Raw genomic sequence first — 144,179 nt, 5'->3', positions numbered from 1 at the left:
ACCTGGTACCGGGGATCAGTCTGTCAGTGATGTTTCATCCTAATGGTTTCTAGGTCAATTTGTCTGATCTGGATTATCTTGGGGATGTCCCTTTGTCCCATTACAATTTTAGCATCCTTCCAATTACCTCTGTAACACAGGATGATCTCAGACTAATAAGGACACTCCAGTCAAGGTTGTGTCCGTAGTTTCCTTCTTCTTTTTTATCTCTCCAAATAAGTTCTCAAATCCATGCACAGTGCATACTCTATGACTGATTATCTGCTAAACTTTTTAATGAACCAGTGGTCAACACCACTATTCTCTTGGATTAAGGAGTACTTACTTACTTACTTACTTACTTGCTTTTACAAACTTTGTGTTTTATAAAATTCTGTATCTCTGAATCTTCATCTAAACTTTGTGTTTTATAAAGTTCTGTATCTCTCAGTCTTCATGCTCAAAGTATCAACACTTGCTGAGTGTCCAATAAATGTACAATGGGGGAAACAACTAATGAACAAAACAAGTAATGTAAGCTAGGCATGTCTATAATCCTATTGATCAGGAGTTTGAAGCAGAAGGATAGTTGCACATTCAAGGCTGGTTTGGGATACATAGTAAAGTCTGGGCCAGCCTGAGCTAAGAATGAGAGCCTACCAAAACAAAACAACTAATCTTCATGTGTAGTTTCATGTGTCTTAAAAAGTACACACATCTATTTTAACTTTTACTATGACATTTGAAATGTTTACTAATTTGCTAAGGAACTGGTTGGTCACTCAAGATAAAATGATAAATTTGTGATAGTTGAGATTTATATTTATTTATTTTGCTTTTTGTTGTTGTTTTTGAGGCAGGGTCTTGTGGGATCCAAGCTAACCTTGAACTCCAATGCCTCCACCTACCAAGTACCAACATATAACTGAGATTAGATGCATATTCCACCATGATCAGCTTGAAATTAAGTTTTGAAAACCTTATCTGTGGCAGGTATTTTTTTAAAAGAAATTTCAAGTCTGTGTTTTAAAATTTTAGGTTCTTTTAGGAACAGAGATTTAGAGCAGCTTTGACCATGGCTAATATGACGTTATGAATCTCCTATTGTCATCACTGTAGACATAAAAGCTCAGGGAATACGACTGTGATGCCTCACAGAACCATGAAGCAATTCATTGGATTTGTCTGTTTGTGTTGAGGGTTGAACCCGAAACTGTGTGTGCTAGGCAAGAGCTCCACTATGGAGCTATGTCCTTGGTCTGTGGAGCATTTCTGTGGAACTGAGTCAAAGTGCTCCTCCACGCCCTCCGTGAGTGCCCCTTGGCCAGCTCACGCTTGTCATTTATTCATGCACAGTCAAACCTGCTTGAATATGTGACACAAAAGTCTGGTCTTCTGGAATTTTAGAGCAGTGTTATTGTATCTGAGGACACTGATGCCCTGTTCCCAACCACCACTCAGCCATAGCCTCACTAACAGAGACTAATTCCATTCAGAGAGATATAAAGCACGTACATAGAAAATTCATGCTTACAGAGATTTTTGCCTTTCCCCATCCCTGGAGAAGTATACTTTTTGTTTATCAATTGTACATTTTTACTAGTGAAAGCATTTCAACTCAAATATCCACAGGGGATGCATATTTACTTATAATTCATATGCATGTATAATCATAATGATTTATCTGTATTTTGATACAATATTTTAAAATAGAGATGTAAAGGGGACATAAACATGAGTAAAAATAGAATTTTCACACCTTTTTCTCCCACCCCAGTGAATTATCTGAGAAATAGCCTAGTGGCTGACAGAATGGACAGCTTGCTTCCAAAAGGCTAGATGGAAGCAAGGTTATCCAATGTCAGGTCACTAAGTGTATGTGGTCCCATATCAACACCTTGGGTCATTCCTTGTGATAAATCTTGTCAAAAGTAAATAGCTTTAGTTTTAAAGATGGTGACAAAACTCTGTGATTGATGATTTAAAAGGCTTTATTTCTGATGGAACCAACTTTTATGATCGTGCTAAACACTATCTTTTTCCCTAACAAAAGGAGACTGCTGATGACACCAAAGTGTGAGGGGCATGGAGTAAAGCTGCAGTGTCTGACTGGAGCATGCCAAGAGCCTGGTAAGGAAGGAGGCGGCATCACACAGTGCCGCCCCACAGACCAGCAGTCACCAGCACAGCCCTTCGCCGCCGCCGGAGTCTAAGACTTGTGATAGTAACAAGTACTGCAGTGGCACTCCGTGTGGTTTTCCACTCTGGCGTTTCCCATCACTGTGGCCTGAAGGGGATAAGGAACAGGTAGGAAGGTAGACAGACAAACTTGTGAAATGTTAAATAAAATAGTAGCCTGCATAATTTAGTGAGTGTCTGGTGCATTTACGTTTTCACTCTCCAGAGATATATTCATTCTAACAGTTCAATTCACATTGCAAAATGAGCTACGCTCTTCTCAACCTGCTTTTATTTAGCTCTGTCCTCTCTCTCTCTCCCCATTTTTAAATGTTTATTTCAGCATTTCTTAGGCAAGCACTCAGTCATTGAACTATATCCTCCACCCCTAAAAAATACCTGATTGTTTGATTCCCTGCCCCAACACGCACATACACATTCCTTATGGGTCAAACCTCAGAGATTCACACATCTCACATATGTCCCCCAGGTTGCTGGGTTTTTGTTTGTTTTGTTTTGTTTTTACTTTTGTTGTTGTTTGGAGACATCATCATATTATGCTAACCTAGAACTCACTGTGAAGACCAAGTGGGCCTTTTCTCTTCTGATATAGATATAGAGATAGAGAGATAGAGATATAGATATATATATAGTGTGTGTATGTGTGTGTGTGCTCATGTGTGTGTGTGTGTGTGTGTGTGTGTGTGTGTGTGTGTGTGTGTTGGGGTGGGGGGTAAGGACAATTTAAAGGAATCTGTTCTCTCCTTCCATCATTTGGGTCCCAGGGAACTGACTCAGATCATTACTCTTGTCGCCAGATGCCTTTCACACTGATCCATCTTACCCGTTCCAGCCAAGTATGCTGAGAATGCATAGGATCTTCTCGGCTCTAGTTCCTGAACGATGAGACTACAGTAATGCACCACTACACCCACATGCTGTGCTTGTTTTCAGAAGATATTAATCACACATGTGTATGGAGTATAGTTTGGTCGTTTGATACATGCACACAAAGTATGATGATCAAATCAGGGTGGTTGTGTTTTCATTCCTCTAACATACTGTATTATTTCTTTGTGCTCTCAACTTTTGAATCCTTCTCTTCTAGTTCTCTACAATCTATATAATAAACTGTGGTGAACTGTCAGCACCTAGCTGTAGTGTAAAACCCTTGCTTTCCTATGTCATGTTTTGCTGTCACTAACCCCTTAGGCACCTCTCACTGGTGTATAAGACTGTGGCAGCTGCTATTCGGTCTGCTTCTGGGTCATCGACACTTTCCATTTAGCTTATTCTTTTAATTAAAGAGGGAAAGTGAGGGTGTGGCCTGTACAAAGGAGCAATAAATACAGGTCACTAGACAACCTGGACATTAAACCCTGTGAGTGCAAACTGCCCCTGGATGGACTGGTAGGAAGCTCTTACCTTAGTAAATGCTTTGGCCACACAGCATGTGGCCTCCGAGGTGATATTCTTTGGAACCAGCATTGTCTTCTTGGACCTTGCTGGAGTGGGGTATGCCCTGGAGAAGCAGCAGCCCATGCACTGGTAGATGGGGGCGCCCAGCTTGGAGAAGTATTTATTTTCCTTTAGTTTACATTCTGGGCAACCTAGCCAGCAAAAGAGGGAAGGAAGAAATTACCAAGAAAGGATTCAAAAGCAAACTAACTCTTTCCTGAGCACAACATGACAAATGCTTTGTTTGCATTGGCAATTAAAAAAGGAAATAAATATTTTTGTCTACATATTAATCTTCACATATAATATCTCTTTATAATTACTACAATACTACAATTACTATAATCCACAGAGAAACCATTTTTTGCATACCCGCATGGGGGTTTGTTATAGCGGTTTCTCATTCTCTAAGCACAGATTATCCCAATGCTAATAGTATGCTTCGGGAGAACACAGAGGCTTGACAGATATAAATGCCACATTCATTTGGAAGGAAAAGTTTTCCGGAGGCAAGTCTGCTATTGTTTATTCCCCACAGAAACTCCAAATGTTGACAGGAAAGAAAATATCAAAATTAAGAAAGCTTGATGAGTTAAGATAGCTTGATAATACAAAAGACATCTGTGCTTGGAATTTGAGATTCAAATATTACCATTTAATAAGAGAAAAGCCATAACAAATAATAGTTCACAATTTCAGAGCTGGTGGGATTATGTCAGGTTCTCTGGGAGATGTGTCCAACAATATAGCAAAACAAATGTAATGCACAAAACTGATTTTTGTTTCCCTCACTTGTTAATGAAAATTCATCTGAAAAAGCAATGTTAAAATTTTCTGAAATCTGGAAGAAATGTGAAAAAAAACTGAGCTGAGTAAGGATGATTTTTCTCCTTGTAAAACTCAGATGTGGAACAATAAAGTATGTGCTTTATTTTGGGAGGCATCTAAGCAGTGGTACCAGGTCCTGTGCTCATTGCATGAGTTGGCTGTTTGAAACCTGGGGCTTATGCAGGGACGCTTGGCTCAGTCTGGGAGGAGGGGACAGGACCTGCCTGGACTGAGTCTACCTGGTTGATCTCAGTCCTCGGGGGAGGCTTTGCCCTGGAGGAGGTGGAAATGGGGGGTGAGCTGGGGGGAAGGGGAGGGGAGCAGGATGGGGGAGAACAAGGGAATCCATGGCTGATATGTAGAACTGAATGGTATTGTAAAATAAAATAAAAGGAAAAAGAAAAAGAAAAAAATGTGCTTCAGATGAACACATTTAGGATGCTATTAAAATGAATATGGAATATAACATTTTCACTGTATGTTTTCTGAACCTAATTTAATTTTGTGTTCACAATCTACAAGTGCCTAGATATGTACCCAGGAGTGGATATTTATCACATGTGAAAGGTGTTAGAAATTAACTAATGATTATTGATGTGCATCTAGAAATACATGTTTTCCTTTTTATTGCAAGCCTGAGTTTGGTCACATACCCTGAATAACAAAGTCTCCATCAGGAAGAGAATGAAGAATATTCAGGAACACGGACAACACTACCAGAATGGCAGCTGCATATTTTCTGTAGTAATCCATCCTTATCCTGCAAACCACACATTAGAAAAGCATAAAAATAATAGCAGTCTAATCTTAGCTTATCAGTCACAACACAAACCCTGTAGTTTTAGTATGATTCCTCTTTTAAATGATGATGCTGGCTTTGGGCATGCTAAGTAACTGCTCTACTACTTAACTACATCCCTAGCACCAACAGCCAGCACGTTTAACATTATTGCTCATAATAGTATGTCTTGCCCCCTCCTGCTTTCAACATATCCTAAAGCCATGTAAATAAAAGCCCCACACTGCTTTAGGAAAGAGGCAGGGCACTGTATCTCCCTATTTCTGACATAAGCAATTAGCACATAACAACTCTCTCTCTTCTTCCCCCTCCCCCCTCCAGCCTCCCCAGTGTAATTAACGGAGTAGTTAGGTGTGATGGATATGCAAATTAAAACAACAATCACCAGAACAGAACAGTTATAATTAAAGAAATGTCAAATGCTGGTCTGAATACATGAAACTGGTTAACAGAGACATCTCCAGTGGGAATGTGAGAGGGTACAGGCACTCTGGTGAAGAGCCTGGTAGCTTTTCTTGTTGTTCAGTTGGGGTTTGGAGGGAGGCTGTTTGCTTGTTTTATTTATTCACTTAAGTAGCTAGGGTTCAGGTAAGCCAGACTGTCCTAAAATTCACTTTATAACTGAGGATGACCTTGAACACCTGATTCTACTGCCTCCTCTTCCTAGCACTAGGATTGCTGGTGTGTGCTAACTCACACAATTTTACAGCTGTTTTTCCTATTTATACATGTATATGTATACATGTATTTAATAAGTTATATATTATTATAAAATAAAACAATTGTGTTTATATAGTAATATATAAAGTAAATATAACATATATAATAAGTACATAATAGAAATACATACTTAGAACAGGTAACCACTGTTCTAAGTCAGTGATTCTTGAAGTGGGAAGAGCATAGGAAGTCTCAGTGTATCTGCGAGGACAAAGCAATTAGTAATAATACTCAAATGGTCTTTTTCCTTATCGACTGATCCATGATGTGGGGGTGAAACAGAGTGAATAAAGGAGCTCGTCAAACCAGCTGGGTCCCACTAGACCAAACATGGAAGAGATTTAAAACACATCAAACAACGCCACTCTTCTCACAGATATTTTCTGCTTAGGAAATTGTCATCTGCTTCCTGGTGGCATGGAACCATAATCCCATGGCTTTGAAAGCTAAGGCCAAGGGAATCATCACATTTCTGTACCAGCCTGTGCTACAGAGCGAGACTCTGTGTCCTCAAAAAGTAAATAAGTAAAGACCAAGAAACCCACCATGTCATCATATGCTAACTTTTTCCCGTTTCAGGTTTTTCATTCGTTTTTACTTGTTTGACACAGGATCTTGCTTTGTGGCCTAGCACTCACTATACAGCCTAAGAGAGTCACAAGCGTTCAACAATCCTCCTGTCTCAGCCTCTCAAGTGATGGGATTACAGGCATGTACCACCATGCCCGGCTTATTGCTGCTTTTTAAATAAATCATTTTGAAACTTAAAAAAAAAGCCAAAACCCCACAGTGGTGGTGCACATGTTTAATCATAGCACTCAGGAGGCAGAGGCAGGAGGATCTCCATGAGGCTCTGTTGACAATACGCAAGCTCCTTCAGAAACTATGAGAGTTCATCCCTAGTGAAGAGGCGTCCATGTCAGACCCAAGCTGACTTCTCCAAATCCATTTCTGAAATGTGTAGTGTCTTCAGCAACAGAGACGTCCCTTCTTTTCGCCTAAGCTCTTTGGAGGTGTCTCTTGGACTCCCCTGACCAACAACTCAAGTGTTCTCATGCTGGAGATTTGGGGTTTTGTTAGTCTGTGTTTTGAGGAAGAGCATTGTCACCCTAAGCGGCACAACATTAAACTAGATAGATGATAGATAGATAGATAGATAGATAGATAGATAGATAGATAGATAGATGATAGATATATACATAGATACATAGATACATAGATAGATACATAAACATATATAGACTATATGCAATTTTAAGTACCCATAAAAAAGTATTCCCTATAGCTTCCCCAAACATCCTTAGTGCTATTTATCCCTCACTCTTCACATGTCCACTGTATTGTCTCCTCCTTCTTCTTCTCCAGGTAAGTCTTCCTCATCCATTTCCCCCATTCCTTTTCCCACTGCTAACCTAACGATGTCCTATGGCTCCCTTCTCTAGTGCCCCTGTTCTCCCCTATGTTCCGCCATGGTCCCTTTTTTCTTTCCTGGTATTGCTGGTACACCAGGCAATATCTAAAGACCCAAAGCTCACATGGACAACTAAGAGAAAATATGTGTCTTTTGTCTTTCTGGGTCTGTGTTGTCTCATTCAACGTAATATTTTCTAGTTCTATTTACCTGAAATTTTCATTATTTCACTTTTCTTTACAAATGAATAGGGTTCCATTGTGTATATGCCTCATGTTTCCATTACCCATTCAACAATTGAAGGGCATTTAGGTTGCTTTGACTTGTTAACTATTTGCATAAAGTAGCAATGAAAATGGCTGAGCAGATCATTTGTGGAGTAGCATGCTGAGTCCTTTGGGCATATACCAAGAAGTAGTATAGCTGGGTCATACGGTAGACTTCTTTTTAATTTTCTAAGAATTCACTGCACTGGTTCCCATGGTGGCTGTGTCAGTTAAAATTCCATCAACAGCGAATGAGCAGGTCCATCTCCCCACATTCATGCCAGCATTTGATGTCAGTTGTTATCTTGATCTCAGCCTTTCTGCCTGGGATAAGACAAAATCTCAAGCCAGGAGGTGATGGTACAATCCCGGCACTTCGGAGGCAGAGGCAGGCAGATCTCTCTGAGTTCAGCACCAGCCTGGGCTACAGAGTGAGTTCCACAACAGCCAGGGCTACACAGAGAAACACTGTCTCGAAAACCAAACAAACATGGACTATGCAGGACACTGGCCGGTCTGGGAGGGGACTGGACCTGCCTGGACTGAGTCTACCAGGTCGATCCGGTCCTCGGGGAGACCTGATCTGGAGGAGGTGGAATGGGGGTGGGCTGGGGAGGGGAGGGGTGAGAGGGGGAGAACAGGGGAATCTGTGGCTATTATGTTGAACTGAATGGTGTTGTAAAATAAAAAAATAAAAAAAAACAAAAACAAACAAACAAACCAAGAAGATAAAATCTCAGGATTGCTTTAACTTGCATTTCCCGAATTGCTAACAATGTTGAGCACTTTTTGAGGTTCCACTCTATTGCCCAGCCTGGTCTGGAACTCACCACATAGTCAGGCTGGACTTGAACTCCTGGAATTCTCCTACCTCCCCTCCTGCTCATTGGGGTGACAGGCACACATCACCGTGCCTGACAGGTCACACTTTTCTGCCCTTCTGCTTGCTGGAATGACCACATATGCCACTGTGACAGGTTACACTTTTCTGCTTTACAACTTGAAAGGAAAACTTAAGAATTCAAGCAGAAAAAAAAAAAACTACATTCACTTGCAATTTATATTACTTTGCAAAACTACATGATCAATCTAAATTCAGGTCTCTTAATCCTAACCTGTTTTGGTACTCTGAAGGAAGACTGCAGAAATCCTAGGCTTATCAAATCCCAGGCTGATCCCCACTTCATCATACTCTCACTTCCTGCCACTTACCACATCAAAACAGTGGGAATCCTGGTGGGGGGGGTGGCACCCACCTTTAATCCCAGCACTCAGCCGGCAAAGGCAGGAGAATCTGAGTATGATTCTCCGGTCTACATATTGAGTTCCAAGCTAACCAAGGATATATAGTAAGACACTGTATAAATTAAATAAATAATAAAAAATGTAAAATAATGTAAATCTAAGAAAATAATTATTGCTTCAACTTGATCTCCAAGACCATTTTTCCTTCTCAGTCCATCCATTTCAGCGTTCTTTAAGGAATAGCCCACTCCATGTGAAGGTTGCCGTCAATGTCAAAGCCATAAGAAACAATTCCTTCCACTATATTCACCTATCTCATAATTCATAAGCGATGTCACAGCCTGACAGCTAACTGGACACACATCATCTTCCTATCCATGTGAAAGCTTTTTTTTTTTAATTGTCTGGTTGGCTTATTTTGTTTTTTGAGACAAGGTATGCTGTGTAACCCTAGCTGGTCTGGTTCTCACCATGTAGCCAAAGCTAGCCTTGAACCTCGAAGCAATCCTCCTAACTCAGTCCCAGTACTGGAATTAAAAGAGTCTGCCACCACACCCAATTTGAAAGTTGCCCACAGAGGACCAGCAAGACAGCTCGGTGGTTAAAGGCACTTGCCACACAAGCCTAATTGCCAGAGTCCACCTAAAGCCAGAAGACAATCAGCTCCACAAGGTTATGCTCCAACCTCCGCATGCATGCCATAGCATGTGCACCCACATACACAATAGCAATAGTAGATATTTTAATAAAATTGTTTTACAAGTTGACAACAGAGTTATCCACAATGTGAAACAAAATAGCCTTTGAGCAACAAAGTAAAATATTTTTGGATAAATTCATTAGAAACTATGTACTCATGCTGGCAAGCCTTTAATCCCAGCACTTGGGAGGCAGAGGCAGGCAGATCTCTGTGAATTCGAGGCCAGCCTGGTCTCCAAAGCCAGTTCCAGGAAAGGTGCAAAGCTACACAGAGAAACCCTGTCTCGAAAAACAAAGCAAAACAAAACAAAAAAGAGAAAAGAAAAGAAAAAAGAAACTATGTATTCTGACTGTATTAGTTTTTCTCACTGCTACAACCAAATCCTTGACAGAAATTAATTTCAGGGTTAGTTTGGTTCCAAGTTCAAAGGAATGCAGTCCACCTTCACAAGGAAGGCAGGGTCGGTCATTGTTTCCCCCTAGAAAGCAGAGGAAGGGAAAGCCAGTATCCACCCAGCTTTGACCATTTCCCTCAGTCTAGAGATGGTAGGGTGACGCATACCTAGAGTGGGCCATTCCTCCTCAGTTAATTCGCTCTCGAAACTCCTGACTCTGCAGTACGATTTTTCCTGAATAGTACATTGATTTGTAGGTGGTATATGTGTCATAGGCAGGAGACGTTTTATTATCCAGATTTTAAATATCGACATTATTAAGAATTATAGTAAGCAACCCCAGCACTCAAGAGGCGGAGGCAGACAGATCTCTAAGTTCCAGGCTAGCCGGAGCTACAATGTGAGACCCTATCTCAAACAAATGAAAATCTTTTAGGAATAAAACTATAGATAATGTCAATTTCTCCCTGAAGACTGAAACATCCAAAGCTTCCGGAAACCAGAGGGCCTAGCCACACAAATATTTAATTCCAGCTCTTCAGGAGGCTGTAGTAGAAGGTTCTGAAGTTCAAGGCTAGCTTAGATAACTTAGTGAAATCCTGTCTCAAAGTGAAAAGCTCAGTGGTGGAGTAACTCCAACAGCAGGCTCTGGCTTCCACGCCACATACAATCACCATTACATTTTTTTTTTAAAGACCAGAAATCTTCTCTAGGAGCAGTATTATAGTAATATAAAAATCTCTCTTATAACACAAAGAAATACATAAACAGTAAAAAATTAAAACACCAAATTTGAAATTGCAATGGAACTCATATAAACCTTTCATAAGTGATGATGACTTTTGATGTTTTAAAAAATAGTGCAAGGGACAGCCAGATGGCTCAGTGAGTAAGGGTACTTGTGGGTAAATCCTGATGTACTGAATCCCATCCCTAAAGCTCACACAGAGGTAGGAGAAAGTTGACCTCACAGAGATGTCCTCTCGCTTCTGCATGTGCACCTTGTCACGCCCAATACACACACACACACACACACACACACACACACACACACACACACACACTCTAATAATAATAATAATAATATTTTTGAATGATCAATATTTTGAATAATTAAATTAGTATTAAATCGAGGAGTTTTGTCATCTGTAATATCAGCACTCAGGAGGCTGAGGTGTGAGTTCAAGGACAGCCTCGGCTATAGAACGAGACCTTAGACAAAAAAATTAAAGAAATTATTTTTAATTTACACTGATTTATTGTGTGGGGTAGGGTGTGATTGTACCACCCAGTGTAAGTTTGGGAATTAGAGGAAAATCTCTGGGAGTCACTTCTCTCCTTGTACCAAGTAGATTCCATGGAGGAAACTCAGGTTGTCAGGCTTGGTGGCAAGCACCCTTACCTGCTGAGCCATCTTCCTGGCCCCAAAGTAATTATCGTTTTGTTTTGTCTTGGTCTTTGTTTTTGAGACAAGGTCTGGATATGTAGCCCGGAACTGGCCCAACCTCAAATATACAGTTACACCAGTGCCCTGGCCGCCAAGTGCTGTTATTATAGGTGTGGTACCACACCCAGCTCTATATCAAGAATTGTCCTTTAAGTATTTTTTATTTTATTTCATGTATATGTGCACCTCCTTGTCTCTATGTGCACCACATATATGCAGGTGCCCTCGAAGTCCAGAAGAAGGTGTCAGATTCCCTGGATAGAGCCACCCAATGTGGGTGCTGGAAACCAAACCTGGATCCTTTGCCAGGGCAGTAAGTGCTCTTAACTGCTGAGCCATCTCTCCAGACTCTCCAGTAATTAGTTAAGAGAAATCTTCAGAAACTTAAAAGATTCCTCTTCTACCTGTAATCCCAGCATGCAGAGGGGTAGAGAAAAGATTTTCAAGAGTTCAAGGTTATCTTTGGCTGTATAGCAAGTTCCAGGCCATATAGTCTGAATTATATTAACTAACCTGTGTCCAAAAAACAAATTCCTCTTTTAATGTAAAATATTTTACTTTTGAATAGCAAACAAACTTATAGTCCTTTGGAAGCAGAAAGACCTATTGAAATGCAGCGGCTGTTTCTCATGCCCAAGGAACTCTCACTGTACATTAGACCTGCCACTCCTCACTGGAGCCCAGATCCTATTTGTCGATACTGAGAAAGAGGAACAAAAGTGTTCTTATTTTCTATTGTTTCCCAGACAATCACTATTTCAACGAGTGCTAACACAGATATACTTCCAATCATTCCCCGGTATGTTATGTAGGGATAGATCTGAGGGCAGCCTCCCAAACCAAATCCTTGGATGCTCAAGCACCTTCTGTCAAATGGCATATTTGCATAGAACCCATACACTTCCTCTGTACTTTAAATTATCTCTAGATTACTGATATTTAAAGTAATACAAGTGGTATGTAGATATCTGTTATATTTTATTGCCCAAGGCATAATTGAATTGATAATTTTTTTTAATTTGAGGTTGGTTGGATCCAAGAATGTGCAGTACTCACGTAATATGCCGATTATAAGGTAGCTGAAAAAAATTTTCAAAAGCTCATTACAACTACCCACTCAGACTTGGAAAGTGATTTATTGTTGCAAGGTCATCAAGAATACCTGGCAAATACTACCAAACGAGGTCATTTCACCAAACAAGCGAGTTGTTTTATTGATAGCCAACTTGAAAATTTAGTTACGAATCATCCAAAACTGATAATAATACCAGCTATTTATAATGTCTACTTGCTCTGTCTGGTCTTTGAGAGACATTCAGATTAATGCCCTTCAAATGGAAAATATTTCAGATTGTGACAGACACTCCAGCATCTCAGCAGGAGACACTTGATTTCTGGCTTCTGCTAGATAACATCTTATTTAGCTTATGATCACATACTACATTTTTACAGTCTTCCTCCTAACTCAGTCATGAGCACTGTAAAGAAAATTAGTAAATGCCTAATTAACGTCTTACCAAGGTTTGTGAGGAAAAGTCCTTCCTGTGGTCTCAAATATTTCACTCCTGAATTAAAATACCCCAAATTAGTTCATCACATTACCTTCCTCTGGACTTTTTGAGGGCTGTGTTCCAGGCAGTTGATTGTAGATCTGAGGAGGGACAGTTCAGTAACTGCAGCTAACAAAGTCTCCCACTGTCTTTTATAGCAGCAGGGTAATACAAATTGCATGTTCCCAACTGCACCTAAGCCCAGGGATCAACGGTAAATTCTACCCAGTGATTGGATGGTACTTGGTATAATTACCATGACATCAATTGGATCTTATCAGGTTGCAATCCTCAGATCATTTTTGTTTTTAGCCATTTTCAGGTAGTGGTGACCTCAAGGACAGCTTATGGAAAAAGAGCATTTGGTCATTTTCTACGTAATTTTATTGAGACTGACACAAAACATCCTGAAAGTTGACACTTTTTAAATAAACAAGTCTCTAAGAGTAGCACTTTTAATTAGCTAAGTACCTGATATTTTCATAAAGCAGGAGGAAAGCATTTCCAGGATTACATTACTCCAACAGGAAATAGAAAAAGAAAACAATTGCTTCCATTTTTCAAATTAACAGGCATCTGGATTTAATAAATATGTATGGCAAAGTATGAGGCCATCCTGAGAAGGACTGACTAGTACTCAGTACTCATGTCAGGGGGAGAGGGGCTCTCTCCAGGCCCTCACAGCAGCCTAAGAATTATTAAAAACGAAACAAAACAAGAAAAGTCTCTTATCAGGGACTGGAGAGATGGCTCAGTAGTTAAGGGCTTGTACTGCTCTTCCAGAGGACCCTGACTTCATGCCAGGTTAAGAGGCTCACATGTAACTCCAGCTCCATGAGTAGCCAAGGCCTATACTTCCACAGGCCCCTGTACTCATCTGTGTCTATCCACAAACATACACATAAATTAAAAATAAATAATAAAAACTTTAAATCTTGGGGAAAAAATAAGTGAAGCCATGATTCTTCTCTCTTTTTAAAAAGTACTTCATTTTACTTTGTTGAATGGAAGCTCTTCAGAATCTTAGAATTTATTTTTTAAATTTATTTTATGTATTAGTGTGTGCCTGGTGTGTGTGTGTGTGTGTGTGTGTGTGTGTGTGTGTGTGTGTGTGTGTCTCACAAGTTCCACTGTGCATGTGCGGAGGTCGGGGAATAAGTGTGAAGCTGGCTTGTTCCTTCCACAGTATGTGGACTCTGAGTTCGGGCATCAAGCTTGGCTTATCAGGATGGTGCAGCATGTACTTTTAAACATGCTGAACCATCTCACTAGCCCAAGGCTGTGGTTCTTGGTGATGTTACAGAAAAGAATTTCAAACAAAGTCAGCAAGAAGCAAAGATAGTTTATTAAGAAAGGATCTCATTTACAGTGAGTGGGTCTTCCCACCTCAATTAATGAAATCAAGGCAATCCCCTAGTGGTATGTCAACAGGCCCATCTCCAGGCAATTCTGGAACCTATCAAGTTGACAACACAGACCATCACAATACCCAGGTGTTACTATAGATTTAAACACAACATCAAGAGAGAGGAAGACAGACACATACAAGGACAGTCATGCATGCCCTAGAATTGCAAGGGCCTCCCAAGGGAAAAACGCTACCCTTTCTGTCATTGTGACTCTTTTGTATTTTGTAGCCAGACTAGCCTCAAGATCCCTGCAACCCTACTGCTGTTTCTGCTCCCGTGTGCTGAGATTGCAGCCCTAAGCCACCAAGCCCAGGCTGAGAGTCACATTTCAGTGTATTAACAAGAGCTGTATAATGATTTTGGTGATTTTTGAAGTTATGTTGTTCAAATGATTTAAAAGATTAAAGTCAACAGTGCTACCCATAATCCACACATTTGGGAGGTAGAGGCTGGAAGAGTAGAGGGTTATCCTTGACTACTTAGTAAGTTTCAGGACAACCTGGATGAATAGCAAGACCTTGACAAAAAAGTCAAACAACTGCAACAGACTTCCTGGTCCCCGGCTCTTAGAGCCTTTCTGTCCTCTCTTCTACAATGTTCCTGAGCCTTCAGTGAAGGAACTGTGTTGCAGGTATATCTGTTGAGGTGGGATACCCCATGGCCATCCACTGGGACCAGCTGTGAGACTGCTGAGAGAAGGAGCAGCAGCTTCTCCCAGGGATGAGCACTTTAATTGATTATCCAAGACAAAGAGGTCAGCCCTGAAATCGCGCGCGAGGCACACAAGGAATCAACAGGTTGTGTTTAGAGATCTATGCATATATATGCAACAATAATCATTTTAAGAGGCCATCAGTTTGAGAAAGAATGAGGGAAGAAACATGGGAGGAATTGGAAAAGAGGACATGGGAGTGGTTGGAGGGAGGAAAGAGAAGAGGGAGTGATGTAAATATATATTAATTAAAATATTTTCAACAAAATCATAGAAGAAAATTTTCCCAGCCTAAAGAAGGAGATGCCTATAAAGGTACAAGAAGCTTACAGAACACCAAATAGACTAGACCAGAAAAGAAAATCCTTACACCACATAATAATCAAAACACTAAACATCCAAACAAAGAAAGAATATTAAAAAATGCAAGGGAAAAAGGCCAAATAACATATAAAGGCAGCCCTATTAGAATTACACCTGGTTTCTCAATGGAGACTCTAAAATCCAGAAGGGCCTGGACAGATGTGCTGCAGACGCTAAGAGACCACAGATGCCAGCCCAGACTACTGTACCCAGCAAAATTTTCAGTCACCATAGATGGACAAAACAAGATGTTCCATGACAAAATAAAATATAAACAGTATCTATCCACAAACCCAGCCCTACAGAGGGTACTAGAGGGAAAACGCTGAACCAAAGAGATTAACTACACCTAAGAAAACACAGGCAATCAATAATCCCACACCAGCAAAACCAAAAGAAGGGACACCCACACACCCACCAACACCCCCCCCCCCCCGACACACACCACCACCACCAACAGCAACAACAAAATAACAGGAATTAACAGTCATTGGTTGCCAGGCAGTGGTGGCACACACCTTTAATCCCAGCACTTGAGAAACAGAGGCAGGCAGATCTCTGAGTTTGATGCCAGGATGGTCTACAGAGCAAGCTCCAGGACAGCCAGGGTTACACAGAGAAACCCTGTCTTGGAAGAAAGCAAACAAAAACAAAACCAAAAAATCCCAACAAACCATTGGTCATTGATATCTCTCAATATCAATGGACTCGATTCCCCCAATGAAAAGAAACAGACTAACTCAATGGATGTGAAAACATGATTCATCCTTCTGATCTATACAAGAAACACATCTCAACATCAAAGACAGACATTACCTCAGAGTAAAGTATTGGAAAAATATTTTTCAAGCAAATGGACTTAAGAAGCAAGCTGGTTGTCGTAGCCTCTTTCTTAATTACATTCTCAAACATACATAGACTTCTCTCAAAACATAACAAATTATAGTCAAAAGAAGAAGCAACTACTATTCAATAACTCAATAATTATCAAAGGAAAAATCCACCAAGATGATGTTTCATTTTTTTTTTAAATTTTTATTCTTTACATGTTATACTCCGACTGCAGTTTCCCCTCCCTCCACTCATCCCAGGCCCACCATCACCTCCCTTCTCCCTCAGGTCTACTCCTCCTCTATTTCTCTTCCAAAAAAAAAAAAAGAGCAGGCCTCCCAGGGACATAAGCCAAACACGGAATAAAAATTACAATAAGACTAGGCACAAACACTCATATCAAGGCTAGACGAGGTAATCCAATAGGAGGATAAGGGTCCTACACACAGGCAAAAGCATCAGAGATAGCCCCTCCCCACTCCTGCTCTTAGGAGTTCCCACAAGAACACCAAGCTATATAACCACAACATACATACAGGCTGTGATTGTCGCTTCAGTCTCTGTGAGCCCCTATGAGCTCTGTTTAGTTGATTCTGTGGACCGTGTTTTCATGGTGTCCTCAACTCCTCTGTCTCCTACAATCCTTCCTCTTCCTCTTCTGTGGGGTTCCGCTGGCTTTGCCTAGTGTTTTGGCTGTGGATCTCTGCATCTACTCCAGTCTTGCTGCTGGGAGCCTTTCCTGGTTATAGAAGATGGCAGGTTCCAACTCTGTATCTCTCCCTCCCATTACTAGGAGACTTTACTTGGGGTCACTCTCCTAGATTCCAAGGTGTTTCCACTGGATGTTTCAGTTCTTAACATCTATTCCCCAAACACAAGAGCACCCACATTTGTAAAGGAAACGTTACTAAAGCTTGAATCACACATGGAACCCCCACAATAATAGTGGGAGACTTCAACACCCCACTCTCATCAATGAACAGGTCATCCAGACAAGGACTAAACAGAGAAACACTGGAGCTAACAGCAGTTATAAAGCAAATGAACCTAACAGTTATCTGTAGAACATCTCATCCAAACACAAAAGAATAAACCTTCTTCTCAGCACCTCACAGAACTTTCTCTGAAATTGATCATATACTGGGTCACAAAGCAAGTCTCAGCAGATATAAGAAGATTAAAATACCCGCTGCATCCTATCAGACCACCACAGATTAAAGCTGGATATCAACAACAACAGAAATACCAGGAAGACTACAAACTCATGTAAACTGAACAACTCACCACTGAATGACTGCTAGGTCAAGGAAGAAATACAGAAAGAAATTAAAGACTTCCTAGGATTCAATGAAAATGAATGCACAACACCCCCAAACTTATGGGACACAATGAAAGTGGTGCTAAGAGGAAAGTTCAGAGCACTAAGTGCCTTCATAAAGAAATTGCAGAGATCTCATACTAGCAACTTAACAGCACACCTAAAATCTCTAGAACAAAAAGAAGCAAGTGTACCCAAGAGGAGCAGATAGCAGTAAATAATCAAACTGAGGGCTGAAATCAATAAAACAGAAACAAAGAGAACACTACAAAGAATCAATGAAACAAAGAGTTGGTTCTTTGAGAAAATCAACAAGATAGACAAACTCTTATCCAAACTAACTAAAAGTTAGAGAGAGAATATCCAACTTAACAAAAATCAGAAATGAAAAGGGGGACATAACAGACACCAAGGAAATCCAAAGAATCATTAGGTCATACTTTAAAAACTAGTACTCCACAAAATTGGAAAAACCTACAAGAAATGGACAATAGTCTCAATAAATGCCACTTAAAAAGTTAAATTAAGATGATATAATATATATAGACCTATAACCCCTAAGAAAATAGAAGCAGTCATTAAAAGTCTCCCCCCTCCAAAAAAAAAAAAGCTCAGAACCAGGTGGGTTTAACACAGAATTCTACCACTCTTGAAGAAGAGCTAACACCAACACTCCTCAAATTATTCCACAAAATAGAAACAAAAGGAACATTGCCAAATACATTTTGTGAGACCACAGTCACTCTGATACCCAAACCACACAAAGATTCAACAAAGAAAGATAATTACAGACCAATTTCCCTTATGAACATGGATGCAAAAAATACTCAGTAAAATACTTGAAAACCAAATCCAAGAACACATCAAAAAGATCATTCACTATGATCAAGTAGGCTTCATGTCAGAGATACAGAGAGGGTTCAACATATGAAAATCAGATGATCATCTCATTAGATGCTGAAAAAAAAAAGTGACAAAATCCAATACTCCTTCATGATAAAAAATCTTGAATTGCCGGGCGGTGGTGGCGCACGCCTTTAATCCCAGCACTCGCGAGGCAGAGCCAGGCGGATCTCTGTGAGTTCGAGGCCAGCCTGGGCTACCAAGTGAGTTCCAGGAAAGGCGCAAAGCTACACAGAGAAACCCTGTCTCGAAAAACCAAAAAAAAAAAAAAAAAAAAAAAAAAAAAAAAAAAATCTTGAATGGACATAACTAAATCCAATAAAGGCAATTTACAGCAATTGAATTACCAACATCAAATGGAGAGAAACAAAAAAAAATTCCACTAAAATCAGGAACAAGACAAGGCTGTCCACCCTCTCCCTGTCTATTTAATATAGCACTTGAAGTTCTAGTTGGAACAATAAGACAACTGAAGGAGATCAAGGGGATACAAATTGGAAGGAAGAAGTCAAAGTACTATTATTTGCAGATGATATGATAGTATACATAAGCACCCCCCAAAATTTCTAGCAGGGAACTCCTATACCTGATAAACACTTTCAGCAAAATACCTGGATTAACTAAAAAAAAAAAAAATCATTAACTCTGCTATATACAAATGAAATCAAGGAAACAATACTCTTCACAATAGCTACAAATAATATAAAATATTTTGGGGTAACTCTAACCAAGCAAGTGAAAGACTTGTATGACAAAAACTTCAAGTATGTGAAGAAATAAACTGAAGAAGGTATCAGAAGATGGAAAGATCTCCCATGCTCACGGATCAGTAGGATTAATACAGTGAAAATGACCATCCTGCCAAAAACAATCTACAGATTCAATGCAATCCCCATCAAAATCCCCAACACAGTTCTTTAAGACCTTGAAAGAACAATACTCAACTTTATATGGACAAAATATCCCAGGATAGCTAAAATAATCCTGAACAATAATAGATGTTCCAGAGGTATCACCTTCCCTGATTTCAAGCTGTACTGAAGAGCTATAATAATAAAAACAGTGATATTGGCATTAAAAACAGACACATTGATCAATGGAATTGAATTGAAGACCCAGACGTAAATCCATACACCTATGGACACCTGATTTTTGATAAAGAAGCCAAAAAAAAAAGGGGGGAAAGAAAGCATCCTCAACATCTAACTGGACATCTATATGTAGAAGAATGCAAATAGATCCATATTTATCACTCTGCACAAAACTCAAGTCTAAGCAGATCAAAGACCTCAACATAAAGCCAGATACATTGGACTTGATAGAAGAGAAAATGGGAAATAGCCTTGAACTCATCGGCACAGGAGAAGGCTTTCTGAACAAAACACCGTTAGCATAGACACTAAGATCAAAAATTGATAAATGGGACTTCATAAAACTGATAAGCTTCTGTAAGGCAAAGGACACCGTCATTTGAACAAAGTGGCAGCCTATAAAATGGGGAAAGATTTTGACCAACTCTACATCCAATAGAAGATTAATATCCAAAATATATGAAGAACTCAAGAAACTAGATAGCAGAAAATCAAATATTCCATTTAAAAATGGGGTACATATCAACAGAGGAATCTCAAATGGCTGAGAAACACTTAAATGTTCAACATCCTTATCCATCAGGGAAATGCATGTTGTATATCTGGTGTGGATGTAGGTTCACAGGGTCCATGGAAGGAAGTACAGAAGAGGATGAATCTAGCTTTTCCCAGCTGCAGTGAGGATTCCTCTCTACCGGCCCTTTTATTGTTATACAATTCACACCCTTAGCAAGTCAATTCCTATACCAAAGCTTCCTATCTAAGCCCCCCAGAGGGATAATGCCAAATGCAAATTCTCAGTAAAGAATACCACAGTGTCCTGGGTTGTTCTTAAACTGTTTGCATAGGCTTTAATCCCTAGAAAAACTCTCAGATAAGACTGCAAACAGAAGACACAGGAGGTAGCAACCACAAAAGGCAGAACAAAGCTAGGTGCTAACACCTCAGAGTCCAACCGATTGTAGCTCTGTGGGAATTCTCCCATCAAATGCAAATCTAAACCACTTTGAGATTTCATCCTCACTCCTGTCTGAATGGCCAAGATCAAAAACACAAGAGACAGCTCATGCTGGAGAGGATGTGGAGCAAAGGGAACACTCCTCCATTGCTGGTGGGAGTGCAAACTTGTATAGTCACTCTGGAAATCAATATGGCTGCTCCTCAGAAAATTGGGAATTGATCTACTTGAAGATTATATATATATAATATATATATATATATTATATATATATATATCTCCAAGAGTTTCTCCATCCTCCTACAAGAGCACTTGCTCATTTATGTTCATAGCAGCTTTATCCATAATAGCCAGAAACTGGAAACAACCTAGATGTCCCTTAACTGAAGAATGGATAAAGAAAATATGGTACATTTACACAATGGAGTATTACTCAGCTGTAAAAAAAAAAAAAATCATAAAATTTGCAGGTAAATGGATGGAATTAGAAAAAAAATCACTCTGAGTGAGGTAACTCTGACCCAGAAAGACAAACATGGTATGCACTCACTTATAAGTGAGTATTAGCTGTTAAGTAAATGATAATCATGCTACAATCCACAGACCCAGTGAAGCTAAGTAACAAGGACAGCTCACAAGGGGATGCATGGATCTCCTGGGAAGGGAACATAGAATAGATTTTTCGTTGGACTAGGGATGGGTGGGGATGGGAACAGGAGGGCTTAGGTGGGGGGGTGGAGGGAGAGAGAACTGCAAGAGACAACTGGAATTGGAGGGGGAGTACTTCAGGGGTGATGTGGAAACCTAGTGCAGTGGAAACTCCCTGGAATCTACAGATGTGACCCTAGTGAAGACTCCTAGTAATGGGGGGGGGGGGAGGATACAGAGCCTGAACCGGCCACCTTCTGTGACCAGGCAAGGCTTCCCACGGTGCAACTGGGACATCCAGCCTGCCACAGAACCTTTAACCTACAATTTGTCCTGCCTGCAAGATGTGCTGGGGCAATGGTGATCAACCGAGCTGTCCAACTTGAGACCCATGCCACGAGAGGGAGCCCACTCCTGACACTGCCTAGATGGCCAGAAACCCGAAGCTGGATAGTTCAGAGAACTAGGCTAGAACCTGACACGACTGGCCAAAAGAAAAAAAAAAAGTCAACGAAATGAATTCTAATGATATCCTTCTGTATCATAGATCAGAGCCTAGTCCCATTATCATCAGAGAGATTTCATCCAGCAACTGACGGGAGCAGATGCAGAGACCTACAGCCAAACATTAGGTGGAGCCAGGGGATCCCTGTAAAAGAGAGAGAGGAAGGATTGCAGGAACCAGAGGGGTCGAGGACACCAGGGGAACATGATCCACAGAATCAATTAAGCAGGGCTCATAGGGACTCACAGAGACTGAAACAGCAATCATGGAGCCTGTATGGGTCTGAGCTAGGTCCTTTACATGTATGTTACGGTTGTGTAGCTTGGTGTTCTTGTGGGACTCCTAACAGTGGGAGTAGGAGTTTCAGACTCTTTTGTCTGCTCTGGGAATCCTTATCCTCTATTAAATTGCCTCATCCATCCTTGAGATGAGTCTACCTTGTGGCCACCAACCAGCTCCCAAATCATGACACAGAGACTTATTAGTTATGAATGCTCAACCTAGCTTAGACTCGTTTCTAGCTAGCTCTTTTAACTTAACCTATTTCTCTTTATCTGCACTTTGCCTCGAGGCTTTTTACCTTTTCTTTCTGTGTATCTTACTTTGCTACTGTCTCTATGTCTCGCTGGTGGCTCTCTGGCTTCTGGTCCTGGGTGTCTCCCTCATTCTCTCCTCTCTTCTTCTTCCTCTCATTCTAGTCTAGCCTAGATTTCTCCTATTTATTCTCTCTGCCTGCCAGCCCCGCCTATCCTTTCTCTGCCTAGCTATTGGCCATTCAGCCTTTTATTACATCAATCAGGTGCCTTAGGCAGGCAAGGTGAAACAGTAATACATCTTTTCATAATTAAACAAATGCAGCAGAAATAAATGTAACACACCTTTACACAGTTAAAATAATAGTCCACAACATAAACAAACACAACGCAGCTTTACATAATTAAATACTCTACAAGATATGAGGGTTTGTGCCTAGTCTTACTGTAACTTGTTATGCTGTGATTGGTTGATATCCCTGGGAGGCTTGCTCCTTTCTGGAGAAAAATGGAGGAGTGAATATTGGGGAGAAGGGAGGTGAGGAAGGGAATTGGGAGGATGGAAGGAGGAGAAACTGCTGTCAGGATGTAATACATGAAAGAAGAATAAATTAACCCCTATCCTAAAAAAAAAAAATAAGTTTGAGGTTGCAAAAAAAGAGACCACTATTCCAACAGAAGTGTCTGGACAAGGCAAACTTCACTCTGGATGAACAAACACACTTTGGCAGGAAGTGCACTTGTTTTTTTATTCTAACTCAGGCACTCGGGTGATGACTGTGCTTTTCTCCATCGGCTGGGGTCTGACCTCACTTTCTTAATTCAATTAGCTAGTCTGAAAAGAATTGGTGCACAGAAAATGAAGAAAGGGGGAAGGGATCACTGCTCTAGGCCATCAAATTCCTGGACTACAGCAGTGGACCTTTGTGTGAGGAAAGCTTTTACAGGGCGTGGGGAGACTGAAATATTTGCATAAAAGTCTTAACAAGGTTGTGGGAGGGGGTGTTAAAAAGATTTGAATTCCTTACCCTATGCACAAGTTTTATAGTATTTGATGGAAAAGACTTGTGTTTGATGTTCCATACACTGATTTCTAGGGTCTGGCTAGCCCTTGCACATGAGCTAATGGCTTTCTCCATTTTCACTTAACCTACTTTGAAGGAGTATGTAAGTAGATTGTATAAGAATCAATTCTAAGACAGAGAAATTAAATAAACAACTATAAGACAAACTAGAAAGTAAAAATCATGTTAGACAAGTGAACCATGTGTAGAACACTCAAGCATATGTAACCGAAAAGAAAGTGTGAGTGTGAGCATGATTCAATGCTAGGTAGGCAGGTTAGAGGTTATCATGGTAAAAGTGACTGCTTTGAGTAACAGTCACCTGATAGTAACTACTGGTATCTATTGAGTACGGAGTACTTTATATACACATTTCAATCTATCCCAACAACTTATGTTGGAAAAAATATCACTACTTGCAATACAAATAAAGAATTAGAAAATGGGACCAAATGGTTTAATCAATCCCCAACACTTAATTAACTCCCTGCCTGAGAGATTCAGCTCTACTTGACTGTAGTGCCTTAAAAAATGAGGTCATGGGCTGGGGAGATGAATCATCAGTTAAGAGTGTTTTCCTGTTCTTGCAGAGGACCTGAGTTCAGTTTCTAATACCCATGTCATGTACCTCACCACTACCACCTGAAACTCCATCTGCAGAGAATCCTGTGACTTTTGGCCTCCTCGGGCAGCACCTATGTACACACACACACACACACACACACACACACACACACACACACACACACACACTAAAATAAAGAATAGGCTACATAGTAAGCTCCAGTCAGCCTGGCCTATGGTGTGAGACTCTGTGTTAGAGATGGCTCAGCAGTCAAGGGCATTTGCTGCCCATGCAGAGGAATGAAGTTCCTGCACCACAAACTGAGCAGCTACCTTGTCTTTTAAAATGCTTCTGTTTATGGCTTTTGTTTGGTTGGTTTTCAGTGACTGGGATCCAGCCTAGGGCTGTGTTCTTAGGCTACAGCCCTAGCACCACATTTTTTAAAAATCATTTTAGATCATTTTATGAATAAAATGTAGTCCCCTGAATATTTTAAAGACATCTGTAGAAAGATCCAGAAGTTTAAAGGGAATGTTCTTTCTACAGAATCTAACTTTTTTATAATTAAGAGGACAAGTATGACAGACTACATCAATACATACCGGATTAAATTTACTTCTGAGAATATAAATTGACTACTAAGTACATTGTCATTGCCAAATGATACAGAAAGCAGACTAGACATAAAACACAGTTTCTACTATTAGAGGGCTTACAGTTTGTGAATGAGGCTCAACTATAGTTGAGTAACTAACTATAAAGGTAACTGATTGGCTCAAGTAAAAGCACAGTTTGTCGTTCATCAAAGCTCCCAGCTTTGCAGAGTTGTTATTCAAAGGAGGAGGAACCTAAGAGGAAGCAGAACAAGTAAGTCAACTTTACTCTGATTGCAGATAACTGAACCCACATTTCCTCCACCACAGCAGCCATGGTTATAACAGGGATCCAATAGGGGGAGAACTGGAGAAGTATGGAAAGTAAGAGGACATTTTGGAAAGATGAGCCACGCTTATGATCCTGACACTCGAGAAGCAGGGTCAGGAGGATCACTGCAAGTTTGAAGGCAGCGTGTTGTACATGGAAAAGTTTCAGGCCAACCAGCACTACACAGTAAGATTCTACTTCAAGAAGCAAAATGAAACAACAAGAAGTATGAGGACTGGAGAGATGGCTCAGCAGCCAAAAGTGTAGGCTGCTTTTCCTGGGTTCAATTCCCAGCACCCACATTGCATTCACAGTTTCTTGTAACTCCAGTTCCAATGGTTCTGATGCCCTCTTCTGGCCACTGTAGGGACACACACACACACACACACACACACACACACACACACACACACACACACGGCACACAGATATTTATGCAGGCAAAAATCCATAATGCAGAATAATAAAAGTAAAACAATAAAAGAAGTATGATAGAGGGTGCTCGTTGGGGATGATCCTTGTTCAATATGCAGTAATGCCCCAAATGTCACCAATTAAAATATTATTGCTACTATATTGAAGAAAGTGTCTATAGATTCATGACAACAAAATTCCATAAATTGATGTTCTAAAATAGGATGAGAGACCTGTGCATTTCTAAGTTTATTTCACCTCAACATTACTATTTTTTTTAAAAAAATCCCAGATGCTGCAACAGTAATACTTTATATTCCTGATGAGGTAAATGATGTACAGTGATTAGAATTTAGAACTGTAAGTCTGCAAGTGTCACTCCTAATAATAGAGCATGTGCACTAGGCAGGGGGTGTGGAGAAGAGAAGCGTGGGCAGAAAGGAAAAAAAATATTTCCTATATTTCTCTTTGCTTCTTTGGAGAAATGGTGCGCACCAATTCGAAGATACTCTGTAGAGCTTGGTTTTGTTTTTTGTTTTTTGTTTTGTTTTATGATTACTTTCATTTTGGTTCAGAAGTTAGAACAATTAGTCTATGGCTTAGTTGATAGAGAGCTTGCCAACCGTGCACAAAGCACTGGGTTTGATCATCATTCTGCACAAAGCAAGTGTAATGGTGAAGAACTTTAAGGGGAGGAATAAGAATAATTTTTCTGCCAGTGAGTTCGAGTCAGGCATTGGCTACAAAGTGAGACTATCTGAAAACACTACTTTTTTTTTTTTCCTTTAAAATATCGTTACTCCTCATTTTCCATTTGGTTTTTCTTCATAAGGAAAAAGAAAAAATCCAGATAGATATTAATTAAGCATCTTCCCTCTGTTTCTCCCCAATGAAAAGAACCCGAGGACTGAAATTAATCCTTTTATATGTGAGCTTTGTGTTTCTGGCCCTTTGGCATTATCTCTGTAAGCGGACCGGTGCCTGGCTTAGGCTTTCAGCACTTTTATGTGATTCGGTTGCTCTGCCTCTCAGGGAAAATGTCTTCCCTGGAAGAGTGCGATGTGTTTTTAGCAGATGGACCAGTGGTCTCGGCAATAGATCTCCAGACTGTCTTGGATCCACTCCAGACAGACGCCAATCCTCGCGTTCACAAGGCTGCCTGTCGGTCTGTCTGGGAATGCATCCCAGCTCTTCTGAGAAAGCAGTCCAAGTCCTCCACCGCACGCCGCCCGGTGTCCTCTGCGCACAGCCCGGAGCTGCCACTCCCGGTTCTGGAGGACGCGCCCCGCGGCCATCGTGCGTTTCCACCCGGAGCGCGGCGTGGAAAGCTGCACCAGCTCGAGTCGCCGAGCGCCAGCCCAGGCGCTGCGGGCTGCCAGGTGCAGACGGGGATGGCAGCGGCGTGGCTGCAGCCGGAGCCGGGTGACCTGCGCGGCCTGCGTGTGACCGGCCCCAGACATTCCCCCTCCACTCCAAGAATTCCTGAAGAGTGTGCGTAAGATCTGGGGTGCAGACCGCAGAAGCCGGGGAGCTGGCGCGACCCGGAAGCACGACTGCTCCGCCCAAGGGCCGGAAGTGTAACTGGTGGCTGCGGTACTGCGCTAGGGGGTGAAGGCCCTTGTAATACCACGCCCGTAACAGCCTCGCTGTGGCAAAGGACTGCAGTACTTTCCCCGGAAACCTAGGGGCTGGTGGTCCAAGGGGCTTGTCGCTTGATGGAATGGGTCTCCAATTTCTCCTAGGACCCTGGACTCTGTGTGTGTGTGTGTGTGTGTGTGTGTGTGTGTGTGTGTGTGTGTGTGATGGTTCCTGTGAACTGACAGCATTTTGGTACTTACGAAACTTAGGGGCACAGTAAGTTGTGTGTGTTAGGTCTCAAAGAAACCCAAGACCAATGACTAACTGAGACGCCTATTTAACATGTCAAAGCGGTCGCAGGCCACCCGGTTCTCTAGGCATTGCCAGTACCTGTTGCAGAGTCTTGGCTCCTCTCAGCACTTCTCACACACCCTCCCCGCCTCTTACCCTAAGCATCTCCAGCCCTAGAGCTTTGCTTTGCTTCCCCCAGCTTCTGATTTCTCCGTAGCTCAGCTATTTTGACTGCGTGCTCTCCTGGCTCCACGCTTGGCGCTCTTGGTTTCGGGTCTCCCTTGGTCCCCTCTCGTGGCCCCACCTCACCCCATGGCCGGATCTATTCTGTACTCTCTTCAAAGTGTCTCTGGCTGTTCCACCATACCCAGGAGCGGTCGTCGTGTCCTCATTTTTCATTCAGTGTGCTTGTTGATTCATCTTCTCCGTGGGTAACATGATTTCCTGCGCTCTCCAAGTTGTCAAGGGATACTTTGTGTCTTCTTGAGACAGGATTTTAAGAAGCAGAGGCTGGCCATGAATTACTGCTCCACCTGCCTCCAAGTGTTGGGATTACATTCTTGAGCCACCGTGGATGGTTATTTCTCATTTAATTAAAAAAGAAAGCCTGCAATTGTGTAGTGATTTGTTGGACGCTGAGCCCAAGCACTTTCGTCAGACTAATTTGATGTTCTTAGTTGACTCAATATGCCTTGTCTTTTTCTCCTATAAGCCAGGCTGGCCTTGAACCTGCCATGTAACTGAGAGTGACTTTGCTCTCCAAATCTTTTTGCCTCAATCTCCTGAGGGGCAAGACTATTGACCTCTGCTACTGCACCCGGATTCTAGATGCATTTCATGAGAGCACTTGTTAGAGCACTGTTACGTTGTAGGTTTTGCAGTTATCAGTCACTCTTCCATGGAACTGTTCCTTCAAGACAGAGATTATTTTATCCTATTCTAATTTTCTCACACCAGCTACTGCCTGCTAAATATTGAATTCTATTGATATTACTCACCCCCAGACCTTATCCTTTCTGGAGATGACATATTTTTGCAGACATCTAATGAGGAAGGGATGTAGAAATAGGGAGATAGAATTCGCAGACACTAGATAAAAGTGAAAGGTACAGCTGCATTTATATGGCAGTACTAGTGCTCAGAATCAATTTAGTATTCCAATTTCCTTAAAAATTATTTTATATTTAATAATGTCCATGCACCAGCCAGAAGAGGGTGTCAGATACGGTAGAACTGAAGCCACAGGCAGTTGTGAGCAGCCATGTTGATGCTGAGAATCCAACTCTAGTCCTCTGGAAAAGCAGGCAATGCCCTTAACCCCTGAGCCCATCTCTCCAGTCCCTAATCCAGTTTCTTTAGCTGTAAGGGCATCATGGCCTGATGGTAGGAATGACATTTTTAGGTAACTCCTCCTCCCCTATTATCAGGGCCTCATGCATGTTCTCTACCATCAAGCTAAACCCATGGCCCTATGTAACCACTTAAAAACCATCATTCAAGCATATTTCACTTTGGATGTTACTCTCTACACTCCCCCTACACACACACACACACACACTTTTCCTTCCTGTAGATGAACTGTGGTGTAATTCATTACAATTGAAGAAAAATGAACTCTCATAATCTTTGATATCTTACCTTCCTTGGATTTACCAGTGTGTTGGCTAATCACTGGTAATTGGCTAATCTTTTTATATTTTTCACTGGAATCCAAAAATAGCGTAAGTTAATGAAACTTCACTTCAATATCTGAATAATGTATGATTTGGAAAGGCAAACTGCAAAATTAAAAATCATTAGCAAGGAGGGTACAAGATGTAGCTCAGTGGTCGAGTTTCTACAGGCGCTGGGCGGAGACAAAAGAGCTGGCTTCATTGGCATCTTCTCAGTCGTTTCTAACTGTTAAATCCAGTAGGGGAAGTCCTTAGCCTTTCCAAGTGCTCTTCTGGTCTCTTGCATGAGCAAACATTAGAAGATTCTGTTCTGTTACTATGTGATACTGATGCTGTTTTTCATAAAAGGTTTGGTTGTGCTTGTTCATCTTATGTCATGATATTGAAACATGTATTACAAAAAATTCACCGAGGCAACATAGTATTTAGAGAACATTTTCCATTTAATGTCCTCCTGCTTCCACCTCCCAAGCACTAAGAATTACAGGCTGGTGCCACATCTGATTTTATTGTATAACTTTCTGGACTAGCCAACTGTCCACAACAGAAATTATTATATTATTATTATTATTATTATTATTTGGTTTTTCGAGACAGGGTTTCTCTTGTGTAGCTTTGCGCCTTTCCTGGAACTCACTTGGTAGCCCAGGCTGGCCTCGAACTCACAGAGATCCGTCTGCTTCTGCCTCCCGAGTGCTGGGATTAAAGGCGTGCGCCACCACCACGCAGCCCAGAAATTATTTTTTGAGACAGAGTATTACAATGTAGCCCATGCTGGAATGGACCAGGAGACCCAGGGCTTCAGCTTGCTGCATGCTGCTGTTTGGCTTGAGCCAAAAGCCAGGAAGAATTTTCACTTTAGGTAACTACAATTAGAAAAATATAGTTCAGTCAGAGCATAACAGAAAATAGACTAGATATCTTATCTCTGTTATTATTATTATTATTATTTTTTGTGAAGGATTCTGTTGTAAGAAAGACATCTTGCTGGGCGGTGGTGGCGCACTCCTTTAATCCCAGCACTCGGGAGGCAGAGCCAGGCGGATCTCTGTGAGTTCAAGGTCAGCCTGGGCTACCAAGTGAGTTCCAGGAAAGGCGCAAAGCTACACAGAGAAACCCTGTCTCGAAAAACCAAAAAAAAAAAGAAAAAGAAAAAAAAAAAAAGAAAAAGAAAAAGAAAAAGAAAAAAGAAAGACATCTTGCCTCACATTAGCATTAGGTTGTGGGGTTTTTTTGTTCGTTTGTTTTTACTGGCCTGAAATTGGCTATGTAGCTGAACTTCAGCTACTTCTGCTTCCATCTGGGGAGTGGTTAGATTAAACATGTAGCTGTGTGCCTTTGGCCTGGTTTATGTAGCGCGGTGGATTGAACCCAGTCCTTCCATGCTAGCCAAGTACCCTACCAACTGAGCCACGCCCCCAGCCCCCAAAGATCGGTTTTGCTCTTAGCTTGATTATGAAATTTATGGTTAAGCACTTTGATTTTTCAAGCACCTCTTATCCCCTTCACTTTTAAAATATTTTTTGTTTTAGGGTCTCATATAGTATGGTCTGGGATGAACTTCTGAACCTCCTGCCTCCATCGAGTGCTGTAATTACAAAGGTGCACACAACACACAGCCCTCTTCTGCAATTCTAATGCCAAGTATTCATTGCTTTCGGCTTGCAAATAAAAAATATGGTTTAGAAGGTCGCCTGTTTGCAGCACCTAGGGGAAAAATGCTGGTGGTATTTATTTATTGACATCCTTGTTCTCTTACTTTAGCATCCTTAATAGTGTTCTTTTTCCTTGACCTACTTTCAAGAGCCTGCGTTAGGTGTGGATTCTTGTAGCGTGTAAGCAGTCTTCTACAGTGGCGAAACAGATTTATTTTAGCTCTTGTGCCTTAAAAACCGCCTGGTTACAACGTTAATCATTTCGGTCTGTTTGAATTCTCTCCAAACTATACTTTTCTTGTGCTCGCTGCTAGGTTTTCCAGAATGAGAATTAAACCTCATTCTGTTCCGACCCGATTGTTTTCTTTGTGGCCTCCAACACCTAGAGAGCGTGTTCCCAGGAGGCGTTCTTGGGTGGGCACAGACACCAGGGCAAGCGCCGGCTCCGCACTCCGCCCTGGCCTCCTCCAGCTCCTCTGCAGACCGTGCACTCGCCGGGGACCGGGGCCGCAGAAGCCTCAGCTCGCTGCAGACCCGCACCGGGCAGCCCGCCCCGCACCCCGGCCTTTGTACGTGCGCCCAGGCGTGCCAGCGCACCCGGCACGTGACCCCGCCGAACGTGGCATTGTGTTATCACGTGACCCAGGTGCGTACGCGACGGAGCGGGCTGCGAAGATGGCGGACGACGAGGCCGAGCAGGAGCGCCTGAGCGGCGGCGGCTGCGCGGCGGAGCTGCGGCGCCTGGGCGAGCGGCTGCAGGAGCTGGAGCGGCGGCTGTGCGAGAGCCGGGAGCCCGCCGTGGAGGCAGCCGCCGCGTACTGCCGGCAGCTGTGCCAGGTGAGCCCCTCCCCCTCCGCGGGCCTTAGCGGCCGGAGCGCGGGCGGTCCGCGCCTTTGTGTTCGGCGGCCGGGCTGGGCCCGGGGGCCTCCGGCTCCGTGCACGCTGCCGGGCTGGCGCCGCGGGCTCCCGGCTGGCCCTCGCGCGGCAGTCCCCGGCCCCCGGCCGGTGCGCGCAGTCGCCCGGCCTTTGTTGTGAGGTTAGGCTCAGACCGTAAGGTCTTTGTTGATGTTCTCGAGCCAATCCCGCCGGACCTGCAAGCTGGGAGTGGCGGCGGCGGCGGCGGGCGTCTGCGCTGCGGCCGTTGCCGCTGGCTGCTCTCCGCGGTGCAAAGGAGCTGTCACCGTTCCGTAGACGGTTGTCCCTTGGGGGCGGCTTTTCCAGTGTCGGTTTCTCCTTTACGTTCCGGAAGAGTAGGATTTCCGGCCCCCTGCACCCCCACCCCCACCCTACATTTCTTGGGTTCTTTCCTGTTGAGTGTCTTTAGTTGACAAGGGATTTGTGCTGGGGACAGTTTCAGACCTTGCCATTCTTTTCTTGCCCAAGGACATTGCTTTCCAGCAACGGGTGCTAACTGGGATTTAGAATGTTAGTAACAATTTGCTTATGACAGAAATCAGAGTTTGGGTCTGCATTTGGACTTAATCACGAGATAACGCATGAAATTCCAAGGAGCTGCTGCCTGCTGTGAAGAACATTGATTAAATTGCGGAGGAAATAGACCGTTTTCACATTACAAGTGAACCTAATGGATGTGTCATTGTTGAGATTTTGTTTTGGAAACACTGAGGTTTGAACAGTGGTGGAGCATCATAGGATGTCAGAGTTACACTTGCCAGCCTCCAGGTTCTGAAATCTTTCTTTGTAGGCTCAGGGTACCTGATCACATATAGAAGAATCTCCATTGCTGTATGCACTTGATGCTCATACATTATTTGATGGCTTTTAATTATTTTAAAAAGAACTTCATAGGCTTGAGGGTGACTTGTTTACAAATATATGCAGTCAGAAAGTTGGAGGCAGCATTAGAGAGTCATTGTTTTAATCTTAGTATTAAAGAATTTTTGAAATTTGCTGTTTTCTCTGCCCTATAAGTGCCCACTTACTCTTACTTGGCCTTTATATGTGAAACTTACTTTAATATACTATGTATGTAATATTTATGATATAATATTATTTAATATATTATTTTAGTATAATTTACGAATAAGAAGGCTTTCATTCATAACTGGAGTCCACTATTTGGGGTTTTGCTTGTTCAGTGTACTCCACCTTTTGGGGGTTTGGTTGGTTTGTTTTGAGAAGCAATCTTATTGTGTAGTCCTGGCTGGTGTTGAATTTTGGGTAGTCGGCCCACTTCCCCATCCCAAAAGCTGGAATTGAAGATTTGTGCCACCAAAACCAGTCTGGAGTCAGTTTTTTAACCTGTGGGGAAAATATTAAAGTCTATTTTAGTTTGGCGTATTAATTCCTTTGTAGTGTCCACTTATAAGGTCTTAAGGATTAATAATACTGAGAAAGTGAAGTCTCATGCAATAAAGACTATAGGGCTCTTTCTTCTTCGTGACTGATATAAAATATCACTGTGTGTGTTGTGTGTGTGTGTGTGTGTGTGTAAAATAGTACTAGGAATTGAGCTGAGGGCCTCCAGCATGCTAGGTACACAGCAGCAGCTCTTAAATGTTACTTTTAATGAATGAAATAGTTTTAAAAAATAAAAGTAATTTTCTATATTAGGTTTATTAAGTGATAAGTCTTAATATACCTAAATCATTTTTTATTATCTTGCCAACAAAAATCAAACAGTAATGCAATAATCAGTGGTGGTTTTCAAGAATTATGAATTATAATTCATATTGAGGGCAGAGTATTACACAGCACAGGCTGGCCTCAAACTCAGTTGGTGGAGGATGACCTTAAATCTTTGATTTTCCTGCTTCCATCTCCCCAGTGCTGGGATTGCAGGTGTGTTCCCCGATGCTGGGTTTTATTCCATGCTGAGGGTCAAACCCAGTGTCTCGGGTGCTAGGCATGCACTGTAAAGGCTGATTTATGCTCACCATCCCCAAATTATGAATTATAAAGGTGATCTCTAGAGCTGGTGTACAACTCTAACCCTGCATCTAAGAGGCTGAGGCAGGCAGGTGGGATTTTGAGGCCACCTTGGGCTACATAGAGAGAGAATGGGGGCGGGGCTCCAACTCGGACCTTTGTAAGAATGGTGTCAGGACACCAACCTCAGTTAACCTGGGATTTAATGTTAGAAGTAGGAGGAGCTAGAAATTAAGTCTTGTTTTCCACCCTTGGAATTATAAATCAACCTTTTCTGCATCTTTCTCCTGTAGAACTGGGCTGTTCACATGCTTCAGGAAAGCCAGAATGAATAAACTTTTGCCAGTCGCTGGGCTTCAGAGATAGTATTTTGTGAGCATTGAGCAGTGCTCAGTTTTTAAAACTCCTCACTTTTGTGTTTGTTTAAAGCTTGTTCTGTTACGTGTGTGTGTGTGTGTGTGTGTGTGTGTGTGTGTGTATCAGTGTGCATGTGCCACAGCATGGAGAGATGAGAGGAAGGTTTGCAGGAGTCAGTTCTTTCCTTCTACTTTGTGGGTCTCAGGGATCAAACTCAGAACTTTACTGGCTGAGCCATTTTGGTAGCCCTATTTTTATATATTATTAAAAATATTTTTTAAGATTTATTTTATCTAATGTGTATGGGTATTTTGTCCGCATTTGTTTGTACATCTTGAATCAGAAGCCTGAAAAGGATGTCAGATTCTCTTGAACTGTTGGGGGTCTCTGCAACCACTATGGCCAGCAGGGCATGACGACGGACGGACGGACAGACGGACGGACGGACACGATCTGAGGGTGAATCAGGTTGGCTGCCACCGCACTTTATTGAGAAAAGATTACACCTTCCATACTGTATAGTTGGACATAGGATTAAATGGGTGAAAAGGGGCATGTGAGGTGGGGTGTGGCTTGAGGAATCCAGCATTGACCTTGACAATAGGCACTAGCCCTGTGTTACTGGAAGGGCCACAAGTTCCTCCTGCCAGAGATGAGAAGAATGCAGGAACTTTCCTCAAGCCCCTAAAGGAATAGAGACCCTTACCCAAATGCCTAATCTTGGGAAAAGGATTTCTGGGGAGCAGACACTATACTGCCAATTTCTTGGTCTTACTCTGTGGGCCTGTTCCCCTTATAACGCTCCCAAAAGGGAAGGTCCTGGTGTCTTATTCTTTTTCCATTATATTGCACTATTCTAATTTCTCTACATTTATTAACTGAACTCTTGCCCTTATGGCTTGACAGGCTTTCATCATTTTATGGCTGAATAATATTCCGTTGTGTATGTGTCTCATGTTTTCTTTATCCATTTTTGATAAAGTTGATGGGCACTTAGTTAATTTCCTATCTTGGTTGTTGTGAATTGTCTCCACTGGACATAACATACTGATTTCATTTCCTTTGGATGTGGACCCAACAGTGGGATGAACTTGTTGGTTTTTGCTCTTTTTGGGAGGCCCGCCACCCAGCTCCCAAATAAATCACACACGGAGGCTTAGTCTTACTTTTGAGTGCCTGGCCTTAGCTTGGCTTAGTTTCTAGCCAGCTTTCCTTAACTTAAATTATCCCCACCCACTACCTTTGCCTCTGGGTTTTCCCATTTTCTTACTTCCTTAAATCTTACTCTTACTTCATGGCTAGCTGGGTGGCTGACCCCAGACGTCCTACTTCTCTGGCTGCCAGCGCTCTCTTCCCTGATTTCTCCCTCCATATATTCTGTCTGCCAGCCCCGCCTATCCTTTCTCCTGCCTGGCTATTGGTCAGTTCTTTATTAGACCATCAGGTGTTTTAGACAGGCACAGTAACACAGCTTCACAGAGTTAAACAAATGCAACATAAGCAAAAGTAACACACCTTAAAATAATATTCTACAGCAGTGGGATTTTTGGCTTTCATGGGACTTTTGTGGGTTTCTGTTTGTTTTGTTTTTGTTTTTTGAGACAGGGTCCCTCTGTATAGTGATGGCCATCCTGGAATTCAATTTGTAGACCATACTGTCCTCCAACTCACAGAGATCCACCTGTCTCTGCTTCCCAAGTGCTGAGATTAAAGGCATGCACCACCACTGCATGATTTTTGTTTTAATTTTGTCTTTTTGATAATAACCATTGACTGGGTGAGGTTGATTCTGTGGTGGTGTTTTTCTTCCTTGCAAATGCTAAGCTCATGCATTATCATATAGCTGTGTCCCTAGCCACCTTATTGTGGTTTCAAGTGGTATCTTCCTGATTAGTGAAGCTGAGGATTTTTTTTTTTCATAATACATCCTTCTGAGAAGAGTCTATCAAAGTGTTTTTTGATCATTTATAAGTTAGTTTTTTTGGTTTTTGCCATTGAGTTGTTTGAATTGCTTATACATTCTGGATTTTTAACCTCTTGTTAGAGAAATAGTTTGTAAAAATGATGTTTTTCTTTTATTCAAAAGGTTCTCTTCATCTTGTTTCTTTTCCTGGACAGAAGTTCTGCAGGGACTTTTAGCTGGGTGTAATACCTGTCACCTAATTTTGTTTTAGGGCTATATCCAAAAAGTCCCTGCCCACTGTTTTTTCTTCTAGTAGTTTTATAGTTTATGAAGTCTTTAATCTTTTTTTTTTTTTTTTTTTTTTTTTGGTTTTGTTTTGGTTTTTTTTCCCGAGACAGAGTTTCTCTGTAGCTTTGGAGCCTGTCCTAGAACTCGCTCTGTAGACCAGGCTGGCCTTGAACTCATTGAGATCCGCCTGGCTCTGCCTCCTGAGTGCTGCACCACTGCTCAGCTCTTTAATCGGTGTTGAGTTGTTTTGTATATAGTGAGAGAAAGGAGTTCAGCTTAATTTTTCTCCTTATGGATGTTGGATTTTCCCAGTTCCACTTACTGACTACAGTATTCTTCCCCAGTGTATGTTCCTGGCACCTTGTGGAACACCAGTTAGCTGTTGATGGTGAGCTAAAAATGAATTTGTTTAAATTTCGAATTTGACTTCAGCAGGAATTGGGCTGGCGAATACAGTGAACACACAAAAATAGAAATCACTTATGACCCCTAGTTGACACAAAAGACCCTGGCCTCCATGCCATCCCTCTCCCCTGCTGTGCAAGTGAAGAGAAGAAGAAAAGCCTAAAGTTCTACTCATTGGGAAGAGTGCAGAGCAGTAGAACATGGATGTATGAGAGAACTTGTTGTAGCTCTTTAATTTTCCTGTTTTTTGAAAGTTAGCTTAAAATTATTTTTATGTAACTGAGTATTTTAATTATACTACTTATTTGCTTATATTGGCTCACAGTGAGATCGTAAGATCCCTAGGGATAATCTCTGACATTGTTTCAGAATATTTTCTCCAGTTCCTAATGTAAATCTGGCTGTCTAGCGGGAACCCTTTGAATGGTTACGTTGCTGAGCTAGTGCTGACAGTATTTTCATTGAGTATTTACTGCTATGGGTCAGGAACCACCGCCATGATTCCTGGTGTCAAGTAGCTTACAGTCTCCAGAAGAGAATAGTAATTTTTAATGTAATTTGTCTTTTTTGTTTCTAAGATGAATACAGTATAATGGAAAGTTATTTGCTTAGGAATTTAAATAGAAACATTCCAGCAGAGTTCTTAAAGGCACTTTAAGATAATTACTCCTTAAAAAAGAAGCCAGTTTAGTGGTTGATCAGTAGTTTGTTTGGGTATAATGTTTGTTTACAACATTGTATACTGGGCTGGTTGTTGATTGTGACTGTTTCAAGTCTTTGTTTTATGGTGCCTGGCTCCTGTTTTTAAACATTTTACTTGTTTTGACTGCTGGGGATTGAACCCCAGGAGTTGGTGCTAGGCAAGTGGTTTACCACTGAGCTTAGCTTAGCATCTGTTTTAAAGTTTGATTTGGAGTTTTAGAATTGGCTCTCTCACTCTCGCTCTCTCGAGCGTGCGTGTGCAGACATACATTCTAAGGACTTGGTTTGTGATGGTGGCATTTAGTCCAGTAAACCTGGGTTCTGAATTACTGAAGTAGGATTGGGAGACCTGCCCGTGGATGTTTGTCCTCCTCCCTGGTAGTCACTGTGGTGTTGACAAGCAGTGAACAGGAAGGGTTTCACATTTAGATAAGTGAGTTCCAGCAGTACAACCAGTTTAGAAATAGGGTCAGGTAAAAGAGCTTCGAATTTAAATTAATTATGCTGAACATAGGAGTTAGCAAACCTTTACCTCCTTAGCACAGTTGCAAGCAATTACTTAAAACAGCTGTCTAAAGCAAGCTGCCACTGACTCCCAGCCTTTTGGCTAAGCTAAGGGTCCAGGTCCAGCAGGGCTCAAATGTAAATGAAAGACAATGAAGTGGAGCCTGGTATGATGGTTCCCACTGTGAGCCTCACAGTGAGGAGCTCAGCTATGGGAGGTGTGTTGTGGATTTGAGGCCGGCTTGGGTTACATGATGAGACACTCCCCACCTCCCCCATGTAACTGAAATTCTGAACTTTTCCTTTTTTTTTTTTTTTCCTTCTTTTTGAAAGAGTCTCACTCTGTAGCCCTGACTGGCCTGGAACTTGCTATGTAAACCAGATTTGCCTCAGGCTCACAAAGATCTACCTGCCTCTGCCTCCCAAGTACTAGGATTAAAGAAATTCTGAATTTTTAAGGAAGCATTTAAACCAGGCCTTGTGGCATTGTGGTTTTTGTACATAATCCCGGCATTCTAGAGACAGAATCTGGAGGAATGAGAGTTCAAGGCCAGCCAGGTGGCTGGAGAGATGGCTCAGCCATTGAACGCTTGCTGCTTTTCCAGAGGACGCTGCCGATTTACACTTCGTTATGACTGGAGATGTCAGAAGGCTGTGTATCATTAAATAAAATCGTTTTGCTTTTGCATACTGAGAATTGAAACTGGGGCTTGGTGCCTACTAAGCAAGCATTCTACCACTGATCCATATTCCTAGCCATTTCCTTTTGTCTTTTGTGAGAAGGTCTTGCTGAATTGGCCTAACAAGCCTTGAACTCAGTGTGTAGCCAGACAGGCCTTGAACTTTGCTTTCTTTGTTTTTAAACTTGCTTATTTAGGGTATGGGAGTGGGTGGAGAGTAAGCCGAGTGTGGAGCTCTAAGGATAACTTGTTTCTCCTGTCACCCTGTACTTTCCAGTATTGAACTAAAGTCAGTCTCCTTGGGCTAGGCCTGAATTTTTTCAATCCTTCTGCTTCATCTCCCTCCCACCCCCAGTAACTGGAGTTACAAAGTGCCAACAGGCCTACCTAAGATGTGCTTTATTGTTAACTTTCTGCTTTTGATTGAAAATGTCTAGTATGTCATATGTCACAAAGGACTACATGTATGGTGTATATACCATATAGTCTAACATGTATGTAATAAGTTGTACTACTTAGACTTGTGTAATGTGAGCATACTCTTTAATATTAGAACAGTAACAAAATTGCCTAGTGATGCATTTGTCAGAATGTTCTCTGTATGTGTGTGTGTTAGATTTATTTATTAATTTATTTTAATGTGCATTGGAGTTTTGCCTGCATGATGTCTTAGGATGCCAGGTCCCTTGGAACTAGAACTACAGACAGTTGTGAACTGCCATGTGGTTGCTAGGAATTGAACACAGGTCCTTTGGAAGAGCAGCTAGTGCTTTTAACAGCTAAGCCATCTCTAGCCCCTGTATTCCTGTTATTAAGCAACACATGTGTATTGAAATGGGTAGTAAATATTCAGATCCAAAGAGGTACAGTGAAAACTTGATCTTTCCATTTTGAAACTTTGTCTCCTTTCTAGGTAGGGGTGTGTGTGTGTGTGTGTGTGTGTGTGTGTGTGTGTGTGTGTGTGTGTGTGTACGTACATATGGCTGTGGTGGGAACCTTAATAGTTGAAGGTAACATACTCTACCTTGTACCTCCCTGTTGTTTTCTAGTGCTTGACAGATGGAGTCCAGGCCTCCATGCTAGGCAAGTACTTTACATTGAGCTACATCCCCAGCCCTGTTTTGTTTTTTATGTGTGTGACTCAAAATACATTGTCTAGATAATTTTGTAGCAAATCATATAACTCCTTGGCTTTGTTTTAAAATTGAACAACAGTCAGGCATAATGAAAACAAATGAACCTGTGTAATCTCAGCACTCAGTGTAAATTACAATGTGAAATCTTGTCTAAACAATAACAAAATCCCAACAATAAACAACAAAATTCTGCCTGATAATTGTGGTTTGGGATTGTGTCTTACTAGGAAATTATTGGTAGATATTTAGGAGAGTAACCCATTTATTTATTTATTTATTTATTTATTTTTGGGTGTTTTGCTTGAATGTGTGTATGTGTACCATGTATATCCCTGGTGCCTGTAGAGGCCAGAAGAGGGCACGGGATCCCCTGGGATGTAACTCAGTGGTAGAGTACTTAACTGGCAGGACCAAAACTTTAATTTTTAAGTTTTAAAAATGTAAGGGCAAAGTGTTTGAAGCTGCATAGGCACGTTCCTTAAGAAACTAGCCTGATTTTGATTAGGGGCTACCTCAATTGGTAGACACATTAAATTAGAATATAAGATGGCTTGCTTCTTAATTAGGGATAATTACTTTAGGTATTGAGGGAGTAATAATAGGCCATTTAAGTTTTAAAAACTTAAATAATGCTCATGGGAAATATTTTAAATCTTCATAATTAGTGTGGTTTTGCATAATGAAGACATTAAGTCCTACTTTCTAGAATGTGCTTATGTCAATTTTAGCAAAGGAGGAAACTTAACCAAACTTCTTTCTCCTGCTTTGTATGCTTTGGTCTGAAATTAAAATGGGGGATGAGAAGATGTGTTCTGTAGTTGCCCTTCATACCTTTGTTTCTTGGTTTGCTTATTGATTTTTCAGTGCTGGAGAGCCAAACCTGGAGTCTTGATCTTGCAAGCAAGTACTCCACCAGTGATTTACACCCTAAGCGCCTTGGAACATTTACTTACAATATAGAGAACAGGATTTTTGTTCTGAGACAAGGGTCTCAGTGTAGCCTGGGTCTCGCTATGCAGCTGAGGAGACTTTGAGCTCCTGGTCCTCCGGTCTCCACCTTCTAAATGCTGTGGTTCCCTGAATACTTGCTGATTGTGCCTCAAAAGAAAAAATGTTATTTTTCTCCTCTAACTTTGCATTAAAACAATTAATGATCTCTAAGTATACATATTTGGCCAAAATGATTTCTTAAATCATGTTTTCTTCATTTAATCAGAGCTGTGGAGTGTATCTGCTGTTACGGCTCATGAAACTCAGGAAACATATACATAGTTAAGTAGTAATACTAGGTAGGAAGAACATAGTGATAAATACAGTAAATGGGAGTATGGGTTAAGAGAGGTAGAGCTTTTTGGGGAAAAAAGTGCTTTTGAAACTATAGCTTTAGCTGGCTTGGAATGTGCTATGTAGACCAGGATTCCCTCAATTTATGGCAATTCTCAGCTGTAGTAGAATATTATTTTAAGGTGTGTTACTTTTGTTTATGTTGCATTTGTTTAACTCTGTGAAGCTCTGTTACTGTGCCTGTCTAAAACACCTGATGGTCTAATAAAGAACTGAACGGCCAATAGCAAGGCAGGAGAAAGGACAGGTGGGGCTGGCAGGCAGAGAGAATATATAGAAGGAGAAATCTGGAAGAAGAGATCAAGGAGCCAGAGAATGAGGAGGACTTCAGGGGCCAGCCACCCAGCTACACAGCAAGCCACAGAGTAAGAGTAAGACGGGATAATTCAAGTGAAAGACCCCCAGGGGAGATCTTCCTCCAGGAGAGACCCCAAACCCAAGGAACACACCGAAACCACAGATCAGATGCAAACAGCAAGAGGGTTTATTCAGATACACAGGTACCTGGGGCGAAGTCTCTCGGAGGACTTGCGCGCCTTCCTAGGGCAAGGGGGACTTTTTATAGGATCCCAGGGGCAGAGGCGCGGTTACAGAAGCGAGAAGCATAGTTACAGGGTTCCTATTGGTTGTTACAAAGAAGGCCAGGGTGAACTTGGGGTCGTATTCTTAATTCTTAGAAATTTGATATGTGTGGCTGACTTGGCCTTGCCCAGGGTATAGTGGGTGTTTTTCCAGCCCAGCTGCTTATTCCTCAAGGCCAGGGGGCCAGCCATAAAATATCCTGATTTGACTCAACGGTTTTTCTCCCAAGGCCGCCGACCACAGTTATCTCTCTCTCAAGGCCGGATGGCCGGCCACAGCTGTGAACTCCTGTTTTTCTGATTCCTTCAGAATGGCGTTTCTTAGGCTAAGTTATTGGGACGGGGGGGGGGGGGGGACGGGACATTTCATCCGCCCAACGCCCCATGTCCTCACAATGGAGTGGGGGTCTTTCACAAGAAAAGCTGGCTAGAAACAAGCTAAGCTAAGACTGGGCATTTATAAGTAAGAATAAACCCCCATGTGTGATTTATTTGGGAGCTTGGTGGTGGGTCCCCCAAAAGAGTTCAAAACAACCAACAACATTTTGGTGTACCAACTCAAGGCTCCCGAATTTCCATAGGGCCTGAGAAAGCTTGAAAAGTAGAAAAGAAAAGAAAAAAATACACGCTCCTTTAAGAGGTGCTGCTGTTCGGCTGGCAGTGCTAAATTAAAACAGCAAGTTAAGTAAAAACAAACCCGGTGGCAGCACAGGTGCTGGCTTCCACAGCTAGGGAGGTTGATGCAGTTTCCAGTCACGAATTTCTGACCAGGACCGTGAGCTTTAGGCTTGGCTTTCCCAGCCTGAGAATTGGGTAGAGCCAGCTGAGTGGAGAATCCAGATGTAGATTAGCAGTTTAAAAGTTTGCTCCTGCTGTCAAAAAAGACTAGAGAGCATGCCTTTAATCCCAGCACTCGGGAGACAGAGGCAGGTGGTTCTCTGTGAGTTCGAGGCCAGCCTGGGCTACCAAGTGAGCTCCAGGAAAGGCGCAAAGCTACACAGAGAAACCCTGTCTCGAAAAAAACAAAACAAAACAAAACAAAACAAAACAAAACAAAAAAAGACTAGAGATACACAGTAAAAGAGATCTAGAGGGAAAAACCTCTAAACAGGTGACAGCATGTTTAACAGTGTACGTATGCTTAAGAAAAGGAAGAGGGTGTAGTCATAGAAAAAAACGAATAGTTTATAAAATAAAGTCTTCAAAGAGAGAGTAAAAGAAAAAAAGCCATGTAAGATGGGAAATACACAGGTATTTTGTATCCTGTGTGTTATTGTGTAGATTTTGAATTTTTGATTGTTGAAAAGCAAAGGATAGCTTCAAAGAGACCTGGAATTGGAAGAGGACTGTTGGAATAAATCAGCCTATACACTTTAGGAATGCCTTAATTTTTAAAAAGTCAAAAAGTATGTTTGTCAAATAGAAATCAAAAATGCTTTGGAGTTTTATTCCCACAGGAGATGAGAGGCTGTGCATTCCTTCAGGGTTAGTATGGATCAGGTTTGATCCTGCGAGACCTCTTGAATCTTGACAGGTGATATCTATCAGCAAAGATTACTGCTGGTCTTCCCAGGACTTGGCCATTATCTGAAATTTTCTCTTTGGACCCTAAGGATACTTCCTCCACAGACAGCAGGAAGCAGTATGGAGAAAACAACATCCCATTCCTAAGAGTTGGGGGGTGTGGGTGGTTTGTTTATTTGGTGGGTTGTTGGATATTTGTTACCATTTAGGGGAATATAGTATACAAAGTTAAAGTTAGTTTTGTTACACTGTATATATGTTTCTACTCTCATTTAAAGGGTTTTTTTATATTGACAAAAATTTAAGGTTATTTTTATTACAACATATTGTATATATGTTTCTATTTTTGTTTAAGATATTGTATTTACACAGTTTATTTAAAAATGTAAGGTAAAATTCTCGCTTTTGAAAGCAATTATTATAAACTATATAGGATAATCAGGAAACATAGGTTAGTGGTTAATAATTTATAACAATCAAAATTGTAGATATGTTAGGTATGCTTTCCAGATCATATAGAGATATATTTTAGATAGATAGCTCGTCTTCAAATACTTCAAAGACCAATAGAATATGACATTTAAAATGCTTTGTTAATCTAAGTTTTTTCATGACAATGAGACACATCTGCTCCTGGCAGCACTAATTTACTTCAGAGATGATGGGTATTGAAGAAACTCTTCACGGAGTTTGCTTTCACTGTGGCAAGGTTAGCCACTAGGCAGAGAAACTGCTCTTGCCTTTGATTGCTGACAATGTGCTGTGCAGACTGGACATGCAGGACACACAGGAAAAAGACTGTTGGAAAAAATCAAGGCAGGATAGTCCTTCAAAATTCTGCTTCACAGAATAGTCTGCCAGATACTCTGCAAGACATAGAGGCAAGTGACTGATGAACTTTACTAATACAAGGCAGGACAGTCTTCAAATTTCCTGCTTCACTGAAAAGTTTGCCAATATTCTGGGCCTGTAGGCTGAAGATGGATGTCCCAACGTTACAGAAGAACTTTGGGTGACTGTCCAGGCAGTCAGATGTCTCTGTTGTTAGATAATATTACATCCTTCTGGGTCTTTGATGGAGCTGAAGACTAAATAGTTGCAGTTTTCCTTAGTTATGATAGAAAGTAAATTAGGTGTAAAATTTTGCATTCACTAAGATAGGATAGATAATGCATTAATTTCTCTGAATATGCTAACTACAAATGGACAGAATGTTGTGCATGTAATCCTTACTTGATAAATGTTATTGTATATAGTCTTACTATGTTTAAGTTAAAGCCCTTTCATTTTTATTTAGACAAAAAGGGGGAAATGTAGTAGAATATTATTTTAACGTGTATTACTTTGGTTTATGTTGCATTTGTTTAACTCTGTGAAGCTGTGTTACTGTGCCTGTGTAAAATGTGTGATGGTCTAATAAAGAACTGAACAGTCAATAACAAGACAGGACAAAGGAAAGGCGGGCCTGGCAGGCAGAGAGAATATATAGGAGAAATCTGGAAGGAAAAGAAAAGAGGGAAGTAGCCAGAGAATGAGGAGGACTCCAGGGGCCAACTACCCAGCTACACAGCAAGCCACGGAGTAAGAGTAAGATGTACAGAAGTAAGAGAACAGGGGAAAGCCCAGAGGCAAAAGGTAGATGGAATAACTGAAGGAAAAAGCCAAGCTAACGCTGGCCATTTATAATTAAGTATAAGCATCCATGTGTGATTTAATTGGGAATGTGTGGTGGGCCCCCCCAAAAGAGTAAAAACAACCAACATTCAGCATATTGGATACTGAAATTACAACTATGAACTACTATACCCTTTTTTAAAACTAAAATATTTATCTATTATGTGTATGAGTATTTTTGTATCCATATTTGGATATGTACCATGTGTGTGCCTGATACCCACAGAAGACAGAAGAGGGAGTTGGATCCCCTAGAACTAGAATTACAAGTGTTTGTAAGCCACCATGTGGATGCGAGGAGCCAAACCTAGGTCTGTTCGAATCCACTGGGAGAAACCAAAGACTTAGACTCGATTCAAATTTAGATTAAATAAATTTATTCTTATTGCTAGCAGAAGGATGGCAGCCTTAGACAAACAGCATGCCATGAGAAAGGGGTGGTGGGTCAAGGTGGCCATCAGAAAGGTGTGTATTATTATAACTGTCATGGAATCCACAGCTGGGCAGGAGAATTGTTTGACTTCCCTCAGTCATTTCTTACTTTCCCGCTATGTAGTAATCAAAGACCGTTTCATCCCTTTCCCATAGTGATAGGCAGCTTTTACAGAAGCAAAGGCAGCTGTTCATACGTCACGTCCATTATCCTATTCTATCTCACCTGCAGGACACTAGAATCTCCCAGCGCAAAAGGTCAGTGGCCCTTAAGGGATGCCTGGCTCCATATTAAGTTTCTTTAGTCACCCTGAGGGACCTGTGTAAATTATTACTCAGGTCTGAACACTCTTATGACTGAGATAGAGCAGTTCATTTCTGGGCAGTCAGAAACCCAGTGCCATCAGGTTAGGACTGACTGTCATGTCCCACAGGTCCTTTGCAAGAGCAACAAGCATTTTTAACCGAGTCATCCCTCCAGCCCCGTATATTTTTATTGACTCAATCAATCAGTTTGAGATAGGGTCTGAGGTTGTAGTTCAGGCTGGATTCAAACTCAGTGCTTCTTCTACCTTAGTCTCCTGAGAGTTGAGGTTCTAGGCATGAGCTACCACACCTAGAACCTCTCTCTGCTCTCTAATCCCAGCCTTAAAAAAAGGCACTCTACCCCTTCACTATGACTTTGGAAATGTTGTAGAATGGCCTTTTCATTTTAACATGTTTCTTTACTGTGTGTTTAACTGGGTCTGAGTTCTGTGATTTGATTGTTTCTGTCTTATACAATCTAATAATAGCATCCTAATTCTTATCTTAATCTTAGATCTTTTTGCTTGTGAAGTCTTCCTTTTGTCTTTCTTCCTCATTGGTAGTCTAGTGCTTGAAATAATATTTCTAAAATTTAGATTTTTTAGGAACTTAAGAGAATCTGTAGATCCTGAAATTTAGCTTGTGCCCATAAGATGTAACTTTTTCTTTCCACTCTGAAACAAAATTATTACACAGTGCTTAATATGTAAACTCCTTCCTTCTCCTCCATGGAACTCAGGCCTTACACCTGTTGGAAAGCACTCAACCATAGCCTTACACTCTGAGTGCCTTTTTTGTTTTGCTTTGTTCTGTGGGGTCTCATTGTGTACAGGCTGCCCTCAAACCTGGTCTTTCTGACTACCGCGACTGCCGTGTGAGTTGTGCTATTCTGTTTTCACTTATTTAAAAAAAATAGTACTTTTGCTTTCATGGTCTACTAGTAGATCATAGTCAACAGTTGGAAAAAAACTTTTTTTGGTAGGGGTGTTTTGCGTGCATGTATGTTTGTGTATCATGTGTATGAAGTACTTATTCCTCGAGACCAGAAAAGGGCATCATATCCCTTGGAACTGGAGTTGCAGACAGTTGTTAGTTGCCATGTGGGTGATGGGAATTGAACCCTGGTTAGGAAGAGCAGCCAGTGCTTCTAACTGTTGAACCATCTCTCCAGCCCTAGAAAACATTTTTTTAGGGGATCTTAGGGCCTTACCTGCCAGTAGCTGCTCCCAAGGTTACGCTGGCCTTTTAGTTGGCTTGACCAGATCATTCTTTTTTTTTTTTTTCCTTGAAATGCTGTGACTTGTATATAGGGCATCTGAATGCTTTTAAGGGTTCTGTCCCTGAGCATATTCCCAAATTCCCTAAAACATTCAACTTGATTGGGAAAAACATCAAGTTTAAAGTAGTTGTTTTTTGACTCAGGGTCTAATATATCCCGGACCTGGAATTCACTATGTAGCTGAGGATGACCTTCAATTCTCAGGTCAAACTCCATTACTGAGGAAAATTAGAACAGGAACTCAAGGCAGGACCAGATGTAAGAAACTAAAGCAGAAGAATGCTGCTTACTTGCATAACTCAGGACCCCCTCCCAGGAGTGATAACACCCACAGTGGACCCTGCCACATCAATCATGCCATTAATTAACCAAGAAAATGCCCCACAGACTTAGCCATGGGTCACTCTGGTGGGGCCATGTTCTCTGTTGAAGTTCTCTCTCTTCAAATGACTCTGGCATGTGTCAGGTTGACAATTAACCAGGACAGTTGATAATTACATTTTCAAGTCATCTGTTGTTATTGCTTTGAAAATAACACAATCACTGATTTTTACCTGTTTGTTCAAAGCCTGCATTTTAGAGAAGGTAAAAGACTTTTTGCAGTGGTACATGCAGGTGGTATGCTAGGTGGTTATTGTTATTAGAGATGAAACTTTTTCTTTGTTCACAAGAAATGGAAATTGTTTTGAAGATTTCCTCAGCTTGCCCAAAACTTAAACTGGTGGTAGGTGGGGTGGGGTGGGGTGGTGTTAGAGAGAAGCTAGGAACTTAAAAGTATAATTTTTGAACTCCGACTTGAATTTTATTATGTTCTTTCTTTCGTCCCTGTTCTCATATAGAGACCAAAAGCAGAATGCTTGCTGGAAGTAAAGGGTACACATTAGTTTATTACAATTAGGAGGTGTTGATACAGTCTCCCCATCATCCAAGAACGTTAGTCTTAGCAGTGATAGACTACTGGGGACTCTGGGTTTGATTCAGTGGCAGAACACCTAGTTCTCATCCCTTATACACCTAAGGGGGTGGAAGAGGGAGCAACTTCAATTTCTTCTCTAGATAGTGATTTTTTTTTTTAAAAAGATGTATTTATTTATTACATATGCATATATGCCTGCACACCAGAAGAGGGCACCAGATCTCATTACAGATGGTTGTGAGCCACCATGTGGTTGCTGGAAATTGAACTCGAGACCTCTGGAAGAGCAGCCAGTGCTCTTAACCACTGAGCCATCTCTTCAGCCCCCTAGCCAGTGATTTTTAAGTACAAAAGAAAACCAAACATCTCTCCTTTCTCTTCAGAGTTTTACTTCTACTTTGATGTATAAATAGAAAAATTAATCAGTGAGCATTCTACTTTGAAACGTGTTTGGTCTTGTCTAAAATAGAAAAATTAACTTCTGCAGAAAGTTGGGCAAAGATGAATCAGTGGTGAGATTCAGTTCATACATAGTTTTAGTATTACTTTCTTCCTGTATAGGTGAGGTTTTACTTTTCTTGTGTCTCCTCATTCTGCCTCCTTTTGTGTACTTTGAAAGACAATTGACAGTCTTGTTTTAGAATGATAAAGACTTTCTTTTCCTTTTTGTTTTGTTATTAATATTTTAGCACACAGACTAGTGGGCTTTACTATGGCATTTTAACTAGTACCATTATACTCAGATTGCTCCCCATTACCTCTTGTCTCTCATACTGATTCCCTTTCTTCCCTCAGATAATTCCTCTTCTGACTTATGTGGTTGATTGACCAATTGATAGATTGATTTGATTGATCAGTCATCTAAACTGCATGAGAAAAAAAAAGGTTCAGTATTTTGTCTTTCTTCCCTTCTGGTAACCTCCCATTTTCTTTTTGGTGGTTGAGATGTGGTCTCCCTATTAGTTTATAGACTTGTAATCCTCATGCCTTTGCCTCTCAAGTTCTGGTATTTAGATGTTTGCCACCAGACCTGGCTATTTAAGACTTTAATGCCTTTAGCTTTTAAAGACTTCATTTTGGTGGGGTGTGATGTTGGCATTATCTTTAATCCTAGCACTCAGGAGACAGAGGCAAGTTGGTCTCTGAATTCAAGTCCAGGTTGGTCTGCATAACAAATTCCAGGCCAGCCAGGGCTACATAGCAAGACTGTCTCCAAAAAGAAAAAGAAAGGGGGAAAATTGTGTTGTTTAATTCTCATCTGACATAGTAAGGCACCTTCAATAAGCTTACTGTTTTAGTACCTAACACCTTATATTATATCTGGAAGCTTGGTGCTGGTATATATATTGAATGATACAGAAACAATACTTTATCAGAGGAGCATCAAATATTAGATAATAGTGAAATACATAAAGTAAGAGGACTGTTTTTTATTCTGAAACTTACTGAAAAGAACTAGACCATTCTTGGACATTTTTCCATCTCTTTTTCACCTCAGATTTTAATTTTGTCATTACTTTGTGTTGTGTGTGTTTGTGAGTATGGGTTGTGTACTACTGTGCTCATATGGAGGACAGAAGACAACTTTCTAGAGTTGATTCTTTTTTTTTTTTTTCCTCCTTTGGTATGAGTGTTCTGTCTGCATGTATGCCTACACGCCAGAAGAAGGCACTAGCTGCCATGTGGTTGTTGGGAATTGAACTCGGGACCTCTGGAAGAGCAGTCAGTGTTCTAAGCCACTGAGCTACCTCTCCAGCCCTGAGTTGATTCCTTTCTAACACTGGGTTCTGGGGATTGAACTCGGGTCACCAGGCTTTCATGGGCAAGCACTGTAGCTCCCTGAGCCATTTCACCTTAGACACTGTTTTTTTCCCCCTTGGGTTTCCAAGGAAGTGGCTGCTGCTTTCCCCACCTCCACCCTCCTTAACCTCCTTTTCCTCCCTTTCTCTAATTTTCTTTCTCTTTTCCTTTTGAGACCAGGTCTTATTTGAAGTTGGGATCCTCCTGCCTCAGCCTTGCAAGTACCTGGAATTCCAGCCCGTGTCACCAGACCGTTCATCTTCCGAATAGCTTTTAAAAACTCTGTACATTTTTGTTGTTGTTTTTCAAGACAGGGTTTCTCTGTGAAGTTTTGGTGCCTTTCCTGGATCTCGCTCTGTAGACTAGGCTGGCCTTGAACTCACAGAGAGCCATCTGGCTCTGCCTTCCAAGTGCTGGGATTAAAGGCGTGCGCCACCACCGCCTGGCAACTCTGTACATTTAATTCGTATCTTCCAGCTTTGCCTGCATCTTCATCCCTTTTCTTTCCGTCATTGTTTTAGCCCTCCAGTTGTAGACAGGCACATGTGTCTTTCTCATCTTCGTTGGCTTCATTGGACACCTGTCTCCATATAACACTCTCTCTCAGGTGTTTTCCCACACTTTGCTTTGCTCCTCTTGATTTCTCTTACTTAGTGTTGTGCTTAGTAAGGAGTAGCACCAAACTTACTGTCTTCATTTCTTGACCTTCCAGTGCAGCCTGAATTCCACTACCCATCGCCAATTTAAAAGTCACTTGCTTGGAACATCTATTAATTCTTCTTACCATAGATTTAAGTAGCAGTCTAACAGCCCAAAGGTTGTATAATCTTTCGTTTTTTAGAGAGCTATAATAGTTAATATTTTAAGATCACAATTTGTTTTTGTTAAAATGAGTTTTATTTTCCTTCTTGGAAAAATCCTAACTTAATGTGTGATTTCTGGGGTTGAAGTGGCTGCCTATTAAGCTCTTGTTGGTTCATACTTCAGAATGTCTCATGGTGCAAACCGGCCAGAGTAGTAGCAGTTCACCTGTCACCCCAGGAACAAGCTACCCAGGAGAAGCATGAGACAGCACTGGCTGGACTGATGGGTAGCAGGCAGAGAGGTACTAGGTTTGGGCAAGTTTGTATCATATGTGAGAATAAGTTGTTCTTGACTCAGGAAGCATTGCTGTGTTTCTTCTGACAGTACAGTTTACTCGGGAACTTCTGTTAAAGAATATAATCGTACAGTAGAAGGTTCTTCATGAAAACCATTTGCAATAGATGTAGTACAGAGTATGTTAATCTTGGATACAGCAGTGAGGACTTTGCACATGTAAAATGGATAAGAATTTGTTTTATTCCACCATAGCATGGTATACATTTCAAGAGAATAGATCGTTCCAGACTTAGATGACCAGCCAATGGTTTTGGTGTACAGTAAGTGTAACTGGGAAGGTAAAAGAGTTGTAGGAGGAAAGGACCAGGGTCAAAATCTAGCAAGATAGGCTGCTTGAGACCTGACCAGCCAGCATAGGCACTCTGTAGACCGGACTTTAATGCGTCTTCAGTGAATAGCCTACAGAAGTTACATCACCAGTGATAATTTTTTACTATGAAGGTCTCATCTACAAGAATGCATGAAATAATACATCCCATGAGAGAAACAGAAAAACAAAGAGCCGAGAAAGTCATGTCCAACACTGTTATGGAATATTATTTTAAAGTGTTTTACATTTTTTATGCTGTGAAACATTTGTTGAATGATGCATAGATGTGTTGCATTTGTTTAACTCTGTGAAGCTGTGTTACTTTGCCTGTCTAAAACACCTGATGGTCTAATGAAGAGCTGAACGGCCAATAGCAAGGCAGGAGAAAGGATAGGAGGGGCTGGCAGGCAGAGAGATAAATAGGAGTAATCTGGGAAGAGAGGAAAAAAGATTAAGGAACGAGAGAGGAAGGAAAAGGACACTAGGGGCCAGCCACATAGCCGCACAGCCAGCCACAGAGTAAGAGTGAAAGTAAGATATACAGAAGAATAGGAAAAAGCCCAGAGACAAAAGGTAGATGGGACAATTTAAAGTTAAGGAAAGCTGGCTAGAAATAAGCCAAGCTAAGGCTGTGCATTCATAATTAAGAATAAGCCTCCGTGTGTGATTTATTTGGGAGCTTGGTGGTGGGCCCCCCAAAGAGCAAAAACAACTGACAACATTTTGGCATTCCAACATGGGGGTAGAGTAAAAGAAAATCTAACACAACACAGCAAACCAACAAATCCCTTCTTTTGTCTGCATGGGGTACAGGAGGGTCAGTGGCCGCTACTAAAAACCTGAATATCCCAGCCCCTGTCTATCTTCCTTGGGAACATACTGAATTGGTTGGACTCTCCCCTGAGCTGCCTTGCCCAAGCCTGTGCCAGGGATAAAATTCATCTGTAGCATTTGTTGTGTGACTGTAGAGTTTGGGCTATATAAGATTGTTTGCATTTGTGAAAGTATGTCCCTTCCCCAAAGATTAACAGGCAGGCCCGGAACCACAAAAGGAGTGACAGTCCCCTGGTTTCCTTCCTCGTCCTCCCAGGAAAGTGTCCTTGAACTAACTAAAGGATTATTAGACTGACCAATTCCTTTTAAATCGGTGAGGGGTGGAACCAGTGGCCAGGCAGATGGCCAGTGAGACTGGGAAATGACTGTGGTGTCTGTCCCTGTATCCAAGATACTCTGAAACTTCTTTCCCTCTATAGTAAGGGTAAGAGTAGGGCGATCCTGAGTAACAGGCTGGACCCAGTAGGTGTCTGAGGAGCCCAATCCAGGTGACCCCCGAGGGGTGTTTGTAATTGAGGGATTATCATAGACAGACGAGGGTAGAAGAACTAGCTGTGTCAGGCACGTACCTTGAGGAATCGTGACCATGCCATTTACAGCAGTGGCCAGAATCTTAATTTCACCTGTGAAATCACTATTATGCCAGGGTAGACCTGGACCCCTCAGAGGGCTGCAGAAGCATGGCCAAGGACAAGCGTGCAAACATCAGGAGGTAAGGGCCCTGTCACCCCTGTAGGGATGACCTGAGCCCCTTCAAGGGAGTTTAATACTGTTTTCGGCAGTGGCACACAAGTACAATTCAGGCAGTGCAGCCCCATGTTGGGCGCCAGTTGCCCCGGCCAGCAGGGCTACAGCGTGGTCCTAGACCACCCTAAGGACGGAATGATAGAGACAGGAGATACAAGGAAATACACCAAGTCAAGATTCTGATCAAGGTGCAACTTTAGTTTTCTCCAGGAGGGGTTATATAGTTCCTGCAGGGTGGGAGGAGCAAGAAGCTGTCATCTGCATAAGGTAGGGCAAGCTAACAGGATGTTTGTATAGGATGTTTACAGGGTGAAAGGGTCAAGGGCTCTGACTCAATGTCCTGTTGCTAGGCAACCTGACTGTAAAATAATCTAGTTCCCTGTCTTATGGGGGTCTGTATTTTTCCACTAACTAGAGATTCTATCCTTGTCCCTGACACCCTTCCAACCCCCAACTAACAGAAAAAAAAAATACCAGAAATACAATCAACTGGAATATTTCCCAAGAAAATTTGTAGAAAATAACTTCAAATGTAAACAGTGGCAATACATGATGTAGACTAGCTGCCTGCGTTAAAAAACAATAACAAACTGGGTGTGGTGGCCCAAATCTTTAATTCTAGCACTTGGGAGGCAAAGGCAAGCCGATCTCTGAGTTAAAAGCCAATCTAGTTTATATAGCAAGTTCCAAGCCAAGCAGGGCTACACAATGATATCTCAAAATCAACAACAAAAAGCAATACAAAACAAACCTCCCAAGCAAACAAAAAAACATGAGAACCTGTAAAAATCTATCCAAAAGCTGAGTAGATCTGTGGATAATAATCATCCTACCATGTACACAGACACTGTGAACAAAAGAGGTGTAGCTGTTCTTACATCTGTTAAAGTAGGCTTCAAACCAGAACTATTCAAAAGAGATAAGAAGACCAGTGCATTTTAATAATAATAATTGTAAACATTTATGTACCAAATGATGTAGCTCTCACTCCAAACACCAAAGGCACATATAGGTCCTGAACACAGTGAATAAGACACTTTAATACTATAGTCATGTTTAGATAGATCTTCCAAACTTAAAACCAGCAAAGAGACTTTAGGCCTAAATTGTGCCATCACCCAGTGGATTTGACTAAATAGAAGGTTGTACCCAGCAGGTTAGAGGATACACACTCTACTCAGCCGTACATGGAATCCTCTCCAAAACAAATCACGTCATAGGTTACAAAGCAAGCCCTGACAGATAGAAAGCATCGAGATAATTCGTGTGTCCTATCATACCACAGTAGAATAAAAGTAGAAATAAACAGCAGGAGATTGTTCAGAAACTACAGAATTACTTGGACACTGAGCAGACACTTTTGAATGGATAGTAGGTCATTGAAGAAATCAGAGAAGAAATGGAAACAAATGGAAAGGATAGCACAACCTACCAAATCCCCTGGGATACAGTCAAGGCAGCCCTTAGAGGGAGTTTATACCTGAAAGTGCTCACATTAAAGAACCAGAGGCATGCGCCCTTGGGCTCCAGAAAACCAAAATGAAGCTATTCCCAGATGAAACAGACAACAATAACAACAAAAAATATCAAAGAGTTAGTCTTTGAAAGGGAAACAAGATTAGCAGACTCCTAGCCAAACTTAACAAGAAAAGACCCACATTGATAAAATAGAGGCAAAGGGGAGTTGTTAGAACAGACTCCAGTGAAATACTGGTTTGTAGAGAATACTTGAAAATTTATATTCCCTAAAGCTGAAACCCTAGACAAAGAAGAAAAACTTGTGAACGCATGTGACTAACCAAAACTACAGCCAGAATATATAAACAGGCAGATGATTATAAGCAATAAAATTGAATCTGTAACTAAAAGTCTACCTGCAGTGACAAGTCTAACACCAGATGGAATCACTAATCCTATCAACTTTTTCCCTTTAAAGAGAGCGTCTCACTATGTAATCCTGGCTTGCCTGGAACTCACTATCTAGACCAGGCTAGCCTTAAACTGACAAGGGCTCCACCTGCTTAGTTCTGGGATAAAGGGGTGCTCCACATGTTTGTCCCACTCTCATCAAGACTTTAGACTGCTCCATGAATAGAAAGGGAAGTGGCGCTGCCGAGTTCATCCTAAGAAGCCATTGTTTGTATACCCAAGCCAGACAAAGACGACACAACAGAACCACAGGCCAGTTTCTCTTCCAAACACAGATGCTCAAGTACTCAATACTTGCAAATCAAATTTAAGAACATGTTAATGTCATACAGGGGCTGTAGAGATGGCTCAGTCAGTAAGGGCTTGCTGTGGAACTTGATGTGCTGGTTTGAAGTGCAGTCCCCATGGACTCATACATTTGAATACTTGGTCCACTGGTTGGTGGAGGTGTTTGGGAAGGTTTAGGAGGTGTGGCTTTGTTGGAGGAGGTGTGTCACTGGGGGTGGGCTTTGAGATTTCAAAAGTCCACACCAGGTCCAGTCTTTGCCTGCCTCTAACTTGCAGATCAGGATGTAAGCTCTTAGCTGCTGTTCCAGGGACATGTCTGCCTCAATGCTGCCATGCTTCCCACTGTGATGGCACTGTAAACATAGCCAAGAATCTACAACTAGAAAGATCATTGGCCCTAGAGAACTTACTACCATTTACTTAAGTTGATAAAATACTTAACTACCTTCTAAGTTAGCCGGGCGGTGGTGGCGCATGCCTTTAATCCCAGCACTTGGGAGGCAGAGGCAGGCGAATCTCTGTGAGTTCGAGGCCAGCCTGGGCTACCAAGTGAGTTCCAGGAAAGGCGCAAAGCTACATAGAGAAACCCTGTCTCCAAAAACCAAAAAAAAAAAAAAAAAAAAAATACTTAACTACCTTCTAAGTATGAATCTTGATACCCATAGATAAGTGCAGATCTCACATATCAAGAAGCTTATTTTTTATAGCAGTTAGAGACTATTACAGAGAACTACAGCTGGTAAAAATGTAGAGAATAAGTCATTTTAGAGTGTCCATCCCCAAATAGCCCTTACACCAAAGGCCCAGGTGACATCATGGGAGAGGGGACAAAAAGATTGTAAAAGCCAGAGAACTGGGAGGACTTCTGTAAGATAATGTCTTCTGGACATGACAGGGCTGTTGTACATAAAATCTGCATGTTGGTTGTCTGTGCAAAACCACACCAGTTGACATCCCTGCATGGATTGGGGAAGACCTCACAAGGACTCAGCCCTAGTTGAAGAGGTACAGTAGATGGCTGCTGAGGGAGGGAGGGTCAGTTTTCTCCAGGAGTGTGCACCTAATAGTTGCCCATGCCAGAGTGGTCAGTCCTGTACTCATGTACATATAGGGAATACTAATTAAACTCAGGAGGTTATATATGTATACATACAAGTATAGAGAAGGAGGATATGAACTTGAGAGGGTGATGAGAGCCCACGAGTTGGCAGAGGAAAATGGGTGTGATAAAAATACGTTGTACATGTGGATTAAATCTTAAAGGAAAGTATAGTTTAGGGAAAAAGAATTTTAGAGTACAAGGATCCTTAAAGAAGCAAGCCCAGTGCCTTGGCTGTTGATTAGTCCTTTTCCCTCCCCAGCCCTTTTTGCAAATAGTGTCTCACACTGTAGCTCAGGCCTCCTGCCTCAGCCATCCAAGTACTGGATTGACCGCAGTGAGCCACCACACGTAGCATGATTATTTATAGCTGTTTGAGTAGACTCTGGCTCATCTGCTTCATTAAAAGCATGCACTCAGTTTCCTGCCCCTGCTCCCTAACTGTTCTCATTCAGTTACAGGCAAAAGTTCATGTGCTGATTAAAATTAGTTTCAAGCCTTTGACTTGTGTTACATTTTGTTAGTTTAGGATTCCAGGTGTATATTATCACTCTAATCTCTTCTAGTTATTATGTGACTTTATAAGTTACCTTTTACCTTTTGATTAAGTGGCATTGTGTTTACTTTGTGATCTTGTCTTTTATGATTTATTCCAATATACATCTATAGTTTCTAGACTCAGGTCAAATGATAGTCATAGGACTATTCTACAGTTTAACCACAAAATACTGGTCTTAAACTTACTAGTCTCTCTTTCTTAGGATTTCATACATGAGTATGCTGTATTTGCATCCTTTCCACATTCCTTCTCTTCCCCACTTCTGTGCCCCTCAACTACTCCTCCAACTCATCACCTTCTCTTGTATATTACATATTTATAAAAGTATACATGTGTGTGTAGCCTACACAAAGTGAGCACAGTAGTGCTGCCTTTATCTGCATGTGTTTAGGGCTACGCTTCTAGGATTGGAGAAATTAAACCAACAAACAACATCAAAAACTGCCGGATTGTTTCCCCTTTATAGCCGTTTGCCTGTAGCTCTTCATGCAGGAGTGGAGCCTTGTGAAATCTTTTCCTTCATCTGTGTTGATGTGTCATAGGTTTTCTGCAGGCATCTATTGTTGTTGAGAGTTCATGGGAGCACCATCCTTGTCCAGAAGAAACTATCATGCAGCAGTTTCCCAGTCCTCCAGTTCTTAGAATGTTTCTGCCCTCTCTTCCATGATGTGCTCCCTGAGCCTTAGGTATAGTATACTGTTTGTGTTATAGATGCCCTAATTGAAGATGGCTACCTCACTGTTGCTTACTCTCTGAATTTAGACCAGTTGAGGATTAAGTCTCCATCAGCTGCAGAAAGAAATTTCTTCAACATGTGAGAGTTGCACTTATGTATGGGTGTAACAGTGAGTTCTTAGAAGTTATTTGAAAACTATATTACTTTAGCAATGTGATAATAGTAGGCTCTCCTTTAGTGCCTATGACTTCCAGCTGTGGGCCCTTGTCTAGGTTTACAGTTCCAGGCATAGGTTCCCTCCAGTTGACTGGTCTTTAGGTCCAATTAGATAGCTTTTGGTTGCCCCAAAGTGTTTGTATTGTGCCCGTGGGTATGTCTTGCCAGTGACATCATTATTGTGGTTCTCATGGTTTCTTGGTAAGGTTTATCTCAGGCTTTGTTACTGGTTTTGGTAGGGTTTTGATTGTTGTCCTCCCCACATACCCCATACACACTACTCTGAATAGGAGTAGAGAGTATTTCCTATTCTTTCTAAGTGTGTGTTTATTGGTATATAGGAAAATTTGCAGATTGATTTTGTTTACTGTCAATTTGCTCAAAATGTTTATCGTTTCTGGGAGTTTTCTGTTATAATATTTTAATTTAACTTCTTTTTCAATTTGCATCACTTTAATTTACTTCTCTTGTTTCACTGCTCTAGCTAGGACTTCAGGTATTGAATACTATATTGAAAAGGAGTGGAGATAGTAGACCACTCTGTCTTGTTCCTGATTTAGTGGCTGTATTAGTAGGTTTTTCTGTTGCTGTGATAAATGCCATGACAAACAGCAGTTTGGGGAGGAGTGGGTTTATTTGCTTTACAAGTCCCTATTCACAGTCAGTCATTGAGAAAAGTGAGGGCAGGAACTGAAATATAGATCATGGAGGACCACTGCTTCCTGGTTTGTCCTGTCTATACACACACAGACAGCACAAAGAGATTGCTGTGATTTTTCTCCATTTAGGATGATGCTGATGGTGGGGTTATTGTATTTAGCCTTCACTATGTGGAGGAATGCTTCTAGTCCTATTCTCTCTAGAACCTTTTTTGCTTGCTTGCTTGCTTGTTTTGCTTTGTTGTTCATTTGTTTTTTCAAGACAGGGTTTCATCTGTGTAGCAGCCCAGACTGTCCTGGAACTCGCTTTGTAGACCAGGTTGGCCTTGAACTCAGAGAGATCTGCCTGCCTCTGCCTCCCAGGTGCTGGCATTAAAGGCATGTACCTCCACGCCTGGCCTCCCTAGGACTTTTATCATGAAGATATGCTGGTTTTTGTCAAGAGCCCTTTCTGTATCCATTGAGATGATCATATATTTTTTTTGTTTTTAAGTCCATTTATATGATTTATTGTATTTATTGACTTACGTATGTATTAAACCATCCCTGCATCCTTGGACAAAAGCCAGCTTGATTATGGTGGATGGATGATCTTTTTTATATATGCCTGTATTTGTTTTCAAGTATTTTGTTGAGAAATTTTGCATATTTTGTATATATATTCTTCATCGGTACTGGCCTGTACTCACATTCCCCTCCCTCTTTCCTGTTTCTTTACCTGGTTTTGGTATTAAAGCTTTATAGAAGGAGTTACAGAGTGACTTTGGGAGTGCTCCTTCTGTTTCTATTGTCTTGTTTCATAATTTAAGAAGTATTGGTTGTAGCTCTCGAACTCTGCTATGAATCCATCAGGACTTGGGCGTTTGCTCAGTCAGAAAAGTTTCTTATTGTTTCAAAATTCTTATTATGGGTACAGTTAAGTTGTTGGTCTCTTTGTTTAATTTTGGTGGTTTGGATATATCTAGCAATTTCCTTGAGGTTTTCTAATGTAAAGCATTTCCTTATAATTTACTAAATTTGTTGTCTACTGTAATGTTTCCCTGTTCATCTCTAACTTTATTGACTTGGTGTCCCCCAACTCCTTCCCCTTTTGGTTATTTCAGCTGAAGACTATCAGTCTTGTTTGATTTCTTTTGAAAGAGCCAGATCTCTTTAGAGTCATGATTTTTGGTTTTTTCTATTTTCATTATTTTATGCCCTGGTTTCTGTTATTTCTTTCTATCTACTGAGTCTGGGTTTGGTTTGTTCTTGTTTTTCCAGCCTCTTCAAGTACATCATTAAGCTATTTCTGCTTCCTCCTTCTCCTCTTTTTTTCAGTGTAGGCACCCAGACTACAATTTCCCTTTAGGACTGCTTTAGTGTGTCCCACAGATGTTGGTCTGGCATGTTTTCATTTCAGATTTCCTCTTTCATTTCTTGTGTGGTCTGGTCATCTTTCAGTTGTGTGTTGTTTAGTCTTCATGAGTTTGTACTTTCTAGAGATATTTTTGCTCTTGATTTTGAGATGGATTGCTTTATGGTCAGGTTTTTTTCAGTTTTTCTCTATTTGTTAAGATTTGTTTTGTGTCCCAGTATGTGGTCTATTTTGATGAATAAAAAGATAGGTATTTTTTGGAATTTGGGTGAAAGATTTTCTAGATACCTGTTAGGTCCATTTGATTGAACGAGGCCAATTAATTTGTATGTTTCTCTGTTTTTTGTCCAGGTGACCTGTCCATTGGAGAAATTGGGATTATTGAAACCACCTACTGTTAATTAATATGAGATTAATCTGTATTCTGAAGTCCAGTAGAATGGTTTTTATGAAATTGGGTGTGCACATGTTTAGGATTGTAATGTCTTTCTAGTTAATTATTCCCTTTTTGAGAATGAAATGTCCTGCTTGTCTTTGTCTTAGTCACTTTCTGTTGCTGTGATCAAACACCGTGACCAAGGCAACTTGTAGAAGGTAGGGTTTATTCGTGGCTTTATAGTTTCAAAGGGATAGGAGGCCATCATCATGACAGGGGACATAACAGCAGGTAGGCAGAGAATTCACTGAGGTGTCAAGGACTTTGACACAGCCTACTCCCAGTGACACACCTCCTCCAACAAGGCCACACCTCCTAATCCTTACCAAACAGCCACCACCTGAGGACTAAGTATTGAAATTCCCAATACTTACAGTGGACATTTCATTCAAACTATCATACTCTTCTTACATATTTTGGTTTGAAGTCTATTTTGTTAGATATTATGATAGCAATACTTGTTTTCTGGTCCCATTTGCTTTGAATACTTTTTTTCCCAGCTTCTAAGTTGGTGCCTACCTTCAAAGATCAGCTTTTGAAAGCTCAGAGACACACCTCCTCCAACAAGGCCACACTTCCTAATCCTTTCCAAATAGTTCCACCACCTGGGAATCAAGCATTAAAGCATGAGGGCCATTCTTATCAAGCCGCCACCACCACCACCACCACCACCACCACCACCACCACCACCACCACCACCACCACCACCCGGCGGGTCCTGGACTTTTTAAAGAGGAGGAAGTGAGCTGACCTCGAGTCCTCCTCACTCTTCTGCTTCCTGGCAGTGGATGCTGTGTGGCCAGCTGCCTTCAGTTCCTGCCCCTAGGCCTGTTCCCACTATGATAGATACCCTCAGACAGATCCAAAAAAATTCTTCTTCCCTAAATTGCTTTCTCTAGGTATTTTATCACAGCAACAGGTACAGTAAGTATGGCCATTACCATTCATAGTAAAGTGAGGTAACTAATGCATGGATTATTGCATATGTTTCTGCATTTTATATTTTCTAACACCTCAATCCTATAGGGTGTAGATTTCATCTTTTACCCAACTTCCCCCCCCGCTTGGTGGCTCAGTTTGTAATCATAGCATTCCAAAAGATGGAAGCAGGAGAATCAGTATTTCAAGGATTCAAAATTAACCTTGGCTACATGACACCCCCCCCCAAAAAAAACAACAACAACAAACCAAAACAGAACGGAAGAGGCAACACATAAGTAAGAAATTTATGTTTTGCTCATAGTTTGTTGAAATAACTTTGGGGTGTTTGTTTATTTGTTTTTTACGTATATGAGTCTGATGAGATGGCTCGGTGCTTAAGAGTGCTTGCTGTTCTTTCAGAGGACCTGAGTTTGAATCCTAGCACCCAAGTAGCTCACAGTTGCATATAATTCCAGTTCCAGGGGTGTGCCATTTACTTCTGCCCTCTATGGTCACTTGCATACATGCACATGCTCATAAAATAAAATTAAAAATTAATTTTAAAATTTAGCAAAAATGACAGTATAAGCATCGCATATATACATATCTCTCCAAAGATTGCATCATCTTCAGCTTGCAAATATTTAAGTTGTGACTGTGTTATAGCCTGTTACAATCAGAGTTGTTAGGGTCAGAGCCTGGGCCTTGACATCCCTAACAGTCTAGGGGTAACCACCCCTCCTCAAAAGGCCCAGTTAGACAGACAAATGGTGAAAAGGAGAGGAAGGAGATTTATTTAATATGTTCACATTGGGAAGAGCAACAAAGAGGTCCAGTCTGTCTTCAGGACATGAGGTTAAGATGGAATAGAGAAAGAGGTATGCACAATTAGGCAGTCTTGGTCAAGGTGTGATCTCCTCCATCAGTATTGTCTGGGCTATGTCTCCAGCAAAGTGGTCTAACAAGTTGTCAGAGCTGAGTGGAAATCTCTTTCCAGCAGACAAACTCCTCTTTCTATTTGGCAGTAGGTTGGCAAGCATTTTCTTCACCCAGCAATGAGAAATTCCAATTTTGTGGAGTCCATTATGTCAGCAGTCTGATAGTCAATAGGAGGAGCACAAGTGTCTCTTTAGTTTATGATACCTGCCAAGACATCAGTTTGGATCTGAGTACTCTGATTTCTCCCGTCCATGACTTAGAATTGCATTTAAAATTATCCTTTATTGGTAGAAGTATTCTTTTTGTTAATAGTGTATAATCTTATTGCATTGTATTCAAGGAATGTGAGAGGTAGTCCAACAGTGGCTGCTGCATACTGGAGAGGCCGAGGATCCTGTAGTTGCTTTATCCAGGAGGCTGATGTTTCAGCATTCCCAACTGGTGCTGAAGGCCTGGAGGATTCATGCAGAGCTAACCATAGCTGGACACAGTGCAGAGATCAACCAGCTATGGGGAGCCCAGCCTCAATGGTTACATTGATATCACAGCTCCTGAATTTTTGTGGTTTAGGGAACATCACAGAAGAGGAGTCGGAAAGATTTTCAAAGCCAGAATATGAGGAAGTCTGCTGTGACACAGTCTCTCCTAGAAATGGCTGCATAGACAAGACTGGAACAATGGCAGTATCATGTACATTGTTATATGAGGAGGGGAACTAATTATATGAGGTCCCACCTCCAGACAAAGAACTATAATGACTGCTGGGAGGAGGAGAATTAGCTTCTCACAGGGAGGGCTGCTTTGGGTATACAATACAAAGTGGTCAGCCATGAAATCATACACACAACAAAAACAGACTCAGCGGGGGTATTTATATGTTTGTGCATACGTTTGTGTGTATATGTATATATATGTATCCACACACATATATATACATAGACATGTACACGTATGTATGTTGTAATAATAAAGAAAAGGAGGCTAACAAATGGGGGAGGGGATGATCTGGTAGGGGTAGAGGGAAGACAAGGAAGAGGGTAAATGATCTAATTCTATTTTAATTAAAATGTGTTTTTAGAAATATATTTTAATTAAAATGTATTAAAATACAATTCCAGGTTGTATGGAAATACTTTCCTTCATTTTTAATGTGGTGTTAGACGTTCCCTTTGCCTCCAGTGTTGCTCTGAGGAGACTGTCACTCCTCTGTCAGACCTTGGTCGTCTCTCCCTGAGTTCTGAATCCGTGGTATAGTATCTCGGTGCATCTTTCTTTCAGTAATCATGCTGAGTATCCCAGTGAGTCTTTTTATTCTCCAAATTCATGTCCTTCTAGGAAATTAACTGGAATTAGCTTTTTTAATTTTGTTTGTCTATTCTGACCTGGAACTCCTGTCATTTTTTTAATGGGATAATTTAACCTAAGGAAAGCTGGCAAGAAACAAGCCAAGCTAAGGCTGGGCATTCAAAATTGAGAATAAGCCTCCATGTGTGATTTATTTGGGAGCTGGGTAGCAGGCTTCAAAAGAGTTAAAACATAACCAAACAAAAAAACCCCCAAGAACCAGCAAGGAAAAGGTACTAGATTCTTTTCCTCATATAATATGTCCTGGCCGTAAGTTTCTTCTCCCTTCACTCTTCCTAGCACCCCCTCCACCCAAATCCACTCTTCTCCATTTCCTCTTCAGAAAAGAACAGGCAAGAAACAACAGGCAAACAGGACAAAACAAGATACAGTAAAACAAGGCGAAATCCCCCATATTGAGGCTGGACAAAGCAACCAACCCATTGGGAGGAAATGAGTCCCAAGAGCAGGTCAGAGTCAGAGACACACCTGCTCCCATTGTTAGGAGTCCCACAGAAACACCAAGCTAACAGCCATAACATACATGCAGCGGACCTGGTGCAGACCCATGCAGCCCCCATGCATGCTGCCTCAGTCTTTGTGAGCCCTGCTCAATTGATTTGGTGGAATAATCTGTTAGAATGACTCGCAGAAGTCAGGAAAATGATAACCATTCTAGACTGTGATAAAGGACACAGGTCCAGAGGATGAGGCTTAGGGGCTTTCCTGTTCCTGTGGAGGTGAAGTATGCCACCCCTTTGAATCTTAATGTTTAGTTTTGTTATATAAGCATGGTTCATTAAGTCGTAGGTCATTAGAGATTAAACTCAATCCTTAACTTTTCCTTTCCTCAGAAGCTTGGGCAGAGTGTGGTTGTCCCAATCCAGTTGTGACACGGTCATCCTATTGACCAGTCTCCATCCTGAAGTTACTAAGATGCTCCTCAGCCAAAAGAAAGACACTTCAAAACTCAAATAGATATCAAGGATTGTAGAAGTTCTGTGCTAGAAACTGAAGGTCGAAACCAGGGATGGGGTTACTCCATAGCTGAACACCTCTGGTAGGCCCTTGAAAGACTGACAGTTTAACAGCCCTCTTACAGAATGCTTGTAGCATTGAATTCCCACTTTTCTTGGCTTTTTGTTTCATGTTGGAACTAATGCCAGTTCATAATTGCTCCAGTCAGTCCCCATGTAGAGTTCTTTATAACTAATAAGAATTCTGCAAGAAAAGTGAATCAGATTGGAAACAGTGGCTGAGCCTCACCTCACTTTCTGTCCTGCCCAGTGAGAGCCCCCTTCTCAAAATTGCATTTATAAAGACCCGCACTCCCTTAGAGAATGCCTTGAGAGTAGCTTTGTGTAGAGACCTGAATCCCCCTCCCCTAGCATCTGTATTACCCCTTCATTACTAGGTAAGGAAGGGCTTGGTCTAGTGGTACCCATCTATAATCCCAGCTCCAGGTAAGCCAAGGCAGGGGCATTTTATGGATTCGAAGGTAACCTAGTTTATATAACAAAACCCTGTCTGTGGGGGAAAAAAACACAAATGTGTAATCACATTGCCCCAGCCCCACCAATCAAACCAAGCAACCGTCTACATTTATATTTCTGCATATTTCCAATTTGGGTGGAGATCCAGAAGTTAGCTGATTGGTTCTATTCCCAAGGAACATGTTACACCATGAAGGTTTAAGTTTAATGGGATAGTGAGATGAGGTGAGGTGTGGGTCTGAAAGCCAACCAGGAGTCTGTTGGGTCTTTCTCCTTCAGGATACCCTCTCTCTTGTTTGTTTGAGCAGAGGCTACCTGGATTGATTTGCATGTGTGCTTAAATGTGTATTCAACGTTTCAAGATTTCCTCTGTGGAAATCTTCTACATTAGAAAGACATTTAGAGTCCCATATTAGCATAACTAAAGACTTTGGGAGAGTTTTTAGTAACTGGTGATTTAACAGCTGGGCCTTAATGCTGCCTGTGTACTTTCTGGTGCTGGTGTCTCCATCTCTTTATTCAGTGCTGAAGAGAAACATTTTTCTTCAATAATTCCAATGAGGTCCATTTGAAATACTTTCTTAACTGAATTATGAGTGATGAATTTTTTTAATTCAAAAACCCCTCATTATTACAAATATTCTACCTTATAATCATTCTTTAATATCTTTAAATTGGTCTTGTTACTATCTTTAAATTGATATTGTATGTGGGGTCCGCAGAAACGGTAACACTTATCAAAATAATTTTTACATACTATTTTTTTTTTTGGTTTTTCAAGACAGGGTTTCTCTGTGTAGCTTTGCGCCTTTCCTGGAACTCACTTGGTAGTCCAGGCTGGCCTCAAACTCACAGAGATCCGCCTGCCTCTGCCTCCCGAGTGCTGGGATTAAAGGTGTGCGCCACCACCGCCCGGCATTTACATACTATTTTAACATTAAAATAATATGTTTTCACTCTTCATATGTGAGCATAAGTATTCTCTTAAATTCTTCATCCCAGGCCTGTGAACTCTTGCTTGTTCAAGTGTCTTTAAGCAATTTCTATTTGAGAGGATGGTATTTTTGACTGGAGAAGAAAGGCTATTGCCCTATTTTACTTTATTTCCAGTATAAATAAAATGTTTATTATCATGCTTTCTAATATCATTTTGCTTATAAATTGTATTTCTTTAGAACTTAATTAAATGAAATCAGCGAAAATAGCTGCTCTTATTTATTTATTTGTTTGTTTATTTATTTATTTTTTGGTTTTTCGAGACAGGATTTCCCTGTGTAATTTTGGTGCCTCTCCTGGATCTCGCTATGTAGACCAGGCTGGCCTCAAACTCACAGAGATCTGCCTGGCTCTGCCTCCTGAGTGCTGGGATTAAAGGCATGCGCCACCGCCACCTGGCTTCTCATATTTTGTAAGGTTACTTTAATCACATGTATCAACCAGTGCACACAGATAGATCTATGTCAAAATATTAAGCATTAGGATTTATAATATATTAACAAAATACAAAAATAATTTTCATTACAGGAAACTGTATAGAACTTATATTATTTATATTAAAGTTTAATCTACAAATTCATTTTTTATTGAAATGTATGTTCCCTTTTCTCTAGAAGGTCCTCTGTTATTAAAATTTATAAAGTCAGTAAGGAAGTGAAGTAAAATAACATAAGACTGACTTTTCAAATTTTTTTAGGTACTGTGCCTATGTAAGCCAGGAAAAATGTTTTAACAGGTAAATAAAAATGGGGACATTGAGGAATACAGAACCAGGTGAAAAGCCACGTCTATTCTGTCCGGGAGTGAATGGATCCAGCTATCTGACCCCCCCCCCCTCTCCTGTTAATTCTTTTAAGCGATCATGTACTCAGATCAGAAGCCACACCTGTTGGAGTCCACAGAGGCTATCTAGTTAGACCTTACTTAGGGTCCAAGAATCTGAGCTTGCTTTACCCAGTGGGGCTGCATAATAGGATGATTTGACCCTGGCCGTGGTTACCAGGAGTTTGGAAATGTGTATACTTGGCTGTACAGTGTGCTTTCATCTTGCAAGGAGGAGGTCTTTTGCCTTCCCCCTTGGCTTATAAAAAGTCCTTTGGAATAAACGAAGAGGCTGTTGGGTATTGACCCAGGTCCTCCTGATGCTATCCTGTGTTTCTGTCTTCTCTTTGGCTAGTTCTCTTTATCATTTCTCAATTCCTCTCACCTCCACCTAAGAACTTTTCAAAAGGTGGGAGCTGGACTCCCACACACACACCCTAAGGCTTATCCTCAAACTTGATTGGTGGAGTGAATTCCCACTACAAATTGCCTCATTCCTGATTGAATTGTGATAAACTGATCTAATTCTGCTACTTATTTTATTCTTCTGCATGGACCACCCATGGAAGTTTGCTGTAGCCAGACTTGGATAAAAAGAAGCACTCAGAACAATTGCAGCTAATGGGACCTTAGAGAGGGTAATCAGGATTCCAGGCTGAACTTGAGCCATCCTTTTCTATCTGACTAATTACCTGAAAGTGTTTCTCTGTGCATTGCAGCAACAATGGGAGAACAGCAGTGGCGGCATGAGTGGAGGGTGGTGAACACACCAGTCTGTAGAGAAGGAAGGGGGCGGGGCATCTGAGGAGGCGGGGCAGTGGTAGTGAAGCTTGTTTTAGAATTTAACCCCTCCCCCAATATAGCAATGTTTATTCCAGAAAATATACTTTAATAGTACAAAAATATAATCCAACTCTGTGTGTATCAGGGGTACATTTTCAGAAAATGGCTATTCAAATTTTCAAATACAAAGTAACACTTGGTTTTCCTGATGTTTCTTTCTTCCTTAAGTAATAACGATATTTATTCATGTATTTGCTTTAAAAATAAGTAATGTGTGGATAAGTTTGCTTGCATAACTTTCCAAGAAAATGTATGACTTAGTGCTAAAATAAAATTGACTCATAGCCATTAATATTGCCTAATTTGGTCATTCGTATGACTTGTCTTCAGTTCACAGCTTTTGAAATGAAATTGCATTATTTGTAAAAACTTAACCTGAACACTTTAAAGTTGAGATAAAGACAACATACAGTTTATGAAAAAATATGTGAATTAGTGTGCATTAAGAGTGTTGTGGCTTCAAATAAAAGCGAAATATTCATTTTACTAACTTCGACTAGAATTAGTTCATTATAATATATAACCTCGATGCCATCCAGAAAATTCCCTTTTCTGTAAGGCAAGCCTATTCTATCTAATAGACATTCACAAATGTGATTGCAAAACCTACCACATAACTTATACTCTGTCTAGTAGTATGTAAAATTTTATTATTACACTTTAGCTAGATGTTGTATGATATTAATTACATCTGTTTTGCTTTAGTAAATGTAAAACTCAATTATCAACCTTGAAATTAATTTATATGAGTAATTATATCAAACATTGAAGATTATCTAGACTCTAAAATATTTGCTTTACATTAAAGTGAGTTGAAGAACAGTTTGTGGCTTAAAATGTTACTTAGATTATTCATTAAACAAAAGTAAGTTACATGGTTACAATTGGGTGTTATTTTAGTATAACTGCATTATAAGGGAAAGTTTCTTCAAACTCAGATATTTAACATATTAGCTGAGAAATAATGAACTGTACAAATTTCTCAAATTACATGATACAAATATAAAATATATAGAATAATTTGCAAGTTAGTTAATGTATCCATGAGTTTTATCCATACTGCATTATGTAATAACTTCCTTTGAATCTGGGAAGTATTTGAGTCAAATATCTGAATACTCATTTAAGTAAAAAGAGGAACCTATGTCATATTTTGTTATCAAATAAATTACAAATGAGCTTATTTAAAACAATTTTCCATTTTCTTTTGGCCCTAGAAATAAACTTCATTTAAAAGTTTAAAAGCATTCAAAATGCTTAATAAAAGTATAATTAGGAAAAAAGGGAATGGAAGGGCAGGAGGGAGGGGAAATGCCAGACGGGATATAAAATAAATGAAAAAATTTAATTAATAAAAAAAAACCGTAATTAACTATAAAAAAAAACCGCTAAGGACCATGGAAGAAAACACAGTACTCCAAAGGAAAGGACAGCAGAGTTGTACTTTAAAAAATTTTTTCCTGGGGCTGGAGAGATGGCTCAGAGGTTAAGAGCACCGACTGCTCTTCCAGAGGTCCTGAGTTCAATTCCCAGCAACTACAACCATCTGTAATGAGATCTGGTGCCCTCTTCTGGTGTGCAAGGTTACATGGAGGCAGAATGTTGTATACATAATAAATAAATAAATCTTTAAAAAAAATCTCTTATAAAAAATTTCTTTCCTTATTAATAAAGTTTTATTTTGTTTTAATTTAAATTTCTTACATAATTTCCACATTTCCCTGTCCCCTTAAATTTCTGACCTCCTCTTATTGAATAATTATTGTTACATAGTTAAGTGTGCACATGAGCATACATGTATATGTAAATACAACTTGTCCATTTAGTGTTGCTAATATGTACATATGTTTAGGGCTGACCTCTTGGGATTGGACAATCTGTCAGGTGGCTTGTCCCAGGAGAAGACTAATTCTTCCTCTCAGCAGCATTAAGTACCTGTAGCTCTTTGTCCAAGGCTGGAGCTTTTGCCGTTTCTCCCGTTTTTATTGGCATGTCAGTTGGTATTGTCATTGCTGGTCTTGTCTGGGCAGCTGTACTGTTGAGATTTCATGGGTGTAGTTTCCCTGTCGTATATGATGGGTCTCATAACGGACAGCATGGTTCTCTGGCTGCTAAAATCTTCCAGTGTTCCTTGAGCCTTGTAGGGTGGTTGTTCTCTGCATTTGACCAGTTGCAGATGATGCACTGTGGTGAGAGAGGGTAAGTATTTAAAATGCAGTTAGGAATTATACAGATTTAAGAAAGTAGGCAGTAGATTTCCCTTTAGGGTACATGACATCACCAGCCACAGTATTTGGCTAGGTTTACAGCACTCAACATGAATTTAGTCCTATTGAGTGGTTCTTAAGTCTAATTAATTAGGCAGCTGTTGATTATACCCAAGATTATAGGTGGCACTATTGTACCCAAGATATTGGGAATATCTTGCCTTGATGGCCATTGTGGTTCATAGTTTACAGCTAGATAAGAATATTGTTTGTTTTCCCCCTGTCAGCTTGCATAGCATCTTTAAATAGTAAGAGACTAGAATTCAGGGAGGAGGCTTCCAGGTCAGTTTCAGTTTGATTTCCTCCAAGTACTGTGTTCAAAGTGTGTGGTGTCTTCATCAGTAGAGTCTTAGCTTCAAGTTGTGGGAGGCAATCTAGAATGGCAGTAGCTTACATTGCTTTGGGAGTTTCTTGGACTCCTGACCAACAACTCAAAGAGAGGCACTGGGGTTTTTTATTAGATAACCTCTGACTCTTGGGGGCAGCATTATCCCTCCAAGTGGTGCAACTTCATTTAAACTGTGTGTGTGTGTGTGTGTGTGTGTGTGTGTGTGTGTTCTATGTGTGTGTATATGTGTGTGTGTGTATGTAAACTCTAGCCTTTTCAAACATCTTTAGTGTTAGTTATCCCTTTAACCCCCCTCTCAAGGTGCCCACCCCCTTTTTTTTCCATTTTCCCCTTCATATAGCACCCATGTTAAACTCTCCTCCTCTCCCTTGGTCCCTCTCGACTTTAGTGGTTTCTGCAGTTACTCCAGGTTATATCCACATTTGTAAAGATTTGGAGCTAGGGTCCACAAATGAGAAAGAAGGTATGGAATTTGTCTTTTGATCTAGGTAACCTCACTCAGTATATATTTCCTAGTTCTGTCCATTTTCCTGCAAATTTCAATTCTTTACAGCTGAGTAAATAATCCATTGTGTTTACATACTACATTTTTATTTGTTCATTCATCTGATGAAGGACATGTAGGCTGTTTTCCATTTTCTGGCTATTGTGAATAGAACAGCAAAGAACATGGCCAAGCAAGTATCTGTGGAATAAGATGTGAATCATTGGGACATACGCTGTGGAAGGGTATAGATAGGAAATTTGATAGATCTACTTTTAGATGTTTTTCTCCACACTGATTTCCATAGTGGCTGTACTAGTTTGCAAACCCACCAACCATATATCCTCACCATCATTTCTTGTCAGTTTTCTTAATCTTGGCCATTTTGACTGGGTAAGATGAAATCTCAATATAGTCTTAATTTGCTTTTCACTAATTGCTAGGAATGTTGAACACTTTTTTGAAAAGTTAACCACTTATTTCTTTTGAGAACTCTACAGATCTGTAGTTCCCGCCCCATCCCCACTCCCTTTTATGTTTGTCATTTATTATCTTGATTCTTTTTCAAGTTCTTTTGACTATCTTGGATATCAATTCTCAGATGTACTTAGTTGATTGTTCTTTAGCTTTAGTTTAATGATGTCCCATTTGTCTTTGGTTGGCTTTAATTACTGGGCAGATGGAGTCCTGCTCAGCAAGTCTTTCCCTGCACCCAGATCTTTTTTCTTGTAGCAGTTTCAGAGTTTCAGGTACTGCATTGAATGAAGTCTTTGATTCTTTTAGAGTTGACTCTTGTGCTGTTTGATAGACAGGGGTCTAATTTCATCTTTCTACATGTGGTCACCCAGTTTTCCCAGTAGCATTTGTTGGCAATGACTGTCTTCTCCAGTGCATATATTGGATGTCTTTGTCAGATATCAGATGCCTATAGTTTTATGTGCCCATATTTGCTTCTTCTGTTTTTGTGCCAGTGCTGTGCAGTTTGTATTACTATTGCTCTGTAACATATCTGGAATTGCAATTTCCCTAGCACTGTATTTGCTTGGTATTACTTTGGCCATGCTGGGTCTTCTGTTGTTACTTACCAATTTTAGGGATCCCCTCATTTCTGTGGAAAACGTCATGGGATTTTTATTGGAATCGCAGTCAATCTGTAAATTGCTTTTGGTAGAATGGCCATTTTCACAATGTTTTATGATATGAGCACAGGCTGTCTTTCCATCTTTTATCTTAAATCTCTTGATTTAAAGTTTTAATTGTAGAGGTCTTTCACCTTAATTAGATTTATTCTCTCCCCCCCCCACTCCTTTGAGGCTGTTATAAATGGGAGCGTGCCCATGATTCACTCATTCTCTCTCTCTCTCTCTCTCTCTCTCTCTCTCTCTCTCTCTCTCTCTCTCTCTCTCTCTCTATTTTTGAGTTAGGATTTCTCTGTGTAACAGTCCTGGCTGTCCTGGAACTTGCTTTGTAGACCAGCCTAGCCTCGAACTCACAGAGATTCACCTGCCTCTGTCTCCCAAGTGCTGGGTTTAAAGGCGTGCACCACCACTGCCCGGCTTGAATTTTTCTTTCTTTATGATGTTGTTGGCTGTGGATTTGTCATATATAGCCTTTATTTTATATGTTGAAGATTTCCTCAAGCTCTCTCTTTTCTGGGACTTTTACTCACATTATGAAATTGCTTTAATAGTGCTATCTGTATAAGTGATGTTAGGATAGGGCAGCAAATGCACATTGGACACGACTAGCGGACAAACTATGAGTGAATAAAGAGTTCACACTGCTCCCATGCTTTAGCTGCTAAGACAGCTCTGGGCTACTTCCTACTCCCCCTCCCCCTTCTTCTCTTCAGCCTGTAGTAAGGCACCAGGGCAGTCATGTTGCTCTCAGCCTTGGAGAACAACGTCTCACCTGTGCCTTCATCCACCAGTGCATGAAGCTTGTACCAGAACATGGCTGTGACCTGTTCTGAGATACATTAGAACACTTCCTGAATGGTGGTGCAATTAGCATTGAAGGTGACAGACATTTAGTCCCTGAGGTGTAATGTCACAGACAGCTATTTTCACATTGTTGGGGATCTGCTGTACTAGGTCACTACTGTTCTTGTTTGGATGTTAAGCATCTGTTGCACCTCCTTCATGGACACGTGGCACCTATTGTCAATTAGAACCCATGGCAGTAGAGGGCAATGGGAGTCACAGATGGTCATCATCTTGCCATCAGACATCTGGGTGAGCTCAGGTACCGTCAGGATGGAGTACTACTAGCTTCCCAACTGGTCAAGGAGACAAAGCCAGGCATGAAGAAGTGTAGTTGGAGAGAGGGCACCATATTTTCAGGCAAGTGGTTACCTTACTTGTGGTGGCAAATAGAGTTTGTGTCACTTTAAGTGGGTATAATCAGCTTTAGCCTTTGAAGTAGATGTGTTAAGTCACACAGATTGTTTTCAAAGCAACAGGTCTCATCTGTGTTGTCAACAAGTTGATGGACTGAAAGGGTGGCATTGTAGGGCTCAACCGCTGTGTCCAACAGTCTGGGGGAATGTACTACACTGATGTTGGTGATTTTGTCTAGATACTCCTCTCAGCTCTTGTTGATGAGGAGGATCCCAGACCCAGATCTCCCACCCAGGGACTGGGTCAGCTGAAAGCCCTGCAGGCAGTCACAGCTCTTAGCTTCCTCACAATGTCCAAGAGCAACTCGGGCAACTCTGTAACTTCTATGGAGTGTCTTGACCCATTTATTCTCAGCTTTACTCTCACCTAAGAAGTTACCAAGCCTGATCTACCAGAAGGGCTCTGAGCTCACTGAATCCATGGTGTGGGCCTCTAGGTCCATGAGCACAGCATGGGCCACGTACTTGTAGCCTCATTGTACTGTTGATGCATTCACCTGGAGGTTACTATCCCTTTAGTATGTGGAGGTAGGATCAGTGTTCATGCTCATCACTGATCACTTGACAGTAATCTGATTGGTGTATTGCCCAAGCCTGCAGGTGCATGACAGGTAACTAACTGCAGAGTAGCTCAAAGCAGGCACAGAGTACTTCTCTGGGGTTTTCATTATTGAAGGCATGTTGGGTTTTGTCAGAGGCCTTTTTTGCATCTTGAAATGCTCACATGATGTTTGTCCATTTGTATGACTTTATTTTAATGATTTACATATGCTAAATCATCTCTATCTCTAGGATAAAGCCATCTTGATCAAGGTAGCTAAGTATACTGTTTATAGTTCTTTGTAGAAAATCTGATAGAATTCTGTGAATTCATCTGGGCCTGGGCTTGTCTTAGTGAGAAGTCTTTTTAAATATTTGTTTATTTTTATTCATATGTACATGGTTTCTGCTTATGTATATGTACATGTGTATTTGAGTACCCATAGAGACCAGAAGAGGGCATTGGATCCATTGGAGCTGGAATTACAGGGAGCTGTGAGCTCAGATCCAAACCCTGGTCCTCTCTGGAAGAGCAGCAGGTGTTCTTACCCACTGAGCCATTTCTCCAGCCCCAGGAAAGGGTTCTTATTACTGTTTGATCTCCTTATTTGCTATGGTCTGTTGACGTTGTTGAGCTCTTCTTGATTTTACTTTAGTGGTTTAGATAAAGTTTTAGATTAATCCATTTCTTTGAGATTTTCTAAATTAAGTATAGGTCTTAAAACTATATTTGAAATAGATGGCTCAGAGGTTAAGAGCACTGACTGCTCTTCCAGAGGTCCTGAGTTCAATTCCCAGCAACCACATGGTGGCTCACAACCACTTGTAATGAGATCTGACGCCCTCTTCTGGCCTGCAGGGACACATGCAAACAGAACACTGTATACATAATAAATAAATAAATCTTATTTTTTTAACTGACTAGCTTTTAGATTCATTGATTCTTGTAATGTTTTCTTTGTGTTTATGGCATTAATTTATACTCTGACTTTTATTATTTCTTTCTATATACTGAATTTTGGTGTGGTTTGTTCTTATTTTTCAATTCCTAAGTTACATCATTAAGTCATTTTTGTATGCTTTCTGAGTTTTTTTTTTAATGTAGGAGCTGATAGCTGCAAATTTCCCTTTCAGGACAGTGTTCCAGAGATTTTGTTTCGTTGTGTCTTCATTTTCCTTTAATTCTGGTAATTTTTTTATTTGTTTTTTATTTCTTTGATCCATTCATCATTTAGTAATATGTTATTTAATCTCTGTGACTTTGTGTAGCTACTAGACATTCATTTGCTGTTGATTTTACACTATTTCATTTTGTAGTCAGATAGGACATACAGAATTATTTCAGTTTTTCTGAACTTGTTAAGATTTGTTTTGTGGCCGGGCGGTGGTGGCACATGCCTTTAATCCCAGCACTTGGGAGGCAGAGCCAGGTGGATCTCTGTGAGTTCCAGGCCAGCCTGGTCTACAAAGTGAGTTCCAGGAAAGGCACAAAGCTGCACAGAGAAACCCTGTCTCGGGGAAAAAAAAATGTTTTGTGTCCCAGGCTATGTTCTGTTTTAGAAAAGCTTCCATGGGCTCCAGAGTGGAATGTGTATTCTTTGGAATTTGGGAGAAATACTCTATGGACCTGTTAGGTCTATTTGATCAGTATGATAAAATTTAATTCTTTTAATTTTTGTCCAGATGACCTACTTATAGGAGAAAGTGGGGTATTGAAATCACCTCCTATACTGAATTGGAGTTAATCAGTGTCTTTAATTCCAGTAATAATCATTTTATGACATTGGGTGTGTCAGAGTGTGATACATGTGTGTTTAGTGTTGGAATGTCTTCTCAGTTAACTGTCCATTGATTAGATGGAAATGCCCTTCCTTTTCTCTTCTGACTAATTTGGTTTGAAGCCTGTTTTGTCAGAATTAGGATAATGACAGCTGCTTTCTTCCTGGTTCCATTTGTTTGGGATATGTTTCTCTCTCTCTCTGATTTTTTGAGACAGGGTTTCTCTGTGTAACAGTCTTAGCTGTCCTGGAACTCGCTTTGTAGACCAGGCTGGCTTTGAACTCACAGAGCTCTGCCTGCCTCTGCCTCCCAAGTGCTGGGATTAAAGGTGTGGTGCGCCACAGCCGCCATGCCACCACCACCTCCCGACTCTATTCTTTCTCTTTAAGGTGGTGCTTATCTTTAAAGTTTCTTGTAGACAGCAGAAAGATTTTTTTTTTTAATTTGTTTTGTTTGAGACAGTGTCTCTATGGAATGCACTGTGTAGCACATTCTGGCCTCAACTAATCCTGCTTCTGCCTTCCCAGTGTTGGTTAAGATTAAAGGCCTTAACCAGCTTGGGTTTTGTTTCTTATTCCATTCATGTTTTTTGATTGGGGAATTGAGACCATTAACATTTAAAGTTACTGTCAATAGATGTGTATGTGTGTGTGTGTGTGTGTGTGTGTGTGTGTGTACACTCACGTGCACACATACTGTTTATATTGTCATATCTTGTGTTTTAGTCATTATAGCTTCCTTTGTTTTCTTTCTATAGTCTATTGGCTATGTTTATTCCTCTCTTCCGCATTAAGTATTGTTTACAGTATTCTCTGTAGGACTAGTTTGTTGGACATAAATTCCTTGTCTGTTTATATCATAGAAAGTTTTTTGTTTTTGTTTATTTATTTTTCTTCAACTATGGCATGACTCCTTCATTTCTTCAAAACCAGTAACACCTGGGAAACTAACACTTGACCAAGTTTGGCTGCCAGGAAAAAATACAGCATTGGCTGCCTCTGGACCACAGCTTCTGTGTACTGAACCTCAGGAAACTCTACCCAGAAGATTTGACCCCAATGATGCTGGTTTCTTCTTAATCATGGCTAATTCTTCAGTCCCAGCTGACCAGAACCACAGATTTGTGATTGAAAATATTTAAGGACCCTGATGGTCTTTAAGGGACTTTCAGAATATCCCTCTGAAACTTTACGAGCCAAGCCTTGAATCAGATTCACTGCCTTTTTTTTTATTACCGTCTTTTAAATTCTCACAATAGCTTATTAAGCTCTGAACACTTGATGGCTTTTCTAACACACAGTTCCAGAGTCCTTCCATGGTCCTCCCCAAAACATGGTCAGGTCTGTCACAAGCAATGTTCCACAAACCTGTTCTCAGTTTTTGTCTTAGTTAGGTTTTCTATTTCTCTGATAAAATGCCGTGACCAAAAGCAGTATACTCCATCACCTAGGGTACTCAAGGCAGGAACTCACACAGTGCTCCTGGAGGAGTGCTTCTTACTGGCTTACTCCTCATGGCTGCTCAGCCTGCTTTCTTATACTGAAGACCACCTGCCCAGGGCTGGCACTGTCCACAATTGACTGGGCCCTCCCACATCAATCATAAATCAAGAAGATGCCCCAGAGGTTTGCCCATAGGCAAATCTGACAGAGGCAATTTCCCAGTTTTGGTTTCCTGTGTCAAATTGACAACAAACAAAACCAGGACAAGGTTCATCTTAATTTCAACTCCCACTAACCTTAGTCATTTTACTGAATTCACTTTTCAAATCCTAAATTCTCTTCATTCCATTCAGTGTGTATGTTGTGTTTCTTGGCCATCACACAACTGACTGATAACCTCTTTAGGTTCATTGAGCTATGTAAGTCTTCTTTAAATACCTTGAAGTCTCTGATAAAGGTATAGTTTGTGACGGTTCATTTGCATTCTGTGTCCTGGACTTCATCCAGGTAGTTCTCACTGGAGAACATGACTGCAAAACTCGTGGGCTTGGGGTCAGACTGTTGGCCTTTTTTGTTCGTGTTTTGTGATGTGGCTTTGGCATGTTAATCTGTTTTATTGGTTGTTTCTGATGTGATGTTCTAGCTTGCCTTAGGCGGGGCTGCTTCAGGTACTAAGTGTTGAGAGCTACTTTAGGGAGTGGCTTTGTAGGACATGGTTCTGGGGAGTGGGTAGGATTCACCAAGAAAAGACAGTGTAGGAGTTTCTGGACAGGAGCTAGGCCTGGGAGTTTATATGGCATGGTGGACTTGGTTCTGTATTGCCCAATTTTAAACCAGCTGTGATGAAATGGTGCTGCTGCTGCTGCTTAGTGAGTCACTTCATTTTTCATCTCTTTGAAACAAGACTAAATCTTTAATATTTAATACAAACTGCTTTTTTTTTGTTTTTTGTTGTTTGTTTGTTTGTTTTTTGAGACAGGGTTTCTCTGTAGTTTTGGTGCCTGTACTGGATCTCTGTAGGCCAGGCTGCCTTCAAACTCACAGAGATCTACCCGGCTCTGCGTTCCGAGTTCTGGGATTAAAGGCATGCGCCACTACTGCCTGGCTCAAACTGCTTTTTGAAAGAGTTTGTTTATTTATTTTGGTTTTTTGAGACAGGGTTTCTCTGTATTAACAGCTCTGGCTATCCTAGAACTTGCTTTGTAGACTAGGCTGGTCTCGAACTCCCAGAGATGTACCTGCCTCCCATGTGTTGGGATTAAAGACGGGTGAGATCACTACCTGGCACAAACTGCTTTTTTTGTTGTCCTTCAAAATTTTTGGAAACATGTTTGTCCAAAATGGTTGGAAAAGAAAAAAAGTTGAATTAGTCAATGTGTAGTTTTTATTTACATTTGAATATGTTTTATTATTCCTTCTAAAACAGACACTCCTTGAATATGCAGAGAAATGGAAAACCTCAGAAGACCCCTTACCTTTACTGGAGGTATACACAGTGGCCATCCAGAGTTATGTTAAAGCTCGACCATACCTCACCTCTGAATGTGAAAGTGTCGCCTTGGTTCTGGAACGCTTGGCATTGTAAGTAGCACTGTGAAAAATTAATCAAAGACCATAATTAATTTTTTCTTAAACTTTGTTTTCTCAGGCTTTATGACTATTTAATTTAGAGTAGATTTTATTTAAAATAGTTAATGAAGACTGTACTGATACAAGAATTATTGGTTTTGTTTTACTTTTACTTTCAATAATCATTTGTATTCTTTTCTTTTTTAGAAGCTGTGTTGAACTTTTATTATGTCTACCTGTTGAGTTATCAGATAAACAGTGGGAACAGTTTCAGACATTGGTGCAGGTGAGCTTATTGACCTATTAAATATGGATATAGTTTAATGAGTTGAGCTGATTTGGTTAAACTTGAAAGCATCTAAATGATGTGTCTATTTAATATTTATAGGTAGCTCATGAGACGCTGATGGAGAGCGGCAGCGGTGAGCTGCATTTCTTAGCTACTCTAGCTCAGGAGACTGGGGTGTGGAAAAACGCGGTACTGTCCACTATTCTTTCCCAGGAACCATTGGATAAGGATAAAGGTAAATTTTCCAGAGAGAGAGAAAGAAAAACAAATGAATCATTAGCCTAGGAAAAACAAGTATAACTCATGTCAAGATATATCAAAGGAGACTCATTTAATTAAATTTTGTGTGAAGGCCTTTCAACTTTATTTGGGGGAAGATGTATTTATGGGAATTCAAAATAACCAAAACTGAAGTTTTTTCCTCAACATCTTTTTATCAGAAGAGATCTTTTTATAGTACCTAGCAGGTAGCAGTGTAATTTGTGTGTAATGATAAACTCATTTGACAGATGAAGAAGCAGGAATAAGGCAGTACCTGATTTTTTTCCAGATAAGAGTGAACTGTCACTGCTGGAACTCTGAGGTCTTCTGTTTCTAAGGTTAATTCTGTCATATTTTTGCAAGTCTTATTGTTTTTATTGTTTTATGAGCTCAGGCTGTAAAGATCCCTGTGAAACTCAAACTATCAGCTATCCCAGTAATGCCTGAAGTAGATAGCTAAGTCACAAATATAAGACAACATTTAAAGCTATACCACAAAGAAAGCAGCACGACTGTCTCCTAGAAATTTTTTCTTTCAATTACTTAAAATTATTTTGGCAAGCAGAGGGACGATCTCTGTGTGAGGCCACTCTGTCCTAAATAGAGAGTTTCAGGCTACCCGGAGCTGCATAGTGAGACCTTGTCTCCAAAACAAAACAAAACAAAAACAAAAAAGACTATTTCTGAAAGTTAGTATAGATTTCACCCTAAACCCTAAAATAGTGAATAGATAGTTAACTAGAGTAAGTAGAAATTAGCATGGCTAGTAGAAAAGGGCATATAGTTATCACTATCTACCTCATTATTGCTGCTTTTCTTCTTATCTGTTGCCAAAGTCTAGGTAATTTTGCTCTGTGACGGTAGGTTATAAGGTCATGAGATGGGGATTTAAGCCAGTGTTAATGAACGTTCCTTGTACTCTTCATCTATTCATCTCTAAATATTCCTTCAGGCAAGAGGTTCCTTCCTTTCTTCTCCTCTGCCTTCTCCACCATACTTTACCCTTCTTCTAAGGACATCCAGGTCTATGTAGTATTAAGGCCATAGAGAAATGGAGAGTAGATCTGTCTTAGTTAGGGTTTCTGTTGCTCTGAAGAGACCCCATGACCACAGCAACTCTTATAATGGAAAACATAATTGGGGCTGGCTTACAGTATCAGAGGTTTAGACCATCTGCCATCATGGTGTTAAACATAGTGGTGTATAGGCAGACATGGTGCTGGAGAAGGAATTGAGAGTTCTGCATCTTGATCTGCAGGCAACAGGAAGTGACTCTGTGCCACATCGGTGTAGCTTGAGCATAGGAGACCTCAAAGCCCACCCCCATAGCGACACACTTTCTCCAACAAGGCCACACCTACTCCAACAAAAGTGCACCTCCTAATAGTGCTACTCCTTGTGGGAGCCATTTTCTTTCAAACCAGCACAAGATTTTATTTATTTTACTTGTGGTGGTGATGGTGGCATGTTAGATAGCATCTCACTGTATAGTTGAGAATAGCCTGAAACGTCAGGCTTCCCAATGTTGGGATTATAGTTAGAAGTCACCCTTCCTGGCTGAACATTATTTAAAACAACAACAACAATAATTTTGGAGCAGCAAATCTTAATTATTTGCATTTGACATGCTAGATTGCTATCTAATAGGTTGATACCAACATGCTTTATTTCTAATATCAAATTACACTTTTAATCTTGGTTTTGGAAATATTAGATATACATGTTAATAGTAATGTCAAATTATTTTAAGTATAGCTCATAACAGCATTCAGTTGTGTTTCTATGTGTCCTTTTAACTTTTAAAATGGTCCTCTGATAAAGGTAGGATTTATTGTCCCTTGTTTTACAGATGAGTAAAAGGAGGCTTAAAGAGATTGGTCATCTTTCTGTATCACATTTCTAGTGATATGAGACAGAGCTAAGAATTAAAGTTCAGTCCTGAACTTCCTCTAGTATTTATGTCCTATTACAAGTAGCCTAATAAAAGTAAAATTATAGCCAACCTAAATAAAGGATTAGCCTCTCTTTCTATTTTCAGTTTCTCAGTAGCATTTTGCCAAACTCACACGTTTTGTTAAATCTGAGAAAAAGGAGTCTCCACCTTCTCAGAGGGTTGCTGCAGTTTTAGAGACAGTGTGCTCAGTTCCTCACTGCGTGTTTTTGACACGGTAGCTGTTAGCAAATGGCTCCGCCTGCCGTTCTCTTTGCTGTTTTAGTTCTTAATCATAACCCCGTGTAGCCACTGGAGTAATGTGGACTGTGCAGCCAGGAGGACTCGCTACCGAGGTGGATTGCAGGTGACCACATTTAGTACAACATAGGAAGCAAACAGTTGTTGGCTTGAGAGACTCTGTGGCCGTAATCTTGGGTGTTTACTTAGCCCTGTATTGTTTTGGAAGCAGCTTGAGTGAATAACCATGCAAACCACAAGTATATATTTATTTTCTCCTTTGAAAAAGTTGAAGGAATTAAATTTTGGCATCTCTGTGCTAGTTTACTTAAAATTTCAAATGTGGTGAAACAAGGATGGACGACTTTTATGTCCAAGAGTCTCTGTCTGGTCTTCTCATTTAGCCTGAGATAGCCTGTGGAGAGAGCATACAGGAGAGTAAGCACACAGTGGCCAGGCCTCTAAGGGCTGCCCTTGCTAGTTTGTAGTGAGGCCCTTGACGTTTTGATGGAGTATTGAACAGTGGCACTCCACTTAACCCTGAGTTTCGTTCATTGCCCGATCTGCTAAATTCAAGCTAAACTATAACAACAGCAAACCATAGACAGAGCTCAGAAACTGCAGATATGGCTTCCCTTTGGGGTTTCAGCCTCCTAGAATGTGGAACTAGTCAATCAGTATAAGGCAAGTAGTGGTTTTAGTGTGTAAGCCGTGCTAGACTCAAACTTACGATGATCCTTCTGCCTTAAATTCCCAGTGAAGGTAGGAGCCACCACCTGGCTTCAAGTGAATAGGTAGACTTTCTTATCATACTGCTTGTGCCCTTCTTTAGTTATAACTGAATAGGAAAGCTACTTAATGCTTATTTATTTGTTTTCCTATTTTAATGCCCCTCTGAAACATCACTGAAAAATGAAATCACTCTAAACGCCAAGAATGGTATCTATAATTCATTCCACTCTTAGCCTATTAAGAGAATCTTGATTGTGAGAATTACATTTGAGAAGGTTTTGTCTTTTAGATAGGGCACTGTTTCTAAGCTGGTCTTGAACTAAGTGGAGGATGACCTCCAACTTGTGGTTCCCCCATCCCCCATCCTGCATCACACCTCCTAAATGCTGAGGTTATAGTTAGGTACCACCATGCCCTGATTATGTAGTACTGGGAATCAAGCCAGGACCTTGCGCATGCTAGGCACTCTACCATTTGAGCTTCATCTACAGTCTGTAATTGAGGGTTAGGTGTGTGTGTGTGTGTGTGTGTGTGTGTGTGTGTGTGTGTGTGTGTGTGTATGCATATGTTTTCACAAGTCACATACATTGTATAGGTATCAGTGGACATGTGTCAGTACCAATAGAAGGAAGAGAATAGTGTTGGATGTCATACTTTAGGAGCAGGAGAATCTAATTTATTTTTTGAGACAGGTCCTCTTACTGGAACTTGTAGGTCATCATTCAGCTAGATTGATTGATGGCCAGTGAGTTGCATAAATCTTGTCTCCTCTCCAGCCCTGTGATTACAAGCCCACACTACCATGTCCAGCTTTTTATGTAAGTGCTAAGGATCAAACTCAGGTTCTTCATGCTTGAACAGCAAGTATTTTGTATCTCCCTAGCCCCTACAACTGAGATTTTTAAAGACCACTGTCATAGCCATGCTAGTTGGTGTCACATGGACATCTGCTGTCATGATTCTTTTCCTTTAGATATATGTTCTTTGTGTTTTTGAATTGTGCTGTCAACATTTAGTCTGTATCCCAAATATAATATGGTGAGCTTTAGGTCACCCCATTCATTATAATAATTTGTACTTAATATAGTGACAATTAAGTTTTTGGTTAGCCATTTCTCACAAGTCATTGAAATCACTATAGTCACACAAGTTTAGTTTTCTTTTTAAATTTTATTTTAAATTATACGTATATGTATGTGTGCATATGGGTAGGTACACATGGGTGGGTGCCCCAGGAGGTCAGGAGTTTCAAATCCCCTGGAACTAGAGTTATAGACAGTTGTGCGCCACCCAGTGTGGGTGCTGGGAACTGAACGCAGGTACTCTGCAAGAACAGCAAGTACTCAAACTGCAGTCATTTCTTCAGCCCCACTCATTGTTGCTCTTGGGTTGTTATGTCCCCGGTCTCCCGTCTTATACTTTTATTTTTTAGTACATAAATGATGTTTTAAATATTAATTTTTATTTTTATTTTTGTTTATTTGCGTGTCTACCTGTGGAGGCCAGAAGAGGCCTATTGGATCCCCTGGAGCTGGAGTTAGAGCTGTTTATGAGCCTGATGTGGGAGCTGGGATACAAACCTGGGTCCTCTGGAAGAGCAGCAAGTGCTCTTAACTGCTGAGCCATTTCTTCAGACCCACATCAATGACTTTTTAAAGCTAACTTGACTACTACATTCAATCTTCCCAACTTATCAAGATTACTTGGGTACTGTATTTATTATTCAAGGTGTTTTTCTTTCTCAGTTTCTATCATTAGCAGATCTACTAGCATACAGCTGTACAGTCAGGGTCCCTAATTATAACAATAAAAAGGACCACTTAAAGCCAACCACATTAGTATATGTCTCTAATTCTAGTAGTTTAGAGGCAGAAAGATCTTAAATTTGAAAACAGCATGGGCTACATAATGAATTGAAGACTGGTCTGAGCCATGCTCTGGGATCCTGCCTCAAACAACCCAAAGGCTAGTTGGTAAGTACCTGCTTAGTATGCACAAGGTTCTATGTATGATCCTCTACTACTGGGATGAGGTGGGGAAGAAATTGAGGCTCTTGTATTCTTAGCTTCTTATCTGCCTCCAGTCATTTTATCCATATTACTTAATCGTTGCTTTATCAGATATACCTATTTCTTCTTATATCTGGTCCACAGTTCTCTACTTTTCTCTTTAAGTATTTGGTGAAAGACCATAACCATTGTTCAGAGTTATCTTAAGCAAGAATGTTCAGTATTGAAGTAAGTTTGACTTTATTTATTATTTTTTGTATTATCTTATTTCTCTGAGATATGCTGGCCTCCAGATTGCTGCAATCCTTTACCTCCTGGGTGCTGAGATTACAGTTGTGATCCTCAATGCCCAGCCTTATTTACTGTCTTTATACCTTTAGAGGTGATTAATGAAGCAGTAATGTTTTATGTTAGTATGGTCCATTGCCCGGAATTAATAAACCAATGTAACTATGTATTATTAATGAAGTCCAGTGCTTCATTCAGAGTTCCATAGCCTTTACTTAACAGCTTTTGTTTATCCCAGGAACCAACTCAGGATAACACACTACATTAGTCATCTTTCGGTTCCTCTTGGTGTGATAGCTTTTCAGACCTTACCTTGATGATCTTGACACTTTTGATGAATACTGATGGGGATATTTTGTGCAGTGTTCCTTCCTTGAAACTTGATATTAGTATGATCACATCGGGGTTCAGGCCTTGGGGGAAAGGACCACAGAGGGAGAATGCCATTGTTCTCACATCATGTCAGCATGATTTCACCATTGTTGATGTGAACCTTGACAGCCTGCCTAGCCGAGTGTGTCAGTTTCCATTCTGAGGTGGATCTTCCTCCCATGTTATGATCTTTGGTGTTTTTTTTTTTTTAATTTATTTATTATGTATACAGTGTTCTGCCTGCATGCATGCCTGCAGGCCATAAAAGGGCACCAGATCTCATTATGTATGGCTGTGAGCCACCATGTGGTTGCTGGGAATTGAACTCAAGACCTCTGAAAGAGAAGCCAGTGCCCTTAACCGCTGAGCCATCTCTCCAGCCCCTACCATGTAGTGATCTTTGAAGGATATTTTTATGTACATCCCATACTTAAGAGGTAGGAAATTATCCTCAACCTCCTGGAGAGAGCAGAATCCATATATCCCTGTTCAAAACTCTACACATATTTATGTTTTCTCCATTTACTTACTTGCTCTTTTATTTAATATTAGTGTGAACTCATGGACATTTTTAAAAATACTTTAATTAGAGCCTAATACTACTGTTATTTTATAGCTCAAATTACTCTAGCTTTTGGGTAGGACTTGTTCATTTTTCCTGATTGCATTGATATAACCCTATCACCAATGGGTTTCCTTGTTTTCTCTTATTACAAGATGTTCCAGGCTTCTCCTGCGTATTTCCTTGGCTCCTGGGTCACTGGATGTGTTTCTTGCTATTGTGGTGTCACTTTCTCTGGGTACCCTAAGTGGACTCTGTGCGTAGGCGTGTGTGTGTGTGTGTGTGTGTGTGTGTGTGTGTGTGTGTGTACATATATACTTAAATCTAATATCTGTATAGTAAATAAATGGATCTATTTTGTTCTTAGTTTATACTGATATGTCCAGTGCTAATGCATTACTACACTCTTAGTTATTCTTTCTCCATCTCTAGTGTATGCTCTTTACACATTTGTCATATAGTTAGACTCCCTCCCAAACCTTTTTTTTTAAATTTTTTTGTTTTTGTTTTTCGAGACAGGGTTTCTCTGTGAAACAGTTCTGGCTGTCCTAGAACTCACAGAGATCCACCTGCCTCTGCCTCCTGAGTGCTGGGAATAATGGCGTGTGCCACCGCCACCCGTCAATAGACTTTTTTTCTTTTTCATAGTAGAGCTCCAGCTGCAGCCTCACGTTAGGTAGATAAGCTGTCGCTAAGTTCCATCAATCGAGTCTTCACACTCTACAATCTATCTTGGACTATTCTACTTCTCAATTTTTGGAATCCAAATACTTTAACAGTCTTTTTGATGTAAAGTTATTTTGATGTAAAGTTTTGACAAAAACTGTGTTACATGTCCATCCATAATAGTTTTACTGTCCTAAACAATATCTATACATCACCTGTTCATCTTTCTCCAAAACCTGACAACTACTGTTCCGTTTGTGTCTGTAGTTAGGCCTTTTCCCTGCCGTATAATTACAGCCTTCTGTTTGGTTTCTTTGACATAACTATACATTTAACATTTCTCTGTCTTGTGTGACTTCATAGTTAATCCTTTCATTATTGGTTCATATATCATTGCACAGATGTACCATGATTTATTTACTTACTGACCACCATCATTTTTAGTCGTTTGTACAAAGCTACTCTAAATGTTTATATGTAGCTTTCTGTGTAGTTACAAGTTTCCACATGAGTTGGGAAAATACTTAAGAGTTGATTAATGCATCTTGTAAAACTATGTTAAGCTTTCTAAGAGACTGCCAAACTGTCTTCTGAAATATTTTTATGGAATTTTGTATTTTTGTCAGGATTGGGTGATAATTTTTGTTACTCTAGAACTTTCACCAGCACTTGGCTACTTTCAGTGTTTTAGCCATCTGATAGGCATGTGGAGATAGCACATTATTTTAGTTAGCATTTCTGCAGTGGTAGATGATATCCAGTATCCTTTCAGAGGTGCACATTTACTGTCTGTACATCTTTGATACCGAACCTGTTCAGATAGATCATTGCCTATATTTTTTGAACTATATTGTTTTCTTTTGGAATTTAACTGTTGTGGAGTACAAATCCTTCATCATACTGTATGTTTTATAGGTGAGTTCTTTTACTGTGTCTTAGCCTTCCCTCTAACAGTCACTGATAGAGCAGGTCTCCTCTTTAATAGGGCCAGATTTTCAATATTCCCTTTTAGGAATCACCAAATTGAACATCATACGGATTTTTCTTTTGTATTTTTCTCTAGATGTCATAGTTTCCCATTTTACTTAAGTGGTTTTTTTTGTTTGTTTGTTTTTGTTTTTTTTTAATCTGTTTTGAGATAATTTACTTGAAAAGTATAGCCCATTTGAGTTGAATGAATTCTGTTTTGGTTCTCAGTAGTCACTTATGTTTCTGAAAGTCACAAGCCATTCTTAGACTCATATCTGGGGAATCATCTCTTCTCTGCTGTTTTGCAAATATACCACTGGCTTCATTTTGAACATTACAGTGTTTATCAGTTTCAAATTATTCTGTTTTTTCTTCTTTTAAATCAGAGTCTTAATGTACAATTCATGAGATGATTTCTCCTTTTATCATAACTACTACCTAATTTTAAGCAATAGGCCCTACCCTAGAAACCACCTCCCTCAGCTTTAATGCTTTAACATTTTGATGAGTTACAGGCTGGTTTGGGGCTTTAATTTTACTAACATTTTACATGTTAGTACTTCTTCAGACTTGTTTTTCTTTTGTGTGTATCATTTGAAATATCAAATGAAACTTAGTCACCCTGAGTTCTTCAGCACTTCCCCCTGCTTTTCTGTTGAAATAGTTGAGTCGCCTTCTTGTCAGCTTGTCATCCTTTGATTGAGTCTTGGCCCAGTAATTACCTTTCTTCCTTCTTCAAAGGGAATTGTCAAAGCTTAAAGCTTGCCCAAATACTACCTGCACCTCTTAGCCCATGAGTAGTAACTGTGCCTCAGTGAGATGATGAAGGAGGAAGGGTTTATTTCATCTCACAGCTTGTAACCCATCATCCTGGGACGTCACGCCAGGAACCAGAGGCGGGAGCTGATGCAGCGGCCTTGGAGGGGTTCTCCTTAATGGCTCCCTGTTCCTGACTTGCTTAGTCTGTTTCTTACATACCCAGCACCACGACCCCCAGGGAAGTCCACTGTGAGCTGGGACCTCCTGCATCAATCAAGAAAATGTTAACAGGGACAGTCTGGTGAAGGCATCACCAGTTTTCCTTTTTCAAAATGACTCTAGCTTGATTCAAGGTGACATAAAACTAGACAGCACTTTCTGCTATAAACCTGAGTACAATTATCTCTGAGGCATGCTTTTAGTTCTTCTGAGGTGCTATCCATAAGTGGCATAGATGAATTATAGGATGGTTTTGTTACAAATTTTTGATAGACTGCTGTGCTGTTAACTCTAGAGGCTATGTGATTTTACAGTCTTGATAACAGTACATGGCTCCTGGTTTCTCCATATTATCACCACCACTTTTCTTCCCTTAGACTGTTCTAATGTCATGAAGTGGCAGATTGCCATTTGGCTTCCATTTCTCTGATAGTTTGTAATGTTCTATGGGCACATTAGCTGTTTGTATGTCATCTTTGGAGAAAGATCTACTTACTGCATAGCCATCTAAAATGTGAATTTGAGTTATAAGTGTTCTTAATATTCTATGTGTCTTAGAAATCCATTTTTCTCTACATGTGCCATTGATTTCTCATCATCAAAACATAAGTATCTGTGATTTAAAAAAATTTAAGACTACTATTGATACTTAGTATTTCTTTAAAAATTGTTTCCTGTTTATTTAGTTATTTTATGTGTATGTTTTGCTTGCATGTATGTATGTGCTCTACATGTGTACCTATTGCCTGGGGAGGTTAGAAGAGGGTGTCAAACTCCCTGGGACCGGAGTTACAAAGATGGCTGTGAGCTCCTCTGTGGTGCTGGGAGTAGAATATAGAGCTTTCCGAAGAGCAACAAGTGCTCTTGCTGCTGAACCCTAATACTTATTTTTTAATACACTGACTTAACATGTTATCAGCACAGGTTATCATTCTAATCTTTACATATTCTTGCTTCAAAAACTTTTTAGGGATTATTTAAAATTGACTTTAGGAAATGCCATCAGTTTTATTAGATACTTGCTACTTTGAAATTCTTTACCACTATCTTCCTAATTCTATTGATTATGAGTTTCCACAGGAGAATTTGTAACAATTTCCAGATTTCGTATCTCTGGATTTCCTTTTGGAAGGGGGGGGGGCAGGCCAAAGCTTTGTTTTTCTTAATGTCAGTTACTCATAAATAGTCAGAAAAACCTGATTTTAACTCTATTTTAGAGTTATTTAAAACCTTTAGAGTTTGCTTTGGTAGTGAACTTAACTGAAAATATACTGAAATATAAATGTCCTAACTGTATCACGCACGTAGAACTAAAAAAAGAAATGAATTACATTCATGTCAGGTACTGAGGCACTAGATACTTGTACATCTGATTTATTTATCCATGTTCAGTCCTTATAGTTTCTTTTTGGTTCAGTGTAAAGATTGACTAGTGTGTACAGAGGTCTGGGCTGGAGTAAAGATTTAAATTTGGAAATCTGTGTTATTGTTTAAATATTTGTGACTTTAATACTGAAGAATCAGTAATGGTGATTTATAGACATGTCTTTTCCTAGTAAAGCAGAGAAAAACTAAAAATAAAGGTTTTGAAGGGAACATGGGATGCTGAAAATGAAGGACCATCTCACAAGCTACTTACTAGATAGATCTGTTGGGTATTCTGTGTTCTGGGGGCCATTCGAAGGAGATTCATCCCAGAATGTCGTTTTAGGGTCTCTGGATGCGGGGAGGAACAGTTTATCTGAACTGAACCTTGAACCTCTGTTCAGAAGCATATTTATTGATTATACACAAAGCTTGTGTTTGGGGTACAAGTTCCTCATAACCACAGCCCCTTTGATCTATTCTATGTCTTCTCTGAAGGAAATCACCACACCCTCAACCTTTAGTTCTTATTGTGTGTGCACTGTTTGCAGTACCCAGTAATTCAAGACCTCTAAGTGTGCCTGGACAGTCTTGTGACCAAAGTCATGCAATGACTGGAAGACCCCTTCAGAAAAACAAGTATAAATCATAGAAAACAGGTGTCTACTATGATTTCTTCAAGGTCTAGTACCTTCAGCAAACACTTAATGCATTCTACTGTTACCCTAGATACAGAGACAGCCGTTACATTCTAATGTATACCCTAGATCCTATGACTGCTAGATTCTCATTGCATACATCTTCCAGGAATTCATAGTTAGAGAAAATAGTGTTTCATCTACGGAACATTTCAGTTGTTTGTTCCTAGAAGTTTCCTAAAGGCTTCAAGCTAGCCTAGCCTTCAAGAAATAAATGTTTAAACATGATTTTTATTCAGGTACAGAAAACTTAGGAAAGTGTTTAAATTCATAGTTGTTGCCCAATTTTAATGCTTTAGTCCCACCACTCAGGAGGCAGAGGCAGGTGGATCTCTGTGAGTTCGTGGCCAGCCTGGTCTAAAAGTGAGTTCCAGGACAGCCAGTTCTACACAGAGAAACCCTGTCTTGAAAAAACAAACCAACAAAAACAACAACAACAACAAAAAAAAAAACCCGTACGTGTTAAAACATGCATTCTCCTTCACAAATACATTGACTTTGTGTTGTTGAGAACCCAAAGAGCACAGGATTGAACAGAATAGGAAAAATTGTACATAGTGTTTTAGCCATATACTGAAATAGATAAAATCACAAATGCATTGAAGGGATTTGTCCTTTGGCAGACCTTGTCCATTTCGTACTATTTTTTGTGCATATTTTTATTTATTTTAAAACATGTTAAAAAGACAAACTTCCCCATTGTAAAAGAGTAAATACATTGTCAACGTTGAACCAAGTATTAGTTGAATTTCTTATTCTAAGATTGTCCGAGTACCCTTTATTATTACCCAGATAATTGTGTTGTGCTCTGGGTTGTTTAAGAATAAGTGCATTGGGAATAGTAATTTATTGTAATTTTAAAAGATTTTGATGCATAAATATTTGTGTAATCAAGTTTATTCAAGCTAGGTGTGGTGGTACACACCTTTAATCTAGAGACAGAAGCAGGAGGATTTCTTTGAGTTCAAGGCCAGCCTGGTTTACATAGTAAGTTCCAAACCTGCCAGGTCTATATAGTGAGATCCTGTCTCCCAATACCTCACTCCCCCTTCCCCTGAACCCTGCAAAAAAAACAAAACATCAACAACAAAATGGTGCTTTAAGAATAAAAACATTCGCTGTACCTCTAAAAGTTGGCAAGCCTGAGGTGGTGGTGGTGCCCCACCCCACACCTTTTATCCTAGTACTTGAGAGTCGCTGGCAGGCGTGTCTCTGTGAATTTGAGGCCAGTCTGGTCTGTAGAACTAGTTCCCAGACAGCAAAGGTACACGAAGAAACCCTGCCTCAAAAACAAACAAAAAGTTGGCAAGCCTTAAATGGCATCACATGCCTGTAACCATAACATTTGGGAGACAGAGACAGGCAGGTCACAAGTTTAAAGCCATCCTGGGCTACAGAGAGAGTTGAGGATAGCCTTGATATAGATCAAGACCCTATTTCAGGGGGTTGGGTGGGCAGTATGAGCTCCTCTTAGTCATAAAAAGTCAAGTATGGTGTGATATCCTTACTGACAGTAGTAGAAAATTGCCAAAAGGGAAAAGTTTTAGTTTCTGTGGGGTTTTTTAATTGCTTCTAAATATTTGTATTACAGATGAATTACCAAATGTTAATAATTTATTGTGTCTTGTTTTTTTAAGTGAATGAATTTTTAGCTTTTGAGGGTCCCATCTTGTTGGATATGAGAATTAAACATCTAATCAAAACAAATCAGTTAAGTCAAGCAACTGCTCTAGCAAAGCTGTGTTCTGAGCATCCAGAGATTGGTACAAAAGGGAGTTTTAAGCAAACTTACCTTGTCTGTCTTTGCACATCATCACCAAATGAAAAGCTAATCGAAGAGGTAAGTATATTTTTTGTTAGTAATTGTTAAGTGGATAAATTATTTTTTAACTAGATTTAGATTAGAATGTTTTGGACTTCCTGCTTGTAAATAATGGAGCACTTATGTCTGTCTTACAGTATGGTATGCTTCTGGGTAAGGGCAATTGAATCTCAGCTGCTTTCATATTCATATGTGATAGATTGGACCTTCTGATTTAAATAATGTGGATAGTTTGTGTTGACTAAATTAAAGGAAATATGATGGTGTCTTATTAGTGTCATGGCAAGTTTTTAGTAGTATTTATGCCATAACTTCATTTTTATTTGACATTAGGATAACTAAGAACATTTTTAGCTGACTTATTTAACAAGAAAAGCAATCCTAGGTAGAAGTTATATAAATTATCTCTGTAGATGTAGACTATATGTAAATAAACATGCAATGTTGTATAATAAAATATACCACTCAAAAACTAAATGTTTAGTGTAAATGTGTATTTTTTTTATAAAATTCTATTTTAACTTCATTTGGTATGAAGTGCAGAATTTGCACAAAAATCAGGAAGTATAATTGTTACTAAAAGGGAATTCTGCATTTTTGTTTACTTGATTTTATAATTAAAAGTTGAAATAGCATTTTGTGTTTAAAGAATTTAGATAGAGTAATAGTGTATTGAACTGTAAGTGTATATTACTGTAGTACTGTATGATCACTGTTTTCAAGTGTCTTACATCTCTCCTGTATAAGAGCAGTAAAAAGAAAAAGGAATTGCTGAGGTCAGGCCTGCCAAAATTCTGGCATAGATGGGGCAGATTATCTTCAGGCTCCTCCCCTTACTAAGGAGTTATTAGCAGTATGTAGTTGCAGAAAGGGGGATGGGGTGGAAGGGCAGTGCTAATCAAATTCCCACACACCAGAGAATGGCCTCACGCTCATACACACATGGGCAGCAGTCACTGGACTCGGATTTGTTTGTTTTTAAGATTGAGGAATTAGAGAAGGGAGATGAGGATCATCATGATCATATTTCATTGTATACTGATAGGAAATTCTCAAGACTTAAGGAACTTTTTATGGACTTATATGTCAAAGGACTTAATATGTTAAAGGAAACGCTGAAATACAAGATGAAGAGCACAATTATCAAACATATCCTATGTACAGTACCTAGAAGACAGAGAAGCCTGTAATTTGAGTTCAGAACATGATTACTTTAGAGGTGAATGCCTGTGTGAGGGTAGAGATTGTCTGATGTCTATGTGCTTTTTCTCGTGAATGAAAATTAAGATAGATGATGAATAAGGTTCATGGATATAGTGAAAATATTAGAAAAATTAGGAAGAGTGGTTCCAGCCAGTTTCTAAGCTGAATGAAGTAAAACATAGGCTCCCAGTCTTGGACATTATTCTGTTAGTTTAGACATTGTCTAATCTATAACTATTTCTCTTTACTGTTTTTTTTTTTTTTTATTTTCCCAGACAGTTTGCATTTTTCAATTGCCATGTATGAGAGCAAATTTAAAACTGAAGCTTTCTTATTAGTTGAAAATGACAACTGACAAGTATAAAAATTTCATATAATAGCCTTTGAAATATGGGTGGCGTTAAATGTACCCTGTGTTTTCTATACAGTGGGTAGGAGGGGTGGCCAGCAAACGAGGTGTGTGGTCCTTGCACTAAAGAGGCCTCCTAATGGAGAGCTGTCTAAGGATGCAGTTATTCGATTACCGTGGAAGGTGAATACTGAGTTTGTTTCTAGATCTTTAAATAACCAGATCTTGAAATCCTCATCCTATTCTTTTTTGGTGTAATTATCTAGAGTTAAGTAGCAGCTGCCTCTTCTGGGACATACTCCAGAAGATCCCTGGGGATCTTAGGGATCTCTGATGTTGGGCAGTGATACTCTTCTCCTTTTCATTTATTAAGCAGGTAGAATTAACTGTTTTGATTTTTTTTTCTTGTTCTTAAGCATGGTTCATTAAGATCTCTGTGTCCTCCACCCAAGGAAAAATGTCAGTCATAGTGATTAAGTTTCAGGGTCTCTGTATATAGAGATATTCTTGTTAAACACTGTTTTCTGAAAAATAGATTGCTGCTTTTTTTTTTTTTTTTTTTTTTTTTGATTTTTCGAGACGGTTTCTCTGTGTAGCTTTGCGCCTTTCCTGGGACTCACTTGGTAGCCCAGGCTGGCCTCGAACTCACAGAGATCCGCCTGCCTCTGCCTCTGCCTCTGAGTGCTGGGATTAAAGGCGTATGCCACCACCACGCGGCAATAGGTTGCTTTTGTAATATTTATATTAGAAACATATTTGAAGTTTCAAATATTTGTCCATGTGAGGAAAATGTTTTAAAATTGATTAGTCAGCCAGGCCCATTATTTCTGCTACAAGGAAAAAGTAATCAAGTCACCTGCACATTGAAACTTTACAAGAGATACTATCCCCACTTAGGGATTGTGTTCACAAATATATTCTATTCTCCACTTCACATACAGACTTTTCGTTCGTTTTTTCTTTTCTTTTGCTTGGCATAAGATTTGAATTTTAAAAGCATGCTCCTTAGAGACTATGGGGATAGAATTAATTAAGAGTCACTGGATTGATAGTCCTGAGGAAATTCTTGTCCGTGTGCGTCACTGAGGCATGAGATTAACTATTTCCTAATAGTAATATCACTGTTCCTGGTGCATGTCAGACTTAGTGGGGCTATAAGAAAGGGATGTTCATCTGTCTTCTCTTGAACTGATGAGCTTTTCATGGATTCTTGGCATAGATAGTAGAAAAAGTTGGCAGCGTTAGTTTACATCCAGTTTGTAGTTGATTTTATCTTTAGAATGAACACATAAGGTTTCTTTGTTTGCTTGTTTATGCCCATGCCCTCACCCTCTTGTTTTCTCTCTACTCACCATTTTCCACGTCAGATTCTCCGGGTAGGAGAGTGTAGGTGAAGGTCAGTTGTATAAGATGTGAAAAGAAATTTTGTGTTCAGATTTGAATCCCAAATCCAATATCTCATTGTATATATGAAAATAATTTTAAAAATCTGAAAGGTAATGCATATCTGGTTCCAAGCAATTTTGGTTTAAGTGACACTTAGCCAGCCTTGGTAGTATCTCTTCAGCAAGCTCTTGTGTCGATTATCCATGCTAATTCTGAAGAAGCTGGCCCCAATAAAGAGTTTGCTCATGTTATTGTTATTAACATGTTATGAAAAGTTTTAAAAAACCTTGCAGTTTATCTAACTGATACTTGTCATCATGAATGCATATTAAAATGCTCATTTAAAATTCCCAAAGCTCTTGTAAAAGATAATGAGATAAAATGACAAGAGGGGAGGTCTTTGATGGCAGTCAGACAGTTTGTTTTGATTTGTGGGTCTACTTCACAAATGACATCACTTCTTATCTATAAAATGTTACTCTTCCTGTCTAGTGCTAAAATTATAATTAGGATACATGAAATGTCAGACATTGTGTTTAACTTATTGTAGATATTTTAAAATATTGATTGTATAGATATATATCTTTTAGTCCCTTTTTTTCTTGGACTGTAAATAGGGTCACTTACAGATAAAGATTTGTTACAGTGTGTCTGATACAGGAGTAGTACATGAGCACTCAGTGTGCTGGGGTACCCAGAGGTGGTCCACAGACTCACAGTCCTGACTCATCATCCCTAGGGGATTCCATGTGTTTAGGCTTTAGTCAAACCCAGCTACTAATCCCATACTTCCTTAAAAGATTGCTTAGTGATTAAGAGCACTTAGTGCTTTTATAAAGGACCTGGGTTTGGTTCCCAGCCCATAGCATAGTTTACAACCATCTATAACTCCAGTTCCAAGGAATTGGCTTATCCCTCTTCTGGTCTCCTCTGACACCAGGCACACATATGGTACACGTAAGTACATGCAGGCACTCATACATACACAGAACAAAAATAAAACCTTCTTCAAGGTCTTTAAAAAATAAACTGTTACTAAATCACAAGAATGGAAATTATGTTTGTTCTATTTTTGATTTGTAACCCGGCCTGGCCTAGAACTTCTGATCTTCCTGCCCTCTGCCTCCCGTGATCTATCAGCAAGCCCCACTATGTTCAGCCTCTTATTTGTGTTTCCGTGCCCAATTTCATATAATGAAACCTCTCAAATGGATTGTCACACAGCCTTCATCCTGATCATTGATCAGCCTTAAAGTCACACATCATTGTCCTCCATTTAAACACAGCACATTACACATTACCTTTTGCTTACTTTGTATTTGATGACGTGTGAGAGAGATTATCAACAAGAGAGAGAAACACAGCTCTGTGGTATGAGGATGCTAATGATCTTCATTAGACTTCAGGTCTTTTTCCATCTCATTTATACTACAAGGAATTAAATCTTTCTATCCTGTGAAACAGAGATGATAGATAATGTTTGTTGTAGCAAATTTTAGCCGTCATTGGTTAATTCTGTTTTTTATATATGTATATATATGTCATGTATATAAATATATAAAAACTAAGATGGTATATTTTTTAAGTAAGCTATAGGTTAAATGATTCAGGTTGCCTTTAGAGTATATGAATTTCTAGAAAAGCTTTGAAATGGAATAAGTTTATATGAAAAGCAGAATAGTAGATCTGTGAGCTTATTTTTAAAGTGATATAGATATATACAATGTTGTGCATTATTTCTTCCCTTAAGATGAGTAGACATTTAGTTTGTTAATCAATAGCCAATACATTCTCCATCTTCTCTGCCTGTCTTCTGGTTCTAAGAGTAGTTTAAATCAGTGAGTCCAAGGGGAGTAGTAAAAGGGAAGGATCTAATTGAATGGATAAAGGATGTTTATGATTAACACTAGCTATTTACTGAATAGTCATACTTTCCTGAACATAGTTGGTATCCTGTGTTTCTTAATATTCTTTCAGAATACTCTATTAACTTTTATTAGTTAAAAAGAAAGGATTTTTTTTAAAAAACTAGCCAAGTCTTTATCTCAATTATAATTTGATAGTATAAAAGTTAATAACATTTACTGATGAAAATTGGTGTTATCAAATAAAAAATTAACTATGTTCCTTTCTCTCTCGCTCTCTCTCTTTAGATAGATAGATAGATAGATAGATAGATAGATAGATAGATAGATAGATAGATAGATATCCTAAAGTCATTTCATGGCCTGTTTCTGTTTCCTTTGTCTGTAGATTTCGGAAGTTGATTGCAAAGATGCACTAGAAATGATCTGTAATTTAGAGTCTGAGGGTGATGAGAAGAGCGCCCTTGTTTTATGTACTGCTTTTCTTTCACGGCAGCTCCAGCAAGGAGACATGTACTGCGCTTGGTGAGTCGCTTGTCCTTTTTGACTACAAAAGCAAAGGTCAGGTGGGGTGGTGCACGCCTTTAATCCCATCACTCTTGAGGGCAGAGGCAACCTGATCTCTGAGTTCCAGGCCAGCCAAGGCCACATAGTGAGACCCTGTCTAAAAAAAGAAACAAAAACAATTAAAAGAATACAAAGTAGATTTTAAAAATTCATATAATCTAGAAGCTTTTAAAGACCTTTTTCTCTTGCCCAGACAAAAAGTGTATTTTCAGGTATTACAGTCTGTGCAAACTGATTATCAAATAGTTCATACTTTAGTTTTAGAAACTCTTTGTGTTAAGGACAACACAATTAAAAAGGTTTACTTTATCAGAAACTACTAAATTCATTTTCAGCTTACTTTTACCAACCTGAGATTCTATTATATATTTTTTTCATCTGCATATTATCTATCTTGAGTCACTTAGCACTAAAATATGGAAATGTAGTTTACTTCATAGCTGGGGAGGTCATTCCTCTTTGCTATCTTGGTGTTCTCCTTTGGTGCATGCTTTCTGATCTGACACATTCCCAAAACTTGTTACAATATCCCTTTGGGAGGCTGCGGCTTACTTATATTAGCTCCTGTTAACTTAAAAAACTTGATTCCAGATTTAGATTAGTGTTCTCTGAGACTCACTATTGTTTATACTCAATAGCATTATTGGTCTTTAAAGAAAACTTGGCTAGCCGGGCGGTGGTGGCGCACGCCTTTAATCCCAGCACTCGGGAGGCAGAGCCAGGTGGATCTCTGTGAGTTCGAGGCCAGCCTGGGCTACCAAGTGAGTTCCAGGAAAGGCGCAAAGCTACACAGAGAAACCCTGTCTCGAAAAAGAAAAAAAAAAAAAAAAAAAAAAGAAAACTTGGCTAATAGCCTTCTGGCATTTAAGAGTATTTGCTAGGCACTTACATGGCCTGTGGATGAATAGAGAATAGGCAGCTAAATAAATGGCTTCGTAATCAAATACATGCAAGTTCATAGTTACTAGGCTTTTCTAAGCAGTTGATTCTTGTTGTGAATAAAGTTAAATCTTTAATACAGAGGAGATTGCTCTAAAAGTCATGGATGACTACAGTGTGTTTATCAAGGATAAGCAGATTTTTGGGGGCATAAGATAATTCGAAAGTCAGTGATAAGTAGTGAATCATTGTGACATTAGTTTAAAAAGACATCAAATTGAATTTTATATGATACACAGATCTGAAGGGCAACATGAAAAACTTTGTTTAAAAAATTGTTTCAAATGCACAGTTGGCAGTTATTTAGAAAATGCATAGAGAGGACAACACAACAGCAGGAAGAAGAATTGCAGAGCTTAGACAAGCATTAGAAAGCCAGTGAGTAATCCATCTAGGAAGCTGTACGGGCTTCCTTATGTGTATGGCATGAAGTGATAGAAATGTAAAAGAAACATAGTTACCAGTTTCGAGTATAGTAAAAAATTGGGGATGGGGGGTGACTTTGGGTCAGTGGTAAAGATGTATTCAATAGAAAGATGGTGAATGGGAATAATGGCAGACACCATTTTCATCCACAGTCCCCCATTGCGTAGAGATAGGATGCATCCTGGAATGGTTGGTTTGAAGTAACTTGTCATTGAGAAGGCTGCAGTGGTGCACCTCACTAAGATGATTAATGGATGGATCCAGTCAAACTGTATGTGGCTGCTGTTGAAATACTGTTACTGGATTCATGACTCTACCAAGGTTCAGGCCTTAGAAGAATCAAAATAAATGAGGCTTAGAAAGAACTAGAAAAGTGAATGTGGCCAAATTTTACAGGCAGATCTTTAGGTCCTCAATAGATGTTAAAATCCAGCAAGTGAGCAGTTATGTGAGCAGTGAAGAGGACAGAATTTTAAGGAGCTGGATACTGAACAAAACAATAGCAAAAGCTAGTATTGAGGAGAACACTTGCTGAAAATGTTGATACAGGGCAAAGTAAATGAAGGGTGGAAGAGAAATTGATACAGAGAGCACATTTATCATTTTATTTTCTGTGAAAACGTTACTACATTTAGATAAGCTTAAATTTTAATAATAACAACCTTATGGATAGATTTTAATTTAGAAGATACGTGCTTTATAGGGTTACAGTGTAAGTTTCTATCACTTACTGAGGTGCACCTCTAATCCTAGACGAGTATGTTTTAGTCCTTATGCCTTGTTAGGTATTATGCATACACTTTGTATTTTTATATTACATAGTTAAAAGTCCAAATGTGACTCAAAGGTTATCATTGTATAACTTTTTTAAGTGTTAGGTGTTTTTTTACTAAAAGAATTCTACTCTGAGATTGAAAAATACTATCAACAAAGTAAGAAACCGTATTTGATTTTTATTTGGTCTTCAGAAATTCAGGGTGTAGACTTATCTTGTATTTAGGCATAGTTCTACTCATAGAATTAAAATCTAAAGTCAGTTTTAATTTCACATGTAATGACTGGACTAGCATACTCCATGGTTATTCCATGGTTATTGTATTACTCCTGCTTATCCTTCAAACTTTTCTTTTTTTTAAAGGGAACTCACTCTATTTTGGAGTAAACTACAACAAAGGGTAGAACCATCAATACAAGTGTACCTTGAGAGGTGTCGTCAACTTTCTTTATTAACGAAGACTGTATATCACATTTTCTTCCTGATTAAAGTTATTAATTCAGAGGTAAGAATAATCACGGTATCTTCCCTTATTTAAAGATATAAGTCATCTTTAGTAAGATCTCAGCTTTTGTTATTTTAACACTTCCTTTAGTGATTTTTTTTTTCTTTTAACTGCATTGGGCCTTGATTTTTCTTATTAATCCTTTGAACTATTTGATTCAGAGAAAACTTAAGTGCTTGGGTCCAGCCTCTGCTAGGGCTCAGGTCCTGAGGCAGGGAAGGGGCATTGGTGCAAGGAAAAATTCTGACCACCTAGTGGATTGCACTCAAGTGGACCCCAAATAGCTCGAGCTGTCTTTGTTTAGACTTAAGAGTTTTTCTTACCACAGTTACATGAACATCTTTCTTATTGTCTCCTATTTTTGACTTCTAAGAAATACATCATATTTTAAAGAATACATCGTAATCATTATGAAAGCCCCCATTGTTCCCCTTTAAGCTTCCCCACATACACCTTCCCACCCCCTGCATAACCTTATTCTAGACACAGAGTTCAGCATTTTGCAGGCTGAACTAAATACAGAGACAGACACACCCTGCTCTCACAGCCCTTATGTCAGCTGGCCGTTACTTGCGGTTGCAAAGTTAAAAAGTATTAGACATGGGCACAATGCTTTAAGGACAACAATATTCAAACCCAGACAATTCTTTCATGTCTGCAAAATAGGCTTTTATACAGTTCCCCTCTCTGTAAGAGGGTCCCATGTCTCAATCTCTCTGTAAAAGGCAGACTTTGATAAGGCACTCTTTCCCATCTTACTATATCATACTTCTTCCACCAATATAAGCTCCTGTGTATGGCAAAGATGAATCTATCCATCTCATATTTTACATTGCATTTCCCCCCATCGGCTCATACTAGATCCTGTCATTGACTCTATATGCTTGGTGTCCAGAGAACTTACTCTGAACAGTTGGCACTATGTCTGTACCTGAGGCTTTTTCCCTATTCTGTGTTTGCTTGCCTTACTCTCCACTCCAGAACTGTGAGACAGGGTTAATGTTCCAAGTGTTGTTTTCTTGTATATACCTAACTGCCCCAGTTGAGTCAGAAAAGTTCCCAGAATTAGGAGTTGTACTTAGTAATTCCAGATAAGAGATTAGAGAAACATAAGTCCCCTGATGAAACTTAGGAGAAAATATTTGAGAAAAAACAGAATTTCCTGGGGAAATTACAGCTATTACATGTGTGACTGACAAAACTAAAAACTGCCCAAAGAATTACCAATAAAAGGAGAGAGAAAAGAGCCTGCAAGCTGCACCAATTTTGCCAATTCCTATGCTGTCCCACGGTCCTTGCCAAGTGAGAGTCATTTCCACAAGTGTCTTTTTTTTTTTTTTAAAGATTTATTTATTTATTTATTATGTATATAGGAGAGGGTGCCAGATCTCATTTCAGATGGTTGTGAGCCACCATGTGGGTGCTGGGAATTGAACTCAGGACCTCTGGAAGAGCAGTTGGTGCTCTTAACCTCTGAGCCATCTCTCCAGGCCCTCCACAAGTGTCTTACCCCGAGGAAACCCGTTGGACAGGTAGTCATGTGCTGATCCAAGACCAGGCTGCACAGCTCCCCACATGAAAAGTTCATTGACAACAGAAGACCTTCTCCCATCTGTGTGTTATTTGCCATGTTTGTTCTTTAGTGTTCCACTTCTTTGGTAGTTTGGGTGTATGGAAGTTTAGAAAGTGTGAAAAGGATAGGAAATTATTCTGCTGCTGACAGTAGATCTAAAAACAACCTTCTACCATAAAACAGTCACCAATGCTTGATAAAATAAAACTACTCATCATTGAGTTTACACAAACATTAAGAAAGTATCCCTCCCCTCCTAGAATTCAGCATAAAAACTATACCTACTAAGTGTAGCAAAAAGCTTGAACTGGGGCTAGGCTATAGATGAGTCAGAAGAGTGTTTGCCCTAGCATTCAGTGAGCCCTGGGTTTGATCCCCAGCACCACATAGACCAGAAGTGGGAGTGCACACATACAGTCCCAGTTCAAACTTATCCATGGCTCCATAGTTCAGTACCAGCTTATGTAGCTAGAGTTTTCCTGCCTTGCCCACAGTCAGGACAAATCTTTGTCACCCGCCAGTCCCACAGCCGCTCAGACCCAACCAAGTAAACACAGAGACTTATATTGCATACAAACTGTATGGCCGTGGCAGGTTTCTTGTTAACTGTTCTTATAGCTTAAATTAATCCATTTCCATAAATCTATACCTTGCCACGTGGCTGGTGGCTTACCGGCATCTTCACGTGCTGCTGGTCATGGCGGCGGCTGCAGTGTCTCTCCGCGTCAGCCTTCCACTTCCCAGAATTCTCCTCTCTCCTTGTCCCACCTACTTCCTGCCTGGCCACTGGCCAACCAGTGTTTTATTTATTGACCAATCAGAGCAATTTGACATACAGACCGTCCCACAGCAAGCTTAGGTCTGATATGTGAGATCCTGTGTCAGGGAGAAGGAGAGGGAGGAGTGGGTGAGAGATGAAGAAAAACAAACGCTTGAACTGATTGGTATATGGTATAATGCTACTTGAAATAACCACGTAATTCAGATTTGCATATCCATCTAGAGACCAGAGATAGCTCTATGGAGATCAGATGAAGTATTGAGCCCTCTCAAATTAGGGAGTTAGATCTGAATTCTTCCCTCCTGCGCCCACCACAACTCTGGAACCTGTGAAGTGCCATTATTTCATTGAGAAACAGACTAGAAAAATATAACACTGATGGATGATAGAGAGCTTCAGATAATGCTCAGCTGGATTCTGGGTCAAAAGAGGTGAGTCTTTCCCTAAGAAATTATAACCATAAGTCTATTTAACACATATTTGGTGCTATATAGTTTAGAAATCCCCATGCCAAGTAATGTTTAAGAGGTGAGAAACCTGAACTGTGCCATAGATACAGAACTGCTTTGAAGGGACATGTCAGTACAAGATTCTTATAAAAAGCTCTGGTTAGGGTGAGTTCATCATCAAGACTTACAAATTATGTGACTGCCTTTTGTGAGAACATGTTAGCAGGCAGAAGGATAGAATTAAACAAGCAAGCATAAAAACTATGAATTGCATATAAAGGCATGAATGAAAAAAATCTGAAATAATTTCATCATAGTAGGATTGGGGCTGGAGGTACAGCTCTGAGATTAAAAGCACGTACTGTTCTTGTGGATGACCTGAGTTGAGTTCCCAGCACCCATATAAGGCAGATCACAATCACCTAACTCCACTTCCAGCAATGCAGTGCCTCTAGTTTCTACTGGTACCTGCAACTCATGTGCACAGACACACAATTTATAAAAATAGTAAAATTAACAGGGGCATAGAGAGATGACTCAGTGGTTACAAGCACCAGCTGATCTTTGATATGATTCCCAGCACCCAACTGGCAGCTTACAACTATCTGTAAATCTAGGCTTAGGGGCACTGATGTCCTCTTCTGACAACCAAAACACCAGGAGTGTAATAGTGTGTGTGTGTGTGTGTGTGTGTGTGTGTGTGTGTGTGTGTGTGTGTACACATACGTATGTATGTATTTAAACACTATCAGAAAGAATGACCGAATTGATTTGTCTAGTATGAATAATGTAAGTGTGAATAAATCTATAAAAAACAAAAATACACAAAATAATAAAGCATGAATGACACTGTTTGTCTTAGTTTGAGGTTCTATTGCTGTGAAGAGACACCATGACCATGGCAACTCTTACAAAGGAAAACATTTAATTGTGTGGCTTACAGTTTCAGAGATTTAGTTCATTATCATCACTGTAGGAAACATGGCAGCATGCAGGCGGACATGGTGCTAGAGAAGGGCTGAGAATCCTACATCTTAAGGCAATAGGAAGTGGTCTGAGACACTGCATATATGAGACCTTAAAGCCCATCTCCACGGTCACACATTTTCTCCAGCAAAGCCACACCTCCTAATAGTGCCACTCCCATTGAGCTTATGAGGGCCAATTCCATTCAAACTACCACACTCTGAAACAGTGATAATATTTAAATGAACAGATTTTAAACGAGTCAGAACATTTTGAAATGCAGGAACAGAGAAATTGAAAATTTTAAAACACCATAGGTAGAGCACAAGTTATATGGAGGTGAAGAGGCTGAAAGCACATTTGAGTCCACACATTTATCAAAGAGATGAGAATCTTGTCACGAGTGTACTAGCCTTGTGTTGCTGATTTTCTTTTGGTGACTTGGATAGGAATTCAGCTCATTTCTATTTAAATATATACAGAAGACATCTTCTAAAGATATTATCATTGCATAGAATCTAAAAATTCAGCATGATAATGGTTATTTTAATTATGTACAAATTCTTTTGAAAGGTGAAATAAAAAATAAACCTACTACTCCATCCTCCTTTAAAAGTACCTTTTATTGCCTGTATTTGATCAGTAAGCCTTAAATAAATTTTATATTTATTTTGTCCAGAAATGATTTGTTTTATCTTTCTACTTTCCTGCTCTTCCTCTCTATTTCAGCCCTACTAACTCTTTCATGTTATATACTATGATGCTACAGTTAAAAATAAACTGAGTAGGTTTCCTAGGATGTTACTGTGTAGTTTTAATCATCAGCTTGTGTTACTACTAAACATCTCACTTGGTCAACAGCATGGCAGAGCAGAAGGGCACTTGAAACTAAAAGTCAGGTTAGCTGGGTACCAATCTTACCTCACTGCTGACTACCCTGATCAACTTAACCACTCTGGGGTTCATTTCTCGGTTCAATTGAGTCTAAGGAATGGGGTAAAAGTGACTGTCCACCTTCATCCTTACTCCTTCCTTCCTTGTAAGGAGGCCATGCTGCTAGGCCTCCTGTTGGAAAAACTTGGACTAGAGCCTCTCTCTCCATGATGACTGTCATCTTTATGTGCCCAGTGGTCCTTCATAGTTATGTAACATAGATGGTAGAATACTCTCATGTCATAAACATTTGTGTTGGTAGTGTGTTTTTACTCACTTAATAAATCAGATTTAAGTGATTTTTAAGAATTAATCTCTCATGTAATTTTACTGTATTATGGAAAATGGGTGTGAATTCAAACTGTTTTAAAATGTACCTGCTATGTAATTAGTTTATGATTTAAGTATTGCCTATTGCTTAATTTTCCAGTATACACAGTGAAAACTCTAAAGAATAAGATGTTTGATAAGATTCTTCGTGTGTGTGTGTGTGTGTGTGTGTGTGTGTGTGTGTGTGATCATTTGTTATGTTTTACATGTAATTACAACATACAAATATTTTTAAAACAAGCCATTTGCTTTGCTAGGTGTCATGGTGCACAAATGCAATCTCATCTCTTGTAAGTCTGACCCAGAACGATCATGAAGTTGACCCAGCCTGGGCTACAAAGCATGCTCCTGTCTCAAAAAATCAAAGAAAACCGCTGGACGGTGGTGCATGCATTTAATCCCTGCACTCGGAGGAAGGGGCAGGTTGATATCTGTGAGTTTGAGGCCAGCCTGGTCTATGGTGTGAGTTCCAGGACAGCCACGGCTACACAGAGAAACCCTGTCTCAAAAAATTAAAATAATTTAAAAAGTCAAAGCAAACCATTTGTGGTTAGCGTGCTGGAACAAGTCCTTGCTCAGCAGTTGGCAGCTATCTGCAGTCTCTTTAGGATTCGTCTCTAGAATACCTGCAGTTGTACTTTGTGGTCTTGAATCAGCTTTTGCTGCTCTTTAGAGAAAGAGTTGACACATTAGAAAAGTTATTTTCCTCAAGATAAGTTTCCTTTATCCATACGTTCACTGACGTCTGGATCCTTCCTTAAATTCATTCCCTTCCCCTTCATTTTGTGAGTTTTCTAAATATCACAAGCCTTCTCTAGAATTCTCACTCTCTCTCCAGCCCCTTGACCTCTGCTCTAGAAAAAGGATCTGAGAAGTAAGAAAGGTGAAATAACTTCCATGTTTGCCTGTCAGATGATCTAGGTTTTTGTTGTTGCTGTTTTTGTTGTTCTTTGATACAGGTCTTTGCTTAGTTTTGCTACTTGTGTTTGTAATGATTTTCAGGTTACTTGTAAACCCATATCCACACCAAGTTGATTTAGAAGGTGTGTCTTTTCCAATATTGTTATTTTAAGATTTGAAAGCAACACACATCTCTTTTGAAAGCCCAATTATGAAAAAAAAAAAAAAAATCTGCACTGGATAGTGTCAATTAACCTTTCCTGTTTTTTATTTATTTCACAGACTGAAGGGGCTGGACTTGCTACTTGCATAGAATTATGTGTAAAAGCTCTACGCTTGGAATCTACAGAAAACACTGAAGTGAAAATATCAGTTTGCAAGACCATTTCATGTTTGTTGCCCGATGATCTGGAAGTGAAACGTGCTTGTCAACTGAGTGAATTTCTTATTGAGCCTACAGTAGATGCATATTATGCTGTGGAAATGTTATATAACCAGCCAGATCAGAAATACGATGAAGAGAATCTCCCCATACCCAATTCTCTACGTTGTGAGCTGTTACTTGTTTTGAAAACTCAGTGGCCCTTTGACCCAGAATTTTGGGATTGGAAAACCTTGAAACGGCAGTGTCTTGCACTGATGGGAGAAGAGGCATCTATTGTGTCTTCAATTGATGAACTGAATGACTGTGAAGTGTATGAAAAAGTGGATTACCAGGACGGAAGCAGAGAAGCCTCTGTGAATGGTCTTTCTGGTGGACTTGGCACTAATTCTGGCCTGCTGATGGATATTGGTGATGAAAAGCAAAAGAAGAAGGAGATAAAACAATTAAAAGATAGGGGGTTTATATCTGCTAGGTTTAGGAATTGGCAAGCCTACATGCAGTATTGTGTGCTATGTGACAAAGAATTCCTTGGACACAGAATAGTTCGGCATGCTCAAAAACATTATAAAGATGGGATTTACAGCTGTCCCATATGCGCAAAGAATTTTAATTCTAAAGAAACTTTTGTCCCTCATGTCACACTGCATGTTAAACAGTCTAGTAAAGAGAGACTAGCAGCTATGAAACCATTAAGAAGATTGGGAAGGCCTCCCAAAATCCCAGCCACCCATGAAAGTCAGAAGACCAATACTAATGCTGTGGGTAAACAGGAACAACGCCCCATAAAAAAGAACAGTCTCTATTCCACAGATTTCATAGTGTTTAATGACAATGATGGTTCCGATGACGAGAACGATGACAAAGATAAATCTTATGAGCCAGAGGTGATCCCTGTCCAGAAACCAGTACCTGTTAATGAATTTAATTGCCCTGTAACTTTTTGTAAAAAGGGCTTTAAGTACTTTAAAAATTTAATTGCTCATGTAAAAGGTCATAAGGATAATGAAGATGCCAAACGCTTTCTTGAAATGCAAAGCAAAAAGGTCATTTGCCAGTACTGTCGACGGCATTTTGTGAGCGTCACTCACCTCAACGATCATTTACAGATGCACTGTGGCAGCAAGCCGTATATATGTATACAGATGAAGTGTAAGGCTGGTTTCAACAGTTATGCGGAGCTGTTAGCCCACCGAAAGGAGCATCAAGTCTTTAGAGCAAAGTGCTTATTTCCAAAATGTGGCAGAATTTTTTCCCAAGCTTATTTACTGTATGATCATGAAGCACAACATTATAATACCTATACTTGTAAGTTCACAGGTTGTGGTAAAGTTTACCGTTCTCAGAGTGAGATGGAAAAGCATGTGGATGATCACAGTGCTCCTGAAAAAGAGCTGCCTCCTGAAGACCAGCTTAATTTATCTGGAAATGATGTGAATCAGCACACAGAAGGGAGTACTGGGGAAGAAAGAACAATGCTTTCTTCAGAAAGAAGCATTGAAAAGAGCTTAGGAGCAGATAGAAGTGATGATTGGGATAAAAGCCAAGCAGAACCAGCTGTGACTCAACAAGGCCAGCTCTTGGCCTCTGAACTCAGGCAAGCTAACATACCATTGTCAAATGGTCTGGGAAACCCTGATAATACTACTGTTCTTCAGACCAATGAAGTAGCTGTGTCCATCAAGGTGTCTCTCAACCATGGGACTGAGGATGACTTTGGCAAGCAAGAAAACCTAACCATGGAAGGCACTGGTGAGCCACTGGTGACAGAGTTGCATAAACCCAGTGACGGTGCTGCTGTTGGGTTGTGTCATCCACGTCTCCAAGAGCAGAAGCAGCATGAGCACCTAAATGAAGCCCAGATGGCTCAGAATTCTTTAGCAAATTCCGAATCGATGAAGATGGGTGACCTTAACCCACAAAACTTAGAAAGACAGGTGAACACTCTGATGACCTTCTCTATACAAAGTCAGGCGGGACTTCAAGACAGCTCACAAACTCCCAAGTTTGAATGTGGAGGTGATGTTAAGACATCATCCAGCCTTTACGATTTACCTCTTAAGACACTAGAAAGTATTGCATTTGTTCCATCGCAGCTCAGCCTGAGCAGTTCACTGGGAGCTCCATCAGTACCTCCAAAAGCTCCAGTTCAGAAATTCAGCTGCCAGGTCGAGGGGTGTACTCGAACATATAACTCCTCACAGAGTATTGGAAAACACATGAAAACAGCACACCCTGACCAATATGCTGCTTTTAAAATGCAGCGCAAAACTAAAAAAGGTCAGAAACCTAACAACTTAAATACACCAAATCATGGAAAGTGTGTTTATTTTTTGCCATCCCAAGTGAGCAGCTCTAATCATGCTTTTTTTACACCACAGACCAAAGCCAGTGGGAATCCTGCTTGTTCAGCCCAGTTGCAGCATGTCTCGCCTTCCATTTTTCCAGCTCATTTAGCAAGTGTATCAACTCCATTGTTACCCTCAGTGGAAAGTGTCCTAAGTCCAAACATACCTTCTCAGGATAAGCATGGACAAGATGGTCTATTATGTTCACAGATGGAAAACTTGTCTAATACTGCCTTGCCCTCACAAATGGAAGATCTAACCAAAACAGCTTTGCCTTTGAATATTGACAGCGGCTCAGATCCTTTCCTTCCTTTACCCACAGAAAATAGCTCTCTCTTCCCTTCACCAGCAAACAGTGAGAATAATTCAGTATTTTCCCAGCTGGAGAACAGTACAAATCATTATCCCTCACAGATGGAAGGAAACCTGAGTTCCTCCTCCTTTCTTAAAGGAGGCAGTGGTGAAAATGGGGTTTTTCCTCCACAAGTCAACATTGCAGATGACTTCAGTAGCACCAGTGCCCAACAGTCAGCATCTAAAAAAGTGAAAAAAGACCGTGGTCGAGGCCCAAATGGGAAGGAAAGAAAACCCAAGCACAACAAAAGGGCTAAATGGCCTGCGATTATCAGAGATGGGAAATTTATCTGTAGCAGGTGTTACAGGGCTTTCACGAACCCCAGGTCCCTGGGTGGACACCTGTCTAAACGGTCTTACTGCAAACCACTGGATGGAGCGGAAATTGCACAGGAACTTTTACAGAGCAACAGGCAGCCTTCCCTTCTGGCCAACATGATTCTTTCCACGAGTGCAGTGAATATGCAACAGCCACACCAGTCTACCTTTAGTCCAGAAGCATGTTTTAAAGATCCATCATTCCTACAGCTTCTTTCTGTGGAAAATCGCTCATCATTTTTACCAAGTGCATTTCCTAGGTGTGATGTGAATAACTTTAATAACAGTGTTAGTCAGGAAGGCAGTGAAATTATTAAGCAGGCTTTAGAAACTGCTGGCATTCCTAGCACATTTGAGAGTGCCGAAATCCTTTCTCAGGTTGTTCCTGTAGGCAGTGTCTCCGACGGAGTACAAGTAAACACAACAGGGCTGCCAGGTCCAACTGAGACACCCTTATTACAGACTGTCTGCCACCCGAACACCTCACCAACAAACCAGAATAAGACACCAAATTCCAAAACTTCCACCATCAAGGAATGTAACAATTTGCCCATCTTTACACCAAATGATTTACTGCTCAAGACTATTGAAAATGGTCTGTGCTCCAGTTCATTCACTAACTCTACTGAGCCGTCGCAAAATTTTACTGGTAATAGCACACATGTTTCTGTTATAAGTGGTCCTCAAAATACAAGATCTAGTGCTTTGAATAAAAAAGGAAATAGTGCGTCTAAGAGAAGAAAAAAAGTTGTTCCTCCAGTAATGATACCCAATGCTTCCCAAAATGTGGTACCAACTGACTTGACAGTAGAGCTTACAGCAAAGAACCTTAAGGTCCCTGATAGCAACGTTCGTTCAGATGTAATTCCAAATTGTGAACCTCAGGTTTTGGTGGAAAATCTCACACAGAAATTAAATAACATTGACAATCATTTGTTTATAACTGATGTAAAAGAGAACTTTAAAGCCAATGTTGAACCACACCCAGTGTTAGCCCCTTTATCCTTAAAAACTGAAAATGGTGATTCCCGAATGATGGCTTTGAGTTCATGCACATCAGTGACTTCTGATTTGCAGGTTTCTGAAGACAATGTTATACAGAACTTTGAGAAGACTCTTGAAATTATTAAAACTGCTATGAATTCTCAAATACTTGAGGTAAAAAGTGGATCTCAGGGTACTGGTGAGACACCACAGAATGCTCAGATAAATTACAGCATGCAGCTTCCTTCAGTAAACTCTATCCAAGATAGTAAGTTACCTGATTCTCCTCAGTGTCCCTCTTTCCTAACTGTAATGCCAACAAAAAATAACATTCTTCAGTCTGAAGCATTACATGAGGAGGATCAAATACAGGACATTTTAGAAGGTTTGCAAAACTTAAAATTAGAAACTGACCTCTCCACTCCAGCTTCCCAGTGTATGCTAATAAACACACCAGTAACACTGCCCCCTACTCCTACTAAATCAACTCCAAATACTGCAGTCCAGCCAGTTTCTGAAACAATACATATCCAGCTTAACGACAGAGTTAATAAGCCCTTTGTGTGTCAGAACCAAGGCTGTAACTACAGTGCCATGACAAAGGATGCCCTGTTCAAACACTACAGTAAAATCCACCAGTATACTCAAGAGATGATTCTTGAGATTAAGAAGAATCAGTTAAAATTTGCTCCATTTAAATGTGTGGTACCTACATGTACCAAAACATTTACAAGAAATTCTAATCTCCGGGCACACTGTCAGTTGGTGCATCATTTTACAACAGAAGAAATGGTAAAGTTAAAAATAAAAAGACCATATGGAAGAAAATCTCAGAGTGAAAATTTGTCAGCTCCACAAATTACTCAAGTGAAAAAACAGACACTCGTAGCAGAAGAAATGAAAACAGACTTACAGCCTGCCGTGGAGTTACCAGCAGTGACAGATGATGCCCTTGGCAGTGTAGCAGTAATCCCAGAAAAACAACTTACAGAAAAAAAAAGTCCTGAGCAACCAGAAAGTTCTTCACAACCTGTCCCAATCACTGTTGAACAATATAATACAAATCTTACAAACATGAAAACCAAAGGAAGGAAAATTAAGAGACATAGAAAAGAAAAGGAAGAAAAAAGAGAAAAGAATCCAGTCTCCCAGTCTGTTGAATTTCCAGCAAGATACAGTCCATATAGACCTTACTGCTGTGTTCACCAGGGATGTTTTGCTGCATTTACAATACAGCAAAACTTGATTCTTCATTACCAGGCTGTACATAAATCAAATCTTCCTACGTTTTCTGCAGAGGTTGAAGAGGAAAGTGAGGTTGGCAGAGAAAGCGAAGAAGCTGAAACTAAACAATCAATGAAAGAATTTCGGTGTCAGGTGAGTGACTGTTCTAGAATTTTCCAAGCAATTACTGGCCTAATACAGCACTACATGAAACTTCATGAAATGACCCCTGAGGAAATTGAAACCATGACTGCTGCTGTGGATGTTGGTAAATTTCCTTGTGACCAGTTGGAGTGTAAATCTTCTTTTACAACATACCTGAGCTATGTTGTTCATCTTGAGGTAGACCATGGAATTGGAACAAGGACAAGTAAAACAGAAGAAGATGGCATATACAAGTGTGACTGTGAAGGCTGTGACCGGATATATGCAACTCGGTCTAATCTCCTCCGACACATTTTTAATAAGCATAATGACAAACATAAGGCTCATCTGATTCGGCCAAGAAAATTAACTGGCCAGGAAAATATATCAAGTAAGGCAAACCAAGAAAAATCAAAGTCTAAACATCGGGCAACAAAACACAGCAGATCTGGAAAAGAAGGAATAAAAATACCTAAAACCAAGCGAAAGAAAAAATGCAATTTCGAAAGCAATAGTGCAAAAGTTGTGCAGATTGAAGAAAATAAGCCTTATTCTCTAAAACGTGGAAAGCATGTATATTCCATAAAGGCTAGGAACGACGCCTTGTCAGAGTGTACAAGCAAATTTGTGACGCAGTATCCATGTATGATAAAGGGGTGTACTTCTGTTGTTACAAGTGAAAGCAATATAATTAGACATTATAAGTGTCATAAATTGTCCAAAGCATTTACATCACAACACCGCAATATTCTTATTGTCTTCAAGCGGTATGGCAACCCACAAGGAAAGGAGACTTCTCAGCAAGAGGATGGTAAAGATGATATAAAAGACTCTGACACGTTTGTGTTAGAGAAAAATGATAATACAAAAACAGCTACCGTCCCACAGGAAGAAGGTATAAAAGGTGAAAAAGATGAAATGGATGAGCTAACAGAATTATTTATTACAAAATTAATAAATGAAGATAGCACAAATGTAGAAACTCAAGTTAATACTGCTTTAAAGGTAAATAATGATTTTCAGGAAAATGATTCCAGCCTACCAGAAAAACAAAAGACAGGTAATTTGAAGAGAGTTTATAAGGAAAAAAGCACTGTGCAGAATAAGAAAAGAAAGGTTGAAAAAACTGAGCCCGAATTATCCTTGGAGGTAAATACCTCACGTAAGGATGAAGAGACTGCTGTGGCAGTTCAAACCACTGAGGAGCATCCTGCATCCTTTGACTGGAGCTCCTTCAAACCAATGGGATTTGAAGTGTCATTTCTTAAGTTTCTGGAAGAGTCTGCAGTGAAGCAGAAGAAAAATACTGACAGAGACCATTCAAATGGTGGAACTAAGAGAGGATCCCATTCAAGTTCAAGAAGAAATGTTGATAAGACCACTGTGACTGGTGGGAATCACACGTGTTCTTGTAAAGAAAGTGAAATCTTTGTACAGTTTGCCAATCCCTCCAAGCTTCCGTGCAGTGAGAATGTAAAAATTGTTTTAGACAAGACTCTTAAAGATTGCACTGAGCTTGTCCTAAAACAGCTTCAGGAAATGAAACCTACTGTCAGCCTAAATAAACTTGAAGTACTATCAAATGATCCAGATAGGACTGTTTTGAAAGAAGTCAGTATAGGTAAAGCCACAGGCAGAGGGCAGTACTGATAGGTAACTCATGTACTATAAATGCATATCATTTGTAGTTTTATTTTAAATAGAAAGCCATCAAGCATGCTGTAATTGTGAGCTTTTTAATTTGTTGACATGAATTAACCTAGCTTTAAAAAATGAGGAAAAAAAAAAAAGCCATGACATTTGTCATGTAGAACTTTATTTTATCCCTATGGGACTTGAGCAAAATCAATACTTCAGTTATTGTAAATAATTGAGTTAAGCCTCAAATTTCTGTCACCTAGTTGTCCTTTCCATGAACTATACTGAATTATCTGTATGACTGGTATCTTTTCAGCAGATCACCACTCATGTATAGCAGTACTCTTTATTTGTAGATAGTTTTTTGTATATATTTATTATTGTAAATCATTTGCTGCCACCAGCAGTCTGTAAGTCTAAATAAGTAAATGATACATTTATATTTGCAATTTTAATTTTAACGAAGTGATCAAGTTTTTAAACTTTTATTGTTTTAAATTAAGAACTTTTTGAACTAAAACTAGAAACTGCCGTAGTTAATTTTTTTTTTAACATAAAAGAATTTGCAACATGCTGTCAAGGTGGTTGGCACGGTAGGCACATTACAGCGTTCTGCTTTGTGAGTTTGCCATCCTCCATTCTCGGATGGCATTCATGTGAATTAGAGCAGACTCCTCCGTAGTTTCATAGAGCTACAGATTTTTTTTCCTTTTTCCATTGCTTCTAATTGGATATAGTTACTATGAGTCCATGAAATGTAATGGAAATGTGAATAAAGACTTTGCTACATTGAAGATTTTCAACATTGGTCTTTTAAAATATCCTTTGTCAGTGTGATAGGGACTAGTAGTGGAGCCGTGTAAATACCCAAGGTGGTGGTTTGTGAAGTAGCCCAGTGTTGCCTTAAATAAAATCACATTTCAGTCCTCCTTTCGTATGTGATCTTCTAAAGATTTTTTTCTTCCCATTTTCTGAGATTTATGGATGGTGTATAGCTTTAAACTGTATAAACTTTTGTGGAAAGAATTTTTTAGACATTTTATAAATTTTAAAATTGGTATCATCAAAGTGAGCCCATCTTGTGTTTATAAAATGCAAGAATCCTTAACATTTATAGTTACATAGATGAAACACTTTCTATAAGGAAGTCATATGTTTTGATTTTACTATTTATAGGCATTAGGTTGTGCAGATTTGTCTGTATTTTTCACATTATCTAATGATACTGTTTTCATTAGATTAGTCTTCAAGAACAGTATTAGTCATGATTGATTATTTGATCATTCAGTATCTAATTCTAGCTTAGCTTTATTCACCAGACCTATGCTTCAAGGTAGGAGTTATTTCTGGAGCACTGACCGCCTCGTGGAAAGCACAGCTGAAGTCAGTACTGGAAACAAGGCATCCTCTGAATACTTACTTTTGTCTTTGTTTGCCATCATAGCATTATTGTTTTGTTTTCTTTTGTTTGACATATTATGAAGCAGTTGCATTCACAGTGTTAGCCTGAGCTGTGGTGTTGTGGTCACATGGATGTGTGTATCCTCTGTACAGCATCAGACTTGCAGGGGAAATGAATCACTTAACTGAAATTGCTGGGACTCTGAATAAATAAATAAGCATGGTGAAGGAATGAACTTAATCTCTTTTGGAAACTTTAAAGTTTTATTATTAAAACATTACAGTTTTATTTGGGGGACCTAGTGAGTTGTGTTGAGTAGTTGGTTTCACCTTAAGGTTTCTTTGCAGTATGCATAAAACTTGACACATTAAAATCCTTACCATTTGATAAGCCCACTGTTATTTATTAATGTTAAAATAAAGGTGGTTTTCATGGGTGATTTATATTTTTTAAACAACTGAATTATGTGTTGTTCATGGGATGTTTCCATACAGTTTTCTTAGGAGCGCTCCCACCTCTTAAAGATGGATACTTAGCAAAACTGTCTGAGAGAACGCAGTAGCAGAGAGTTTTGTTGTGAGTCATTGTAAGTTCGTCCCTGTAAAGTGAAAACTGCAGTACACAGCCAGGCACTGTGGTCCCCACACCCAATTCTAGTACTCAGAATTGCCTCACAACCCAGGCCAGCCTGTGCTACAGAACAAGGGCCTGTCTGCAGAAACAAGAAAGGGTACGGACAATATGGAAGAGAAGACCAACAGAGTGTGCATTGTCTTTCCTTATGAGAATATTGGCCACTAGACATTTCTTCAGTTATTCTGCTGTATTACCAGAGAAAGAGCTTGCCAGCATTGAGTGGCATTTGTTTATTTATTTTATAGGTAGTGAATGCTAAAGTAATTTATGAGAGCGAGCTTTTTTTAGTGTGAAACATGAAAGTATAAAACAAGAATGAACTTACAGAGCAGCATGCTAGTAAAGCTGGTATGGAATATAAAGTCAATATTAAGTAACTATTTTTTCTCAATCTGCTGTTTTATTTTTATTTTTTTATTCATGACAGGGTTTCTCTGTGTAGCCCTGACTGTCCTGGAACTCAAAGAGATCCACCTGTCTCTGCCTCTGATCACTGGGATTAAAGATGTATACCACCATGCCCAGCTTCAATCTGTTCTTAAAATATCTTCTTGCAACCTAAATTTACCCAAAGTTTCATCACTAAAGACTGGAGTTTTTTTCTCTTTTTAAATCCCAAGGATTTTAATAGTTCAATTTAGAATTTTATTATTCAAAGTACCCCATTACCCCAGTTAAACTTAAACAGTTCTGGGAACTTGCAGGTGTGTTAAATTCAGTTATGTTCAAAAGGCTAGACAGATCAAATTTTTAATGAAGAAAAAGGTGGTCATTGCGTGCATATAAGTTGAACAACTTAACAACAACAACAATCAAGTACTCATTTTAGGCAGTTGGGATTGTTCAGCGAATAGACTGAGTAAATTGGAGATTAACAAGACATGTTTCTAGTTTAGAAAAAAATGATGCCAACAGAGTTAATACAACTTGATGAATTGGGGAGAAACTAGTGTTTATGAAGATCCTAGAAAGCATGGAGTCCAAACCTCCGGGGTCAGGGATTGTGAGTTGTGGTCCGAGGAGATTTCCTGTGTGTCACAGCCTCTCTCAAAGGACAGTGTATATTAGCATATTAGGTATTTTAACGTCTTGTAGAAAACAAGGTTGTTAAAGAGAGAATCTTCCAGGCTTGGTTGATAATGAAAACATTTTTCCTTTTTGTTGTTAAAACAGTGTGTCCCACTATATTAATGTCTGAGGAACAGACTGAGAACTGTCTCAGCTCTGTTGGTATATTGTTGACTTGCTTGCATGAGACCCTGAGTTCCATCCCCAGCATGACCGAAAAGGAGTGGACACATTTGTTAGGCTCAGAATTGATCATCTGGTGTGCACCATCTCAGCTGCATATAGATGGTAATTTTTCTGATGGACCTGCCATTCCAATTTTTTGGTCCTCATTTATTGGTTGTTAATGATTTGAATATAATTCTATATTCAATAATACTTATGAACATTGACTGTAGTGTTTTTACGCTCCACAATCCAGTCTTCCTGTCAAAGTTCCTGCTAAGCCTTACAATGCTGCAGTCCTGCTCATTTGCATGACTGGTTCCTTATCCTTCAGTTCTAAGCTTTCATCCCCCTCCACAGGTCACTCCACAGACAGGACTTTCGGCTGACTTTCCCAATATGTTTTCTTTTACTGGGTTCCTTTTAATAAAAAAATTATAGGTGGGCTCTAGGAGCTGGTATTCATGCAAGTAAAGATGGGGAGAGAGACTTATATCTAATTATAACTTCCTTGGGTCCACACAGCTCATTTGGTTGCACAGTCCATTTCTACACTTTGTATTTACTACAGTTTTAGGTTTACTCCCAACCGACCTAAAATTATTCTTTTCAGAACCACCTCCACCATCCGTGCGCACCACACCCCCTTTGTGTTTTCATACCTGTTGGTTCTTTCTCTGCCATTATTCACTTTCTTGAGAGCATTCAGTGCCATTGATAACAACTTGAAATTCTCACTCACACATATACACAGACCCTTGAGACAGGGTTTCTTTGTGTAGCCCTTCCTGTCCTGGAACTTGTTTTGTAGTACAGGCTGTTTTCAGACTCACGAAGATCCATGCATCTGCTTCTGCCTCCTAGGTGGTGGGATTAATGGCATGCACCACCACTACCTGGCTTTCGAGTCATTTTTGCATTACATTTTTGGCTGCTCCATCTCTGGCTTCCAGTACTTGGCCTCTGAGTCATGGGGTGTCTGTGTGTGTTTCTGTGTGTCTATTCTATGGCAGTCTATATTACCATCTCTGGCTTCCAGTAATTAACCTTTATCTGGGTCATTGGGAGGGGTGTGTGTGTTTTAGTTCATTCTGTGGCGATCCATATTACCAGTGTACTCCGAGAAGCAACTTAACATCATTCCGGGTGTATACACAAGTATCTGTTTCAGAGCTAAGCATCATATACCCAGACTATCACCTCATCTTTGATCTGTTCTCCCAGTGTTCCTTAGCTGAAAAGGGGAAGTCTGTGTCTGTAGTTTTCAAGCTTAAGATCTTTGATGCTTCATGGTAGTGGTCAGAGTTGCCATTTCTACCTCCTACATAGAAAGAAACCTTTCTACTTCTCTTCATGGAATAACCCAGAAGACAATCATGTCTTACCTGGAACATTGTCCCCTTGGTTTCTTCTTGAATATCTCCTCCACCACTAATGGGCTAGATCTTTTGTAAAATGGAATATTTAGGGAGTAAAACCCTTATTTTCACAGTAAACTTTGGAATGTTTATTTGGGGTTTATACTGTATACCTCTAAGCACATCTTGTTACCCTTTGCCTATTGTATTCTCGTTATATTCGTTTCATTTTAAATTCTCAAACCAACAAGCTTCCCACTACTCAAGGCCTTAGTTTTAACTGCTTCTTTTGCTTGGAGTGCTTTTTACTATACTACAACTTACTCATCAAGTGTAGTTTTTTTAAACCCATAATTGTTTATTGCTAAAACACTGGGTTTCCTTCCTCTTGAGTTACTGCTTTTTTTTCTTTACTGAGATCAGAGTTGAGTTACAGAGTTAATAGTCTCAAAAGCATGATGCCAGTTATTGAGGACAAAATAATAAAGTGAGATAATGATGCCCTGTAGTCTACACTGAGGGAAAGAAAGACTTCCCCAAAGAAGAAATTAGGGCAGAAAAAATCAGCTAATTCTAGGCCAAAAGAAGAGAATACATTTTAAAAAGGTTAGGAGAAGCTTTTGAGGAAATGGTAGAAAGCTGGTAAAGATAAGGTGAAAACAAGGCGAGGTAAGCTAGGGCTAGATCATCTAGTGTCTCACAGCCACATGTATTGGACTTGATCATAACTGGTAAGTTGGCATTTGAGTTTGAAGTGAGGAATAAGATTATCAGGGTTTTAAACTTTCAGTAGTGAGTAAACAATCCAGTAGGAAGCCGGGCAGTGGTGGCGCATGCCTTTAATCCCAGCCTTTAATCGGGAGGCAGAGGCATGCAGATCTCTGTGAATTCGAGGCCAGCCTGGTCTACAGAGCAAGATCCAGGACAGGCACCAAAACTACACACACAAACCCTGTCTCGAGGGAAAAAAAATGGAAAAAGACAAAACGATCCAGTAGGTAATTCAAGAAGTCTCAGAAGAATGATTGTCCCAGTCATTCAGGAAAGAAAACACTGATTGGAATGGTACGAGGGGAGTGGTAGAACATTTAGGTAGGCTTGAGTGACCTAGAATATTTGATGGCATTTGATTTTTGTGAATTATGAGAAAGGAGGGAGATGCAGGCAGTAGGAAAAATACAAAGTGTGGGGGTTGCTTTGAAAAAAGGTTATGCCACTTAGCAGTAGGTAGGACTGGACCAAAAGCTTTAAGAATGGATAGTTGTGAAGGGAGAAGTGTATATAGATCCAGAGCTGGGTGGGTGCTAGGGAACTCCAAAGTTTAAAAGAAGAAATTACAGTTATTTAGTTTTAGGAGCCGGTTGGTATTGGTAACTGGAGGGTATCATGGGTTCCTGTACAAGTTCTTAAAGGTGATGGACCAAAAGGTGTTGAAGTGCCCATGAGGGATTTGGTAGAGAGGTTAAAATGTGAGAAACGGTAAGATTTTGACTTTGGTAATTTATGTCAATGTCAGTGTTATTCACCAAGATAATGGAGAAGTAAGGTTGAAGGATCAGTGTTGAAATTGAGGCTCCTGTAGGTTATCAGGGCAAAGATTTACAGTGTTTCTAACTCAGACAGTTCTGGACTTCACATACCGTGAAGGAAACTTTTTGTCTTTCATCTCTTGGGCATTTATTGTATTTTATTGGAACTGAACAGCTACATGAAAAAGTTGGGGCATTTGCCATTTTTAACACTAGGTAGAGATAATTTTCCAATCTCTAGTGGTAGTGGATGACATGCCATACAAGCATATAGAAAGTAGAAGGTGGTAAAGCTGCTAGACCTGAGGAACACCAACACTTCAACACTTTGTGGACAGAAGAAAGTGAACCAGCAAAGCCTTGGGAAGGAAGAGACAAGTGGGAACCAGAAACATCAGAGCAAGGTATGTGGCCATACCAGATGACATTGGGAGGTCCATTAGTAAGAACTGAACCTTACAATTAACTTTTGTTAGTCATTTTGATTTAGAAAATTTTAAGTGTTTTTCTAGTTAAGCATGGTGAATAATGACTGCTTGCCAACTAAAGGTAAAAGTTGGGGTAGTATATGGAACCTGTTCCCAAGAACAAAGTTTGGAATGCTAGAATTATAACAGAACACAATTTAGAGAAATTAAAAAAGTAGAATTGTTAAGCTCATTGTTGGAATAGAAAGAAACAAATTCTCAGCAAAAGAAAATGAAAATCAGAATGATTAAAAAATAGGACCTGCATCAAGATTACTTGATGGTAATATATTACCATCAGGTCATATATTCATGTTCTCATTTTGAAGGCAGTATGTGTAGCATTATCTGCTTGATCATGCAGTAGTCCTAGTGGCAGTCAGTGGTTTGGAAGGAGGTAGTTTCATACTCCTAGTGGTAATGCATCAGTGACTAATTATGGGTAGTAACAATGCCTAAAAATGGAAGTAAAGGGACTAGGGGTCTGTCTTTGGTCAGAGAGAGGGCATAGGAATAAGGCTGAACAAGAGTCTGAATATGGCATTGAGCTGGTTGAGTTATTCAGCTAGCTATATCTGGAGATGACCATAGAGGTTGCCTTTTAAATTAGGGTGAAGATGAATGAAGGATAAGGAGTTTAACTCATATTGGATAGGGTGTGTTTGCACTTCATAGGAATCTGTGAGAAGACTTGCTATCCTAAATTAGGGACAGTAGAACAGTGCTTGCAGGTGGTCCAGGGAAAGAACCCAGAAAGCAGTAGCCTATGCACATCTATTGTGGGAGATCCAGATCAATTCAGTGAAGAGGACCTTGCAGTGCATAAATCTGTGAAGCAAAAAAGAATGCTTTCCGCGGGAAACCCATTCTAGACAACATAATAACAGAGTAGAAGCAATTAAAATATTCTGAGTAAAAGAATAAGAACATTTTTTAGTGGCCATTGAGGGGGAGGGGGAGAAAGCTTTGTAATTGAATTCTTTTAAGTTCTACAGAAGTGTGCTATATTCAGCCTTCCCAATCCTATTTCCCATATATCAGATGAGCTAGTGACAATAAGATTTAGTTTTGGAGACTTAGAAGTCAGTCTGCCTTTGCCCCTCCCCACTCTACATCTACCCTGTACCATGAACTTCTATCAGCTGTTTGAGTGTGCCTCTTAGGAACTTACATTTTCTGCTACCTATTCTCACACCACCAACTCCTAGCACTATTTTTTAATTAAACTCTAACTACATCATTTCTCCCCTTTCCTCCCACTTCTTCCATGTTCCCTCATCCTCCCTCCCTCAAGTTCATGGCCAAATAACCATTATTATTACATACATATATACATAAATGCAATTGCTGTTTCTAGTGTTGTTTGTGTGTATGTGATTACAGTGCTAACCACTTGATATTTTATATCCAATTAGGGGGCTCATCTCTGGGAAAAACTAATTCTCCCATTGTCGGCTTTCCTTATTTGACTAATTCTTTGTCTAGAGCAGCAATTCTAAACACCTTTGAGGGTTGCATATCACATATCCTGCATATCAGATATTTGCATTATGATTCAGAACAGCAAAATTACGGTTATGAAGCAGCAACAAAATAGTTTTATGGTTGGGGGTCACCACAGCATGAACCATATTAAAGGGTAGCAGCATTAGGAAGCTTGAGAACCACTGCTCTAGAGGCTAGGACCCAATGGGATTTTCCCCTTCCACTTTAGCAAGTCTTTTGTGTCCTTATTCCAGGCTTGTTTACGAGGTCGTATTGTTGAGATATAATGGGTCAAGCCTCCCTCTTACTTTTAGGAGAGAGACTCTCACAGCATTCTCCCTGGCCCTCTGGCTCTTACAATCTGTTCCTTCTTCGATAATGCTCCCTGAGCCTTAGGTGCAGGACTTGTGTTGTGGATGTATCCATAGGGCCTGGGCACCCCACAGTCCATTGTTCTCTGCATTTTGATCCATTGTAGTTTTCTGTATGTGTCTTCATCTGCTGCAAAGGGAAGCTGCTTTAATCAGGAGTGGAAGTTCCACTAATCTATGGACATAAGGGTAAGTATTAGAATGCAGTTAGGAATCATGCTGATTTCATAGTGACAAGAAGATGTTCTCGTCTAAGATCCAGGACCTGACCAGCCCCAGGGAGTTGGCTCAGTTTTCAATACCAGGTGTGCTTTCTGGTTGAGAGAGCCTTCAGTCCAGTTAAGGGCCACCATTGCACTTGATTTTGTTCCAGGCATTGATCCATTGCACTCACAACTGGGTAGTCTAGTTCCCAATTTAATTTTTTTTCATGTATATGTGAAAACGTGCACACACACCCTGAACATGCCATGTGTCATGATGCATGTGTAGAGGTCAGATGCTTACCTCCCATGTCAACCCTCATCTCCTGAGACAGAGTCTCTTGCCCACACTGTGTTTACCACACTGGCTGGCCAGCAAGCTTCTCTCTGCCTCCCATCTCATCATAGGAACATTGGGATTACAGACAGACCCTTCCATGCCTGGCTTGGTATGGGTTTGAGGATTCAATTTCAGATTCTCATGCTTGCAAAGGAAGTACTTTTCCCACTGAGCCACCTTCCCATCCCCTCTAATCCTGTTTTTAAAACGCAGAAATTGAATAAGATGGGAATCTTCCCCGTGTTTACACGGACAGTACACAACAGGGTTAAGTTTGCTGGGTTGAAGCCAGCAAACTTACTTCCAACCTGCTTTCTGTGGGTTGTGATTTGGAGAACACGCAGTTAAATACAAGGTGGTATTAAAATCATCCTGATCTGAAAAAACTTGGTGATTAGGAAGCAGCATTCATAGTTAATGGATGGTCTCTTAAAGGCCGTGTTTGCCTTTGTTTTTTGTTTGTTAATTTGTGTTTAAGGCAAACTAGAACCCACCCAGGAGTTGATGGGAAGTAGGGAATGAGGAAGAGAAAGGACTGTTTCCAGGCTGTCTACTGCATCTGTGAACCGTTAAGTGCAAGGTGCCAGAAAATTAGAAGAGACGCTGTGGTGCAGAAGCTGAGCAGACCGATGAGCACTGCCTCTGTGGGTATAAACGGAACGGCTATAATCCAGGGTTGAAGCTGCAAGTTGTTTGCTGCCCTTGAAACTAGCAAGTTCTTTTTGTTCCCCCAAGTACCTTTGTTTGTTTGTTTTTTCGAGACAGGGTTTCTCTGTGTAGCTTTGTGCCTTTCCTGGAACTCACTTGGTAGTCCAGGCTGGCCTCGAACTCACAGAGATCCTCCTGGCTCTGCCTCCCGAGTGCTGGGATTAAAGGCGTGTGCCACCACATACCCGGCCCCCCAAGTACCTTTGAACTTGGCAAAAGAATGTTCACTTTGTATGTTGCATATATGCAGATTAGCTACCTGAGAGTGGGTACGTTGGATAAAAGGGACAGGCTGTGGTAGAGGTGGCCTTGTGCCACGTTCCCACCGAAACAGTGACATGTTCAAGAAGTCACTGCTTTTGAGGATATATGATGTGTCTCAAACTGTTCAGCAGATTTTGCCAGAAAATTCTTCACTGGAAGAGCTGTAGGGAGGGCTCATTTTTTTTACCAAGTCAGATTGGTCCCTTTTATATGGAGGGTTTAAAGTACTAACCGGTACTTAGGGCACTTAAGGTTTGCAGAGGGTGCTGTGTATAGAGACTCTTGACAGGATGGTACTATCCCAAAGCTTAGCAGTTTGTCTCAGCAGTCCTTGTTTGCCGCCCCCAAACCTAAAAGCTGGTAAACTTACTGGATTTATGTCCTGGAAGAGGCTTGCCTCACATGGGAAGACTTGAGTTTGATCTCGATCTTGAGCATTTTCAAAACGAAAACTATGTTCATTAACCTGCTTTGAAACAAAACCATCTCAACAGTATCACTCTTCTACAGTCTCAGACTTCCTAGTCTGATTGTTTTCTAATCTGGCAATTGGGTGGTGGTTTAAACCACAATCTTCACAAAAAAAGAGAAAAATCCCTGGCTGTGAGAACCGAAGTGAGAAGTTGGCATTCTGACATAAGAAAAGGAGAGAAGCTGAGCCTGAACTCTCCTCCTGCTGAGCCGGGACTCAGTGTGTTTGTGAGGCTCCCCTCTACACTTCCAGGTCAGAGTGGAGGCTCAGACATGGAAAGGAGTCAGCTTGACAGCGCTGGTTTTCCTAGGGGTCTGCAAGGGTTTGGAACTTTTCTGTCCAAGGCCACATGTACCTTAAATTAGGAAGCTGAGAGTTTTATTGCTCTTGTCTGGATTACCAGTCCTGTGTTGAGTGTTGACTTCAGAAGACAGGACATCACAGTGGGTTCCCTGTAGAGACTATATACAGAATACTGCAAGCTGTTTCCCTTTTTGTGATTAATCCTTGTTAGTGGTAAAAACTAAATTAAAATGTGCAACTTAAAAAAACAATGGCATGAGCAGTATTACTGATTTGTAACAACAAATCTACAAAGCCAGCCTCCTGTCATCCAGCTCAGACTGTACTTGGCCACAGGCCCATGGGGCAGGTTTTCAGATTTCATTCTGAATATGGAGGGCAGACAATGAAGCATTCTTATTTTGATAAAATTAGAAGTTATATCACACATAATGTGTACTGTTCTCTTAAATTTAAAAGGACTTATTTCTATATGTTACCCTCATAAAAGAAGACAGAATTAATTTTTTTCCAGCAAAATCTTGATTCCATATTAGTTCCCACTCCCAGTAATTGAGCCAGTGATATAAAAGGCAAACACTGCTCTCCCAGTCTAACGAACTCCTTTCCTGACACCAATGAGATTTTCCTGACAAAAATTTAATCTTTGGACTTTAGGTCTATTCCTGGGCCCTCCTCTTCCCTACCATTCCCCAAATCTGATATTCCTGGTAATGAAGAGAATAAACTGAAATTTAAGTTTTAAACAATAGACTGGGAGTTAGGGGTGCTCAGTGATAGAAAAGCTTAAGGCCCTAAGATAATAGCCACACAATGCTTTAAATATGGAAAGGGGGACTTAAAGCCTGCATTCCTGTGGCCTACTTACCTTTTTTTTTTTTTTCCACTTTTACTAACCAAGTAAACATTTGTAGGTAGCTTTTCTCAGAGTCAGTGCATTGGAGATTTCAAATCTTTTGTGCCCAGCAGCTAAAGAATGCCAATTTCAAATCCTAAGAGGCATGGAAAACCAAGGCAAAGCCTGGCTCTGGAGGAAGTGAAAACATTCAGTAATAATTAATACTCATGTGCCAGGTACTATTCTGTTGTCCTTACACAACACCTCGTTTAATCAGAAATGCCAGGAGAGCTAACATAGGAGATAACTGCTTTTATTAGTGCAGCATTTACTCAACCTTTCTAAGAGACCTGGACTGCCTGATGGAAGGTTTATGTAGTAACCAAGACTACACACAAAGTATACACAAAACTATAATCCTGTTAGAGTGGAAAGAAACACTGTTCTTGTTGACAAAATCTACAAGTGTTGTTATTACTTCATTTTCACAAGTGATGTTCACATCAGCCTGATCAAAACAGTCACATTCTCATGTTTTGTTTCATTGACAGTCTTGTTATGTAGCCCAGGCTGACCTCAAACTCAGATCCCCCATATTTCAGCGCCCTAAGTGTTTGGATTACAGGTATGTGTGCCACGACATCCACCAGGACATTCATTTAGTTAATGTATATGCGTAATTTATTCAATAAATATTCAGATGCTTTTAAGTGTTTATCTTAGAGAATTTTTGTGAGTGTTTATTTGGACACAGAATCTTGCTATATATCTCAGGCTGGCCTTGAAATCACAACGTTCCTACCTCGGCCTCCTGAGTACTGGTGTAGGTGTAGGCCATCATCTATTTTTATATGACTTGCTTCCGTTGTAGCAGCTAGCGTTGATCCATCTAAGGTTTGCTAGAATCTTCTGGAATGAAGTTTGTCTGGGTCTGAAACTACATAGAAAATCAGTTTGGGGAAGGGCGTTAGGGGTAACTTGCTGCCAAGCCTCACGTGACCCGAGTTCAACCACCAGAGCTCCTGTGGCAGAAGGAATGTTTGTCCTCTTGCCTCCACGTGCGCCCACACATCTACACATGCAACCCATGCTCCCGCACACATCTACACATGCAACCCATGCTCCCACACATCTACACATGCAACCCATGCTCCCACACATCTACACATGCAACCCGTGCTCCCACACATCTACACATGCAACCCATGCTCCCACACATCTACACATGCAACCTGTGCTCCCACACATCTACACATGTAACCCATGCTCCCGCACACATCTACACATGCAACCCATGCTCCCACACATCTACACATGCAACCCATGCTCCCACACACATCTATCTACACATGCAACCCATGCTCCCACACATCTACACATGCTAACCCATGCTCCCACACATCTACACATGCAACCCGTGCTCCCACACATCTACACATGCAACCCGTGCTCCCACACATCTACACATGCAACCCGTGCTCCCACACACATCTACACATGCAACCCGTGCTCCCACACACATCTACACATGCAACCCATGCTCCCACACACATCTACACATGCAACCCATGCTCCCACACAGGACTTAATGGTAGACGATGACTGAGTGCTAAGTTGATAAGCTGGTTAAATTGAATGAGAGTACAGGGCAACAAGATGGCGGGCTGATACTGGAAATGTGGAGTTAGCATCTGGAAATTAAGCCAGAATTACTTTTGCATTTTTTAATTTATCTAATCAAGGAACATAGCCTGATATGAGGCAGCCACATATTTTTGAGTGCTTATAGTAGAGTTGAATAATTAACTCTTTTTAAAAATAGGAAGATGACTATGGCCCACTAGCTGCTGGCCTAATTGGAGGATAAGTGAACTACCCTTAGTACCAGAAAGAGAGAAACCATTTACACTGGGCTAAATAAAAGCAGCAGCAACAGTCACTACGTGATGCCACTTTAGAAAGGTCTAAACAGTTCTGGGTGGGAAACCTGAAATACTGGATTTCAAAATCAAAAACTGGGTTCTTGTCACTTCATGTCACATTAGGCAATCACTGTCAGTCTGGTTTCCATGGTCTCATTTGTGTTGTTTTTAGTATGTGCCTGTGTCGGGGTATGTGCACACGAGTCCAGGTCCCTGCAGAGGCCAGCGGCGTTGGATCCCTGAGCTGGAGTTACAGACTTCTGTGAACAGCCCGATGTGGTTCTGGGAATGGCATTCAGGTCCTACACAAGACAGATGCTCTTAACCACAGAGCTCATTTGTATTTTTAAATTTTCTTGGTGCTGAAGAGATGGCTCCTTGGTTAGGAGCACTGGCTGCTCTTCAAGAGGATCCAGGTTAGACCCCCCATACCCATATTGTGGCTCCAGTTTCAGGGAATCTGAAGCCCTCTTCTAGCCTCCAGCATGCATGTGATACACAGACATACTTGCAGGCAAAACACCCATACACAAAGAATAAAATAAAAAAATTCATCCAATAACAGAGTATTTTTAATTTTTTAGTTCATCCAATGAAGTTCAGGAATATGTACTGTGTTGCTATTCAAGTACTGTGGGTTTGTTCGTGAAGATAAAATACTAGAAGATGTCATTCTTACCTACATTCCAGATTCTGAAAATTTAGAGGGAGATAGAAATGTGTAAGCAGATGATACAGGGAGATGTGATGTAGAAAACGTCCACCACCTAACATCTGAGAGATGCTGACACTGTTGGTGCTTTGCCTGGATGCCCCTGTTTGGTCTGCACAGTAGGTCCAGCACGTAGGTGTTTCTGTGTCCTCCCACCTCTTGCTTTCCTGAAGAAATAGTTAATCACAGCCTTGAAACAGTTTCTCCAGGTGAAGAAAAGAAGAATAAAATCATAGGAAATATTGAGTAAGACCTTCACATGCCACTGCAATGCCGTGATTTCAAAAAATGTGTAGAAATCATCATAACTAGTTCTGCACGGCTGCCCCACGTGTGCCTCTGTGTGGTTTTGTTGCACATGGTCTTCCTGTGTAGCCCAGGCTGACCCAAATGTGCAGGTATCTTCCTGCCTCTGCACCCCAAATGCTGAGACTACAAAATCTTTTCTTTAAAGGTAATTTTTCTAAAAGATAATGCTGTGGACTTAGGTTAATATAGCAAAAGGCTTATTTTACCATTGCCAAATGTATATACTATGTTCTAGAACCATGGACAAAGGGGATTTGGAGATTGTGCCTCTATAACACACATTATGTTAGTAAGTAGTCATGTACTGTTTAAGCTGACAGAGAAGCGGGATGTGGAGGTGAGGTTAGCCCCCTCACTTCCGACCCATGTGTGTTTTAAGTGTTGTCCAGGGTTGGGCTGTTTCCCCTGGACCTACAGTAAAGAACAGCCTGAATGTAAATGCCATGGCTTTGAGAATGGGAGTAAATCATCTGGAAATACTGTGTCCGTGAACACTGTTGGGAGGTAAATCAAAGCAGCTTCTCAAAGCTAAAGACTGTGTTGGGAATGTCCAGTTGGAAATCTCACCCAGGGTGGAGACATCATGCCTGGCTTTCTCTGGTTGATCAGGGCCTTCAGCTGACTGTTACCTCTGTTAGGGGGTCCTCCCCAGTATTTCCTGCTGAATGATGGGTCTGATATTTTACTACCTGTCTGCTGCTTGCTGACTTGTTTCTTCCTGGTTGTTATCTAATAAACTCACGTAATACCAAACATGTGGCTGTCATAGATCATTCTCCAGATAGTACACAAAGTTCCTATCAATTCAGAAATATTCCTAACATCACTCATTTTCAGAGCTAGAAAACTTACTATTTTATCCAGTGACCATTGAAGTACAGATTAGCAATGGTTTCTAATATCAAGTTTTAAAAAGCACTTCATCTCTTCGCTGGCACCTATATTGAGTGACTCACAACTGTGTGTAACAGCAACTCCAAGGAATCTGATACCCTTTTCTGGACTCCGTGGGCACCTGCATGCTCATGACATACATGTGTCCTGACACACAGACACACACACACACAGACACACACACACACACACACACACACACACACACACACACACACACACGGAAAAAAAAAAACCCGAAAAGCAGGTGAGTTATCAGACACTTTCCCAGACTTACATATAATTTCCTATGTACGAATAAATATCTGGAGAAAATCAGTACATTTATAACTTCCATTAAGATTCTTCAGATCATACATTATTTGCTTTTGAGACTTGAGAAACTAATTTCTCGTACAAGCATCCTTTAATACAAATTTGAATTGAACTCGTTTTATGAGGCAAGGCCTCCCTGTGTAGCCCAGCTGGCCACTTTCTGATCCTCCTGCTTTGGCCTCCTGAAGTGTTGGAATTACGAGTCAACACACCAGGCTATCCTCTTTCTTGTGTTGTTTTGTTATCTGAGATGGTATCACTGTAGCCCAGGCTGCCCTGGAATTCACTTAGTCCTCCTTACTTACTGCATGTGCTAGATAAATTCACAGGTATGAGGCACACAATCGCATACTACATTTTGCTCTTCTTAAAGTGGTGTATACAGTTAAAATTCCAAGGACACTGTGTTGTGAAATTTCTGTTCTGGCCTCATAATTAACAAACGCATTTATCTCCCACACTACTGAAATGTTTCAGAATCACATCTCACTTGTGCCTTGCAGCACACCAGCAGTTCTCGTGTCTTCAGTGCATACAAGATGCCTTCTCCATTTTTACTCACAATGTCAATGTGATGAACTGGTGAAAAGGGGAAAAGGTGGAAAAGAAAAAAGAAATGAACAGACAGAGGCCTGTCAGAGGAGAGATTTCTCTCATCCAGCCGCCATGAAAACAGGAGTTCAACGCTGAGCCTGTAACTGGATGTTTTCAGTATCCTGAGAGCCTGTCTTTCTGCTCCTTCCTGGTCTTGCTTCCACCCGGAAGTTGTGATAGAAGCCCATTGCCCGGGTCTGTAGCTGTGCGCTGTATTCACAGCTGCACCTAGATAGACAGGAAAGGGTGTGCAGTGAGAAGACACCTACAAGTTAAGTCCCACATTTTAACTCCCCAGCCCTGGCACCACCACCACCCCCAAAAACAGTTTTGGTAAAGTTGTCCTACAGTTAGCTCTACATTCAGACAAATAAACGAAAAAACCTGGAAATGCAATTTTTCTCCAGGGCAAATTGTCATGCTCAGCAAAATCAGGATTTTTTCCTGTGAACAGGAATAAATACTAGAGAGATGGAAGAGGCAAAATGAACAAGTGTTTTTATAAGAAATGTTGGTCTCTAAAGCACTAGGTCCCTGACTTGAGGAACAGAGGGATGTTAGGGGTGAATATGACTGAGTCTTTGATCTCAGGCACAGGTGGTGGTTTTTAATATTACCATCAAATTAATTAGGAACAATCTGCTCTAGGAAGATTAGTTTACCAGGCAGGCAGGCTTATCTCCACCAAAAGTCAAATCTCAAGTTACTGTGCCCCTTTAAGATAAATACAAGTGAAAGCTCTCAGCTATCTCAGTGATTAATATTTGTTAGAAAGTAAGATCAAAAGCGTCAGTTCAGTTAATGACAGTTTATAGAAAACATGGAACACTTGAATGGCTTACTGTTTGTCCCCTGCAGCCTTGTCTGCATCATGCTTTAATGATGAGCATTTCCTAAAAAGTAGGGATCTGGAGTCTGGAGCATCAATTTATTATTCTGTAGACTTGTCCCCAGCTTCACATCAATTACCTCCATCTTTAATAGGAGATATATCTGAAAAATAATTGAAGAATATTAATGGAAGTTATAAATGTACTGATTTTCTCCAGGTCTTTATATGGAAATAGAAACATATATCTCTCTGGGGAAGTGTCTGATAACTCATCTTTCTGTTTGGTTTGGTTTGGTTTTTGGTATGTGTGTGTCAGAATATATGTATGTCATGTGCATGCAGGTGCCCAGGGAGTCCAGAAAGGGTATCAGATTCCCTGGAGCTGCTGTTACACATAGTTGTGAGTCACTCAATATGGGTGCCAGGAAAATAACTTATGTCCCCTGAAAAAGCAGCAAATGTTCTAACCATTCACTGAGCCACCTCTCCATCCCCAGACCCCTCACCTTTAAGTAGATGGGAATAGTAACCTATATAACCAATGTCCAGAATTCATTTCAATTTATTGCCAAAATATATAGGGACACACTATTGTTTTACAATAGGGATGTTTATTGGACATACTGGAAACAAGGTAGGTGTTGTATGATATTTTGTTTGTGATCTGACAAATAAAGCCTGCCTTGAGATCAGAGCATGGAGGTAGCCACTAGTTAACAATAGAAGCCAGGCAGTGGTGGCTCACACCTTTATTCCCAGCACTTGGAAGGCTCACACCTTTAATCCCAGCGCTATCAGGAAGTGGAGACAGGAATATAAGGTGGATGGAAAATGGACCTTGGGCCCTTTAGGTCTCAGGATCCGGGCAGGCAAGAAGTCACTAGTGGCTGCTGCTTTGCTTTTCTGATCTTTCAGGTTGTTTCCCTGATATTTGACTCCTGGTTTTTATTGATAAGACTAAATAGGTTCACACTTCAGGTAGGTTTTAGGAAAATTCCTAGAGCTCCCCACATCTCCAGTATCTTTTACAACTGAAGGAAGATTTGGTTTGTGAGAAATGACCCAACATTATATTTTAGAGAAGGAACTTCTGGTAGGCCTATTCCAATGAATACCTACCTTTGGTTTTGGTCAGAAAAAAGAAGTCTCTGTGGTGGCATTTTACCCCTACATGCTCTGCCAACTTTTATTTTTCATCATTTTTTTTTCATTTTTCATTTTTTTTCTTTTTTTCATTACTTTCTTTTAAGCATGGAAATGCCCCTGTCTTTTTTAATTTCAGGCAAAATTAGTGTAAACTAGGAGTAAGTCTGCATCAATAAATAAGGAACATGTTACATGAATGATGGGATGTTGGCTAGAATCAGGAGAAACAGCAGGAGGGGTGTGGTGGTTGGAGTGAGAATGGCCCCCAAAGCCTAATATGTTTGAATGCTTAGTCACCAGGGAGTCAAACTATTTGAAATGATTAGGAGCTGTGGCCTTGTTGGAGTGGGTGTGGCCTTGTTGGAGACAGTGTTTCACTTGGGTGGGCTTTGAGGTTTCAAAAGCCCAAGTCAGGCCCAGTGGCTGACTCCCTCTTCCTGCTGCCTGTGGATCAGGATGGAGAACTCTCAACTGCTTCTCCAGCACGGGGTCTGCCTGTGTGCCGCCATGCTCCCCACCATGATGAGGATGTACTAAACTCAGAACTGTGAGCCAGCCCCAGTTAAATGCTTCTTTTTATAAGCATTTATGGTGTCCCCTCACAGCAACAGAAGAGTGATGAAGACAATGGGTTTTCTAGTTGTTTGTTAAAGCTTTAAGATTGCCAGGCAAAATAGCACAATCCCAGCACTTGGGAGGTAGCAGCTGCTGATCTCTGTGAGTTCCAGGTCGGACAAAGCTCTATAAGAAAATCTCTAAGCAAAAGAGAAGCAAGGGAGAGAGGTAGAAATAGGAAAGGAAGAAGGATATACAAAGAAGTCAAGAAAGTAAGCATCAAGAAAACAACCCAATTTATTTTTTAAAAATGGGCTTAGAAATAGATGCAAAGTTTTCAAAAGAACAAATAACCAGCTGATAAATAAATTTCAAAGTGCTCAACATCATTAGCATTCAGGGAAATGCCAATTAAAGCTACTTTCAGATTCAGTCTGTCTCCAGTTAGAATGGTCATAATAAAGAAAAATAACAAATGCTGGAGAAGATGTGGGAAAGGAAAACCCTTTTCTATTATTAAAGTATAAATTGATGCAGCCACTATGGAAATCAGTCTGAATGTTTCTCAAAAAGCTAAAAATAGAATTGCCATATGACCCAACTATACCACTCCTGGGCATGTACCCCGGTGCCCCAATGGGCTCTCTATTTCAACACAGAGATACCTGCACATCCTTGCTAATGGCTAATTTATTCACAATAGCTAGTGTAGCTAAAGTTTTCCTGTGTTCTACCTGGCCCATGGTTAGGACAAATCTCTCTCACCCACCAGACCTTGGACCCAAGTAAACACACAGATGCTTATATTAATTAAAACTGTTCAGCCATTAACTCAAGCCTACCATTGGCTAGCTCTTACACTTAAACTAACCCATAATTCTTATCTATGTTTAGCTACATGGCTTTGTACCTTTTCCCAGTTCTGCCTTCACATCTTGCTTCCTCCATGCCTGGCTGGCAACTCCTGACTCAGCCTTCTTCTTCCCAGAATTCTCCTCTCTGCTTATCCCGCCTATACTTCCTGCCTGGCTACTGACCACCTCTCCTACTTCCCTCAGTTATCTACAGTTCTTGAAGTAGGGCTGAGACCTCATGGGCCTTTCTACAGCCAGCTTGGCCTGTCCATTGGGGTCATCTTTGTTCAGCCCACATTTGTACAGTCACGTTGATGAGACTTTATGGGTGTAACTTCTAATATTGTTGTGAAGTATCCACCAGAGAAGACTACTCGGACATAGGTTTAAGCCAACTTCCTCTTGCTTTAATTTTGGTGGTTTAGCTGAACTTAGAAAATTATCCATTTCTTTTATATGGAGTACCCAAGGTCTAGGGACTCAACTAAGTCCGGTGTGGGACCTGAGGGGAAGAAAATCTACGTACACTATGTTCTTAGTCTGTTAACTTTATTCTCTAAGACAAAATTCTATCATTTCAGCTATAGCTCCACTTGGCATTCAAGGCAGGAGTAACACTAGACATACCAAGCTCTTTATCCGTCTACTTTATTTCTCTGGGATGAAATCATGTCTCCATAACTACAGTTCCGTCCAGTTCCCCAGCTCATAGTGCTGCTAACAGCTAACTCCTATGCTTTCAGCTTCACCTTCGTCCTCTGTATCCTCTTTCTTCATCTCTGCTGCTCTCTACTCCTGGCACTCAGAAAACTCTACTTGAGATCTGCATACCCATAAGGAACCTTGGCCATCCTCTCTTCACTCTTGCTACACTGTTCTGTCCTTATCTACAGAAAATACCTGCCCTTTCTTTCCCTGGGCACAGGGTTCCCTGTCTCCTCAGGAATGTTGTTTTATCTCTCACCTTGATATGTAAAAACCCCTTTTATTCTCAGTCAAATGCTCTGGAGAACCACTAGGCCTCTTCAAAGCGAGGTCTGAGCTTCATTAGCACAAGAGACAAAGCTCAGCTCTCCAGCCAGCTTGTTTCCTAAGCTCAGCAGGTCTGGGGAGCTGAACTGTTTACCAATAGGTCTGGGCAGAAGACAGCTGGAATATTAAAGGCTGGGTAACACCAAATATTCATAATAAATGGCTTTGCCTTTTGACAGACCCTTGGCCGTTCAAAGTTCAGCTTTAATACACAGCTGGATCTCTGTGATATATTCTTGTGGCCTGCAAGACCTTTTTAGCTTTTCCAGCTTAACGGGATACAGGTTTTTTTTTTAAATATTCTATTTATGACATTCTCAATTTATTTGGTTGTCTGTTGACATTTTTCCCTTTTCATTGCTGATTCTGTTAATGTGGGTCCTCACTTTATTTCCTTTGGTTAGTTGGGCCAAAGGTCTGTCAATTTTATCTTCTCAAAGAACCAGCTCTTAGATTTGTTGATTTTTTGTATCCTTTTCTTTGTTTCTATTTCATTGATTTTTGCTCTGATATTTATATTTCTTCCAATCAGCTGGCCTTGGATTTGGCTTGTTCTTGTTTTCTCAACTTTTTGAGTTACATCATTAAGTCATTTATTTGTGCTCCTGATTTTTTTAATGTAGGCACTTAGAGCTATAAATTTCCCTTTGAGACAATTCTTAGTATGTCCCAGAGGTTTTATTGCATTATGTTTTTATTTTTGTTTAACTCCTGGAGGACTTTTATTCCTTTCTTGATTTCTTCTATGATACCTGCATCATTCAGTAACGAGTTGTTTAATTGCCACGAGTTTGTGTATTTACTAGAGGTCTTTTGCTGTCAACTTAAATTTTTTTTCATTGTGTTCAGATAGGATGCATGAGGTAAATTCAAACTTTTTGAACTTGTAAATATTTGTTTTGTGTCCCAGGATGTGGTCTATTTTAGAAAAACTCCCATGTATTGCTGAGTAGAATTTTTTTTTTTTTTTTTTGGTTTGAGTAGAATATTCTGAGATATTTGTTCAGTTCATTTGATTTATGATGTCAATTAATTCTGATGCTCTGGGGTTTGTTTTGTTTTGTTTTATCCAGATGATCTGTCTATTGGAGAAAGTGGGTTGTTGAAATCATGTACTATTAATAAATTGATGTTCATCTGTTTCTTTAAATCCAGTGGATTTTGGAGGAAGCACAGTTTAGTGCATTTATGTTTAGGATAATAATGTCTTCTTGATTCACTGTCCCCTTGATTAGAATGCAGTGTCTCTTTACCTCTTCTGATTAAGTCTGTTTCATCAGATATTAGAATAGCCATGCTTGATTCCTGGTCCATTGAATTGGAGTGCTTTTGTCCATCCTTTTAGTCGAAGGCAGTGTCTATCTTTAAGACAAAGATGTCTTTGTTGGATCCGTCTGCAGCAGATAGATATATTTTGTTTCTTGATCCATTCAGTCAATTTGTGTCTTTTGATTGGGGAATTGAGACCATTGATATTTAAAGTTATTATTAAAAGTGTGTGTTAATTGTGGTCATTGTGTTATTGATCTTTGTGCTATCCCTGTTTTCAGCCTGAAATAATGCTTTCTGTATTTTCCTTAGGTCTTTAGGACATACTTTTTTTTTCTTATTATTTTTTACTTTATTGTTTTTTCTTTTTTTATATATATTTTATTTTACAATACCATTCAGTTCTACATATCAGCCATGGGTTCCCCTATTCTCCCCCCTCCCACCCTAGGACATACTTTTTTTTAAAGGATGTTTATGTCATGGAAATTTTCTCTTTCTCCTTCAATTATGGCAGATAGTTTTGCTGGTACATTTCTCTAGGTTGGTCATTATAATCTTTTAGGACATGAAACGTATTGTTCCCAGGTTCTTCTGGCTTTCAGTTTCCATTGCAGAATTGGCTATTATTATGAGTTTTCTTTTATATGTGACTTGCATTTCTTCTCTTGCAGCTTTCAATGTGTTTTCTTTGTTGGGAATACTTGGTGTTTTTATTATGATATGCTCTGTGATTTTTTTTCTGGCATTGTATATTTGGTATTCTGTGAACTTCTTATATTTGTATGGGTGTGTCTATCCTTGGTTTGGGGAAGTTTTCTTCTATGATCTTGTTGAAGAGCTGGTCAGTGCCATTCACTTGGGATTTTTCTCTCTTATCTATGAATATAATTCAAAGGTTTGTTTTTTTCATGATATCCCACATTTCTTGTGGGTTTTTGTTTTTGCTTGCTTGTTTCATGTTCCTTGCTTAATTGATCCATTTTTTTTCCTTAGAAACCTAACATTCTGTCTTCTACTTGACTCATTCTATTTTTAAGGCTTTCCTTTGACTTTTCTAGTTGGACTTGAAAATAGAGCCACCTCCCTCATGAATACACTGAAATAGACATTAATGCTCCCTATTTTTGTCAAATGCTGGATGAAAAGCCATTATACATGCTACATATATCAGCTGTTTCAAAAGGCCAAAGATGCTAACTGGTCACTATGATTCAGGTTGTGGATAAGAAATGCTAATTCTGGGTGCTATCCTTACAGGCTGGGTGCACAGTTGACTGTATTCATCATTTTACAAGGAAAACTGTAAGCATCCTTGGGTACCAAAATTTAAAAGAACATTAGAACTTGAAGATAAGATACTATTGCTGGCCAGGCGTTGGTGGCGCACGCCTTTAATCCCAGCACTCGGGAGGCAGAGCCAGGCGGATCTCTGTGAGTTCAAGGCCAGCCTGGGCTACCAAGTGAGCTCCAGGAAAGGCGCAAAGCTACACAGAGAAACCCTGTCTTGAAAAACCAAAAAAAAAAAGAAAAAAGAAAAAAAAAAAAAAAAGATACTATTGCTGAAGATACCATATATTTGAGCCATGGGGCTTAGAGAAATTAAGCTGGACCTGACCTAGAAGATTCCCCACTACTGACTAGCTTCCACGATGCCCAAAGTTTCTAGGAACACTTATATAGGGAGAAAAGTACTCAATAGTCTTACCCAGATGCAAAATTTTATGAGCTGCATTCATTCATAACCAGCCTGGCAAGATAAGTCCATAGGTGAATAATTGTTTTTGGAGTAACAAACCACTTTCTGATTAGATATAAAACACACTTCATAAGCCAGAAGTCATGTCTGATATTGTTAATTGGGCAAAGAAAATTTTGCTGGGTAGGTCATAGGCCCTAGGAAAGAACTTACTATTATTCTGCTAAGTGGACACAATATTAAACTGCACTGCACCCAAATATTTATCATTATATTCATAGATTAGTGATGAGCTCAGCCCTCATTATATCCCCCCCCCCAGGGATCAGGAATCACCACAGAAGAGAGAATAGGAAGACTGTAAGATCTAGGGGTGGTAGAGAACAGCTGTAAAACAGTGATTTCCAGACATATCAGAGCTATCACCTACATGAACTCTCAGTGGCTGTGACTGCATGCATGAGACCTACACAAGATTAAACCAGATAAAATTCTAGTGTATATGGGAGACACTGAAAAGTGTCAACTGAAGAGGTGTTGGCAGCTGACAGCTGCTGAGGGAGAGAGAGCACATCTCAGGATGCAGCCAGTGGATGGTCCTACACCCATGCACTTACTGGCAACATTGCATGGACTTGAGTTTTAAAAAGCACATGAAGTTGGGAGGGAAGAGTGGTGGACAGATATACAAGAAGTGGGGGCGGGGGGGGGGGCAGCGCGCGTGATCAAAGCATTGTACTCATGAATGTAATTATCCAATAATTTTTAAAAGACTGGATAGCTATTTCATGCCCAATTTTACTGGACAGAACACCATCTCCTTAGCTATAATAATAACATCCAGACTGTTGTAATTCACAGGCCTTAACATCTGAACAGAATTTGAAACATATGCTTTAATTAGAAGGTACCTTATTTGCTGAAGTGTATAATACATGTATACGCTGTATCTTGATCATATTTGTGCCCTTTCCCTCCTCCAGTTCTCCCAGGTCCTCAGAAGGTCACCATTGTTTTCTTCTTCTTCCTTCTTCCTTCTTCCTTCTTCCTTCTTCCTTCTTCCTTCTTCCTTCTTCCTTCCTCCTTCCTCCTTCCTCCTTCCTCCTTCCTTCTTCTTCTTCTTCTTCTTCTTCTTCTTCTTCTTCTTCTTCTTCTTCTTCTTCTTCTTCTTCTTCTTAACACAACAAATCCATTTTAAGGTACTTTGAAATTAGTTTTTCAACTTTATGAGGAGGTACTCAAAGGTTTCCTAGTGAGATCTGAGCTTGCTTTACCCAGCAGGGCTGCATTAGAGGATTGCTTGGCCATGTGTGTGGTTACCAAGTGATTGGAAAGGTCTACACTTGGCTGAGCTGGGGGAGGTCTTTTACTCCCCCCTCCCCACATTCTTATAAATATTCCATTAGAAGAGACAGAGGGGCTGGTGGATATTGATCCAGGCCCTCCCAAGGCTATCCTGTGTTTCTATCTGTTTCTCTCCCCTCTATCCTTCTATCTAAACATTTCTCACTTCTTCCTCAAGAGTACTCTGAGGGGAAAAAGTGGGAGCTGGTCTCCCACAGATGATGACAGGAATAGGGACCATGGACTTGGTGAAAGGAGGGTCGAGGCCCTGCAGGAAGTTTGGGCATGTCTGATTATGTTGTAAAATTAAGGTGGGGGTTTTCTGTTTTCAGGAGTGAAAGTGAAGTGACTGAAAGATGCCCAAGTCAAAAGGGAGGCTTCAGCAAATATCTCTCTTTCTAGGTTTCTTTCTTTTTCTCTTTCTCTCTTAATTTTTTTCTAAAAAAATTAAGGAAAAAATATAAGGTAAAATGTAGGAATATAGTGTAGAAAAAAAACTTAGGGTAAGAAGGAAAAAGGGTAAGATAGAATATAGGAATATAGTGTAAGAAAAAACTTAGGATAAGATAAGCCACAAGACAGAGTAACTATGTCCTTGATTTTCTATCTATGGGTCTATGAACACAAACTCCTGAGAAGAATCAATCATGAAAAAATTACTATGAGAAAAACGGGCAGAAAAAGATTCCTGTGGAAGCTTTTGGCTTGTGAACAGCTTAAATCTTAAGTCCTGAGAAGAAGGGAAATAATTTTCCCTGAGGCAGTTACAGGTGAAATAAATCTCTTCACTCCACTGAAATTGTTACTATATGAAAATATCAGCCGGGCAGTGGTGGCGCACGCCTTTAATCCCAGCACTCGGGACGCAGAGGCAGGCAGATCTCTGTGAGTTCGAGGCCATCCTGGGCTACCAAGTGAGTTCCAGGAAAGGCACAAAGCTACACAGAGAAACCCTGTCTTGAAAAACCAAAAAAAAGAAAAAAAGAAAAAGAAAACATCATACCATCAGAATTAGTTTCCTCTTGACCATGAAGCCAAAGTTTAGGGAACAGAAGTCTTGGGAAGAATTTAGTAATCTTTCAAAAACTGAAAACTTTCTTGAGAAAAACTTAGTAATCTCTCTAAAAACTGGAAGCTTTTCAGATCTTTCCTTAGATTTTTTTTTTTAATCTTTCTGTAAAGGCAAAAATTTACCCATCATTTGTGGGTTTATTTTAGTTTAAAACAATAGTAGGTCTATCTTTATTGGGTGCAGCTAGATATTGAAGTGTTGAATTGAGCCAGTGTCTGAAGTATTATATCTAGACACAATTTTATTAGCAAGAATAAACATATCATTTTAGATTCATATGAGATGTAATTTATATCTCTTATCTGGGGAATGTGATCCTTTGACTGTTAAAAAATGCTAGTTATTTTAGTTTGATGTTATACAATGGGGAAATAGACCAGCCCAAGACTTCCTCAGAGACTCTGATGAAAGGACAAAGAACTTTAGTTCTGTGTCCTAGTCCATGGGTGGACTTGGCAAGGCCAGTCAGTCTAGGGCTAGAACCAGTGCCTCAAGAGTCAAGGCTGAGGCTTCTGAGGACCTGACTCTTCCCCCTGGGCTGTGCTTATCAGTCCTTAGGCAGCTGTTTGAGGTATTCTGTATTCTCTTTGCTAACATTATTTGTTTTACTCTCCATAATCTTGGCCATTCCCCCTTGCAAATATTATATAAGATGCTGCATATTTTTTTTTTAAATAAACTTCTTGGGATAAGTCATCAACTTATTTAAGATCCCCTGGTCCCAGCTTTTGCTTTTGTCTTCTTTATCTTCTTTATTTCTAATCACCAGTCCTCTCACACAACATTTCAATGTTTGGGATCCTTATTCCTCCTGGTTCTGGTCTAGTAGTGCCCATGTGGGGCACAAGTATTGGTGAAATCATCAAGACTGAGTACAGCTGTGATGACTATGTAGCTTAAAAAGAGTCAGACTAGGGGAACACCTGAAAATAATAATTAAGAAAAATTTTAAAGGAAAATAAGTAAGTAAGTAGAATAAAGGGGAAAAAGGGAAGAGGCAGAATAGTCGAGAGTAAAACTTGGGATAGCTAGTTCTAAAGACCAGTTTTTCCCTTTAGATGCTTGGCTTGCTTCTACATTCTAGTTCTTGTAATATATTCCTAATGCTCTTAGAGAAGTTCTTTCATTCAAAAAAATCTGCCCTTAGTTCCCTAAAGAAGGTTCTGTAAACTTAAGACATGGGCATGTGCAGGTGAAAGTTTTATGATAGACTGTCACCTACAAGGGTCAAATGAACTTCCAAATGATGATTTTGCACAGTGGAATTTGGTAGGAGACTGCTTAGTTCAGAGCATAAAGTTGATTCAGTTATAGTTAAACACCCCTATAGATCTGGACGGTCTACTCCAAAACAGAGACAAAAAGTAAAATGAAGAGTCAAAAAATAAAGATAAGAGGTCCTGAGGACAAGAAAGTGGCTTTACTTGTTAAATTAATTTTGCTTCATGATGCCTCAGAGGACTAGGAGGAAGTTCATTCATTCGTTTATTCCTTCCTTCCCCCTCCTCCTCCCTCTTTCTTTTTCTTTTTGTGATACAGTTTAAAGTCATCTGAAATTGCTCTGACTCTTTTAGCCAAGCCAAGTGCCTTTCATATAATATCATACACAGGGTTATTTGATCCCTCATTAAAGTCTTCTGCCCTTCATTTTTAAAAGCCAAAGGAGCCTGAACCTCCTGATAAAGTATTTTGGACAAAAAAGTCTGCTTGTTTTTACTTTTTTTTTTTCTGGATTTCCTCCCACTACAGCAGGGGATTTTACAGTAGAGAAAAAGAGGAACCAGTCAAAACATGGTGGTACCGACTGTGTAGTTGAAACAGTAAGCAGATGGAACTAGCAAAGATTATATTGAGTAAGATAACCCAGACCTCAAAAGACAAATGTCAAATGGATGCTTCATCTGTGGTTTCTAGCTCCAAGTCTTTAGATATAACCATATTTCTCATCTCTTATTAAAGAAGCTTCTTTTTGCAACAAATGAGGCAACAGGAAGTGAACTGAGGCACTGCATGTGGCTTGAGAATAGGTGACCTCAAAGCCCACCTCCACAGTGTCACACTTCCTTCAGCAAGACCACACCTCCAACAAAGCCACACCTCCTTATAGTGCCACTCCCTATGAGCTTATGGGGGCCAATTACATGCAAACTACCACAGACCACAATGGAAAGTTTATCATGCAAGTTGAGTCTGGAAAACATGAAAAGGAAAATGGAAACAAGAAACACTCCATGACTGGTTAAGAATTATTTAAACTTAGTGAAAGAACCACACAGATTCAAGGAGCTTCTAAGTGCCAAGAAGCTTTTTTTTAAGTACCAAGAAGGATGATTACCAAGATAAGGAAGTAGAAAAAAAAGGTAGGCATACTTAAAATCCCAGTACTCAGGAAACTAAGGCAGAGGACCGCCCTGAGTAGGAGACCAGCAAGTATTAGACCAACCAGGGCCTCCACAGCAAGACCCTGTCTCAAACAAAGCAAAGCTGAAAAGGTAGTTCAATAATTGGACCTGACTGAAGATCATGGCAAGATATATGATGGTTATTGGCACAAGGTGACACTGTGAAGATGAATTTTATGGAGATCAAACTGTCCTGAAAGTTAGTTGCTTATTCAGGTAGTAATTGTTCACTTCTAGGGATTAGTTGGCAAAGTTTCCTGATGCAAGCAGTAAAGTGCTTTACTGATCGGCAGTAGCATTCTCCTAGAATTTTCTGGGGAATTAAAAAACAAAAACAAAAACCAGTAATATTGGATGAGCTGGTATCTCTTGTAGTAAAGATGTAGAGCCCTTGCTGGATTTTTTTCAGCTTAGGAACCACCACACTGATTTCTATAATGGCTGTACTAGTTGGCAGTTCCACCAGCAATGAACAAGTGGTCCCCTTTCCCTGAATCCTCACCAGCATGTGCCATTTGATCTTGGCACTCTAACTGTGGTAAGAGAAAAATCTCAAAGTAGTTTTAACTTGCATTTCTCTGATACCTAAGGATGTTGAACATTTGTAGATGAAATTCTAAACAGTCTTATTAAATAAGAAACACAGAGCCAAATACAGAGTTAAAAGCCCAAGAGGTCAGAGCATTGGTGAACAGCCTTTAGCTTACCATTTGCTGCCTTCGCTTCCCCAGAGAGAGAGAGACCTTCTCCTGTGTGACCTGTCTTTTTATTGCCTTTCTGTTCTGCCTTCTCATTGGCTCTAAACCCAACCACATGATTCCTCATCACTGCCTGTCTATACAGCCCTCCAGGTCTCTATGGTTCATACTGGGATTAAAAGTTTGTGTCACCACTTGGCTGTGTCCTTGACCATACAAAGACTCTGCCTGCCATGTGATCGGATGAAGGACGTGTGCCACCATCACCAGACTTCTGCTAAATGGCTCGCTTTTAGCTCTGATCTCCAGGCAACTTTACTTATTAACATATAAATAAAATCACATTTCAGCACAAATAAAATATCACCATAAACATTTTTTAAGTGTTTCCTAGCCATTAGAATTTCATCTTTAAAGAACTCTCTGTTTAGTTATATATCCCAGTTTTAACTGGGTTATATTTTTCTTGATGTTCAGTTTTTTTTAGTTCTTTATATAGTTTGTATACTAACCCTTTATCAGATTTATAACTTGTAAATATTTTCCCCATTCTTTGGGATGCCACTTTACTTGACTGATGGTGTCCTTTGCTGTAAGAAGCTTTATTTTTAGCTCTATGTGGAGCTAATTCATTAATTGTTGGTCTTAGTGCCTGTGCTACAAATGTCTTTTCCAGAAAGTCCTTTCCTGTGCCAATTATTCAAGCTTATACTCTTCTTTCTCTATCAGGTTCAGGGTATCTGCTCATCCATGTTCATGGCTGCTCTATTCATAATAGACAGAGATTGGAAACAGTGTAGATGTCCATCAACTGATAAATGGATAATGACAATGTACATTTACACAGTGGAATATTATAAAGCTTGTAAGAAAAAAATGAAATTTGCAGATAAAGCTAGAAACAATCATTCTGAGTGAGGTAATTCACACCTCAGAAGAGAAGCATCCACGTGTAAGAGAAAACAATTTAAACTTTAGATATAGGTATTTCATTCAGAATATCCATAGACGTTAGGTAGATAGAGGACCAAGGGGGAGGAAGGGATCTGCCAAGGAAGGGGAATTAGAGAACAGTGTCAAAAGAGAGACTAGAACAGGAAGATTGAATTAGGAGGGTTAGGAGGGTAGGGAAAAGGGGGAACACAGAGAGGGACAATTAATACCAAGAGCCTTTTGAAAAGCCATATAGAAAATTACCACTGCAGAAGCTTTCAAAAATATATACACACATGAAAGGAATTTAAGTGGGGTCACCATCTAATGGGGGATACAAGGCTCCAGTTAGACCTCTGATGTCACCAAATAAACCTCCAATGCCAGGAGTGGGTTACATCTTGTTGAGTCATTGGCTAAAGGTCTCCTATGGGCTTCCCTCCCAGAACATCACAGGCTACTGTAAAGGATATTTGCTACTGTCCATAACCAGATGGCAATTCTCTGTTGCTGAAGGTACAACTTACTTATGTCCTTTAAAATAGAAACTCTACCAAGAAGGTGATATTATAATCCCAGACATTTCTGCACCAAACATAATGGCGTCCTGTTTCATAAAAGAGACACTGTGATGTCTGAAATCACACACCAACCCTAATACAATTATAGTGGAGGACTTTAATACCCCATGCTCACCAATAGACAGGTCATCCTGACATAAATACTAAATAATAGAGAAATAATATCATAAATCATATGGACCAAACAGGTATCTATGGGACATTCCACCCAAACACTGAAGAAGACATATTCTCAGCAATCCATGGAGCTTTCCCCAAAACTGATCCATATTACAATACGAAGCAAGTCTCACTAAATCTAGGAAAATTAAAATAACATCTTGCACCCTGTCTGACAACTATGAATTAAATCTGGAAATTGACAATGGAAATGAAGAAAACACAAATTCATGGAAGCTAAAGAGCACACCAGGGAATGAACACTGGGTCAAGGGACAAATCAAGGGAGAAATTTTAAAATTGCCTGGAAACGATGATAGGAATTCCAACCATGCCCCATGGTCGTGCATGCCCAGCGGGACACTTAGTCATCTCCTACTCATTTCCGGGTCATACGTCCTGGGTGACCCATGCCCCATGGTTACACGATCATGTAGTCGCAAGGACATGACAGCCTGATCTCTATGCATGGGCCTGTGTGTGCAGGTGTGTCCTGGCCTTTATAAGGCCTGGTTCTCTCTCTCTCTCTCTCTCTCTCTCTCTCTCTCTCTCAACCCCTTCTCCTAATAAAACTCTAAAAGGTACCACTGGGTTCTGTCATGATCGTGACCTTTCCACTCGGTAACCAACACCGGCAACCAGTGCCGTTTTCCTTTCAATTAAATGAAAATGAAAAAGCACATCATGCCAAAATCTATGGGCCCCAATGAGAGCGGTCCTAAGAGCCTACATGAAAAAAACTGGAGAGATCACACATTAATAACTTAATGATACATTTGAAAGCTTTAGAAAAAAGAACAAATAGCACCCCAAAAGATATGAAGAAATAATCAAACTCAGGGTAAGCTAAAGGCTAAATGATTTTAATTAATGAAATAGAAATGAAAAACAACAAAAAGAATCAATAAACAAAGTGTTGGTATTTTGAGAAAATTAGCAAGATTGACAAACATTTAGCTAAATCAACCAAAAGAAAGAGAATCCAAATTAATAAAGTTAGCAATGAAAGGAGAGGCATTACAACAGACACTGTGGAGATTCAAAAACTCATAAGCTCATACTTTTACATTTTGAATGCTACAAAGCTGGAAAACCTAAAAGAAATGGATGCATTTCTAGATATATGTAACCTGCCAAAGTTATA

At 40.0% G+C, this 144,179-nt stretch overlaps 2 protein-coding genes and 1 pseudogene across 2 annotated transcripts; 1 reads left to right on the top strand and 2 right to left on the bottom strand.

The window, feature by feature from the left end:
* Positions 1–1,974: 1,974 nt before the first annotated feature.
* Positions 1,975–5,205, bottom strand: Cga (glycoprotein hormones, alpha polypeptide). Its single transcript, XM_028878494.2, has 3 exons — positions 5,097–5,205; positions 3,583–3,767; positions 1,975–2,266 (listed from the first exon to the last, which is right to left on the bottom strand). The coding sequence occupies exons 1-3, from the start codon at positions 5,194–5,196 to the stop codon at positions 2,189–2,191; spliced, it is 363 nt and encodes a 120-aa protein (XP_028734327.1). The 5' UTR covers positions 5,197–5,205; the 3' UTR covers positions 1,975–2,188.
* A 25,841-nt stretch (positions 5,206–31,046) lies between these two features.
* On the top strand, positions 31,047–113,945 carry Znf292 (zinc finger protein 292). The gene is made up of 8 exons (XM_028878504.2): positions 31,047–31,247; positions 77,442–77,596; positions 77,792–77,870; positions 77,973–78,108; positions 90,581–90,783; positions 95,957–96,093; positions 98,639–98,780; positions 104,995–113,945. The coding sequence occupies exons 1-8, from the start codon at positions 31,086–31,088 to the stop codon at positions 112,114–112,116; spliced, it is 8,136 nt and encodes a 2,711-aa protein (XP_028734337.1). The 5' UTR covers positions 31,047–31,085; the 3' UTR covers positions 112,117–113,945.
* Positions 71,633–72,712, bottom strand: LOC114699422 (annotated as a pseudogene).
* Positions 113,946–144,179: the final 30,234 nt, after the last annotated feature.

This window comes from Peromyscus leucopus, chromosome 2 (genome assembly GCF_004664715.2).
Source record: "Peromyscus leucopus breed LL Stock chromosome 2, UCI_PerLeu_2.1, whole genome shotgun sequence".
NCBI lineage: Eukaryota > Metazoa > Chordata > Mammalia > Rodentia > Cricetidae > Peromyscus > Peromyscus leucopus.
Note: the sequence above shows the minus strand (reverse complement) of the source record. Positions and strands in the feature narration are given on the sequence as shown.

Excerpts from the sequence above, each read along its gene's own strand:
- Cga (XM_028878494.2), bottom strand. The coding sequence starts at position 5,196 with ATGGATTACTACAGAAAATATGCAGCTGCCATTCTGGTAGTGTTGTCC. Across the intron at positions 3,768-5,096 it reads TGGAGACTTTGTTATTCAGG|GTTGCCCAGAATGTAAACTA; the intron begins GTATGTGACCAA and ends TTTGCTGGCTAG. Across the intron at positions 2,267-3,582 it reads TGGCCAAAGCATTTACTAAG|GCCACAGTGATGGGAAACGC; the intron begins GTAAGAGCTTCC and ends TATCCCCTTCAG.
- Znf292 (XM_028878504.2), top strand. The coding sequence starts at position 31,086 with ATGGCGGACGACGAGGCCGAGCAGGAGCGCCTGAGCGGCGGCGGCTGC. Across the intron at positions 77,871-77,972 it reads AGTTTCAGACATTGGTGCAG|GTAGCTCATGAGACGCTGAT; the intron begins GTGAGCTTATTG and ends TAATATTTATAG. Across the intron at positions 96,094-98,638 it reads GGAGACATGTACTGCGCTTG|GGAACTCACTCTATTTTGGA; the intron begins GTGAGTCGCTTG and ends TTTTTTTTAAAG.